The 144179-nt window shown below is 39.4% G+C and overlaps 2 protein-coding genes across 6 annotated transcripts in view; both read right to left on the bottom strand.

The window, feature by feature from the left end:
- LOC121518325 (spectrin beta chain, non-erythrocytic 1) overlaps positions 1 to 56236 on the bottom strand; it is a 67724-nt gene extending 11488 nt beyond the window's left edge. For 2 of the 4 annotated variants that reach the window (XM_041800563.1, XM_041800565.1), the window contains exons 1-22: positions 55781 to 56236; positions 39409 to 39596; positions 11221 to 11372; positions 10797 to 10970; positions 8728 to 8819; positions 8468 to 8548; positions 7575 to 7690; positions 7113 to 7225; positions 6829 to 7016; positions 6596 to 6713; positions 6195 to 6353; positions 5787 to 6089; positions 4324 to 4477; positions 3814 to 4208; positions 3467 to 3730; positions 3173 to 3384; positions 2780 to 2917; positions 2443 to 2662; positions 1769 to 2305; positions 685 to 887; positions 486 to 576; positions 179 to 325 (exon numbers count right to left, since the gene is read on the bottom strand). In XM_041800563.1, coding sequence (XP_041656497.1) covers positions 179 to 325; positions 486 to 576; positions 685 to 887; positions 1769 to 2305; positions 2443 to 2662; positions 2780 to 2917; positions 3173 to 3384; positions 3467 to 3730; positions 3814 to 4208; positions 4324 to 4477; positions 5787 to 6089; positions 6195 to 6353; positions 6596 to 6713; positions 6829 to 7016; positions 7113 to 7225; positions 7575 to 7690; positions 8468 to 8548; positions 8728 to 8819; positions 10797 to 10970; positions 11221 to 11372; positions 39409 to 39565 — 4014 coding nt within the window. In that variant the 5' untranslated portion in view covers positions 39566 to 39596; positions 55781 to 56236. Of the gene's footprint in view, positions 1 to 178; positions 326 to 485; positions 577 to 684; positions 888 to 1768; positions 2306 to 2442; positions 2663 to 2779; positions 2918 to 3172; positions 3385 to 3466; positions 3731 to 3813; positions 4209 to 4323; positions 4478 to 5786; positions 6090 to 6194; positions 6354 to 6595; positions 6714 to 6828; positions 7017 to 7112; positions 7226 to 7574; positions 7691 to 8467; positions 8549 to 8727; positions 8820 to 10796; positions 10971 to 11220; positions 11373 to 31781; positions 32371 to 39408; positions 39597 to 55780 lie in introns of those variants that run through there. The other 2 variants (XM_041800564.1, XM_041800566.1) reach the window with 1 other exon arrangement.
- Positions 56237 to 76630: 20394 nt separating this feature from the next.
- ltbp3 (latent transforming growth factor beta binding protein 3) lies at positions 76631 to 142665 on the bottom strand. 2 transcript variants are annotated; one of them, XM_041800991.1, is made up of 29 exons: positions 142065 to 142665; positions 107831 to 108091; positions 105699 to 105862; positions 105486 to 105591; positions 102712 to 102798; positions 102496 to 102612; positions 102227 to 102382; positions 101053 to 101160; positions 99844 to 99857; positions 99693 to 99762; positions 99427 to 99504; positions 96657 to 96785; positions 93864 to 93995; positions 93647 to 93775; positions 93367 to 93486; positions 91769 to 91891; positions 91490 to 91612; positions 91151 to 91270; positions 88350 to 88478; positions 87903 to 88073; positions 87600 to 87680; positions 87344 to 87472; positions 87107 to 87244; positions 84937 to 85077; positions 83526 to 83654; positions 79797 to 79958; positions 79217 to 79306; positions 78977 to 79105; positions 76631 to 77612 (listed from the first exon to the last, which is right to left on the bottom strand). In XM_041800991.1, the coding sequence occupies exons 1-29, from the start codon at positions 142300 to 142302 to the stop codon at positions 77461 to 77463; spliced, it is 3726 nt and encodes a 1241-aa protein (XP_041656925.1). In that variant the 5' UTR covers positions 142303 to 142665; the 3' UTR covers positions 76631 to 77460. The 2 variants fall into 2 exon arrangements, with proteins under 2 accessions (XP_041656925.1, XP_041656926.1); XM_041800992.1 differs by lacking the exon at positions 83526 to 83654.
- Positions 142666 to 144179: the final 1514 nt, after the last annotated feature.

Below are 144179 nucleotides of genomic sequence, written 5' to 3'. Positions count from 1 at the left end.
AGTTCCTTTGGCAAGATTAGCATTGGAATTTAACGCATTACTATCCTCTGTTTGTCATGATTTTACCAAATTAATACATGAATGCAAAATAAGCAAGAATAATTAGAAAAATTTGGAAAAGTCTTTCTCCAGAATGTGCCAACTCATTCATGACAGAAATTAATACAAAAAGTCAAACCTTATCAATTTTGTCCAGCCAGTCTTTGTTTGAGGCCAGCTCTGCCATAAAGGCCTGATGTTTCTGCCACTTGCTGTGAAGATTTCTGGCCTCATCATAAGACATGTCCTGAGCAGTTAGCATCTTCTCATTGATCCATAATGTGAGCTATAGAAAGAGAAAAGCATTTAATATCAGAATTCTATTAGATATATTACCTATAAAAATAACAGGCCATCATCCTGATTTCTATAGCTAGTTATTATTGAAGAAGTTTTTCTATCAAACATGCTATTCAATCTTTTTAGTTTGACTGAAAAGAAATCACCTCCTGTCCATCTTGGAGGAAGTGTTGAAGTTCACGGTTATCCTTAAGCTTTGCCAGTAATTCATTTGCAGCTTTTTTATTCTTGAGATGCCTGGAATAAGTAAAGGAGACAGTTAAATGAGCCATTCTTTTAGCTGCATATATTTAGAAGAAGAACTTATATGAATAATTTTATCCCTGCTTGAACTTTTGCTCTAACCTTTCCTGGATGGAGTCAACTTTTTCCTGGATCTTATCAGAGTTTGCATTCGAGTCATTAATGAGGCGCCGTCCAGCTTCCACCACACCAGTTATCTTCTCCTCGCTGGCCTCTGTGGTTGTGAGGAAATCTTCGTGCTTCTTGATGGCCTCCTCTGCTCCCTGCAGGCTGGTAGGCATCTCTGTGTGGGACAGCACGTACTCCTACACAGAGGAAAGGAATGTACATCTTTAATGGATGGTTATCCAATGCCAAACATTTTTCCTGATACTTTCATGCTTTTAATTTCCTTAAAGTTCAATGATAAGGGCATTTTAGGGCCGTTTCAAATTAGGAATGTACTGGAATAAAACAGGGGAGTATTACTGAAGTCCTTTGTAGAATTAAATTATATTACTCAATTTGTATTAGACTCACAACTTTTAGCATTTAACAGTCCTAACAATCAAAATCAACTGTATTTTTCAATATTTTGAACCATTAAAGAAGTGAAAGTAGTAGTGTTTATGACACTGCATGGTGCAGCATACAAATCTATGCCTTTGACTGATTTGCAGTTCTGTTTAATTCTCCCTGGCAAGGTACTCTCATATTGGATAAGGTTTGTGTGAGTGTGAACCTGTGCAGAAAAGTTGAAAAAACTACAACCAAAACCCCCACTCTACCATATTACAGATTATGGGTTTCAAAAACATGCAGATTTAAGATAAGCTTTTAGTATTTAGGTAATAAAAATGCAGCAAATCCCCTACATATGTAGGGCTTAGGATTAATTCATTATTAAATGAGGTCATAAATATGTACAATTTTAAATGTAAATATACCAGAGAAAAATTGAAGTGGTTTAAAAACAAGATTTAAATTTTTTCTATAATTCATAGTCGCTTCAACCCATGCCCAGCTTTGAGCATTCCTTCATCTACTCTCCTTACCCAGTGTTTTATTGTAGTTCAGAAACCTGCTGTTGATTGAACTTAGTATTGACTGTTGCTCTGTTAAACTAGAAAGGCTGTACCTTAATTCATTATTTGTTTAATTGAGGATCTAAATAGTCTTGGCCTGGCTCTCAGTATCATTTCCTTACCTGGCTGTTGAGGAAAGCTTCTGCCTGCTTTGCATCTCTCAAGAAAGTCTGGAAGTCGAAGGCCTGGGCCAACAGGCTGTGGCGGTTCTCCCACATGCGTCGCAGCTCGTGCCAGCCTGTGTCCAGGGCCTGGAGCCTCTGGGCCAGGAACATGTGCTGGGCATCTGTCTGACCTTGCGTCACCTCCTCACCGACTGCCCGCATCTTCTCATAGTCCTCCTTATAGTTATCCACCTCGTTCTTGATGCTCTCGTGTTGGGCGAGCAGACTCTCGGCCTCAGGCAGAGAGGTGGGAATGTCTTCTGAGGCCACAGCTGTCTGGGTGCGAGAGAGCCACGACTGGAAGTCATCCAGATCCCTGAGGAAGCCCTGCAGCTTGCTTGCTTCACCTAGTGACTCCTCACGCCGCTTCATGGTGGCGTTCAACTCCTCCCACACCTCTTGAATCTCTGCCAGACGTCCCTGGATCTCTGCAGCCTGTTCTGGATGTTCCTTGGCTAGCTTCTCTGCTTCTTTTCTCAGGTCATCCAATTTGCCCTGAAAGAAAATATTCAAATGAAGAAGTGATGACAAGATATCTCAGCATACTCGCCTGATTTTTAGATTTTTTTAATGCACAGCTTGTTTTAGTCCCTTTTCTCAACAGTTACACATTGCTTGTGACTTGGCCTTACCTGAATGGCCTCCAGGTCCCTCTCCATGCCAGTGAGTTTGCGCTGCAGAGCCATTACTCCAGCAAGGTCATTGCCCAGGCCCTGAGTGGACTCAATCACCTTCGTCTTTTCCTTCATCCAGGTTTGGATCTCATTACACTCCAGATGGTAATTCTGGATATTAAGGGCTGACTCAAGGCTTTGTTTCTTCTGACCAGCCAGCTTTTCAAACTCCTTCCATCTAGAGGTCAACCCAGATGTGATATTTAGGCCAGAGCGGCAACCACGGTGCTCATCAAGTACAAATATACCTGTGTAAATAAGTGGTTTTAACTAGGCCTTATATGTTAGCTCTGACCTGTTATTCAGCTGGTCTCGTGTCTGGTTGATTTGGTCTTTGTTGCAGTTGTCAGAGCTCAACAGCTGCTGGGCTACCTGGTTCACATCAGTGACACGGGTGCTGATGTTGTTCATCTCAGGCTCCAGTGTCTCAAACCTGCAACCACATAACCCAGCATCAATTCAATCATTCTGCAAAGTCAAACTTAATAAAGCAGAGGTAATTCTAATCTTTAGTTAAATCTCATGAAACATTCAGTTTGGATTCACAACTGTGATGATTTGATTCAGTTCTTATGACTGTTTCACAACAACAGTTTTTAGGGATAACAGTTTGGCTATCATTGTGTTTCTTACCAAAACTTACCAAAACTTACCAATCAACACTTTTCTCATAACCCCAAAGACATACCTCTGCTGCACCACCTCGAGATCCTCCAGTTTGGTGGGTATCTCCATGCCGTATAGCCACTGTTCTTTCTCCTCCACCCACAACTGGCAGGCACCAGCTTCACTGAACATGCGGTAGAGGGCCAGGGCACCTTCCAGAGCCTGGCGGCGAGCTGCAGACAGGGACTCCAGCTCTTCATAGCGCTGCTCAATGGCAGGTAGGCGACCCTCCACCTACACACCATGATAAACAACAAATAAGTATGACAAACAGCATTTCATCACTGAACAAGCATGACAGACAAAACACACATACCTCAGGGAAATGTACATAGGCCTGTGGCAGTGCTTGGGCCTGCTCATGCAGGGAGTCGATGAGTGGGTGGTGGCTCTGGATCTCCTCCTCGATCTCTCTCTGTTTTCTTGCCAGGGTCTGGGTGGAGAACTCATCATGGCCCACCTCCTGACTGGACACCTGTCGAAGAGTCTCCATGATCCATGCCTCCATGTCATTGGCATCTGTCTGGAATTGGTGCAGGGCAACTGCTTCCTTAAGATTTTGCTCTCTGAGCTTAGTTGTCTGGGGAGAAGAGACAACAGGAAATCAGAAAAAAATCTGACATCAGTTCTATTCAGATTTAAAGAATTATGATCCCCACCCACCTCCTCCAAATGTGCCCATTGTGCACGGATGTCTTTGATTCTCTCAGTGACCTCTGGTGCTCCAAAGTGTCCCTCCTTTACCAAAGCTTCTCCAACAGCAATGCTGTTACTCAGGGGACCATAGCGAGCTGCCATCTCATCTCTGAAAGCTTCATGTTTGCTGAGCAGGTGAAGTGCAGAGGTGAGATCACGACCACAGTCTCCGCTTGCCAGGATCTGCTCCTGTTCTCTGATCCATGCTGCTTCCTCCCCGAGATCCCACATAAACTGCCACAGTCGCCGGGAGTCTTCCAGGCGCTCTCTGCGTTTGGCGGCAAGATGACCAAGCTCCTCATAGGCCTGACCCAGCTGCTCAACCTTTTCACTAACAAGTCCTGGCTCACATGGTTTGTAGGCTAATAAATAGAAAATGTAGGAATACAGGGAACTTGTTTTATTTTGTGCTCAAACAAATCTGACTGAAGAGGCAGGGTTAGCCTCATGAGTGCAAAAAAATGGTAGAGGACCCACCTTGTTCATAGGACGTAAAGCGCTGTGCAGCTGCCTGCACTCCCTTGATCCTCTCTGCCTGTGCTGAAATATCAGCCTCTACAAGAGTGTGCTTCTGCAGGAGGTCTAACACGTCATGCAAATGTTTGCCACTGTCTGGAGACTGCAGACGACTCTGAAACATGATAAGGAATATTTGTTTATTTTATCTTATTTTTTATCATAACAGATGGGTTTGATATGTCAGGAAAAACTATTCAAACTATATATTTTTATATTTTTAACATAATTTAGGAGCATGTTTGCACTTACTTAGTGACCTATTCAAATGCCCACAAGTCAATAATATTAGCTGAAGAGGAAAGAACATGTTGCAGCTTTAATCCATAAACCTAAATAAACAGTGAGCTAGAGCTTTACCTAAATAATGACAGGGAATATTCATCTATACTGAGCCACAAAAGCAGAGGATCATTAAATGACAGCAGGACAGGGTGCTTCAAACTCATAAAGTGTACACAAGCATGCTAATTATGTGGTGATGGATGATAGAATCAGTCAGAGATAAAGCATGTTTCTAATTTAAACCAAAAACTTGAAATAAATCAATTCAAATTCTTTTCAAAACAACCCAGACAGACAAACACAGACAAATTATATCTCCATCCCAGCTGTCACTGTCAAACAAATGAAGTGTTTGCTCTTTTTCTCAATTTAGGAAACCTCAAGCACTAACTTAAGATCAGGTTAAAGCTCATAACAAACAAAAAGTGCCATATTTGTTTTCAAGAAGGTGGATGGCTGCTTAGACCAAGCGCTCAGAGTAGTGTAGTGCATTTGTAATATTTCAACTATACAGAGTGGACAGGCATAAATGCTATCTTTACCAAATAGTGAGATACACCAATGTTATGGGGTGTTAAGCTGAATAGTTCTGACACCTAAACAGTGCAACCAAATAGAAACTAACAATCACAAAGCCGTATAATGACACCCAGTCACCTGGCATTCCTCTCATTTGAGGTCTGGCATCATCATTTCAAAAAGTTTGAGGCTTTTATGATGTAACCTGGGTAACAGGCTTCTTTGATGGCAGCTAAATGTAGCACCAGCATTTTCAGATAAGCAAAATCAGCATGTATCAGATCAAAACACAAGGGAATAAAACCATGTGAAGGAAGAAAACATACACTCCCCCTCAGGGACTGAGGTGTACCTCTGCCTGCCTCAGTAAAGCCAACTATGACAGGCAACACAGCTCAGTCTAGGCCTGTGAAAAAGCTAATTACTGTTGTTAATAGTCTTCCCTTAAGTGCAAACACTAAAGCTGCTGAGACATATGTGGACAACAACAACAAATGTAATGAGCGGATTAACAGAACTCCTTTTTGTTGATTAAAAACAAAGCAAGCAAAGTTTAGGAAAGCAAAGCAGTAGTTCAAGAACCGTAAGCTTTGTGAAATAGTTTAAGAGCCAATCTGTACCTTCATGTCTGCCATCCAGTCCATGATGTAACGCATCTCCTGGAACAGTCTCTGTAGGTCACGATGAGCATTCAGACGCTCTCTGCGTGCAGCTAGAAGTTCTTTGAGGTATTCCCAGAGTCGAAGCACATTATCCCTTCTTGCAAGTATTCGTCGCACGTCATGGTACCCCTCTGCCTCCAGCTCTTTGGCAACGGCCTCCACAGCAGCCACACGCTCCCAGTACGCCCCAATGTCCGTCTCGATAGCTTCATGTTTACGTGTAGCAGCTTCAACAGCACCCAGGTCAGTTCCAAAGTTGTCCTAATAACATAAGAACACTAAATTAGCATAGTTAGAGTACACTCTATAGTTAAGTTAGAAGAAAGATTGCAACTATAGCCAAACATGACAATTTATTAATACTACCTGGGACACCAGCCTTTGGTTCTCACTCAGCCATGTCTCCCTCATTGCAGCCTTGCGATCAAAACGTGCAGCTAGCATCTCTAGCTTCTCCTGACGAATCAGCTCATTTCTTAGTGCCAGCTCTCGTTCATGCTCTGCCTTTTCAAGTCGCTCCCATGCCTACAAAATCATCAAAACACAGAAAGATTGTTCACCAGGGTGCCTATGCTGCATTCATAGTGTACCTGTTATAAATCTAACTATGTATAGAAGACAACAGACATGGCTAAAGTTAGCTTGAAGGGAACATGAACATTTCCCAAAAGCATGCAAGGAGCTGACAATTAAATACATTGACATTATCAAGCACATATTTAACACTTCATCATGAAGAACAATTACAGTTTTTTACTGACACATACCTTATTAATGTCAGAGATTAGTTTGCCTTCTCTTGGCATGTAGACTTTCTGATTGTTTGCTCTCATTTTGCTCTGGATGGTAAAGAGGAGAACCTCCAAATTTCCTTTCTCTGTAAATCTATGGACAGAGACATCACCTTTGTTTACATGCTGCGTTGTTTACACACTGGACCGATGTAAATACCAAGTATTGGGTCTTTCATTTTGCTTTAGTCACTTTTTGTTTTCCTTACTTGGGAGGTTTCTCCACAGTCCGATAGGAGTTGAAAGCCTGAAGTTGGTTCTGCACAGCACTCAGAGAGTTAGCTAGCTGCCGATCATTGAGCGTCACTATAGTCTGTTCAATCCACTGCAGCAGCTCAGAGGCCAGGGTCTCATACTTGTCTATTAGTTGGTCTGCTTCGATAGCGTAGTCAAGAACCTGTCAGCAAAACAATACATATGTGCAAACTGGTGTGCAAATAGTGTACTCACATTGATGTTCATATAAGAGCACAATCAAAAACAGAAGGCTAACCTTGCCAATACGTTTGCCCTCCACTGCCAGGGCTTTCATCTTGGAGAAGTAATGGTAGTAGGTGGCCACATAGGTAATGATGGACTTTTCATCAGGCTGGTCAACATTAACATCTGAAAAAAAAAAAAAAATTAGAATACACATTTGTATCTGATTTATTTTTCAATCCACTGATTGTAAACTTCAGCATGCATTAACAACGAGGCTAAGTTTGGTTCTCACAACAACCCAATTAAAGATCTTATTGGGTGCCAAATCGTAGCCATCTTTGGATGTGCTTTTTATGGTGTCAGTGTACCTGACATGTGATGCAGAATTAATTCCAGTAATCCTCCATAGTCTAACGCATCAAGCTGTTTTGGACAACAGACACCAGCTTAGTGCCTCAGTGGGCAGTATCAGACTGTAAGCATGACTTACAGGAATGCTTCATAGTTTTTTGTGTAGGATTTACCCACTCACCTTCTGGGTCCAGCAGCTTGGTAAGCCCCAGCTCCTTCTCAGCCACATTGAAAGCATTCTGGAGATTGTAGTGAGCATTGGACCTCTTCAGGTTGTCAAACTCAATCAAGTCGGGTCTGCAGAGGCCAGGGAAACAATTATTGGTTTAATAAGTACAGATTGCATTGGGGGCAGGGTGGAAACAAATGGCAATAGCTTTCAGGTCGATATACAGAAGCAGCTCCTTGTTGAACGGATACAATTGACCCCAGTGTATGATGCTGTTTAGAGACAAAGCTACATTGATTAATCAGTCGCTTCATGTAAATCCATTTGCATAAAATCAGGCTTTTTATCTGTAAATGACCTATGGCTCACTGACTCAATAGAAAGGCACGTTATTATTCAAGTTTCAACTAGGTATTTTTCAACAAAGAATGGTATCTGTTGATTTGACTCAAAAGCTAAGGTTACACATTTGGCTTTTAAGTCAGAGAATGATGAATCTTACAATGAGCCTTTAAAAGCACTATTTCCAGCAGGGTGTGCAAGTGAGTTACCAAACATGGCACTTCATAGAAAATAAGTGGGTTATTATTTCTGTGATCTAGGTCATCTTACTCCCCATTTTATTTTCATCCTTTCATCGGTTTAAAAGATGGGAGGAGTAGGAGGAGACCTAAATAGAAAAGGGGATGAAAAAAAAAACCCAGAGAAGAGAAGTATAACAATAAAGCGACAGGTGATCCTTATTTAGCAAAGACGGATAAAAGAATCAGTGACACCTTCATGATTTGTAGAATAAGAGTCTTAATTCCACACTCACAAGAAAAAAAACAGTTTAATAATTACATCAGAGTGTATGTATAACAGGGAACAGTATGTAACATGAAGTACAGGAGGAAGTCAATGACCTGTGTTTGTGTACGATGGCATTGAACGCCAGTCCATCTCTCCAGCTGGTGGTGAAGTTGTGAATGTTGACATTGGGGTATCTGTGGAAGCCAGATCAGAAGTCATTAATCATTAATGCAACTCAGCAAAAACCCTCAGTAGCAACTTTAGAGTAACCAGAAATAGCTAAAATTATCAAATACATTTTGCACATATTAACACAGATTATACTGTGTGCATAAGCCCACTCTACAAATCTTCCCTCCCACTGCTTTCTCACCCAGCAGTTTTCATTTGGCACCAAAGCAGGAGGGCATCTTTTGCTGATTTCTTCTCCTTGTTGTCTTCTGTCTCCACACTGATGTCTTGGATCTGCCAGTAGAAAATGTTCTATTAAGACCCCTTCACATGATGCCACACCATTCCTAGTTACCATAAACTTGAGCGCATAGCACGCACCCTTAATACCTTGTTTTCATCTTCAAGGTGGGCTGTGGACTATCAACCAATGTGGCCAATATACCAGTACAAAATGCTGACAGTAGTACTTTCATGGTGCTACAATCTACAGATTTGTCATGGAGATGTTCCATCATGACCACAACTGCTGCTGCCACCATGACACAATTAAAGATTCTCCCAGATTAATGTGTATTGCAAGCAGCTTCTAGACACTTTTTAACAGCTTTTCTCCCTTAAGGCTCATTTAAGCTCTACATTTGAAATGCATACGGATAAGGATGGACCTTTCAGTCCATACTCTGTGTTCATTTCGTCCATTTTCTGTCCGTTCTCTCTAAACTTACGGATGAAGACCAAATGTTGCAATACCACCACCAATCATGGTGGCAGTGTTGAGCAATGTGTCCAACACTTCAACCCAGAGTAGCAACATTAAAACAATGAAGAATCACTGGAAAAAAGGTGGAACTTAATCATGTTTTCTGAGGAAATATCACAGAATATTGAGTGAGTCATTAGAAAATACAAATACATCAATAATGATGGCTCACCCAGGCACAAATACAGATAAGAAAGGCAAGTTGTGGTAATAATAGTAATAATCTTCATTTATAGAGCACTTTTCAAAACAGAGTTACAAAGTGCTTCACAAGAAAGTGAAATTACAATGCAGGCTCTGTCTAATATAAACATTTGGAGTTTGTATTCCTGCCTGCTATTGGTTTGGTGGTTGAGCTATTAATGTTTCTGTACACTGAGAGCTCAACCACCAAAGTAATAGCTGACAGGAGTGGAGACTTGACATTTCAATATTAGACTGATCATTTGGACATTATAAAATTAGAAAAAAAAAAAAGTAAGGAAATTTGTGTTGGCAGATTATTTCTTTCTTGTATAAATGCTTCTAAAAGGAAAAAACAGACTTTCCAACAGTATAAGATTTAGTGTCAAGATACACACGACAAAGAAATAATCTATCAAACATTTCATACATTTTTGTGATAAGTTCATAAATTTCATACATACGTCCACCACTATAACTGACATTGTAGTATAACTTAAATTTATTTGTTGTTATTAATTTGTCCCTGTTGTATTGTTTCTATCCATCTCTTTGTTTCTGCATCTCCCTGTACCCCAACCCAACAAAACTGTAGCAGATGATCATCGCCACACATCTGGTTCTGCTCTAGGTGTCTGCCTGCTATAAGGAAGTTTCTCCTTGCTACTGTTACCTTTCTGAATTTGCAAAGGGCTTTTCACATGGTCGATCAATGTTGGGTCTTTGCAAATAATATAATATAGAGTACAGTCTAGACCAACCGACCAATTCATACTGAAGTTATGGCACTTTGCACAAAAATTACTTTATACAAAGTGCCACAACCTTTGCATGAACTGGTGCTTTATAAATAAAATAAGATTTCTTGACATGGCAAAAACAGGCAATTTTGGAAAAGCTACACAGCTCTGTACAGAAATTGCACGAAGTGAACTTTGCTGAACACACTGGAAACCGTCACACACAATGAAGACAGTGTAAACCCTTTTCCATCGGAGACTCTTTAAAGCAGACTTTGTGTTATATACTGATGGGACTTTAACTCTGGTGGTCAGTGTTTTAAACAATTTCTAAGTAATCTGTTTTTGTCTGCACATTGACCCAAAGATCAGTGACTACAGATCACATGTTCAGTGACAGCATGCAGAATTGCTTTTTCAGCCCTGCCATGACAGAATAATTCATCTCTTTAATCATACTTATGAACTGCCTGAGGATGCAGTAGGCTACATGCAGAGACAAACTCTCAGCCTGAAAAAGGTCAAATAATGGAGCAGGTGTGCTGAGGAATGAACACAGATCCTCAAGGCTACACTGGATGGTACCTGGAAACGAAGGATGATGGTCCAGATGAGACCCAGAGTGAGACGGTGATTTCCATCCACAATATCATGTGAGCCCATGTTTTCTAGATGGACTTTCTGCTCTTTGAGGAACTGCAGGGCTTTGTCGACATTCTCCAGGCAATGGATACGCATGCGGCCCTTTGTGGGCTTTGGCTGTGTGAGCAGAGGGAAAAGATTTATGTTAAAAATTTTGAGCAAAAGTCATCAGGGCATAGAGGGAACTTTAGGAATTAAAAAAGAAAAACTAGCACAATCAAAGGAGAAGTGAATCACACTTTAAGAAAGAAGAAATGAATCATATGAAATTCTCCCTTCAGCAGACTGATGGTGCAATGTGAGGGTCATAATGAGGGCCTGGGGTCAGGGCTCGGACAGGAAAGGGCAGTTTCTGTGAGATACTGACCAGCTGTTCTCCTGAGAGCACTTCCAGAAGGCGGATAAGCATACGGCCATCGCGTAAGTCTGTGTACAAGTCACCGATGCGACAGGTCACTCTGCCCAAGTGAGAGTTCACCCATTTGGTAAAGGTCTTCTTCTGTACTGCTTCACGCTCATCTGCAAAACAAAAAATAGAGAGAAAGAGGGGCTGAAGTCATATTTCACCATGACTAACAAGGCCTCTGCTGAGTGAGATATCTTCAACATCATTACTGTCAGGGGAAATAAATAAGGAATCAGTTTGGCTCCAAACAAACAGTTGTGCTGTCTACATGTCTGATCACCTCAGAGACCAGACAGGTGACAGTAAATCACACGGACTTTAAGCCCCAGGCCTGAGCACTTCATTTCACAGATAAGCTATGCTATTAAGTCTCCAGGATCACAGCATTGACAGCTTAGCAGGAGGTTTTCACTTAGTTTACTGTTGGCTCTCCTCATGTGCTCACTGCTGATTATTCTAATGATGCAAGATTATAAGAAAAAAAAGTAACAATGCAAAAATGCACTAAATAGCTGTTAATAAGTATTTTGCTGATCTCTATTGGAGCATGACTAAAAAAGTGTCACAATAAATTAAGCTGTAGCAGCAGCTCAGACATATGGACCAGGGGAGTAAGAAGCTAATCCTACTCCACCACCTAACAAGGTGACCTCATTCCTAGGACACAAGGTCTCCCTCTGCCTTCTGAGAACACGATTCTAGCATTGTAGTTAAAGCACTCTCCTGACACCAGTCATCACAAACCAATAGACAGAAAACAGATCAGAGAAGCTTCTCTGTAGGAACCCTACTGTACATGAAGAAGTGTGAAATACAATAGAAGTAGAGGTAAGAATTAATATAATTAAAGTCAATATTCAACCACACTTAATCACATGTTTGATTAAAACTGTATTCTTTCAAAACACATTTCAAATCCATGTTTTATAACCCAAATGATAAATCGTGTTTTGTGTCACATACACGTTTTCAGTACATTTCATTGAAATTATATAATGTTAAATACAACTTTTAGAAGGGCAGAAAAGTTTTGAAACAAACATCTGTAACGTTTTTTGTGGTCGGTGTTTATCTGTGTAGATTATATGTTTTTGTGTGATCCTGTCTCTGCAAAGCTCTGACATGAAGACAGCAGAGAAGCAGGAGAAAGAAGGTGCTGCTGCACTGTAACACATTAGAAACTCAGCAAGTTTTGTTTAATTGACTAATGACTATTTTGGTAAGCATTTACCCACCATGTGGCAGATAGTCCTCCAAGATTTACTTCCAAACACAAAACTGGTGGGTGACACTTTTGGACCCTGTGCACAGCACAACTCCCTCAACAACTAATGCTGAGGTAGCTTAGTGTAACAACATAAACACACAAACTATTTCTAATTTTTTATTGATTAAAAATAAATGGTAGACATGGAATTAATGTTACGGATAGCTCGTTCCCTGTTCTGAAAGCATCAACTTTAATCTCCACACCTAACTTTCCTTTTTAATTTCCTATCTACACAGAGGTACACAGATACACACCTGTGTTTTTATCTGTGTTTTATATCTCTTCATCACACTTCCTCTTTTTATATTCATAATAAATGCTCATATTAACAGTAGAATGATCAGTCATTTATCATAAATGGTCATTTCTGCAAATACCACACATACATATGTAGATATACAGACATATTACGGACATGGACAGCCTGCTGCTGTGGACACATCTGACTGCTTAAACTATAAGTATCGTTTTAAATCTGTTATCACTATCATGGTGGGGGTGGATGGGTGGGTGGGAATGTTTTTATTTTGTCTATGTAAAGCACTTTGAGTTACATGTTATGTATGAAAAGCGCTTTATAAATAAAGTTTGATTGATTGATTGATTGATCATAAATGTAACTGTGAATCAAAGAGCTGCTCAACTTCAGCTGCTATGATCACCAATGTGAGTCCTCTCTATTTCACATACTCTTAGTAGCTAATACTAATATCATAATACTCAGTCTACCAGCGTACGTGGTTATTGCTGCTAAATCTCAACACATGTTGCTGCCACTATAACTGGCATTGTAGCCAAATAAAAGGAAAATATAATTAAGATGTTAATAGCCAACACAACCATACATTTCTATATTGATGTTGCTCTGTTTGTTTGTCTGTTTCTTTCCTTTTGCCCTCTGTCCTCTCACACTCTCAACATATCTTTGGTTGATGGCTGTTCAATATGAGTCTAGTTCTCCTGAAGCAAGCTTTGCTAAATGTTGCCTAATGCAGTGTTTAATAAGGGCCAATGCTGGGTCTTTGTAAATATAAATGTTATAACGAGTATGGTCTAGACCAGTGGTTGTCAACTGGAAGGTCAGGACCCAAAAGTGGGTTGCTGATGTTTTCCAAGGAAAATTGTGGCAAAAGTCAATGTACAGGAGCTCTTAGTGAACATACAGTAAGTTCATACATGTATTTTTTTAGGTTTTCCCTTGACGATGAGTACATTTCTGTATTTGCCTTGAGATTTCTACTTATTTATCTAATTTTCTTTGGATGGAACAGCTGGTTTTCCCAAGATAATGAGGAAATTCCTCAAGAAATGACCAAATGTTCATACTGTCTCTGGAAAATGGAGTAAAATAAGATGTTTATGCATGCCCTTCTGTAATGATGTGCTATTTAAACATGTTTGTTTAGTCCTGTCTACTTGTTCAATGTTATTATTTCCCATTCAGGGTCTAAACTATGGAATTTTTTATATAAAATAAATCTGAGTAGTTGAAAAATTGGGTTAAAAAAAAAAGAGGCTGACGATTTCTCCTAAGGAGGTCGTGGTGGGTCCTTTAATCCAACCAGTTGAGAACAGCTGGTCTAGACCCCCTTTTTGTAAAGTATCTTGAGCTAATGTTTGTTAAGAATTGGTGCTTTACAAATGAAGACTGATCAGTTGATTGATCGTCACTTACACCTCTCCTCTCATGGAGTCTTGTGACCACCTGCCCCATTCTGTAGCGTTTGTAGTTTTTTCTGTTTCTGCTCTTTTGACAATATTTATGTGCTGTATTTATATCATCCCAACATGGATTATATTATCCCCGTAGAGTGATTAAAAAAACACTGTTATGAACCACCAGGCCAAATTTCAGTCATGGAAAACTTCTCTAAGTTTATAAAATTAAGCTTTGAAATCCTGAGAAATCACGAAATTTGGGAAATTTACCTCACAATGAACAAAAACACAGCATGTACCCGGGAGTTTACTGTCAAAAAAGGCAGTTACATCAGCTGACAACAGACTGCTCATGGGCTCCTAAATTTGCCCTGCCCAAATAAAGCCAGGCCAGGAATTAAGCAACCAACTTTCTAACGGTCTAAATCCACAATTCAGTTGCATCTAGATCTGTGTTTTAACATGTTTACAGCAACCTTAGTCCAATCTATCTACTATAATCTAATCTACTATATCTAGTGTGTTATGACACATTATCACATCAGGTGATTCATGTGGCTTGTTGATGATGACATAGATCACAACAACCATCCTAAACTTTGAGTGCAGGACAGCACTGACAGAAAGCTGCAGCAGTAAAAAGTTACAACGATAGCATAGCCTTTAGTTTTCATATAAGAGTCAGAATTCTGGGGTGCTCAGACGGCGTAGTGGGACGGTTGTGCCCCATGTAGGGGTGCCATGGGCAACCTCAGTTCAAGTCTGGCCTGTAGCTTCCTCTTGCATGTCTTTCTCTCACTCTCTCATCCCTGTTTTTGATTCTATCCACTGGCCTCAATTATAAATAAAGGCATAAAAAACTTAAATATATATATATATATGAAAAAGGAGTCATAATTCAATTGGTGGAAGGTTGTACCAGCAGGGTTCTCTATTTCTTCCTCCCACTCTAATGCATGTACTCATGATAACCTGACCCTAACCCTCTGTTTACTGTGTTTTTACCTGTGCTGCTCAAACTAACACAAGACAAACAACATGGATTCTAATGTTGCCAAAGAGCTTGTTTTTCTATCAAAACAGCATGTTTTTAATGAATAAATGAACGAATTAACAAAATTGATTTTTATTTCAAGAGCATTCACGTTCTGTTTAAAAAGGTACTCATCCACAAGACTTTCAGCTGAAAGCTACTGTTCAAATAAAACACTGTTCAAAGCTGACACTATCAACCCAAAGGCAAGGTCCAAATATGAAGGCAGTTCATGAAACAGAGGGAGACTGTGAAGGTCACCGTTGAATACAGTCATTTTCAAAGGAGATCCATGAGATTGAATCACAATGTCAAGACTTCAATGGCAGGGCATGAGGAATTTAAAAAGAAGCCAAAAAGACCAGGCTGTGCTGAAAGTGTTTGAAGTGTCATAAAAGAAAAGCTGAAAAGCATAGCAGAGCCACAAATTTATCTTTGTAGGGTTATAACTACACCAGATCCTCAAACTTTGTTATGATACAAATAAAAATTAATCAATCGGTGCTTGTTTCAATACTATGGCTTCAAAAAAATCTAAGCACTGGGCATCCAATATGGGTTATTCCATGTTATTAGTTATCAAACAATTGCAAGCAAACTTCTGCATAATTGCTGTCGGTGTTTTTGTGTTATTTAGACAGAGTGTGGGAGTGTGCCTGTAATTTTTGATAGCTTCACTGATTTCCGCCACACCTGTTATGAAACTCATGTAGGTCACGAACTGTGACAAGAACCATTGAAGTGTAACTGTTTGTTTTGTTAGGTATTTTAGTTACCTAAAATAAGCTAAGCCACTCCAAAATGACTGAGCAACTTTTAGGTGACTAAACACACCATGTTATGTAATAAACCCATATCTAACGGCCATCTAAAAAAAGAAGATTCAGTAATTTCACACAACCCTCTGAGGTGGAGTAACACCACAGGACGTAACACTTGATCTGCTGTGAGCTGACAGTTCTCTTGTGTCTTTATCTGCTTTAAAATAAGAAACACAGGCAATATCTGGTAACATGCTATCACAGTTAATCTAAAGGGAATCTGCTGTTCTTATTCTAAAGCAACAGTGAAAGCAAAGGATTACCAAATCCCTGCACACTGATATTTGATGTTTCCTAAATGTCTGTCCATGTCCCACCAACATGCTTACAAAGATGATATGAATTACACAGGCATCTGAATGGGGAGATTTCTGCAAACAACAGAGGGCCTCACCTGTCAGGTCTCCTTGTTCAGACTCAAATGATGTTTTTTTATGAAACGTGTTTGTGTATCTCACAGCCTTGAAATGAAATCTAAGGAATGGCTAAAAAACACTCCTAAAGTGTGTTTGGTGTAATCCTAGCTGAGAAAGAAAATGCTTTGGTTGCTATTCTCCTGACAGCCCCATCTGCTGAAGTACGCTGACCAGCAGGAGAGGAAATATTGCACACATACACTGTAGAGTATTTTGTTTGGTTGCACTGAGGAAATCTTGTTATTTTAATATTCATTTGTAACACACTATTGCAGAGGAAGTTTGAGAACAGTGTTTTTATGTGCAACTGAAAAGCATCATTTACTGATAACAGTGCATCTCAGACTGAATATTAAGAAGTACGAAGCAACACCTTTGAGGAATGAAGCAAAAATCTATAGAGACCCCCTGCTGTCTGGCTGCAGTTTAGGCCATATAGACTGTCCTCTTCCTTTCAACAGATGAGACATGGATCAAACTGTACAGTTAAGTTACCTCTCAAATATGTATTTATCAAACCTTGAGCCTTTTTGTGTTAGCCTATATTGTTATCATGTTGATTTGGATTGAAGTGTTCTTTCTGAAGTAGTTTCGTTCTTGTTAGTTATTTGATATAAAAAGACTGGATGGAACATCAATTACAACAGTTTTGTTGAAAAATGTGCCTCTTTGCCATGTTCTCCACTGAATTAGCAGAGTAGAGGAGGAAAGATGAGAGAAAATGTAAGAAAACTAGCACTTCAATTAAACTTTCCATTGACATGACTGATTCAATTCAATAACCTGCTCTGCTGTGGCTGACCTGAGAGATCTTTGACATTTAACTGTATTTCTAAGTCAAATTTATGTTGTTGTTAGTTGATGGGTGTGGGGTCATTGAGGTTTCACCATCTAGTTCCAATCAGTGCACTAGGAATGGGTGGTAACACTTTATCTCAGGGTATTTAAAATAACCACAGTATTGCTTTAATTACCATCTTAAAGAATATTCATAATAAATACCTTGAGAATGTGTTTGTTAGCAGCAGTACCACTGCCTGTGTGTGAAGATGCTATAAAAGTGATGACGTGACATGTGATGCTAACTATTTGTCAAACAAGAAACAGGTAATGAAGACATACATTCTCCTCTGTCACAGCTAGACATGTGCTATGGCGCTACAGCATTCTGGTCTCCAAAAGTCAAACTGTAAACATTCACAGCTGGCTGCAATGTGATCTCTGGCAATGAAAGTTTGAAAACACTTTAATTTCTCTTTTTTCCTAGGGTGAATCAGTGAAGAGAATGATCTGAGGTTTATTGTTAATAACCGTACATGCTGCGTGCTGCAGTAGCAACATCAAGCACAATTAAAACCATCCTGCAGTTTTTTAACATTTAAAAGTCTTTACCCCTTTCATGTGTAGATGAAGTTAAAGTGTAATTGTAAATTATTTAGTTGATAAAGTAGTCTACATTTTTATAAGCTTCATTCACAGCTAAACGGAGCTTGCCACTGATGTGCAAGGCAAATTAAAAAATATTTACGGCCAATCTGTATGTGTAAGCAAACAGAACATTTCTTAACATTACTTTATCCTATCTGATGATAGTTTTGGATGATCATTTCTCATATTATCAAGAGATGGACCAGCTCAGATCCAATATCATATCAGGTCAGATATTTATGTTATTTTTATATCGGAGATCAGACTGACGGCGCTGATCTACGTTACTGATCCAAATTCCGACGCTTTCATTGGACTGTGAATGCAGCACATGCACACGGGAGGCGCCACCACTAGCTTGGCAGGGTGTGAAGAGAATAGCTCAGTCTGAGTCCACTCATTACCATATTTACTGACACTAAAGAGCAGTCAGGTAACAGCCCAAACGGCCCCCATTTGTGTCCATGTGATTTATGTGAAGCACAGAAAATAGAGTAACGTGTGTTCTTTCCTCTATAAGTTTGACATCTACATTAACAACAGCATTAAGGAGTCTAGCTGCCTGTCTGTGGCTTTAATATGAGCTGTTTCTTTAATATGAGCTGTCACGACGCGTACTACAATAGCTGAAACAATAGCTTAAAGGTATTAAACACATGATTCACTCAGTTTTGGTCCCTGATGGTTTAAAGAAGTGGGCTGTGGCATTTAACAAGGTAGTAGAGACTGCTATACAGTGAGGCTGACTGGAACTATATGGTGGTCACTGCTAAGTTAGATCAATGATACTTCAGACAAATCCTTCACAATTAAAGTTATTTTACTGTCAATGGCCACATTAGAAAATGATTTACTTTAAAGGGATACTTCAACATTTTGGCAAATTCACCCATTGCCATAATTCCTATAGTCTTAGTAATAGATTAGTTTCTGTTAGCTGTCGGTGCAAGCTGTTTCTAGATCTGGGGGGACCGATATACCAGCTGCACAGCTAACGCTATGTAAGCAGACGGTATTTTTTGCTTTCCCTCGTCAAACTCATCAAATACACAATCCAACAACTCCAAAACACCCTCGTGGACAAGTTGTGGCCTGCAGATTCACCACGCTATGAAATAATCATGGAACATTACAAGACGGAGACGTTTTAAAGTTAAATGCAAAGCCGGAACTACACTCCAGACATGGCTGCTGTACTGTGCCACTCCACCCAGTGGTTTACTCAAGAAATAGTTCCAAGTATTTGCTTCATGTGTTGTAATGTTATACATTATTATTTCATAGTTGAATAGAGGCTAGTTTCACCAAAAGACCACATTTTTTCTAGAAAGCTGAGAAAAATGTATTTTTGTGAAAGAGAGTCTGTCAAGCAGAACAGTGGTTTGAATGTTATAATTTTGCCTTCAATGACATAAAAGACATCTGAAAATTGTATTGCAAATGTTATTTTATTGTAAAATAAATAATGGTGCTTCCAGTCACTGTCATGCCATTCACACTCTGGAACTGGACGGCCTCCACGGGACCCCCCTATACGCCCATGTTCTCTCCTGCTTGTTGCTGTATGCATCCAGCTGGCGAGAGGCTGTCTTATTCCTCCGACGCAGGGGGGGGGGCTCACGGCATTCTTTAGCCTCTTGACTGCATAGACAGATGAATAAAAGCACCAATCCCTGGATTCGCTGTCGTTAAGCAGAGTGTCGGTTTCAGTGAGTAAGCGATTTCTCAGGCAAAAGTTTAAAGTTTCTTCCAGTGTCTAAGTTAGAACTTTTAGCTCAGATTACCTCCGTAATGATCGCTCTGCTCTTTGACCCCAGGGTCTCCACCTCTGACGTTTGATCTACCAACACTTCCAACTGTAATGTTCTAACTACATATCCCAGAAGCCCCAAAATTACTCACGGGGAGCGTGAGAGCGCCCCCTTGTGCCAGCCGCCGAAAAAACACTTTGACGTATATATACACGTCTATGGCACTCAAGCGTTGGTTTTTAAATGACGTATATATACGTCAATGGCACTCAATGAGTTAACATTATCTTTGTTTTTTAATACTCGAAGCACTTCGTAAAAGGAATGAATACAATGCCTGTACACTCACGCTCTGCTTGCTGTGCTTGTGTGTGCATACCAGCAAGTGCGTAGTGCTTGCTCTATTATGTGGGTTTTACACATCTGACAGTAATGTCATGTATCGCAGGAAAATATTGGGAAGGTTTAAGGGTAGTAAAAAATGGATACTGTCCAATCCTACTGTGCACAACCTGATTCAAATTATATGGCCTGTGCAATATGTCAGCGCCCACTGCTGGGGTATTTTGGCTTCAATTTAAACAGGGCACTGTATATCAATATTCCATAAATGATCTCACTTTGTACCTTACTGTTTTCCTGATTGAGTGCTCAGTAACAATTGGTGAGGGCTTATGAATAACAGACAAAGAATTCAATAACAGATACTGCTATGTGTCAAAGCCATAGTACAATAGGAAGGGTATGTTTGTCTTAAAGAGATTAACTATTTTCTATGGAAACTATCCACACAACCACAAAGGGATCTCGGGTAAATAGCATAGAAGCAAACATGCTTGAACATCAATTCAGTAATAATATGTGTTGTAATCAATGCAGAATCTCTTTAAAAAATTGGGTGGCTGTCTGAAGATATGTTAATTCAAATCAGGTGACACACTGGACCTGAGTCATGACCCTAAGGCATCTTTGGTTGGCTGGAGCTCAGACAGAAACAGACTTTTTTGCTGGGAGCCTCCTTGTCTCAAGAGAGTTTGTCCTCTGTCCTAGTTTGCTGAAACTCAAGTATATCAAACAAACAAGATAATGTTATGGCATCCTACTAAATCAGCTCTATCAGTCATACAGGTCAACCTTAGTTTAGTCCTGGTTACTCTTTTAAATATTCAGTGTTTGTGGGTTTGGTGTTTGAGTTTCTTTTTAGTCTTTTTTTTAACTATATATCTTTAAACTTTCAAGAACTGACTGCTTTCTTTCTCTTCTCATCCCTTTAATGGTGCAGCTAATGATTATTCCGGCATTAAAAAATGATTAAAGTTGTTCAATGAGCTGACAGCGATGGATTACTTTGCCAGGTGAGGTACAGTAGGATGGAGGATTTACATTCCTCCTGACGCCTGGTCATGTTGTGACAGCACCCAACACTGTGGAGGAGGTACTGTTCCTGTGGGCAGGGGTCCTACAAGAAGAAATGCTACTTCCCTACTCATGCTATGCTGCTAATAACAGGGCTACTGAATGAGAACACAGGACAAGACAAACAGACTCCGGTCTCTGATGTGTTTGCTCATTATGGCGAGCAAACACAAACCTGTCATCAGTCTGCCGCTGCCGAAGATAGGGGCAAAACCGGTGCAGCTGTTTTTACTTACAATGTGACATTCGATTATTGTGTTGTTGGAGCATGGATGAAAATGTCAACTGAAATGTTTGTACTTCCACGTCTAAATGATCTATTATTTTTTCACTTACTTATTTGGATACTCAGGGTGGACAACAAAAAGCTTGTTTATTTTTACCTGACACAACCCTAATGGCTGAAGGTGAGAAAAGATAGAGGGCCAGACTGTGTCTCCTCTATGTTGTCAGATGTCTTAAGTCACACGTCACAGAAAATACCTGCAGATCTGCCAACAGCGTTACACAATAGAGGATGAGAGAAAAAGAAAGGGGAAAACATGAGCTTTACAAAGTTAGTCTTGCAATTATTTCTAAGTTTTCATTCGACAAGACTCACATAATTTAAGATGGAAAAAAATGACTTTGCATGCCCTTTGTGAAATGCAGAAAATTTAAAGTGATAATTCTCCCTCATTTAAATGCAATTAGTCTTTTTGGGCACTGCTATTTGCAATATAACTGCATTTTTTTAACTTGCTTTGCCAAGCCTGAAATCCAACACAAAACAATTTGTGCTGCTTTAAATAATGAAAAAAAGGCACCTACTAAATCTTCCTATACCCATTAAGCACATATAAATCTCAAAGTTGGACTCTACCGCTAATATTCTACAAAATGATCGTTTAAAGAAGTAGAATTAAATAGACTTTTATTTAGGATTTAACAGATATGAGCCTTCTGAAACTCCCCAAGCTGTCTTGGAGCTTTACTTGTCCTTACTGAACTTGTGTTTGTGTAAAACTACAAAAACAAGTGATTAGTGTTTTTTTTTCCTCCATTGTGTCCTAATGGCAGATCAGAACCAGTGGTTAGAGGCATCACTGAATGTTTCAAAAGCATATTTGGGCATGTCCAGTCATTTTGAGCATGTTTGTCTGTGTTAGTGAGCTTAAAGTATATGTCAGGGTGGGGGAGGAGAGATGCTCCCCATGTGCCCTCACTACTGTTGGAGGTATCGGGCTTAGCTCACTGCTTCTTTCATATTTAACCCCAAAACAAACGTGTCTACTGTTGATAACGATGATTATCTGAAAGTAATCTGAGCAAATATGCCGCCAGGCTTAATCCAGTCTTTGTGGATCATAGATGCTAAGTTTATGTTTGATGATAAAATGAAGACAGATACAACAACAATGAAACAGTGGGTGAAGGCTCACACGTATCCATGAAGGAAAAAACATCACATCTATGTAAAAAGGAAACAAACATCAGCAGTGCCATAGTACTAAAGTTGTGAGTGACTAAACTTTTTAGCAAGTTCTTTTTTTGGTTTATGAAATATGAGCAAAAGTGTGAAAGCTCCTGTGAGAAACTTTTAGTATTTGTAAATTTACAACCAATTCAAAACTCCAAACAGAAACTTTTACTAATAAAGATAAAAGTAAGTCTGCATGATTCTGGAAGAAAATCAGCCCCGAGTTCTTTCTTTCCAGTATACAGAGAATCAAACTGTATAATGTTTGTGTTTTTATGTACATATGAGGCCCACATTAAAATACAACAAAGGGCAATATGTAATCACATTGTTCAATATTTCAGTGGAGAAATGTAGAGCGGTAAATAAGCCAAAACTACTGTCCACATTATAAGGTATAATTCATTTTCTGTCTATAGCTGTTCTCTGTTTTCAACAATATTTGAATGGACATTCTTAAGCCAAAAAAATGCTAAAAGATATGTTTTACTGCTAAACTGCCCCCAATTAATCTGAGAGTGGCTGATAATTGGCCCAATCTTTATCTGGCAGATCAACATGGTATTAAAGCATGGTCTTAGCCTCTATCCAACAAAGAGAATATATGCATACTAGGCGAGAAATAATCGCCGCCAAATTTATTCTTTTGCAATATTGCAAATACTAAGATTCCCGTAACAGTGTCATTCTAATGTCTCGGCTGTGCAATATATTGCAGTGGCATTGTTAGGGCCAGGGAATTAATTAAATTCTGGATTAAATCGCAATATGACCTGCTGCAATTTTCAAATCACAGAAGATGCAGTATTTCTTGAACCCGAAATGTGTGTCAAAATCAGTGTTAATTTTGTCAACTAAAACTAAGACTAAAAATGTTCGTTGACAGCCTTTTTGTCCATGACGAAAACGAGACTAAGACTAACAAAAATAGATCTGTGATGACTTAAACTGACAAAAATTAACTTTAGTTTTTGTCAAGATGACTAAAACTAGACTAAAATGTAATGCAGTTTTGTCAGACATTCAAAATCCATGATATTTCTCCACTGTGGGTAAAAATGTCAAAAAACAATGCATCTGTAGGCTGTAGCTATTCTACATCTATGCTGTAGATAGCAGGGACCCCAGGTTTGGCAGAGTACATAGAACACACTACCATGATTTGGTACCAGATTTAGGCAAGAGAATAAATGCTTGAACTAAAAGTAAAGACTAAATTTGAGGACTTTTCATGGACTAAGACCAGACTAAAATGTTTTTGAGCTTTCGGCGACTAAAATTAGACTAAAACTAAAAAGGGTAGAAATGACTAAAATGTGACTGAATCTAAAAGACATTTTTTTCTACAGAAACACTGAAGACTAAAATTAAAAATAGCTGCCAAAATTAACACTGGTCAAAATACCAGTTTGAAAGGTTTCTTTGCTGCAGAAATGTTACGCCCATCTAGCAAACACTCAAGTGTTATTTATTTGGACTAGTTTACAAAAAATCCTACTGTCCATCTTGTAGATAAGATATTTTTCTAAACTCCTCAGCCCTGGTTGAATCTAATATTGTTGGCTATATAATGGACTGACATATTGCTTGTGATTTTGAAAATACATAAAAAAAAATAATAATACAATAATACAAAATATAATCGCAAACTAAATTGCAAGTTGGGAAAAAAAATCCCCTTCTCTGTCAAGTTTTAAATAATTTCTTAAATGATGCATTTCAAATGAATAATTAAATCATAAAAATAACTTGAAATAGAAGAAACTTAAAAAGAGAAATACAGTTTTAAGAGATAATTTGAAGTTTTCATTATTAAAGTTTTTGAAGTCTTGATACCATGTTTTAAAACAATACAAAATGTGTTATTTTAATGGTCAATAGTATCAAGAGTATGGAAGATCTAATAAAATGCAAGTGTTTAATAAGAAAGATGTGATACAGAGGAAGGCGTCCATCCAATTGAAAACAAATTTCTTTTCATGTTGCCAGAGTATTTCTGCAGTGTAAATACAGAGAAGGAGTTTTCCTCGTCATTTTTTTTAGCCAAAGCCAAGAAATTACCCAACTCCAGGCTCTGAGGATTTCAATTTATGTTGCAATGGTATTGAAAAGGCATTTATATCATTTGCTTTCACTAAAAACAACATAACAACCCAAGAGCTAAAATTTCCATACATATTCCAACTATACAGTCACGTAGGTTCAATCATTACGCAACTGTTAACTTTTCTTAGAAACACCACAGAGGCTTGTGACTTATTCAACAGCATGAAGTGTGTTGTTTGAGTGGAAGGCGTCCTGCTGGCATAGATTGTAATTAGATTAAGACTAGGCGTTGTCTTTCTGCCAGTGAGTTGCCAACATGTACTTGTAGAATGACTTTATTTCTGACTGCCAGCTAGGATCGCATATATTCATCACTGAACAACCATCTTGGTGGCTCAGAGGTCTTAAAAGTGCTTCATAGATATGCAAAATGCTGTAATCATTTGACAATGAATGAAGCTGGATGGAGTCTTGGAATAAACGATTTAATCACTTAATCAGCTCTTGGCAACTCCTGAGATTGTTGATCATCACTAATTAAAGATTATGTCACCATCAGCGAGTATTTACTTTGTTAAAATTCTCTTAAAGCTACATTTACCTGTAATTGTGATCACACGTTAACAGCAAAAATATTAACTTGTATAGTAAGATTAAAAAATAAAATACAATAAAATAAAATAATGCTCACTTAGAAGATATCAGCATGGCACCTTAACCACAAGACTGATTCACCACGCTGTTTCAAGGTGTGACATTTACGCCCCTGTGACGTTTGTCTTCACTGTGAATGTTGTGTAGGCGTTAATGGGGATATAAAGCGATGCACCCTCTGTGCCAACAACAAAGGCAGTAATAGAAGCTTTACAGAGGCAAGAACAGGATCAACAGAGGTCACAGGGAAGCACAGCACTGCAGGTTTGTACATGTCTGACTGTATGTATATGTCATTGTCCCACTGTGCCAGGCGCTTGTGCTTACTTGCAATGTTGAAACACTATGTGGCTTAAAAGATAGGGACTCCTAATATCACGCAGCCAGGGAATCAATACAAACTTCTTAATGTGAAATAATAGCTTTATTATGGGGGTGCTGTGGAAAGATCTATTGAAATAATTTTCTCATTCAACTATCATAGAGGCAACAAGAAGTATTAGTGGGGGAGAAATAGATGATACTTCAGTCAGTTTTCCCTTACCAAAAGCAAATTTTCAAAGTTGTTTCCCATCTCCTCATGAGTCCTGCATTTCTCTGCTGTGTTGTATGACAATGCACTCTGGTCCAGTGGCATGAGTCCAGCACAGAGGACAAGGAGAGACTCCATCCTTAAATAGCTCTCCATAGTAAGCACTTCACACCATGGCAATGCATACTGCAGACTTTGTCCACTTTTCATTTCCCTGAACATTTTCTATCATGGAGCTAAAGAAAGAGCTAGAATTCTGTGCTGATAATCATGAAGTCCTAATAACATGTTCAAGTCTTTCATGTCCTGCTTTCCTCCCCACTAGTCAGATCCTGGTGCCCTTTCCAGCAGGGTTGTAATGCCCTTGACTTGGTAAGTCTTGGCGTACTAGAGTATATCTCACCCATTCTAATATTGCGTAACAGGTGCCTCTGGTCACCCCGTCCTAAGAAAGAATGAGTAAACTACTTCCATCAATCTGCTGGCTTTAATCTGCTTTAATGACCTTCTCTTGGACATTCCCACACAGACAAGATTATGGTTCTGTGCCAAAGGGTAGAGTGAAAGGAGCTCATCAGTGGAAGTCGGTGCTGCTCTTATTCAGCAGGGAGGAAATGTGACTGGAAAATATGAAATAAAAAGGCATTGCATGATTACACACATATGCAAATACCAAATATTAAATGTGTCAAAATGGACACAAAATGGAGAGAAACTACATTTCAATGTGGCAGTATAAAACACAAGGATTTGATTGGTTGTTTGAATCAGACCTGAAAGGCTTTCTGTTTCTTTTTTTTTCAATTAAGGAGGTTGCTGCTGTCTTTAATTTTACGTGAAATGAAAAAAAAATGGCTTGATGACATGTTCCTGGGTTTTTATAATGTGTCTCCTGGGTTATTATGATGTTATGGTTACATTGTACCACTTTTTTTAACAGGTTCTTCAGTTGGTGTTTCTTTTCTATTGTGCTGAGTTCTTAAGCTTATCTTATAATGCTTTTCTTATTTTTGATTCTGCTTCTTGTCAAAGCCCTTTGTAAACCTCGGTTTTTAAAGGTGCTATACAAATTAAGTCGTTACCATTACTATCATAACCAAACATCACCCAACTGTCTCAGTCTAATTAACATGAAGGAAAACAATGAGTGCATGCATTCTCTCCTCACCAAGTCTGATGCGTGTAATAACAGCAACTTACAGTGAGTGTCCTCATTTTGCAAAGTGTCTCTGAATAAACAGTGATATAAATTTTACACCATATAGTCCAGCCACACAACCAGCTACTTTCAACAGTGGATTCAGTGCGTCATTACACCATAACTTACAACATAATAAAACAGATAGTATGTACAACAGGCCACTGATACCAACTGAATCCAATTTACTAAAAACAAAATCCATCTGGATATTTTGCTGCATTAGTTGAGGTGTTTTTGGTGCACAAAACTAACATGTAAACCCCTCATTAAAAACATGTTAAAAACAAACAACTGTAAACGACTGCACAGACAGATCTTCCCTTCATAAAGCACACTCATGACATAAACCTAAAGTCAAATCATGACAGAAACAATCACACCTTGATTTGATCATTGCACCTATGCAGAGGAAACATACACATATATTGCTAGCAGTGCTACAACCTGGGTCTCCAAAGCTAGCATGAATTTTCCTCCTGGAATGAATAACTAAGCATCAAACTGAATCATCAGCTTCCAACAGCCTATCTGTCTGAGATTACAGAGTAGAGACAAGACTATCATTACAGCAATACCTTGACGTCTTGAATTTTAGTCTGTTATTGTCTTAGTGAAGCATTTCACAAATGCAGTCACACTCAGACAGTCAAGCAGCTTGTAAGCACTGTGACTAGTGGTTACCATTCTGCACTGACATCAGAGTGTGGTTTGAACTAAGAGACGTTGATGGCTGTGGTGTGACTTCATGGATGCTATGAGCGATGCAAACAATGAGGACAAACAAATAAGAGTGGCTGTAGGAGGAGTTGGTATTTGTTAATATGTTTCAGCAACAGGAAGAAAAAATTTTACATGATGTATTCTGTACTTAAAGCTAAATATTTCCCTCTGTGACTGCCTAAAAAGACTAAAAGGGCAGACTTGTACTATTTAGATTTTTCACCCAAGAAGATAACAAGCAACAGAAAGGAGCTCAGAGTTTTATCAAATTTTGAATCATGGACATAAAAGCAGCTACTGAAAGCTGCAAAGCTTAAACTTGCTTTAAATTTTTATGAAACCATTGTTTTTGGAAAGTGAAAGATTTGCTCACTGTACAACTCGTTGATGAGTCATAAAAGGCGATGATGCACATCATCTGACTAACAATCCCTAAAATCTCAAAGATATTGTTTTGCACTGACATAACCTTTTGAAAAAGTGAGTAAAAGTGCACATACAGATGCACACTCTTCCCTCCCTACAGAAGCACAGAAGCGGAAGTGCCCTCCCTTTGGGTATGACTTTGAAAGTAGGCCTGTGGTGAAACTGACGCCTTGCCACATGTGGCATGAGTTATTTTTACACTTTCAACAGTTTGAGGCCTGAAGTATAGTAAGATAGAGTTTTTACACAACTCTTATATGTTTGCAAATGCAATGGCAGGGAGAATAAGTCAAAAGGATTGGCACTGTCCTCTTCTGCTTTCATCAGGCAGGGAAGGCATCGCACATGTCCTTCAGGTCATGGCCCTCTGCACCCTCTTTGCAGCTGGGGCTGATAATCGGAGAGATAGGAGAGGAGGGGACTGGCCAAGGCCAATCCCATGAGAAAGGAGGCGGAAACAGGCACCTCTCAGCCATAACATCTGCACACAAACAGGGTGTGAAACGTCAACAAGGCAATAATTATCTTAAATCCTCCAAAACTGCACTTTGTTGTTAGTCCTCATAGCAGGACATGTCAATATTAGTTTAACCAAAACAAACAAAAAGGCATTTTGAATGTGTGTGACAGTGTGTGCATGTTTGGTGAACCTTCTACACCAGGGTAATGTGACTCTGAGTTACAGCTGGAGGCCACAGGAGTCAGAGCTTTCACTAAGAGTGTTGGAAATATTAAGTTACAACGTTCAATTCATAGTGGCCTACTGGTCATGAAACTTGATCCAAAGCGTGACAGTAATCAATTAAAATATAAAGAAAACTTCTGATCAACGTGGCTTAGTGTTTACTGGGCAAAAATATGATTCACATAACATACCAAAATATTATTATGATTCTCCTTAGAAAAACAAAACTACAGAGGAAGATTGACAGGACTCAGTTTAAAATAAGCTAACTAAATACAAAAATGATTTAAGCTGCTGACTTTATTTGGACACCCTTTCCCTTTTCATTCTCTGTTCTGTGTCTGTGTGTATCGAAGGCCTAGAAAGCAAACAAAAAATGCTTCAAGCTGTGTCACAGTACTGCCTATTTGAACAGTCATACTGCTGGTGCTTGCTGAATGACAGGCTGAACTAAAGTCCACAGTGGTTGCCTCAGAGGCTGTAGGTGGCTCGGGCAGTGACCCTTTGGATGGGGACCCTGCAGTCTAACCTGACACGCTGTATTTATCTGTCAACCATCAAAAGAAAACTTGCAATGTATTATCTGGCACAAAATCAATACCCCAGCTAAACACGAGGCAAAGAACAATATCAGCTCTTTATAATTTTACTCTAGATGAAAAAAGATTACATAATATAGCTTCTATAATGTCTCACCAGGCTGTGCAATAATCTATATCCTGTCTTAATTGGTCATGAATGATTTTATGGGTGTGATGTGGGGGTGAGCCAAAAAAATGCTATAAAAAGGCAGCAACTGTCCCTCCATCTGCCAATGAAGCCTGTTCCATGGCTCAGAGATGAGCATGTTTTTTTCTCTCTTGCTTCAATCAAACCATGTGGGCCAGTGTTTCATTAAACCCGTGTCCCTTGGGGATAGTTATTTAGTTACTCAGTCCATTCTTTAGCTGTTAGATATCATTTACCAATGAGTCACACAATGACAGATGTGTACAGTGCTCTCATGGCCAGTAAAGGACCTGAAACTCTGTCTCTAGTAATTTTAGCCACTATTTTTGTAATTTTTATCACAACAATCCTTACGTGAAGATGTTTGAAATTTACAAGGAAATGAATGCTACTGCTCAGGTAAAATTTCAATGTTTAGAAGAGTTAGGCAGCCTTGAGAGAAAAGGCAATGATTTTTTCAAATTAACTCTAGCTTGATTTCATAATTGATTCCATTTGTCTAAGGAGCTGCTAATGACAAAACTATTTATACATGCATCTTCTGATCTGTCATCTCTGCTGCTATCATGATTTAACGCGAGGAGGGAGGGAGTGACACAAGGAATGAGCCTCAAGGGTAGACAAACTGGAAATACAAGTGGGTGTTGCCAAAATGTGTTTTTGTGTCTGGTGTGCATGAGCACAGTTACAGCAAACTTGATTCAAGGTTATATCCTAGTTCAGAAACAGCACACAAGGAGAAAAGTATCCTACATACATGTGTTTATCTTAAATATCTCTTTATGAATTTCCTAAGGAGCTTGTTTCACAATATTCATGTTGTAAGGAAGTGCTAACCAGTCCTGTCAGCACAATTTATGTCACAGATCTCCGACCCCCAAAATTACATAGTTAAAGGTTTTCTTGCGTGACAGTAAAAAAAGAAATATTCCTGAACTGTTGACACTTTGTGGTATGTACTTTTAATCTCTTTGTGCATGAAGCTTCAGGGTTGAATGTGACACTGATGTGAATCTTTAAAAGAAGATACTATCTCTTAAGTGATTCATATCTCACGTAAAGAGAAGGGGCTGTCAATGTGGAGGTTAGGCATCACTTCACAAATGTGCACAGATGCACGTGTCTTAAGAAAACCTGTCTCTCCCTTAGTAGCGATGAACATAGTGCTTAATACAGGGTTGAATTTTGTTTGTCCACTAATGGAATGTCAAACATGCAGAAAGATTTGACTTGCCCTACAAGTACACTCAAAGACGACTCCAGACGGCAACCGGGGAGGGACTGGAAGTTAGTGAAACACTCCAATCTTCATGCACACCAGGGGCTGACATGCCAGCTTCATACACTGAAGCACGAACACTCAGGTACTGAAAATACCTTATCTGGTGGCCTGTGACTTAGAGGTCTTAAACTTACAGTATCAAGTCATTTCCTAATCCAGGACTTCTACTAAGTAAACATTCTAACTAAACAAGAGCATTAAAAGAGTAAATGAAATGTTTAATTATTCCTTTTATCATTTTCTAGACTTACTTAAAAAAACATTCTGACAAAAAAATGACAATTTTAAAGAAGAAAGGTGCAAGAAGTCTCCTAAAATGACCCATAAAATTTTGTGGGTGGGGTTAAGGGTTCATACTCTAGTAGCCACATCATTTCCAAGGTGGCATGTTAAACTCAGAGCCTCTGTGATTTCAGTTTGAAGGAACTCACAGACCTCACAGGCTTTAGCCAGAGACAGAGCCATGCATTGTAATGAGATAAGAAGGACAGGTGGCCCAGTGATCAGGTGCCAGACTGCTGGCCTCTTTTAGAGCTGAGCTGAAGCCTACTGAGTGTCTACTATAGCGCTCCTCGACTCTCACCACATTAAGCTCTAAAATAGCATCGGATTGGGAGGGAAGTGTCCTCAACCTCTCACAGGTAACCACTTATGCCAGAAAAACACTGAGCTATTTGTAGACTTTTTTACTACTGAACATATGTTGGAGGACAACCATTAGAGCACCAACCAATTAGTCCAGTTCTACCTGCTATTTTTTTCAGAGTGTATTTGTGTTAAAGGGTAACACCTCTCACTCTGAGTTATCAGTGCCTTCTAACATGAACTGTAAAGCCAAAGAACAGCCAATCGACTGTGACATCAAGACAACTTTGTATTCAAATATAGAAGAGTAGCTAAACCAAATGAACCATTGAAGAAACATATTTTAACACACTTTAACTAACAGGGAATTCTTCATTTAACTTAGTGGACATGTAACTCAGACTCTTACCTTGCAGCTGTTTAAACCTTCCTTCAAGGATGTTAGAGTATTGCACCTGATTAACAAATGCTGCTGGGGACAAGCAGGGTTCTCTTTCCCTGTGCTCCCACTCCATGGCCTTTGTGCTGGATCACTCCTAAATATTCCTCTCAGACACAGAATGAATGGGAGCTCTCCTGCATAGCACAGCACAACAGATAGTTTCCAAAAGTATGTATCCGACCCTTCAGAGGGAGAAAACAAAAGTTTTGTAAATCCAAAAATCCTTGCTCTATCCTCCTCTTGTGGCTTCAGAGCTGTGGCTCAGTAGTGTTGGCGCCTGTTCTTTTCTTCATCTACTGTACGTCCCACCTTATCCAATGAAAACTCAGCAGTGAATGCCCGGGTGGAGGAGTTTTTCAAAAAATAATTTCAAACAAAACTTAAGAACAAAATGTTCTCTTCTTTCACCTCCTCCTGTGAAAATCTCACCACAGCACAAAGTTAAAAAGCTCTTGGTTGCACTCCCTTGTGGTTCTTGCAACACAATACTGGCTATGCCTTCCCTTCATACACTGAACACGCATTTGCTGGAGCAGCAGAGGAGGCTAACCGGCTGTGGTCGGATAGCTGTGTAAACAAAGCCTGCTGTGCCGTCTGAACATAGAGCCATTTGCATAAGGTGTGTTTGAGGGGAGGAGCACAAAGGAGGAACATGGTGGAAGGATGGCAGGAGGGAGGAGGTGTAGAGGTGGACTAAACCATTAGAGCTCTTTGCTTGTTGTAGCTCCAGGCAGATTATTTAACTCCACCTTAATTCCACTGAGAAGTGGGGTGTGGCCTGCCAAGAAGGTATATCATGACAGTCCCTATCAGATTAATTCCACTTATACTCTTTTCTCTCTGCGTGGTTTGTTCTTATTTCATTCACTCTCTGATTATCACCTGATCTTTCGATTTCTCTGCTCACAGGGTCTGTCCCTCAATAAGGCGTTAAGACAGGAAGGAAGTTATTGAGTCAGTCTTAGAAACACAACAAGCTCCTTCCTGCCTCGACAAGATTTGAAATGGTGAACTTCTGTGTTTGTCAGGCAGACGGTTAAGTTAAGGTGGGGGTGGGGGGGAAATTATCTGATTAAATCAATTAAAGAATTACACTTACCATTATGTCTAACTAGATAAGGAACACATTAAATTAACCCTGGCAGCCCTTGAAAGGTCACATCAGGTTTTTGAATGTTTAATGTAGGGTTACAAAGGTTCCAGATTTTAAACTTCAATAAGATTCCTGTGGAAATAAAACATTCCTGATTCCTGTTTAAGTAGCACAGCAACATAAATACAAGTCCTTGCACCCAATATTGGATCATTTCTTGGCTTTATTAACAAAATCTAACAAAAATTGAAAATGTCTCTTCACCAAATGTTAATAGATATCAGCTTAAAAAGTTAAAAATCAAACTAAAATATATGGAGTTTCTGTCAATGTTTCCTGACAATATATCAGCAATTCACAAGGCCACCCATAACGGGGGATAAAAGGGAGAGCTCTCTCGGGGCACAATGGGGGGGGGTCCATGGAGGTAAGGAAAATCATAGCCTGTTGTAAAGTTAATCTGTGCTAACCATATCCTACGTCTAACGTGAATAATAACCACTCCAAACAAAGAAACCAACCCCTCTTCTAGAAACAGAATTAGCTATTGGTATATTGCAATGTTAACACTGTGGATAGTAGTGGTTGAAAGATAATCCGATACAGATCAGTTAATCGATCTTAATGTCAAAGGTCCAAGTGCATCGGTCCGCAGAGCCCTGGATTGGTATAAAAGAGGCATGAATCAGTCTCTGGACTGGTTTTAACATTAGAGATCAATTAGAGGCTCTGCTGCTTGTTTTCATGGCCCGTTCTGCCATGCTTTGGCTCAGCATCTTTAATCTTGTGCGACCCACGGTTACCTTTGACCTTTAAGCGAGATTTCTGTTCGCCGTAGGTGCTCACTAGTTAGCTGGATGTGTTACACCAGCCATTGCAGAAATGTCTTCCAGTTACAGTTCTGCACATCAGAAATCAAGTCATGGGGACTTAATATGGAGGAAGGGTAACTTTCGCAATTTCTGCCCGTCTGTACACTTTGGGGAAAAACAATTAAGAATTACAGCAGCTCATAAATCTCCCCTGTTGAGACAGCAGAGCTAAAGTTTAGCTAAGATGCTAACGCTAAACATGGTACAGACAGACCCGAAAATTAACACTTTTCTGAGTTAAAACTCAGAGGAGTTCTCAGTTATCACCATAAAACAGCCTGTCTTATTCACAGGGTTTACAACCGTATTGCGTTAACCAGAGTGATTGATTTGGTGACATAATCAATACGTCTGAGCCCACTGTTTCAGCCCACTGAGAAGTCAACTCAATAACTGAATGCAAGGTTTAATCTTGATGCAGCAGTAGCAGTTTATTAACATGCCAAATATGTATCCGTGAAGTTACATGTGCTCTAATGCTCGGGTGTGCAATAATTACACAAGGCTGTAAACACAATATGGACAAAGGCTAAAGGTCTTATAGTGGACAGTTTTTACTCTGGTCATAGGGCGGTGGTAAAAGGCTCTGGTTGAGGTTTTTTGATCTGAGTTTGTCATGATGAGCTGGGAGCATCTGGATGGGTCTCATTAGTGGACAAAAATGCTCCAGGCTTTCTGCTACTGGGTGTTTGGGGGGGGGGGCTGGACTAATGAGATCCAAAGAGAACACACTTTCTTCTGAGGAACAGACGATATGCTTTAGTCACATGCAGGGAGAGATAAAAAGCAGAGGACTGGTAAACCTCAGTAATAGCCATTTAAAATCCCTCTGGGCATTTATCAAACATTACTGTTCCAATTAAGATGAGAGGCAGACGTGAAGGCAGGTTTGTGTGTCTGGTTTATGCATCTTAACTTCTTATGTTGATGCAGTTAACTCCCTATAAAACTTATCAGTCAACTGGTCTCACTAAGAAACAAACCAGATAAAGGGTTAAATGCTATTTTCGGAATTTGGTGAAATACAACAACAAACTGTGAGAAAGTCTGCCAGAGGGAGATGTGGGAGAAACTCCCACTCAGCGTAAACAGGGTTTAATGATAATTAATGATGGTCTGGTGTGGTGAATGAACACAGAGGAAAGGAAAGAGAAAAAGATGGAAGCTGATGAGGGAGTGAGTGCTACCAGAGGGAGAGAGGAGCGATCTAGTGCTGAGAATGTAAATTTTATCCAGCCAACAGCACGAGCCCTTCTGTGGACCTTGGGGAGGACTGAAGGCCTGACCACACACCAAACACTGACAGTAAATATCCGATCTGAAGGGGAATCCCCCAGAGCACGTCGGCTTGAATTCTCATGAGTGCAAGAAAAGCTAATGTCAGTCTTTGTTGCATGAATTTAGACACAAGTGAGAACTTGAGTTGTTTGATTTACTATTCTTTAAGCTACTTTGTTTTCTCTGAGATTTATACATTTCATCTGAAATATTTTAGGCACAGTCTGGCACAGGTTACAGATAACAGATGACACACTCTATGATTACAGCTATTCCAATACACCGGGAAAAATGCTTGTGAGCTGTTTTCAAAGTGCAAAAATGTTGTTTTTTTATACTGAGGAAGCATCTACAAGTAGAAACATGTAGCTGTGTGTGAAGCAGGGAATTGCTTACAAAAATGCAAATTTGCTAAGTGTGCCTTGCTACCCACACAGTAGAAGAGTAGATAAAGGGTTGGTTATTAAAATTTCTATTATCTTTAGGTAGGTAATGTTCTCTCTCTAGTGAAACAAGTGGCAGTTACTGTTATGTTGATTCCAGTAGATCATATGGGTGTAAGGGGTGTGAAGCAGAAAATAAGGTGATCATATTACCATGAGAGAGAGCAGGGAGGTTTCATTGAGAGACACACGTAAGTAAAAAGCAGCTTACAGGATGCAGAAGGTCTTGACATGTGGGGATTAGTTGTAAAAGGTGGGCAGGAGTAGTTCTCGGTGGGGGGGGTAGCTGCGCCAGCATGTCAAAGAATGTGCACATCAAGCCCATACTTGTTAAACAGAGATGGTATCACAAATATTCACACAGAAGCACACACACGCACACCACCATAATTATACAAGGGAAAGGTACAGAAAATGTTTAAATAAAGAACAACGGCAGCACCCACAGTCTGTAACATTGGCACAAGGAAATGAGTCGTGCTCTATTTGTAAGTGAAATGAAGTTTATCTGTTGGAAAGACTGACTACAGCAGGGCTCCATGGCTATCAGAGTATGTGGCTTTTGCAGCTACTGTCTGTTAGTTTGTGTGTGGTTGTGTGTGTGGGTGCCTGACTGCCTGTTGCTCCCCCCTGCTGGGTTCTCAATGATACTGCAACCTGTTTTAATAAAGACATTTTCTCTTCAGACTGGGATACCAAGAACAAACAGGGTTACTTTGATAAACACTAAAGCACCAAACAACACACAAAGAATTGGATGTACTTAGTTTGAGCCTAGAAAATAAAAAGACAGACATACGATTAAACCCTTGTACAACTTGAAAAGATGACTGCAAATTGCAGGTAAGTATGGCAAATGAGGAAACAGAGCTGCAGATGAAAATCAACATTATGAAAAAAATGCCTACTCCTTAATTTCACTGTGATCATTACAGTGTATATACGTTTTGAGCACAACTCAAAATAGGTCCACCTGGATGCGCATTTTTGGTGTTTTATTCATGGTTATTTTTGAAAAAATTGTAATTTTAAAATATATATTTGTACATGCATAATAATTTGGATGGCTGATTCATGTTTCACTCTTGATATATTGATGGGTTTTTAATCCTACCTACAGCTCAAAGTCTAGTCGGATCACCTCATTCCATCACATCCTATTGCTCTTCAGTGAATCGACTCTACAGCCGCCTGCCTTTGTCCTCATTTTGGAAGTATTTCTGTCTTGCCCTATAAAGACAGTTGTGCCTTTTGGGACAACAAAAAATAAAGTTTGTACCTCCACTTTCAGAGCTTAATTCCACTTGTAAAAAGAACTGTTTACCTGTGAATTTCTATCTTAAAGTAAGCCATGACACAAACTGTTGTTGTAAATACTTTTAAAGGGTACAACCTTAGGGTTTGGACAAAATGCTGATGTCTCTGATTTTATCTGAAATAAAGCGCTGGGTGCAAGTTTTTATTCTAATAGAGGCACTGGGACTTCATAACCAAATATATTATGTTCTAAATTACATCCATCCATCCATCTTCTTCTGCTTATCCAAGATCGGGTCGCGGGGGCAGCAGCCTAAGCAGGGAAGCCCAGACTTCCCTCTCTCCAGCCACTTCGTCCAGCTCTTCCCGGGGGATCCCGTGGCGTTCCCAGGCCAGCCGAGCGACATAGTCTCTCCAGCGTGTCCTGGGTCTTCCCCGGGGCCTCCCCCCAGTGGGACTTGCCCGGAACACCTCACCAGGGAGGCGTCCAGGAGGCATCCGGACCAGATGCCCGAGCCACCTCATCTGGCTCCTCTCAACGCGGAGGAGCAGCGGCTCTACTCCGAGTCTCTCCCGGATGGCCAAGCATCTCACCCTATCTGTAAGGGAGAGCCCAGACACCCTGCATTTTTTTTTTATGTTCCAAATTACATAAAAAACAAATATCATTTTTATTGTTTTGCTAAATGTATTTTCTCATGAACAAAAAGTGCCACCAGAGGCAGTCAGGCCTAAAAATATCCACTCAGGATGTGTTTTCTCGCACAGTGGACGAAAGCATCCTGACAAATTCACAGCAGAAATGCATTGAAGAAAGTAATTTGTCAAGAATCCAAGAAATGTCCGAAAAAAAGGCCATCCTCCTGGGCCACGATGGGGCAAAAACACTTGTAGAATTTTCTGATGTATCTTTCTGCCAAGGGGCTAAAGATGTAAATTAGCTGTAAGGCCAGCTCTTATTCAACAGTTGTGTTGTGCAAAGTCCCCATCAAATAAACTAATAAACTAGTGATGCACGATGAGCATTCGTTTCTATTTGTTTTAAGTTTATTTGGTAGGGTCAGATACAGTATACAGAGACAACTGTAAACAGCCATCCCATGGAAGTATTGTAGTGTTTTTAGCAAATGCTAATTTGCAACACCTGTCCCTAGAAGGGTTTTAATGAGAATAAAAAGCTAAAACAGGTCAAATAACAGAATGTTTCCTACTCCTGATGGTGGATAACATAATATATTTTTTTCCCATTGTTGATTTTTAAAAAGAAGCTTATTTCATGTATTTATGCACATCTGGAGGTAAGCGGGATTAATGTGTTGTGAGCAAAGATATTTATAACCAATTCTAGCTGATATCACTCATGCTTAAGCCTACATCAAAACACAAAAAACAGGTCAGACTTTTTAACTGTTATTCAGTTTTGTTTGTTTTTTTTTTGTTTTTTTTTATTTTGACTTGTACATTTCTGTCCCAAACAAAGTCAATCATAAACCAGCAGCTCATATACTTTGCTGTTCAAGAGTTTTCTTTTTTTTTCCTCCAAAGGCAGGTAGAATGTAAAGTGAGCCTTTAATAGAAACTAATGGTATTGTTAGTAGTGAACTTTATGTTCTGATGTTGTCGATCTGACTTGAATGCGTGTGGAAACCATATTAAACAGAGCAGGCAGGGACATGTCTAAGTTGTAGTTCAAGAGACTGTCAGACTGATTTTGTAATTAACAGCGTTGTGTTTTGGATGTCTCTGACAAACTTTCTGCAGTTATGCTGAATCAGCACTCTGCTGGCATTAGCCTTCAGCTTGGTGGTAATGCTAGCAGCTACTGCTGCTTCGTATTCTGCTAATGGTCCGCTGTTAGGATGACGACTCATATGTGGCTTTTAAGATAACACCTACTATTTTGCAATGTGAATTATCATGGGGAAGCAAATGAATTCCTTTATTATTGGTGGACTTATTGGTTAATAGTTATCGGAAAAATAAAACTTTATAAAATATTTGCAATATTAGCAGATAATTTACATGTGTCCATAATTGTTGTGCACCTCTATAAAAAAAAAAACTAAACTTAAGTCAACAATAGCATTATGAACCAGGCTTTGTAAAAACAGAACATTTAAAGATATTCTGCAAAGTTTTAGGTAGTTTGCTCTTAGGGTTACAAAAATGTGTTTGATATAGACCAGAAAGAAGTCCATAACCTTGCTAATTGTTTTGTTGGCTTACATATTGACAGAACTATTTTATCTTTAACATCAGAATCATCATAACAGCTTTCACATCATACTGTTCAACTCAGCAGGATTTAATGGACCCCTGCAGTGTGATTTGTCCATCAGTTCTTGTTAATGGTGTAATAATAGGCCTTCTTTGCTATTTTCATTTCACAGCTGACTGAACCTCTGTGGTGAGGATTTCCTTAACCATTACATTTATTACCAACTTAAAAAACACCCTTAACATTTTTCCAATTTTGTGTATGTAATGGAGCCTTTTTATATTCAAATTTTTGCATTCTATTTTTTTTAAATTTAAAATAAGTAGTGTTTCAAATACAACAAATGTTTGGTTCAGTAGTCATCACAAACACACAGAATATTACGTGACATACTGCAATGATGTGCATTGGTGTTGCCTGAATTCAAGCATACCTGCCAGAGCTTTGATGCGTGAGCGTTCAAAGAGGCGTGCTGAACTGTTCTCATTATCCCAGTCAGTCTCTGCTGCCAGGTCCCAGCGGTTGTTGATGTCATTGTACTGCTGCTGAATCTCCAAGCTGTCAAAGTCCGTCGGCGAGATGGTGCTCATGGTGTCAAGGCTGGAGGCAAACACATTCAACCTACGATGCAAACACAGAGACATAAAAGCATCTGTAGTCAGTACTTGCAAAACAGACAGAGGATCTAACAGGATAACAAAGACTTCACAAGACTGACCCTAGAAATGTTTTCAAAGCGACAATCTAAGATGTTTAGGAGGTGAATGTCTATTTCTATTTATTCAGAGGCCAGATGATGCACTGTAACATCCATCAGCCACACTCTCCTCAGCCTCACAGCTGCACTCAACTTTTATTTAAACAAATGACAGTCATGCAAATAACAGCGCGGACAGTACAACTGCCAGAGTGTATAATAAGATAAAAACTTTAAGATAAGTTCAGCAACTGTCATGGAGTTGTTAAGCTAGCAAAGCAATAATTGAATATAACTTCTCCTGTAAGCCAGGGCAACTCCAGTAATCTCATTTCAGCCAGAGTGTTGATGGTAGAGACAACCTCAAAGTACGCTGATTAGATCTTGACTTGCACATGTGGAAAACCTAGAAAGCTAGACCCACGCACACAAAATAAAATGCCAATATGAAAAAAGGAAGCAAAGCCACAACTGCCAAAACTCTCATTGCATTTAGACTGGGAAGGAATGACTAAAGTGTGCATGAATATCATTCATTATTCTAGTCAGTTTGAACGATCTAATGAGACAAATAATAGTTTGATAACACTCCTGTCAACTGGTAAGAAAAGGAAGTCAATACTGACTATATCTAAGCATTACACAAGTTAAAACTACACAAATTATGCTGTTCATCATCATTCCTTACACTTTAAAGTGTGTTAAATACACCAAGAAAATCTGTTTCATGATTTTCAGGCGATGGAGTCTGTCCTTGTACCATGAATGCAAATGTAATCATATTTAAGATATTAACTATAAACCTCTTTATACTTCCACCTTTACCTTGTTTCTTAGAGAATAAAATGGGCCTGTGCTGCACAGATATGATGGTTTTTGAAGAAACAGGAGCTTTTTAGAGTTGCCTTTTCAAATCTACTCACTAAATGCAACTTCCAGTCATCTAAGGCATGTCATGACAGACTATTGTGGTTATTATGATTTCAACAGTGCACTTTGACATGTGTGGACAAACTGCCCAAGTCGTGAAAGATGTTTTGTTGTTATAATTACAGAATATACCTAGCTACTGCAACTGTGTCCTGTATCGGGGTATGGCCGGTGCCCGGGTGCAGTATGGTTTCATTCTCACTGACCAGAAGAATTAGATTTTGGGCCCAACTGTACTCTAGCCTGGAACCTGCAAAAGTTTCTATAGCCTGTACTGTATTAAACATTGAAAGGAGAAGAAAATGGTTTGTTTCAATGGTTTTTAAGATTGACTTGTGAATGTGAAAGAGTTTTATGCACATCAGACAGTTCAGGACAAATACACAGACTGATTAACCCAGTTCACACCACTGAAACTGAAGGAGGCTATGTACCATTTCCACTGCAACAACTCTCTGTGCTTTAGTTTCAATGCCTAATTTTCATCCCTGTCTTGTAGCTGAATATAGCTTGTAGTATGCAATATACATGAGGACAATGACATGAAATGAGTTTTTTGCTACAGTTGCATCTCTGTTTTAGTAAAAAACAAACAAACAAACAAACAAACAAAAAAAAAAACGGCACAGATGGCCTAGTAGTTAAGGTTTGCCCCATGCACGTGGGTGGCCCAGGTTCAAGTCCAGCCTGTGGCTCCTTTACCATCTGTCTCTCCTCCACTCTCTCATCTCCCTGTTTTCAGCCAATGTTCTCCTCTATAAATAAAGGTGTAAAATTCCCCAAAAATATATCTTATCAAGAAAGAAAGAAAAAGGGAAAAATGTTTTTAAAAATAAGATCTGGAGTGTGGATTCATCTGTGGGTGCTTCAATCTTATATCTCTTTAATCTGTCCAGACCTCTGCCATGCAGCTCAGTTCTCCCAGCTGCAACATTCTGAGACAGTCTCATTGCATTATGAATCTTTGGTCTACATGGGGCTTTACACCCCTGGAATCTAGCAGTTTTACCTCCCTCAAAGCATGACAAGCTTACATGTGAATCCCTTTTTAACCCATAACAGTGGAACAAAACTGTATGAAGATAGTATGCAGACCAGCTTATCAAAATATCGCTCTACAGCCCTTCTCCTGGTCAAACTGCAACAAAACAGATTTTGTGTATATTCACACTTCCTGTCCTTACACTTACATTTAGCCATACAACTCTTCATTCCTGCTATTTCTACAAACTCAGCATGCAGTTACAGGGTGCCTGTGAAGCAGTTATATAACACGGATACCCTCATATGGCAACAATCAATACCTCGTAAACAAGGAGGTCAATGCTACGGCTTCCTCTGACTGGCTCAGTTACTGTATTTTGCAGACAGGTTTAACTTGAGCCACATACAAACACTTCAGCTACTCTTGCAATGATAGTGCATAGTGTGTGTTTATGACAGAGCAAGAAGTACTGCACTGAAATTACAGAAACTACAAAATATATATTGTTAAATTGCGTCATTGACTTCACAAGAAAGATGTGAACTCAGATTTTAAAAGATTTTCAGATACAAAAAACCTGAGAATTAGGGGTGAATGGCCGTTAATTGGCCAAAATGAAGTTAAACAACATAATAAGAAGAAGGCAGCAAAAAGATGACAGACGACAGTTAAAAAATAAGGGAGTTAAAATAAGGATGAGGCAGAAAAAGAGGTGAAACGGACACCAAATTGAAGTGAATAAATACCTCTATACTGCAGTGCACTTCGTCTTTTTTAGCATTTTTAATTTATTATTGACTTATAGATACAGTGATGTATCATCATGGTCAATGTATCATGTAGCTTATCATATCATATTGTACCCATTGTATTATATCATGTTGTATCATACTGTGAGTTACCCTGCAATTCCTTCCCCTACACTACACATTTCACCTCGTATCGTGTACACAAAAAGTATTAAATTAATAAACTATGAGCATTAAAGGCCACTTTCAGCTTATTAAGAAATTGGATAAACATACCTATCTTTTGCCCAATCACCTATTTTATTCGGTGCGAATATAAAGTTTAATCCTTTTGCTTTTGTTCTGTTTGCGTGAGCAAAGGACAAAAGCACAAGAAGAAGAGAGAGAGGAAACAGCCAACACTCCAAACAGTAGCAAGAGTGTTGGGGACAGTATTTTTGGAGTGAAGCTACAATAAATGTCATGCTCAAATAATTAGAGATATACCGTAATACCTGGACTATAAGTTGCCCCAGTATGTATTTTTTTGAAGTCTTCCAAATGGTAAACTGTCTTCCTTTGTGACGCTTTCCATTTCATTCAGCAAGGTCCATAACATGGACTTAGCAACTAGGGGTAGATCAGCCTGGCAGATTATTGATGTCAATATTTTGCATATGGCTGATTATCTGGATCAGCATCTTACCAATGATCATTAAAACTAACTAATAAAGAAGTGTGCTACTTTGGCTCCACTGCAAAGCGCATCATACCCTCTGGCTTTGTTGTCACTCTCCACAGTTTCACCAAATTGTCTTTTACACATTTTTGCCAAATTAAGTACATTTTGTATGTCATAATAAATGCATATTGATTCGAAATATCAGTTATTGATCCCATCAACTACTAATAATCGGTATCTGTATCAGCACTGAAAAACTGATATCAACGATCCTAGTATCAACCGTTTTTGCACATTTACTAGCTATAGTTTGGTAGTTGAGCTCCCAGCCTGTGATGATTGTGAGACGGACTCAGAGCCGACATCTCTCTGCCACTCTGCCCTTCACCTGTCATTTGTTGTCTTTAACTGTGGGCTGTTTTAAGTACTCCACAAGGTTTATTTGCTTAACAGTATACTCGGTTTTCTTTAAAATTTGAGATTATGACCTTCACAGGGAGAGAAGTGGTTAAAAAGCAGCAACAGCTCCCACCATTCTGGTCTGTGTCATTGTGTATTCCAGCACATTCTGAGCAGGAAAGCAGTTGCTTGCAATACACAGTAAATGGAGCAAATTTTCACTCATGTCAGGTCTTGTGCAGTGTGACACTGGCAGCTGCCAGATTTGTGGTAATGATGGCGCATGTCTCAGCACTTTAGTCTGGTTAATTGGTTGGACTGGTACAAAGGACATAGAAAGCTTTTTACAATGAAAATTACATATTAAAAGTAGGGCTGACAGCCTCAAGTCGATTGGTTGATTAATTGGTCGATGACCTCATGGTCGACCAAAATCCAATTAGTCGAATAATCACACGTGCTACTTTAATTGGAAGAATCAATTTTTTTGCAGGGGTGAGAAGGGAGACATTATGTGTTTTTATGTTTTCACTCATCTAGTGTTACAAAATATAATTTACAAAAAAAATAACTATGAATATAACTATTCAAATATAATTTACTAATTAGTTTCAGGTTAAATACCCAGAAAGTCAAAACAACGTCACTAGGACCCACAAAAGCCTGTTTATACTCTGTTTCCCGTTAATTGACAACATGTCGAAAAAACTAGCGGTGTGGCAACATTTTGTTAAAAAGGATGGTTCTGGTCCATCCCACGAACAATCGTTTAATTGATGACCACGTGCGATTTTAGTCAACCAAGATTTTCTTTGGTTGACTACAGCCCTAATTAAAAGCGCATCTCATACACCCAATTTAACAGTAAATACCCTTTAACTCCTATAGGTCAAGAAACTTACAACAGACAGTTGCCATTGGAAATCACTTAGACAAGCTCACTACAGTGCTATGACAAAACAACACGAGCTCCAATGTAAATTACCAACACTGAGAGCTAGCACCATTAATGCTAGCTGGATAGACAATAAGTTGGTAGCAACACAGCCCATACTGCATCAGCATGCTAAAAAGAGGAGAAAGAGAAGCCAGCAGTAGATTTTGCTCTTTTAGGTCATGTACTTTGGAAAAGAAATAAATCCATTCAATCAGAGTATAACCATTCCCTGATTATTCCCTGTTTTTGGTAAACACACTGATTGCCACTGTTGTTTGTAAAAAGGACAACAACTGCAAATGTCTAGACAGATCATGCTGTAGTATGAGACACTGACACTCAATCAGGGATCTACATGAGGATTACCCCCCACTCCTCCACAACCAGACAGGCCCATTAACTAACTGGGGCCATTTGTTGAAGAGCACTGAACGGATTTATAGATGAGGTTGAGTAGTCAGTTTGCTAATACCTTTTCGTTGATCTTTTGTTGTGTCTAGCCGTGGCTGACTACACAGATGATTGGAAAAAGAGGGGAAGGTGGTAAAAATGGAGAAGATTTCTCAACTTAGTCAACGCAACTTAATTATTTATCCAACACATGGAAAATGCAGTTCTTACATTTTGATCTTAGCTATATATATCTGCAGGGTGGGTTTAGTTTAGTCTACATTGGATTACTTTGCACTACAGTGAGAGGAAGAGAAGAGATTCCAGGCAACAAATGAGGTGGTTCTCCAGAGAGATTAAGTAGGCCAGCTAAGCAACACATTGCACACTAATGAGGTATTCATGTATTCACACTCTGTTCTTTTCCTTGAGGTGGGGTTGAGCAACACTTGGATCAGTCATGGCCAGCTATGTCAATGTATCCTCTCAATCACACTTCAAAATCGATAACTAACAGCTGTCAGAATCAATTCTTGCTTTTAATACTGTAGCTGCAGTGCACAGTTGAGTTAAGTCCATTGTATCTATCATCTCAAGAAGAGTAAAGAAACAGACACCACATAGCATCCTTGGGCTAAGTTTCAGAAATAGTAACTGAGGGGGGATTTGAATGGTTTAAAAAGCTGTTTTTTTTAACAAAACATTCAGCTTGAAATCTTCCATTATCTTTTTGCAGCACTGAGTATGTGGAAGAGAGAATGAGTCAGAGTAATTATCTGCATAACAGGAGGACTTGTTGTGGGACTGAGCGACATTATTCCATTTTATTTTGTTGTTTGTTTTGTAAGGATCATTGCAAGGTTATTTTGCCGTCATTAGCATGTTTAAAGCACAGAAAAATATCAGCAAAAGAGGGAGAGGAGATGGATAAAAAGTCCGTGGTGTGGCAATTTACAATACCTCTGTAAGCTATTCAATTTTTTTAGGACACCAGGATGCATCATCAGAGGGATATGATTTTGCCATGGAAGACACACAAAGTTGTTTTGACTCAACAGTAAATTAACATTAACACACTACATAAAATAAAATATATATGGTGTTTTAATCTAAACAAGTGCCCCACTGATCCTTTGGTACATCAACAGATTTAGCTTAAAAAACTGTACACCATTACTGTTCCCATTAGTCTTTAAAACCACAGACTACAGCGTCAGCCCAACTCCCCAGGTACACCTTACTTTTGTCAAGCTAAGTCAAGCAAGTCACACACATTCTGCCAATAAAAAAATAAAACAAAGGCTTTGTAAATCCTATTAGGAGCAGATTAAGAAGTCGCTGGGAATAGAAACTAAATGCAGGGATTAGAGAAGAAGGCAGAACAGCGCCTCCACACTGCCCCCCAACCTGCCACCTCCCCACTGAATAGAACCCCAGGACTTGGTTATGTCTGAACCAACTGAGCATGTGCAAAGCCGCCAGTGTGTTTATACTGGATCTGATTCCCTAATTCACAGCCTGTATGTTGTCTGAAACACAATTACCACATGGTCGATCCACAAATCAATTGTTTAATTCTCACCCTTTTCAATCAAAAAACAAGCTGTGGGGAAAATGATTAACATAATAAATAAAAATATCTGCCAAAGGAGACTAAATGCTGATAAAGAGCTGAGAAGTAAGCTCTACACACAGATTAAATGACCAATACGTCACAGGAAAGAACTCACTATCAAGGGCTGGCCTGTCAGAAATGAAGTCCATGACAATCCGTCTGTGGGAGTGGACCATGTGGAGGGTTAGAGGGGGGGCAGGACCAGTGAGGTCACAAGAGTCTCTACGCAAATGGAGGGCAATCCTTCTCTTATTGTCTGCAGGAAGAGGGTCGGCTCAGTGTCCACGCTAATCGCTCCTCAATGGATCAGACAAACAATCCCCTGACCTACTATGATACAACCTACTGTGCTCATCCTCGCTGACACACACAAACACACACATCACAGTGTGGCACGAAAACCACGCATGAAAGCTGAGCTGATCTATTACACTCTTAACCACCACCACCCAGCCTCTTTTACACACACATGCACTGCTCCTGAAAGCCACACAGAAATCCATCCACTCAGCATATACCCATAAAGTGTATCGGCTTTCAGCACACACAACGACTTGTTTCAAGATCAACAATCATGCTAGCTAGAGTGACGTACAAATACCCTATCCAGGACCAGAAAGAAACCAAATCAGAAACAGAAAAATAGCTTTCAACTACAGCTGTGCTCTGAAAAACTCAAAAGGCACAAAAGGAGCCCTTTGAGTCCTGTTTTTTTAAACACAAACCTTCTGGAGACATCAGATGTTAGCCCCTGAGCAAGTGCGGTGCAACAATACTGCTCATACCAGACAGAGACACAAACAGGCAGCCAGTCAGACAGATGCGCCACATAAAGAGGGAATAAAAAGAGGCCCCATGAAAGAAAATCCCCTCAAGGCCTAATCCACAAAAACATGACAAAAACACACATTAATGTAATAAAAGATTTAGAATCTGTCACATATCCTTCATATGACAATATGCTTTTGATATCCTCTCAAATCAGAAAAAAATAAACATAAATAAATAACAGCTTCTGCAACTAGGGCTAGAAAATTTTGAAAAAAAAAGGGTATCTTTTATTCCAATATTGCAAATTGCAATTTAATATGCTTTTTTAAGTTCTTTATCTTGTTTTGTTCACAAACACAAGCAGTAAATCATTGTCTATTATAACTAGGGATGCACAATATTGCATTTTTTGCCAATATTTGATATACCTATATTTCCAAACATATTTTAGCCGATATCTACACACTTTTTTTCATCATCAAGAACACCAAGCATCTCCTGTTCAAAGTGAGGCTGAGTCAAGCTGAGCTGAGAGAGGAGCTGGGAAGTAGACAATCTAGTAGTTGTTTTTACATTTGCGGGTTCATGCAAAATTTTTAGAGCTCACTGAGGGCCCCTTGAGAGTGTGGTACCTGAGTCAACCACCTACATCTGATGGTGCAGTTGTGCAGAGTGCTAATATTTAACGCTGATATATGGGGATGAATATCAAAAACCGGTACCAACATGGCACTGTCACCAACACATCTGACACCAACCGAACCAAATTACAACACAGATATCGGTACTTAATTTTGATACGCTGCCACCCCAATGAAAGGCAAGAGATACACTATGGAATTTGTGTGATTTATGTGTCAAGTTTTCTTATTCCAAGTTCGACAAGCACCTTCCAAAAATATTTCTACAAATCATTTATGATACCTAGACAGTTTTTTCTACTGCTGTCACATTTTTTCTCTCAAAAGTATCAATTTAGGTCCTGTTTAGGCCCTGGCACCTTACAAAAAGTATTGATCTAGCACAGATATTGGAAAAAAAAAAAAAAAAACAATGATTCCCAACCCTACCGATATATGATTTATACTGCCGATATATTAGCTGTAAATTTTGGACGAAATTTTCATATCTTCCAATGAAGGCATCATGTTGACAATATGGTGCATCCCTGATTATAACTAGCACATAATTGAAAAAGGGCTGTCAAACAATTTTGTAAACTATCTAACTGTGTTTCTTTTGACACAAACTGCAAATTCTATATAACTGTGTTGAGGAGATCATCATTTTTCTCACTCATTTGATTGAGAAAAACATATACAAAAACAAGGAAAGTAGGATTTTTCTGCAATACATTCTATAAAAATGACACTTGAATGTTTGCATAATGTGTTGAGCATAACATCTCTGCTTAACTAGTATTTTGGTACACATTCAGGGTAAAGAAATAAATGTGTTATATTGTGATTTAATCTAAATTTCAATTTGCACTCTCAGCTGCAACTCTATTTTTGTGATATTTAAACAACTCTGCAGGACTGCATGAACACCATGAAAGCACACACATACAATGACAGCATGACTTTAATGCTGTTATAAGATATCCCCAAGCTAGGTTAGCTGAGGCCAAGGCTTTCTCTAAAATTAAAAAGGAAAGTCTTAAGTAAGGACATGCACCTTAAGTGAAACTGTTCAAAAGAAAAAAAAGGCTTATGAGAAAAGGAAAGGGTGAAAGTGGGACAATGAGAAATGCCTCAGGGCTAAATCCCAGCTTCTGACCAGCGAGACGCACATCAGGCTATCGCTCACAGCAGAACGACACCGCCTCAGAAAGCAGGGCAGAGCCAGAGACGTGAGAGGCAGTGCCACCAACACACTCCTCGTCATCCCTCCTCCCTTCTCTGGTGCTGTTTCCCTTCACCCAGCTGGTCTGTTTGTCACCGCACCCGTTAATCAGAGAGAGAGGAGAAGAGAAATAGAGCCCACAATCAGCTGCCTGCAGGGAATTAGGCCTGTGCACATTAGCCAGACACACTGCCACCGAGCACCAAGGGAATAGAATAGAGAGACACACACACAAAAAAACCACTCCCAGGTCTGCCAAACAAAGAGCTATCAGCCTTTCCATACAACTCTTAGTAAAAGCAGTAGTGTGGCACTGGTTTTCAAAATGGACCATATTTTGCTGAAAACATATTCTCATGACTGTAAAGCAACCAAGAGACTCAAATGAACTGATTCTAATGAGTTCAAGCTGAGGTGGCACCTCTGTGCTGTCTGCCTGTGATATTCAGATGAGGCTGGAGGGTGGGGAGACAGATCCCAAAATGCAGTGCACAAAGCCTGCCCCGCCAAACTGGCCCCATACAATGAAGGAGTCAGCAGAGAGCTGAGGCCAGCCGTCGAGCCTTTCCTGTTTGCAGAGATGAGGCAGCCAGAGGCACATATGCATCAGAGGCCCCTCCACAGGCTGCTGATCCCAGCCTGAATGCCCAGCTGAATAGGACAGCAGAGGTCCTTTGTTGACCTGTAGCATCACATTCATCAAACACTCAAGCGGCAGCATGCCGCATGGATACAGACAATTTGCTTGTTTTGGGCACCGGTTCTGCACACAGTTGAAAATAAATCAAATGATCTCCTGTTTTCTAGAAGGTTATTCTCATACTGAAATTATATCATTACGGTAAGCATCCTTTTTCTGAGGTAATGCATTGCAGCCTTGACTCATCAGGTTACTGGGTGAGACAGCCAGTACTTGCTGATCTCTCTCATTGAGATGCATGAGTAAACAAGAAGTAGGAGTAAGAAGTTTCACAGCTGAATTCTCAAAGTTTCCCCTGAAGAGTCATGTGCAAAAATGCTGCTGAAACAAATGTATCTCAGGAGTATGAAAAAGTAAAACATTGGTTTTTGAAGAAAGTTAAAACAATACACCTGATACATTTTCAAAACATTCCCTAACCCTATCTAAAATATTATCACTAGCACATCCAGAACTTCCAAGGAACTTCCACAGCCTGCAAAGTAAATAGGCAGGGCAAAGTTGTAGTAGCTGCAGCTTATCCTGCTTCTGTTTCTGAACGAGTCCTGAGCTCAGTCTGTGCTTTGAAGTGCACTTGGCTGGAAGTCAGTGGCAGCATCAATCTCTGAAGCTGCCAGAAACCTAAATTAAAAACATCACTGAATGAAATATTCATACAGATCAGGCTAATCTGCCTGGGATTGGTTCTGTCCATCTTAAAACACACAAGACCAAGTGCAAGCGTAAGCACCGTCAGCATGTCTGCAGGTCTGCTTCTGCATGTGTGTGGAGGGTTATGCTGATGCATGGTTGATGATGAGGCACTCAGGGATCAAGGACTGTAAAAACTGAACACCCTTACCACTTCAAGGGCGATGTAAAACGCCTCACACCAACAACAACATAACAAACAGAAATTTGAACCTGGAGGTGAAGAACTACAGTAGAATCTGAGGAACTGGAACATTCTTTCATTTCATGCACACGCCTCAAATCTGTTGATCTTCAAATCAAGATGCAACAACCAAAGATATAGAACATATATGCACGGCTCAAACACCCACAGTCCCTGTGCCTGTGTGGAGGCGGTGTTGAACTGTGTATAAGAAGCGGTGTCAAGGCGTCTCTGCTTTAACCAGAGATTTCCTGAGACTTCAAATTGCAGCCTTTGGTGTAAACATGTTATGAGAAACATGAGTTTCTAAAAGTTAGAAGATAAAATTCCATGTAAGAAATGATCTGATGTAAAACTTCACACAAACACCAGGAGGATATCATTGTGTTGAAATATAAGTAGGGTCTAACAAATATTAAAAAATGTCTGCAAATACAGTCGGGTATGGTACGTCAGCATCATCAACATATTTTCTTAGCTGATTTAGAAGATTTAGAGACTGAGTATTGTTTTGTTTGAGAAAGCAGCTTTTGGAAAGAATACTCTCAATCAAATCAGTAAATGAGTAATAAAAATAAACATCTGCAATCCAGCTTAAATATATATATATATATATATAATTTTTAATAAATAAAAACAATCTCTTTTTTTCTCCTCTATATCTGTACTGTATCAGCTCAAGGAGTCCATGCCAATCAGACTATAGCTGAAAGCAAAAACTTCCCTTTTTGTGAGTCAAATACTGTCCAGATCAATACCAGAAATGTTTGAATTTCCTAACATAGCTCTGTGCTGAATTGGCAGAGAGCTTTTTACACTTACAGATTCCTGTGGGGGTGGCAGCACTGTGAGCCTGTGGTGCACATGTGCAACAACTGCTCAGAGTTTCTGCCTCTGCAGAAAAAAAGCCTGCCCACGCACTAGGGCGCTGAACTTCAAACAAAGTCATTCCAATGACCTGTGTTTATTTTTTTCTCAAGAATATGCGGTTAATGTTGCAATTACAGTACACTCCAGGCCATAAATACATAACATTAGAAAATCACAGCAGGTCTTTAGCATGGTTGTGTGGCTGTCTGATTCCTCCTCCCAGTTGTGTCCCCTGTAATGCCCTCTTTCTTGCTACCCCTCTTTTTTCTGACTTGATTAAAAATTAAGGAGATGAGCGGCTTCTCCTCTCCATGAACTATTGAACTAGTAGTAAACACATTAGCATGCACATTTTATACTAGCAGATTATAATCATCAAATTAACAGTAATGTGCCCATCATTAATGGTTGGTCTAGACAAGGATGACTGTTATTTAAACACAGTGCACTATTGCACAGTCATCTATGAAGAGAATGGATTACAGAGGTTTGGAAAATAATCTGCATGGAAAGCTGGACACCAGCCATTAAAAGCCAGTTGTATGGAAAGATGGAACAGCATGCCAACAATGTTTTCCTGCTGACTGTAAATGCTAGTATCTAACCACTCAAAAACCTTTAAATACACTTTAACTATTGGCCAATGTTTAATTTTAGATGCATGATAATTTGGCATTTATATTAATGACGCCGTGCTAAAAAATGGGTGCATATTTTATGCAGATGACACAGTTTTTCAGGACAGTTCTTCAGTTTAATTGGTCTCAGCTGGTTTTAAGATGAAATTAATCTTATGTTACAGAAAAAAAGTTATGTTTCAGCATTACTTTGTAGAAAAGATGCTGTAATATTCATGCTTATGACCTACTTATAAAAATCCTGAAAAAATACACTGGAGTGATCTAATGAGTGAAAATAGTTTGAATCGTAATAAAGTCATCTTTTCTATTGCAATTTTAAATCTCCATCAGTCATTTCCCTTAAAATCTATTTGACAGATCAAATCTATAAGTATTTCAAAAACCCATACAGTGGCTGGGTTTTTATATCCCCAGGAAAAAAACATGTTTATCAGAACACTGAGTTATGTCTTGGCACACTTAGTTTTTTCTTATATTCTTTGCATGTTTCAATTCAGTTCTTGCACAGTTGTAGAACAAGTGCCAAGTGTCACTACAGTTTCCAGTGTCACTTTCTGGCCCTGCAACACAAGGCACATGCAGTAGCATGCAGGGTTATTACATTTGACAAGGCTACATGTAAAAGATAAAAGGAATGCAGAAAAAATCACTGACTACTATTCTGATGCGTTTTACAATACAGGCCAAAAGAAAAGCAATGATACATAAAAAACGCACATCAGAAAGCAACACTGCTCACACAAGGCTGGCCTAGTGTCACGGTTCACTGCAGCACAATAGGAGTGTGAATGGCAGGAACTGAAAAAAAGCTTGTTCGAGAGGGATTTTGAGAATCAGCACTATGGGGGGCCCACATTCACAGTCCCAGTCCCATTGTTGAATGCTGTTCATCTCGCCAGCCAACAGCCATGTCTCATCCATCTATCATCACGGCCATTCTGTCACTCCATCAAAAGCCTTTACATGTATTTCAACCTGCAGGCCTTACACAATAACACAGCAGGATTTTATACTGGGATTCTATGAGCCAAGAGCCATCAACCAATATACAGCCAAATAAATGGATGCTGGTGCACTACCTGAACCTTCAAACATGTATCCAATATATCATTTATCCTGAAAATAAGCTCTTTTTTTGAAATGCTATAATTCATTTACATATTTAGTAGAATAAAAACAAACCAAGAGTTTGAGTTCGATTAATCTGCCAAATAATGAATAATGAAAATAAAATCAAGAACAGCAGTCAGTTCAATGAATAGTGCCAACTCGACTAAAATGAACATATAAACAAAAAATGTCAGCAAATTATAAGCTTTTTGCAAAAATGCATTTTTGCATTTCACTTTCAAGTGTGTTTGTGTGTGGTAGTGTGTCAATCTAGCCAGCCAAGACCAAGAACCACAAGAACAGCTCAATGGCCCATCAATTATTCCAAGAACCCTGTGTGTTTTAATGCACAATTACACAGTGTTATTTTCACATTTGTTATTTAGTCATATCACAGCAGGCTTCTGCGGCTACATTTCAGCGTCAGCTCCAAAGGGATGCTGTTAATTATTTAGCATGTTGTATGTGGCCTGTAGACAATGCTCCATGAGCATCATTTCAACAAGATGAGCAGGGAGAAAAGTCATCATGTCGCCCTCTGGTGGCACCCTGCAAAGCTCAATGACAATGGAAGCCACCAATGGGGGATTTTGTGTTATTTTGACAAGTATTTCACAAAGAAACATAACTGATTGCTTTCAGAGTAACCAGATGGTTAAAATCTGCTTTAATCCACAGGAAGATAGGGCTCACATGTTTCATGCTTAATAAAATATGACGGATTAGTTACATATCTGTAGATCAACATGTCTAGAGGCTCTTTTTCACTGAGTGTAATGAAAACTACCAGTACTTGAACAAAATACCTTCTGAACCCTCTTGTGTGCATGATGATGTTTTCCAAAGAAAAATCAATCCAATTTATGTGTGCCTTTAAAGTAAAAAAGAGCAATATGAGTACCTAAAAAGGCAATAGATTTCTCTTTTTACTTTAGCTAGCCTTGTTATGTTAGTAAAGGCAGTATTTGATGGAAACAGTTCCACTTTTTATAGCCCTCACTAAGCAAAAATTAAAACATGTGTGGTATAGAAATTCAGACAAAGCTAAAATACCAGTTGTTGTGTTTTTACATCAAAGTGTGCATTGGTATCAGCTTTACGCGGCCTAAAAACAATTACATAGTGGATAAATAACCATTCTCTACACCCTGGGAGAGAAATAGAAAAAACAAAGTGCTACATTGCAAAAGAACAGCCTTTAAGCATGCATAAAAGCAAATAAAGGGAGTTGATAAAATGGTTGTAATTCATGCAATTGGTTATCTACAGTAACAGAATGAACCCCTTGCTTTCCAGATGACTTCAATTTCTCACATTCAGGTGGCAATCAATGTGTAAATCAGTCACTGAATATAAAGCAGACTGAGAACCTGTGATTTATTACATTGGGAGCAACACTGATATATAGGATAGGACGGTATGGCTATCCTTTCACTGAGAGGCCATTTGGTTCCATAAAATAGTCAGAGCTCTTAGTGTAAAGAGCACAGGTTTGATGATCTACCAAAGAACATCTGTGCTTAGAGGATTTTTACAGCCGGCTTTCTACTCTGCAAAAGGCAATGTGATACACTATTCCTTAACTGCTGTTCAGCCTTGTCCTTCAGACTAATTGTTTTGGCCTCCTTCTTCACGTCCCTTTTGATTGCAAATCATCCAAAAACAATAAACAAGCACAAACGATGAAAAAAATGCTCTCAACTTGATATGATACCTGCAATTCATTGCATGCAGAATCCTAATTTTAAAAAAGGCCAATCATGCAGGATGATTCAAAAGTTGAATTCATTAATATGCACGCCCCTATGTTTTTCTTTTCAGTCACGTTAACAAATTAACAATGGCCTAATGTTTCTGGGTCATTTCTTTTCAAGACCTTCTCCACGTGGCTAACAACTGTCAGCTCCAAATACCTGCAAAATTAGGGGTTACACATTAGAAAGCCTCACTGCTCAAATAGCATCTATATCCTTTCAAAACAAGTTGTGCACATGCCTTTGTTTTCAATTAAGTGCACTTTTTTACCTGATGCATCTTTGCTATGACTCACAGTCTAGGCCGGGCACGCAGTATAAATCTCAGTCTTATCATAACATAACCACACAGCCCACAATGTCGAGGGGGAAAAATGCAGCTTTATAAGATACCAGCACTATACTACATCTTACTGAGAGGTAACATATAATCCGGCTAGCAGACAGGCAACAAATCTTGGTTGGTTTAAAAGCAGATGATGAATCAATGATCCACAGGCTGCTTGTAACAGAACACGCAGATAGAATGTGGCTGCGTTTGACATCGATTCAAACAAAGGCAAGAAGACACAGACGTACAGAGAGATGGAGCCCAGTAACTATCATAAGGCAAATGCAGTCAAATACAATTCTACACCAGCCAGCTAACAAACCTGAAATACACATGGGTTCATTTCATGAAGCATCTCTTTCACAGTTTCAAAAATGGCATTTGCTGCAAGAGAATAGCGTTATCTGCTTGCCCGGACAGCTAATAGCAATGGTATGCTAACAGCAGTCACCTGAATATCACCGACTCCCCCTTCTCATTAGCTCAGTTATTAGTGGGTAGCCCAGTGATGGCGGGGAATAAAGAAAGCAGAAAATTCACGCTTACCCGTTATTTCGTCTCCTGTAGCAGAGGCTGTAGCTTTTATTGATATAGCGTCGTTATATTGAGCGATATTTCGGCAGACATGAAAGGTATCTTCCGTTGCTAACGACGCTTGCGCCTAAGCTAATTCAAATTTTAACGGTTAAAAATCCCAGGTGACACTCATCACGTCTCTCCGTTAAATCCGCATCCTCGAAAAATATCTTTTCCTCCGCGCTGATACCGGTGCAGCGCGTTACGAAACCAGTTTGCTCTATCTAGCTTTCATTCAAAACGTTCAGCGGGTAAGAAGAGGAAAAAAAATAGCCGAAGAGAAGAGCCCAGTTTCAAGGCAGGTATGAGACGGATATCCGCAGCAGCTTCTTGTTCCCCTCGCGGCCGTGCATCCGAAGGGCCGTCCGTGTACCTCGCTCACTCCCGCTCCCCGTAGCGTTACCCCCGTTCAACAGGGAGAAGAAAGAAAAAGTGGCCGTGGTGGTGGTAGTTAGGGGTGTGCGTTGGGGGGTGTGGGTGGTTGTGGTGGTGGGTAGGTAAGTGGGTGGGTGTGTGTGGGTGGGTGTTGACCCTTCACAGTCACATGGGAAACACCGTGCATAATATTTTCAGTATTCTTAACAAAAACAGCACAATACTGAGAGGAGAAGATGCTCCGTCCTTGCATCTGGTGCTGTCCCTGGTGCTAAAAATGAAACCATTCATACAGTATTCTATTTTAGAATTCAGTAACGCTTTCTGGAAATGACTGGAAGCATTACTGTTCGCTAGTGAGCTAAAACCAATGTGGAAAATGTGTCAAAATGAGCACAGAAACGTAAACTGAATGCACAACCGTCATCCACATGGTTTAGCTGCCTATAAAGCCAGGGTTTTATTAGATTAAAATTTACGTTTAAAAGCTGTTGACAAGGTTGTTTGGATCAATGATTATCATGAATATGTTACCACAAGCTGAGGCAAAAAAAAAAAATGCTATGCTGTCCAAATTGCACAAATATGTTTGAAACATTCAAATGTTTGCAATAAAGACAGTTTGCAGGAGTTTGCTGTTAATTTTGTAAATTAAAATCCAGAAGGTTCCAATATTTGGGTGCCTTGAGCTGCAGTTTTTATGGTTGATTTATTTTTGCCCTGCATTTAAACCAAGCACAGGGTTGTAGGAGTATATCAACATTTAAAATTCTGGTATAAGACAACCCTGTGAGTTTTCAGAACTCAGTGCAGAGTTTATGATTCACTTCACAAGTACCATTAAAACCCCTGTGAGGATCACTTTGTTTGTAGGTGGCAACCACTTATGGACAGAGTAATACATCTATTTTCTCACAATTCTGCTTCCTTTAAATCAGGTGTGTCCAAACTATGGCCTGGGGGCCAAATGTGTCCCATTGTCCATTATTAAATTCCCCCCACCAGTTTGTAAAAGTGAAGTGGCACTTTGGTCATTATTTTCTGGAGAAGACAAATAAATTGATGGTGATGATGAGAGGCATGGTCCAGCCCTAGCACTGTGTGAAAAGGCAGAGCCTGGAAAAGAGAATAAAGGTAGCAAGATAGTGAAGAAGAAAGCAAGGACAGAGAGCAAGATGAGGACAATGGAGAAAAGGATTAAACAGGGACAGAGAACAAGATGAGGACGATGGAGGAGAAGAAAGCAGGGACGTAGAACAAGATGAGGACGATGGAGGAGAAGAAAGCAGGGACAGAGAGCAAGATGAGGATGATGGAGGAGAAGAAAGCAGGGACAGAGCAAGATGAGGATGATGGAGGATTGGAAAACAGGGAAGGAGAGCAAGATGAGGAAGATGGAGGAGAAGAAAGCAGGGACAGAGAACAAGATGAGGATGATGGAGGAGAAGAAAGCAGGGACCTAGATCAAGATGAGGACGATGGAGGAAAAGAATAAAACAGGGACAGAGAGCAAGATGAGGATGATAGAGGAGAAGAAAGCAGGGACGGAGAGCAAGATGAGGATGATGGAGAATTGGAAAGCAGGGATGTTGAGCAAGATGAGGATGATGGAGGAGAAGAAAGCAGGGACCTAGATCAAGATGAGGACGATGGAGGAAAAGAATAAAACAGGGACAGAGAGCAAGATGAGGATGATAGAGGAGAAGAAAGCAGGGACGGAGAGCAAGATGAGGATGATGGAGAATTGGAAAGCAGGGATGTTGAGCAAGATGAGGATGACGGAGGAGAAGAAAGCAGGGACGGAGAACAAGATGAGGATGATGGAGGAGAAGAAAGCAGGGACAGAGAGCAAGATGAGGACGATGGAGGAGGAGAAGAAAGCAGGGACAGAGAGCAAGATGAGGATGATGGAGGATTGGAAAGCAGGGAAGGAGAGCAAGATGAGGATGATGGAGAAGAAGAAAGCAGGGACAGAGAGCAAGAAAAAAATGATGGAGAAGAATAAAACAGAGATAGAGAGCAAGATAAGGATGATGGAGGAGAAGAAAGCAGGGACAGAGAGCAAGATAAGGTTGATGGAGAAGAATAAATTTGGGACAGAGAGCAAGATGAGGATGATGGGGGAGAAGAAATCAGGGACCAAGTGTAAGAGATGGATGATGGCGCAGAAGAAAGCAGGGAAGGAGAGCAAGATGATGGTGATGTAAGAGAGGGCGGCAGGGATTGAGTGCAAATGATGGTTGGTGGAAGAGTAGAAAGCAGGGACAGAAAGCAAGAGATGGATGATGCAGGAGAAGAAAACAGGGAAAGAGAGCAAGATAAGGATGATGGAGGAGAAATTTATCCTCGACAGTAGTAGATGGTATGATTTGGGAACTTAAAACCTTGTAGCAAATCATCATGACAATTATGGCTGAACAATTCTGAAAATATACTGAACTAAGATTATTTAGACTTACAGCAGATCAAACGTGAAATACTGAAAACATTTACAAAAATAGGAAAAATAAGATTTTTGGAAACTTTTCTAGAAAAGAGTTGACACTTCAGTGTTTGTATGATATGGTGAGCATAACATCTCTGCTGCAACACATATTTCAGGTAAACCAATTATTGCAACTTCTGCGATTTAGCTTCTAGAGGTGTAAAAAGTACACAATTACTCTATTTAAGTAATAGTACAATAAAGGTACCGGTTTGTAAATCTACTCAAGTAAAAGTAAAAAGCATTTAATTTAAAGTTTACTTTGACTACTGAGTACTGGGTAGATCTGAGGGAGTTGCACTTTAAAATATGATTTTTCTTTACTGGAAAGAACAACAAAAGAATAGAGCTTCAACCACGTTTTTCAGGTAAAGTCAGCCTTCAGTAATAGAGTAAAACAAATCAATAAAACAACTGGGATGGGTAATGAAATCATGTTAGGTGGAAAAAGCTAAAGAGAATTTTTACTCATGTTAAAGTACAGTTTCTTTCTTCAAAACATACTTGAATATAAATAAAATGACTGATTCAAAGTTGTGCTCAAAACAGGTCGCGCCGGTAGTCGAGTGGCTAAAGCATGTGGGTGGGTGGCCGGAGTTCAAGTCCGGCCTGTGGCACCATTTCCTGCATGTCTCTCCCCGCTTTCTTCCTTGTTTCCGAGTCTATCCACTGTCCTTCTCTATCTAGAAAAGGCCCAAAAATAAATCTTTAAAAAAAAAAAAAAGTTGTGCTCAAAACATTAAAAGTACCCCCTAAAAACTACTTTGTTACTCTAACTTGAGTAAGTGTTTATAAAGCAAACTGCACTACTCATCTTCAGGCATGAACATCTGTAGAAAGTTGGTAGCTTTGTGCAGTTTGCCTGGACCAACCAGGCCTCTGTGAAATCTGACTGGCCTCCCAGAATCCCAACCAGTGGTTGGCTCTTTGTCTTGTCAGCCATTAACAAGCCATTTAATCAATATTCAATCACCAAGCATATCTTAACCTACACTTGGCTGGATGATGTCAAAGTGGCCCTGTCAGCCAGATATTTTTTCTGTATGTGGCCCTCAGTGAAAAAAGCTGGATGTCCGTGGTTTACATTGTTAAATTTATCCCTAATGTGAGTGTTTGATAAGAAAAGGGCAATAAGACCATTTCTGCAGCATGCTGCATCTGGCTTCATCTGACACCTCCCTCACCAGAGAGTTTCCAAACATTTAAAATAAAGAAATAGTCAATCATTACGCATTTGCTCTTGAGTGTCACAAAGAGACATGAGCATTGATTTTAGCCCATTTCACAATCATTTAAAAACTCCTCACAGGAGCTTAAACACACAACTCATTTAAGTGGAGGCTTTAAATCAATATATCATGTTAAATTCTTACACCAGAAGGAGCCAGTGACATATCTCAATCATACTAGGACTTATTATTTAGTCAGAAATGCTTCAAATAAATCAAAATCCCTGAATGCCTTGATGTCCATCAGGATTTTTTATCAAAGGACTGGAGCCACACTAAATTATTCCTGAGACAGCGTGCAGCACCTGGTTGGTGTGTGACCTCAAGCAAGTCATCAAGATCTGAGTTATTCATAAGCTCCGCATGCAAAGACCCTCCAGAAGAGGATGGGTGTTTCCCCGTGTGTCTTTCTGTGCTGCTATAGCATTCAGAGCAGTAGTTTGAGGGTTATACATTCATCTTCAAAAAGACTGGAGAGGTTGTTGTTGTTGGCCTGTAGACAGGCACCAGACACCTTCATCTCCTATATTATTTTTGTGTCTTTGTGTTCTCCCTCTGCGTTGTTTCCGTCTCTCTAAAGGGTGTGTATCTGTGAGTATGGGTGTAGCTGAACCAACAAAGTGGTAGTGGTGAGGGCTTTATGGGATGATGGGTCTCACAGGGAGGGCTGTGCAGTTTGGAAACTAGCATGCTACTCATTATAAGCAGTTAGTGGTAATCAAAAAGCTCTGCTGTGTTGTTAGGGCCGTTCCAGTATTTGACATTTTTGCTGTGAATGTATTATTGAAGTTGAAGCCTTCCCACAGGGCTGGATTTTGTCAACCACATCTACAACTTCAGTGTTACTATTGATTTGCACTTCCAACATATCTGAGAGAATGTCGACACTTCAAGAAATTTAACTTGAAACATGAGCTCAAAAGACCCTCTTCTCATGGTTTTGGGACAGTATAATAAAAAAGAGGAGGCTTTAGTCCATGTGATTCAAAGGGGTTTCAAAACTCTTCATCTAAGTCTGATGGTATTTGGACCTAAACATATCAAGTTGGGTTAAAATATTTGATATTTTACATTGTAGATAATGTGGGCTGAGAGAAAACATCCTCCCTGACACATTTACTCAAATGAAATGATTCCATCTCAGATAAAGGGTCATTCACTATATTAAGAAAGCAGATATGTCATCCTGATGGCTTTGTCACAATAGGAAGCTTAAATTCTGAATGGCCTAAAGTCAAATGGAACATTCAAATGGGGTCATGTTTACCATGTTCATGAGAAAAGACCATGTGAATCCCCCCAACCCCCCAAGTATTCATGATAGGTCTGATTTTTTTCAATGGCCTCAAGGGTTTAAGCTCAGGAGGCATTTGTTTTTAGTTACGTACAAGACCAAAAGAGCTTTGGCAAGCGTTCTCGACAATCACCTTGTCATATTGTCTCGTTTTACTACATGGTGTTTAAAGAGAAAGTGATGTTGTAATGTTAGCAATTCAGTATAGTAGGAAAAGGAGAACAAGCAATCTTTTGGCATCCTTATTGCCATTGCCTAGCGGTACTGTTCACGTACACCCCATGCCTTTCCTGTGCACGACTTCACGCCCCGGCTTTGCAACTATATGAGTTCCATTTGAAGGCAGCAAAAGAGCCACTAACATATAATAGAAGAACCAGTTAATCATTTTACAGATATGCTGTTGATCACCAACCAATATGGCAGTAGACAATCAAAATATGAGGAGGGGTCTGGCTGCAGACTGTACATGATGACCACTCTCACAGACCGTTCATCTGAGATGCCGTCTCTTTTAGAATGAATACACGCTAAAAATTTGAAATAATATCGGATTGAACTTCTGTTCAGGGTTAGGGTAAGGGTTAAAGTAAATATTAGGGTACCAAAAGTTAAAAGGTAAAAGCCTGACCCAGAAAACCTAATTACAAAACATTTAATAAAACAGAGTAAACAGTATGCTTACAGGTTAAAAGCTGTTCTCCATGAAAACATTCTAACATAGCAAGTGTAGCTTATGTAGCTCCATTAGCTGCGAAAGCTACATAGACAATATAGCAACGTAGCTAAAGCTAAGCTCACAAAGTGGCTATGTAAGCTATGTTCGTGTACATAGCTACGTAAGCTTTAGCCAAGTTTGCTAAGGTTCACATTGCTAAAGCTAACTTAGCTTCATTGGCTTAAGTAATAATGTTAATTACATAGCTAGCATAGCTATGCTAGCTTTAGTCAAAGCTAATGAAGTTAAGGTGAGCCAGTTTGTGTAACTACTTCTAAAATGGGTCAATACATAATTTAATCCCAGATTAGTCCCCTGACTTTTTTGTTTGTTTGTTTTATTTATAAAATGCTGTTTGGTCTGTAATTTTTGCAATGTAACTGCCAGAATTTATCCATGAATAAAGAGGAATTTTAAAAGAAAAATCTAAAACGTTAAGTCTGTACAGAAAATTACAAAACTTATGTTCTAAAATAGCCGACTCCTTAGATGAACGGTCTGTGAGAGTGGCTGTAAGAGATGCAGGCTACAGTTTGCCACCAGACTGTCTTGTAGAGATAAAGATCTACCTTAAGCTATATTAAGAGGAACAGCTACACATAGATAACAGCTAATGTTAGCACTCAACTACTCTGTAGCTAATATTCAGATTCAGATAACATTTACTGTTGTCTGTCGTGACAGAAAACTGTCTTAATATTTCAGTTGGATGGTGTTACACCATAAAATTCTTAGCTAATGCTAACGTTAGCTTGGGAAAGGTTTGCCAGCTGTAGGCTAGCTGTTGCCTAACAGGTGCTTTTAAAAATGCAAACATTATTGTCTGACACTGACAATCCTTGCTATAATTACCTCCGCCAAGGAGGTTTTGTGATTGGGTGGGTTTGTTTGTTTGTTAGTTTGTTTGTTAGCAACATAATTCAAAAAGTTGTGGATGGATTTTGATGAAATTTTCAGGAAATGGCATAAGGAAGAACTGATTAGATTTTGGGACTGATCCAGACCACCGTCTAGATCCAGGAATTTTTTTAAAGGATTCTGTACTATTGGAAGATAGGGCTAATGGTGGAGGTCTGCACTCTCCGAGTGCTTTTCTAGTTCACATATGAGTTAGTGAAGTGGTAAATTTTAGTTAATGGCTTATGCTCGCTGTAGGGTTAAAAAAAAGAGTCAGTTAATCTTCAAATACTGCATGAGTTGTGCCCCAAGTACACTGTGTGGACAAAAGTGTTCAGCCACCTGTCCATTACACCAACAGGGACTGTAGTATTCAAACAGATGTAATTTAAAATGGAGTTGGATTTGTGGATTTGCTTTACTACAGCTTATCGGTTACTGAGGAGGCAAGGAAATAAAAACTGTTTAAAGTTAAGACTTTTTAGAAAATAACACATCAAACTAAGATACAAGCTTACTGTACTCAGTGTTGATATGGTCAATAGGACATTAAGCTACTGCAAGGAGATTTATACTGGTCATCAAACAGACACAAAATAATACAATCAGACACAAGATTGATTATTGCTATTACTAATGCATGATATTGCTGCTGCACATCATACATGAACAGAACAAATTAGCTCTTTGTCTGTGGGGGGCGCCAAAATCAACACAGTGAAAGTTTCATTGTGTTGCTTTAAAGCTCCTAGGAAACAGCAAGAAGATTAAAGTTTTTCAAACCTGTTGAAGTGGCATTTAAAAACTGGAGACCAGGGAGGGAAGGCTAAAATTAATTGGTGTTAACAGTAGCTAATAGCATGAAAATAAAATATTAATGCACAAACACATTGATAACACATAACAGCTGACACTTAGGAGTTGTTGGGTCCTGTGCACCCTGGGGAAGAGTTGTATTCATTTGAGAAAGCATTTCAGCTTCAGTTATGAAAACTAGAAAAAGTACCATGGGTGCATAATAAGATTTGAATATCTGAAGTACAGATGTGTTTGCATTATGTGAGGTACTGTTTTCTTCAGCGTGAATTATGTAAATTATTTTTGACCCAGAGGGATAAATGTTGCTCTTGAAATCCTCTAGAAAACATTTGCTAGTAGTCATTTTGTAATGAATTCTTTTAAATGTTAACATCACTTAGACGTGGACCAAGTTTTATTTTTTTCAACATTGTAACTCCTCCATTTAACATAAAATATGTTTTATTTGGTAAAACTTAAAACAACAACAATAAAAGGCAGATAACTTGCTCTATTGTGATATATTCTTGCATTAAAAACTTTTATATGCTCGGTGTGCCGGTAGTTGAGTGGTTAAGGCGCATGCCATATACGCAGGAGACCCGGGTTCAAATCTGGCCCATGGCACCATCCCCTGCATGTCTCTCCTGCTCTCTCCCCTGTTTCTGACTCTATCCACTGTCCTACCTAAAAAAGGCCAAAAATAAATCTTAAAAAAAAAAAAAATTATATGCTGACGATACTCAGCTTTATATGTCAGTTGATTCTGGTAGCTGCCAGTATAGCGCATTTCAGAAGTATGAAGACTTCCTTATCTTTTGAAATGTTGTCATGTTGCTGCCTGATGCAGCAATCATTTAAAGTCATTTTTCTCTCATTAATCTACACTCAGTACCATACGTGGGCAAAGTGAAAACAGAATTTTAGAAAATTTTGCTGATTGATTAAAATTAAAAACTGAAATATCACACTGACATAAGTATTCAGACCCTTTGCAAAAACACTTGAAATTTATCTCAGGTTCCTCCAATTTCTCTGATCTTTGACGAGATGTTTCTTCCCCTTTGGAGTCTACCTGTGTCAAAATAGACTGATTGGACATGATTTAGAATGGCATCACCTCGACATAGAAGGCCTCACATCTGACAATGCGTATCAGAACAGAAACCAAGCCAGTCAAAGGGACTGTCTGCAGAGCTCTGAGACAGAATTGTTGCAAGCCACAGATCTGGGAAAGGATACAAAAAGTTCCGCTGCACTGAAAGTTCCCAAGAGCACAGTGGCCTCCATAATTCTCAAATGGAAGAAGATTAGCACAAGCAGGACTCTTCCAAAAAACCTGAGCAGTCAGAGGAGAGGGGTCTTAGTAAGGGAGCTAACCAAGAACCTGATAGTCACTCTGACTGATCCCCAGAGATCCTGTGTGGAGATGGGACAATGTTTCAGAAGGACAGCTATCACTGCAGCCCTCCACTGATCTGGGCTTTATGGCGTAGAGGCTAGACAGAAGCTTCTGCTCAGTGCAAAACACATGGAATTTGCAAAAAAGCACCTGAAGGACTCTGAGACAGTGAGAAGATTCTCTGGTCTGATGAAAACCAAGACTGAAATATTTGGCCTCAGTTCTAAATGTTATGCCAAAAGGAAACCAAGCACCACTCTTTACTTGCCCAATACCATCCCAAAAGTGAAGCACTGTGGTGGCAGCATCATGCTGGGGGGATGTTTTTGGCAGCAGGGACTTGGAGACTGGTCAGGGTTGACGGACGGTTGAATGGAGCAAAGTACAATGTAAACCTGTTCCGCAGCACTCAGGTCCTCAGACTGGGCTGAAGGTTCACCTTCCAATGTGACAATGGCCCTGAGCACACAGCCAAGACGACACAGGAGTGGCTTAGGGACAACTCTGTGAGTGTCCTAGAGTGGCCCAGCCAGAGACTTGACTTGAACCCTACTGAACCCTACTCTCATACTGGAGAGACCTGAAAATGGCTGTCCACTGCCAGTCATCATCCAATCTTACTGAGCTTGAGAGGATTTGCAAAGAAGGATTGCATAAAATCCCACAATCCAGGTGTGCAAAGTTTGTTGCTGCATATTCAAAAAGACTGAAAACTGAAGCCAAAGGTGCTTCAACTGAGTAAAGCATCTGTTGATATGATGTTAATTTTTCTAATATAAATTTGCAAGAATTTCTAAAATTCTGTTTACACTTTGTCATGATGGGGCAGTGAGTTTAGATTAATTAATTAATTTAAACATCTGAAAATGAAAAATGTTGTCTCTTAAAAAGCTGTGCACATAGAGTAAAAAATTCAGATCCTACCTCTCTTTTAAACGGGACAGACTCAAGCTGAACTTAATTTACTTTTCCTTAAGAGAAAGAGAAACCATTCTTATTGTCCAGATGCTGTACAGTAGTGTTTAATGCTAAAATGCAGCCCTGGGGTATCAGTAATTACTGCTTATGTGTGTCAGCATTGATAGCACACATACCCACAACCTGTTTACGCCCCCGGCCCCTGTCCCCACCCCTGCTCACAGACCCACACCCCAGCAGAGAACTCATCCACAATCCTCCGTGACAAAGGGAAAGAGCTGAGCGCAGGATATAAGGCTGCAACTGGCTGCCAGAGTGTGTCCAGCACAGAGCTTTCTGCAGATTGCAGCAGTTTGAGCTAAACCCCCTCTCTGTCTGCTCACTATAGATGGGACCTCGGTGGGTGGGGGTCATCATTGGTGCGTGCGGTGACCAGGGTGGAGATGGGGGCTTGTGTTTGCTAAAGTTGGTGTGACTGTGAAGCTTCACAGCCTGGTGGACACGATCTTTATACTTTTTCCGCCCCAGTATAATATATGTGCGTGTGACCGATATTTCCAACCTTAAAGCTGAATCACATGGCTCCAATCCTGGGTATTTGAGGGGGTCCATGTTCTGACTTTAAGTGTCCAAGGCAGGGGCAGACACAAATTCAATGAAGCTCACAGAGAGTTTACAGTAGATATGTCCAGGAGCAGCAGAGTTCACACATTAACATGAAGAGCAGTATAGCAACAGTGCTACTGAGTGTAAAAAGCTGAAATGAACAAAAGACAGTACTTTTTAAATCTATGAGCTTTGCACATTTGTTTGTAGCCACATAATTGACCAGATTTGGCCCTCATCTCAAAGAGTATAACTCATTTTTACAATCTATTTTATGCTTGAGGATGCTTTTTCTTCCCTACAAGGCGGCCTTGCTGGAAATAACTCCCTGTGAGAAAAAACTCTGATGCTTAGATAACATTTCCTCTTCCAAATTTGGCAAAGCATGAGAATCTTCCTTTGTTAACGCAGATAAACTTTACTTCTCATTTGTCTTATAAAAGGCTGTCTAGAACTAATTATAGTGATCCATGAATCTCAAACGTATTCAAGGGAGCAGCCATTGCCTTTTAATCTGCATTACTATAAATAGATAATGCATCTGGGAATCTCATCATATTCAACCAGGAACACTTTGGTGGGATTAAAAATCTTGATAACACTTTAAAATACTTTTCTAGTGATGAGCGTGTATTAATGATAAATTAACAGCAAAATAATTGTGAGTTAATGTGACATGAAGAAGTGAGATGGGCATTGATCAGCGACTATATGAATCAAAATCAGCTTTATAGGTCAGCTTTGCTCTCAATACACAGGAATTAAACTTTAAATATAAAAATAAATAATACGACAAAAGAATAAAAACATAAGATTTAAATATGTTCAGGCTCTTGTTGGTATTGTTTCTAGTGTATACAAGCCCATGAGCGTTGATGGTATGTTTGCAAAGGGTGCAAAAATGCTGACTAGATGTGATCAGAGTATAAAACATGCACGGGTGTGGGGAGATTTGCATGAAGGGGAGAAGATAACTTAGGCTAGCCGATTAGTGCAAATGTGCATATGAGGTGAGGGATTTTACCACACAGAGCCTTCTTTCAATATTTGAGTTACAGTGAATAAATAAATTACTTGCAGCATTTGACTGTGGTAGATAGATTAAATTAGTTATTAGTACAGTGAGTAGATTATTTAGTGCGAATGAATATGAGGTGGGGCATTTTACCACAGATAGCCTTCTTACAACATCTGAGTAACAGTGAATAGATTAATTACTTGCCATTTTTAATAGTTTTGTACTCAATACCACACTATCAAGACCAAGACTTACCAGAGACCAGATTGCACTGAGACCAAGACAAGACCAGGACTTTTGGGGGTCAAGACCGAGTCAAAACAGAGACCAAGACAAGCCAAGACTGAGACAAGACCAAGATCATAAAAATCCATTAAAAAAACATGACAAGGTTGAACAGTTAAAGGGCATTCTCTCTATAATTTTAGTTTTCTTTTTAAAAATTTGACAGATAAAAACAAAGTTATACAGCAACTCCTTCAAAGCAAAACATGCAAAATTCTCAAATCTTAACAAATTTGTTCAACTAACTTTGTGTAAAAAAATCAATCCTTGTATGGTTTTAAAATCCACTGACAAGTCTGGAATTATTTTAGATATCTGAAAATGAGATTTTCATCTAGATTTGTCAGGTGAATGAGGCCTAAAATAAGTGTTCAGAGGTATTTCTGACTAGAAATAAGATGGCCAGATGTCAGAGTTGTTTGTTATTGTTTTAGCAAGTGCTTTTCCTTATTATCACATTAATGAAGTCAAAGAATAGCAGACCAGTGCTGGTCTAGACCGGTCTTAATAGAAAATCCCGAGTCTGGTCGGTCTGAGACTGAGACAAGGCCGAGTAAAAAAGCCTGAGTGTCCAAGACAAAACCAAGACATTCAAAATGTAAGACCAAGACCGTTCTTGAGTACTAGTAAATAGATTAAATTAGTTACAGAAATATCAACAGTATAATGGCTAACATTATGAAACAGGGCTAATAAAATGAGTAAAACAAGAATTCATATGAATAATGCCTGCCATGTCACTGTTAATTAACACTAGTTAAGTGTCATTATTGTCTTTTTGGAGTTAAAAAAACAGACTCTTCTTTACACTAATCAGTGTTATTTTAGCCCCACACTTCTTTGTAGTGTTAGTGATTTACTCTCTCAGTGTTAGATCATTTTAAATTATTTAAGTATTATCCTCATATTAACAGTGAAAGGTATATATATTTATGTTATTAATTACTACAAATATTGCAAAAATTGCATTAGGATTTTAACAGGTTACTGAGTTTTTTTTTTCTTTTTACCTCAGGTGTAAATTTAAATCTTTACAATGTAATAATTGACATATAGCAATTACTTTCCATGATTAATAAGATTGCCATTTTATATTGGACAGTTGTTGCAAAGTCAGGTGTTTTCTGGTTAGTATGAAGCACAGACAAATGCATCCTGTGATGATAACAGCACACCACTCTTTGCTGTAGACAACATTTGACACAGGCAGGCAGTTGGTAACTCAGCAGATGATTTCACTCATGGTGCTGAAGTGTTTAACATAAAAATGGAAACAATCCACTAGAATCATGAGCAAAGGAATCCTAGCAGTGGTCACTGTACTAAAGGAAACATCTAAACACATCTAGATAAATCCAACAACATCTTAAAAAACATGTAAAATTTCTCTAAAACCTAAGGGCTTATGAGACCTTATCAAATAGGCCAGATCCACTGTTTTATATTTCTATGGCATGGAAGATATATCTCACATTCATCTGGGAAAGCTCCCATAGAAAGCGTCTTGGTAGAGCAGGACTTTTCAAAAAGTTGCCACATGAGTGGGACTCAGAGCAGGACTCAGAACGGAGTTAAAATGACACTCTGGATTGTTTACCATGAGATTTCCACACTCCAGTTTTTGCTGTGTAGTTGCTGATCAATGTCTGATTTACTTCTTCATGAGTCATAGATTAAAGGGGACATATCATCAGAAAAAAACTCACTTTTTCAGTATGTTCGTGTTTTTGCATGAATGTTTGGGTGTCAAAAGACTATCTCAAATATGAAATTAGCTAACTGAGTCCTCTGTTCATGACCTATGTGTGAAAAAATCAGATCTGATCTATTCAGAATCTGTGTCCATTGAGACATCACACTAAGTCATAATAATACCTGCCTCTCACCTGGTGTCATCACCCATAGATCTCCACCCATAGTGATAGAAGCACATAGCTCTGCTCAAGGTGGCACACCACAGGGAGAGAGGGGCAGAGTGAGAGCGTTTAAAGAAGTACACACCAAAACTGACCGTTCTTAAAAAGCTGTTTAGAGACAGCTCTGGTGTTAGGTACATTTTTTTTTAATCTAAGCAAGGCACAAGTTGTTTTTTAGACTCTGTGGACTGTGTCAAAAGGTCAAAAGGCACTGATACAATGATATGGAACACTGTTTTTAAGTATTACAAATATCTCCTTCCATGGGCAGAGGGAGGGGGTGGCTCATAAGGGGTTAAGCCCCAAATGTTTTCTCAAAAGCCCTGAATCTAGTATGTTGCTTATGAATGTTATGGTAGTTCAATATGAGAAACAATTGGGCCTTAATAACCTAAACAATTTATTAAAAAAAAACAACAACTTTTTTTTCATGATTAAGGACTAATGCACTCATTGTGGGCTAAAGTACTTTTAAAATTGTGAAATATCATGCAGTTTTAATTTTTTGGTGAATAAATGAATATCTGTAACCCCAGTTGTTGCTTTTATGTTCTTTGTTTAAAAAAGCATAGTTTTAACTGTAACCTTTTTCACCAAATTCATACCTTACCTTTACAATGTAACTTAAAAAATAAACATTTAGCAGGCAGAAGTCAAAATTATTGAACTTCCACATGGTGCATCCTGATTTTACAATGATTACACTTTCTGTGCAGTTGGATTAAGAAAATGATAGAAGCGATAAGCATCATTTTTACCCATATGATGCATAGATTTGTTGGTATTTTAATTGCAAAATCTTGTTTAAGAATTACGAAAAAATAGGGCAGGCCAATGTCTGATAAGCAAAACCTTTCTAGAGAAGCGGCCCCCTGGGGCTGTCATTTGTTTGGGCTTAACCCCTGATATTTAACACGCTGCCCCCCCCCCCCCCCCCGCTCGAGTAAATCAAATCAGCAAACAACTGTAAGGATCATTTGTGTTTTAGCTATGTTTTTATGTGCAAATTGCCCCTTGAAGGATCAATGAAGTTGATGGAATTTAAATCAAATCAAATCAAATACCCTTAAAAGCATCCAGTTCACTCATTTTCAGGTCTTCTATGAGTTGTTCCATGTAAAGGTGGCAGCAAATTTGAACACCTTTTTCCCACAGGTCAGTTCTGACCTTTGGAACAGACATAAAAAGTTCCTGGGACCAAAGACTGTGAGTTCCCGCTCTCCTCAGACTGACTGTGTCAGACAGTAGAAATGAATTAGTCAAAAATAGACTTGCAAATAAGAAATTTCCTGTCTTTTAGTCTGTATGTATACATAAAGTAGTAGTGCACGAGTAGAGAGTGAATGCTTTAAGATGACGCGTGCATGCATAAAACATTGCAAGAGTCCAGTTCAGTGGCAGTCGCAATCTTCCTTTTAGACTCAAAGACATGTTTTGATTGTCAAATAAGAGCCCAGTTTCAGTTTTAGCATCTTTACCAGTTGCTGAATATGAAGATTAAAACACAGGGATTCATCAATCAAGATTTCTGTTGCACAAAACAGACTTGAGCTACTGTATGTAAACAGAAGTGGAGATGGAAGGACGGTTTTTGGCTTTATTTTGCATTTGAAAACATCATGGTGGTCATTTTGCCTGCATTAAAGATCTAAGAAAGAGTGCGTAAGGTAGCAAGCAAATGAAAAAAATCAATTCTGACTTACTTAATGCAGCATCTACCTCAACTACACACTGGGCTTAATCTCTATGAAACTGCTCTTTCAAATCCACAGAACAGCAGATATCACATCTCTGTTTGCCAAGTAATGGGTATGAAATATGCAAGTCATGACATGCTTGTCCCCCGAATCCCAAAGCCAACTGCGGCTCAAAGAAGAAAGTTTTATATGTTCAGTCTACAGCCATCAGTACCACTGGGTTAGAGTCCGGTCAGTGCGACCTACTAAAAGATATTTATATCTCCTCAACACTTTTTTTTGAGTTGTCTCCCAAGGACAACTGTGCTATTTCTGTAGCGCTCCTCGTTCACTCTCTATCTCTCTCATCCTGTTTCTTATCTCTCTCTCTCCCTAAACTAGTTGCTGGAGGTCACCCTGCTGTTCCAGTTGAAAATTATATAATTATTCGACAGAATGAAACCAGGACAGAGCTGTGGTGGAGCCACTTATGGTGCAACGTGACTCACCCGGCTCACAAGATGAGGATCATCTATAGATGGAGACAGACAGCTCCGTGAGTTATTGCACCTAATTCCTGGTGTGCAAATCAGCAGACGAGCTGTTTCACATGCAATCAACATGTCTGGATCACATGAGAGCATTGTGAGTTCATTCACATGTTGCTGGAGAGAATTTTCCAGGAGGAAACTTCAGGACAGGTGTTAAAGCTAATATATATAACCCATTTTCAAGATCTTCTATTCAAGGTGCAAAGGAAAAAAAAACAAGTATTGCATCTGATGTATAACCTTATGTTGGGCTTAAATGGCATAATAGGATGAATAATGCAATACAATACAATAATGATACAATGTGGTATAATACAATTACATGTGATGCCATACTACAGGGTAATATACTATATGATACCATATGATACAGTATGATATGATACTATACAATTTAATGTGATCAATACAAAGGGGCACAAAATGATACAATACAATAAAATGTAATACGATACGACACCTTAAAATATGATGCATCATGATGTGATGCAGAAGATATGATAGGATACAATGTGATACAATATATCATGAAACAACTTTATACAATGCAATACGATAAAATACAATAAGATGGGATACTATACTATAAAATAAGATTTGATATGATAAAATATGTCACAGTAGGATAAAATATGATACAATACAATACGATGCAATATGACGTGATGGGATAGAAGATATGATAGGATATAATGCAATACCATATATCATGAAACACCACAATACAAAATGATATGATAGAATTCAATACAATGCGATATAATATAATAGATTATGTGGGTGTGATATGATACAGTGTGATATAATGTGATAGGCGACTGTATGGAATGATAGGGAACGATAAATTATGACATGACAATATGACACATTTCATGGCATTCAAATGATATACTAACTACAAGTGGAAATTACATCACACACTACATTACAATACAACACAATTGATCCAGTTCAAGACATTACAATACGCTGCTTAACTGTAAATTCTCAAAAGGATGACTACACATCATGTTTGTCTTTTACACTACAGTAAATACATTATATATTTATAATATATTATTACATTATAAAATAATGAAATAAATAATGTAAATAATTTATTACAAATTCTGTATATTGTATTATACATTAAATATGGTATGATGTGATACATTACAGTACAGTACAAAACTGTACGATACAACACAATACGATAGGGTACAATATAATATAGTAGTGCATGATACAACACGATATGGTGTGATACTGTAGCATACCTGTACATACAAAGATGATACAAAATGAAGCGATACAGTACAGTATGATTTGATACGTACAGTCTGATACAATACCGTATGGTATGGTAAAATACAGTACCATATGATACTATACAGTTCGGTATGATATGGTACAGTACGGTACGATATGATACGAAATGATACAACAAAATACAATACTATAGGATATGACATGATACAATATGGTACCATAACATTTGATACTGTCTGATACAATACAGTATGGTATAATATGGTATGGTATGATATATTATGAAACAATATGATATGTTATGGCACAGTATGGTCCAATACGATACCATATGATACTATACAGAACAATACAATACTGTATGATACAATGCAATTCGGTATGATATGGTACAGTACGATACGATGCGGTACGGCACTACATTACATAATGCAATACAGTGTGACACATTCCATTCCATTACGAAAAACTACGTCATGATACACTGTACAGTATACAATATGAAGTCTGGTACATAATTTGGGCTGGGCATAGCATGTTATGTTTCATTATGATAAAATACAAAATGATAAGATGCAATATGATGCAACACTATACAATATATTGTTACTGCAGTTGGGTATATAATTAGGTGGTAAACACAGCGTTACATACGTTACATCATGATAAGATACCAAAATGTTTTCAAAATCTAACCAATCATTTAACATCAGTGGCAAAAAAACTAGCCTCAAATTACAGTATTCTGATTTAAAGAGCTTGTTCTGAATTTTTACAGTGTCAAGAGGTTTTCTTATTTATGACAGAATTCTATTTAAAATGATGTACTTTACTGTGCAATATACCAAAAAACCTGACCTGTACAGTAAACGCTAAACTTTCTATAACCACATACATTAAGACATCTTCGGGAAAAAGAGGCTGCCTTGACAGTTGTTGTCTGACAACTTTCCTATTATAGTTGTGGCTTCTAAAAGTAACAAGATTGTTTTTATCAAAGCAGATTCATCTCAAAAGACATTTATTTATTCTCTCTGAAGGATTTGTCTTAGGTTTATTCAGTTGATTGAAAAATATCAAAACTATGACTTTTCTTCATTGCAGCAGTGATATCTGTCAGATTTATCTCGCTTACAAACCTCAGAAATGCAACCCTATTATTTTTCACCAGAGCTGACCACACAATAATTCAGACAGTGTAGCCACAGCTGGATTGAAGGGAAGCAGAATCAGGACTGTACACGTGGCTCCCTCTAGTGGAAGATCTTGGGGATCGTCATTGTATTGCTGTTTGAGATGTGCAAACTCATGAGTGGGAGGTAAAAACAAAAACCAGATATGCGAGAAAAGTATGTTCTGGTCAGATGATTGAGTAACTTAATGCTGTGAAAAAACAGGTTGATAAATACTGGATGGATTAGATTATTTGTAGAATAACAGCAACGTTAGAGAGGACACATCTAATAAGAAATGCCCATGGTGGATTGGAAATATTTTGTCTTATAGCTCGATCTGTTTTGTCTGGATGGAGTTTTAAACGTCATACAATGGTATATTAATATTATTTGTCATCCAGATGTACTTTTACTCAATCTCTAAGAGATATTGTGAGCTTGATTGCTGCTCAACCCACACAAAATAAGACTCCACTTAATTCCAACACTAGAAGTGTGGAATAGAATCCCAATCCACCCTCTTTACCCTGCTTTATTGAATGTGCAGCACGAGAAAACTAGTGTAGAGTAACTGGCCACAAGATGGAGCTGGTCTACTGCCAGCTGTTAAATATGCTTTCCCTTTCCTTTTAACTGCTAATTTGACACAAAAATTGCAAATCCAGACTCTATTAATCCCACTTTTAAAACTATCGTACAATTTTGTGAAACTGAAATCTGAGTCCTCTCTGGTTTGATATAATTCATCAAAAATACACATGGTTTGAAAGATAGATACTGTACTGTGCAGAACTTTAAGACACATTTGGGCCGTGAAATGAAATAAGGCGTGTAGTGGCAGGTAAGTCCACCTTGAGGGCACAATCAGGTTGAAAGCAGGATTGACACAACATTGGTTGTGCTCTGTATGTCCTTGCATATTACCAGAGAATGGGGAAATACAGAAATTGGTTGAAAAAATAACAAAGTCCATGCCTTAGGGTGGAGTGTGGTGGATGTAGTGAGCAAGCATGGCTAAAAGCACTGTCCGGGTGGGTTGTGGAGTTACACAAGCCTCTGGTTGCAGTGTGAATTTTGGCAGCTATTTTTAATTTTAGTTTTAGTCTTAAAATGAAATGCATTTTAGTTTTAGTCCCATTTTAGTCATTTCTATCCTTTTTAGTTTTAGTTGACGAAAACTCAAAACATTTTAGTCTTTTAGTCCATAAAAAGTCCTCACATTTTAGTCTGAACTTTTAGTCCAAGCATCTATTTTCTTGCCTAAATTTGGGACCAAATCATGGCATTGGGTCCCTGCTCTCGACAGCTGAGAGGCAGAAGAGCTACAGATGCATTGCATTTTGACAGATTTACCCACAGTGGAGAAATATCACAGATTATGAATGTCAGACGAAAACTACATTACATTTTAGTCTAGTTTTAGAAATTTTGTTTAGTCATCTCAGATCTATTTTTGTTAGTTTTAGTCATGGAAAAAAGGCTGTTGACAAATAGTTTTAGTCATAGTTTTAGTTGACAAAATTAACACTGCCTGGTTGTGCTTTTGATGTCCCAAGGACCCAAGGATTGCTGGCAGTCTCCAGACGTATTACCAGGTGTGAAAAGGCGCCGACAAAAGGAAAGCTGCCAAGCTTGACCTTCGCTGCTGAGTGACACACAAATGTATGAACCTCTCCAGCCCTGGGGTTGTGGCACACTGGACCCTGTGGTGAATCCTTAGTGCCCTACATGCCCAAAACTTGCCACTAAAAATACCATCTATTTCTGAGATTCAGAAAATCCCAATTTATCCTGTGGGCCTGAAATAAACTGGAAGCAGCCGAGGCTCACCCAGTCCAGAAGAAAACAGCAAAATTCCTCTTATTTCAATATGTGAGGCCTGGACCATAATTCATCAGGGCTCACCAAAATTGGACGATAGTAGACTAGGAAATTGTTGCCTGGTCAGACAAGTTTTTTGCTGTAACATAATGGTGGTTCAGAAGTTGGCATAAACAAAATGAAAGCCTGCCAGACCACCAACAAGCATGACACAATATGCTTGTTAGTGGTCTTTAGCACTTGATCTTACCATGTTTATATGCCTAAATGCACAGTCTGCTGCAGTGTGATTTGCCGTTTGGTATTTCTGTTAATAAGCAGTTGAACAGTTATACCTAATAAAGTGAATGGTGAACATATATCAGCAAATAAAAAAACCCCAGTCATAACAAAACAGATAAACACGTGTTGACATCTTATTTTTTATTAAAGTCTTCTTGTCAAAAGCTTCTTTGGTTTTCAAAATACTTTAATGCAGCAATCGTGACAACAGACGTCAAACTTTCATGTTTTTGCGGAATAAGCTAAATAAAGCAAATATTCCCGCTATATTGTTTAAGTGCATGACTTTTAATCTAGCTTACAGTCCACTTAGTTGCACATGTCAAATTATACAAAAACTTCAGGTTTGTCATATTTTACAACAACAAATAAACAGGGATAGGACAGGGACCATTCTTACACACTGTCAGACCATCAAACAAACTGTACAATAACAAAAGACAAACAATGTGAAGTTAGAAAATACGCTTCAGATGACGTCAAATAAGGAACAGATACAAGAAAATGTTGACTTGAGGGGAATGTAAAGGGGACTACTGTGACATTTCTAGGTTGTGACGGTATTATACAAATATTAAACGGGCTTAAGTAGACAACCAGATTGATCTTTGGATCTGAATTTCAATTTCAAAACAATGCAACATGGAGATCAATGAAAGGACACAGAAATGCAAAATTTAAACTTAACAAAAACTGCTTAAAAACAATAATTACAAAAATGTTTGTCAAACATCTGAGCTGTATTGGATGGTATTTTTTAAATGTGAAACAGGGATTGAGAGAGGAGCAGACGGTGATATGTTTTGCAAGTTTTATATTGGCCAGCACTATGGGATGGCTGCTGCTGAGAGCTCCTGTTTTTAGGAGCAAGTACACACAGTCCCCTGTCTGTACTACAGGCGTGTTTGAGTCCGTCTTGTACTGTAGAGAGGGATAAACTGAAAGGCACACGGAGGTTATCGGGTCCTGCGTCGGACACAAATGTTCGGCCTGCGTGTGGGCACAAAGCCGTGTTTGCAGTAGCACTTGTATGATCCGGGGGTGTTTACACAGCGTGCGTTCTTGCATGGGCTCACACGAGTTCCTGGTTCTCCACACTCATCAATGTCTACAAGGAAAAAAAAAGCATTTACAATTTTTTACAAGTTATATATACATTCACACTCATTTATATTTGCATGTATATTATTTAAAATAAGTGAGCCCTCATCAGACCAAAGATTAGTGACACAACAAGATTGTTTAAGAATATTGCAGGAGACAGTTGGAGCTGTGTGAACCGAGTTGTCACAGCTGGAATCAGGCTGGCTGATGGTGTTTTCTGCAGTTCAGTTTGTTGAATTGGCAATATTTGTTTTTTGACTATGCAAACAGAAAAACAGAATATGAAAATCTTGCACCCGATATACCTCTGCCCCACTCCTGTCTCTCCTCCTTCCACATATAACACTTTGCAGTATCAGACCGTCTGCTGCTGAATCAGCAGTCTTTACAAAGTTGTGGTATCTTCACTGAACTTTTTTTTTTTTTTTGGATGTAACAATTTTTTACAATTATCATATTGTAAATTTTGCTTTTTCAGGACACTTTACTTTCACTTTGTAAAGGGAACATAGTGTGGAAGGGAGAGGTGTAAACAGACCTTTAAGAGAAGCAATTGAGCCAGACAACTGTGATTTTTAAAAACAATAGGACACCAAGAAGTAGATGCCCCCCTTGGTGCCCTCTGAGTGGGCAAAATATGATAAAGGGTTATCCAGGGCTCCCTCTAGTGGGCAGGGTGCTCTCAGTAGATGAAACCTGAGACGACACATGACCAACAGTGGAGAAAATGTAATCAAGTGCCATAATTCCCTTGGTACAAACAATGGCCCGGGGCCCAAATGTGGCCTGCAGCCCATTTTTGATTGGCCCGCAGAAAATTTTATAGATAAAATGAAATATGGCCCACATTAAAACAGTGCTACCATGTTCAATCTGTAAACAAACATTTTGACAAAAAGATATCTTGATAAATAACTTTGATGGAGTATCACAGCAAATAGCAGCACCAATAACTTTTCAGGGGCAGAGCCAGTGGTAGCCAGGGCTAAACAGGGGCCCCTGAAATCTGATTGGCTCCCCAAAATCCTAGAAAATGACTGTCTATCTGCCCTGTCCGCCAGTCTAGCCAGTTAGGCATACTCAGTAGCTAAGCATGTATTAGCTTACATTGAATTAGTCTTACTAACTTAAAACCCTCATGGCGGAGAATATGAAAGTGGCCCCACCATCCTAATGTATTTTTGTATGTGGCCCTCTGTGGAAAAAGTTTGGACACCCCTGCTGTTGTGGATATAACCATAACAATAAACGTTGAATCTTATCCATGTTTTGAAACTATTTCATGTTTAATATTCCCAGACACCTACATTTCTCTCTCTGCCCCTTAAACATCCTCGGTCTGCAACTGGTCTAAAGGCCTGTACAAACCTATACAGCGGGTGCGGGAGTGGTCCAGCCTAAAGCCTGTGTTACATTCACACATGGTGCCAAGGTAGGAGCGGACGCATCGTCCATTTGCACAGCTGCACTCGTCTGAATCCTCCTCTGAACTATCACCTTTACCAGACAACAGAAAAGGAAAAGAGGGGCAGGAGAAAATAAGAATTAGTTTGGTGACAAAAACAAGAGCGTGTCTACCCATGGTGACAGAGGTGGTGTTGGTTTTACCTGGGTTGTAATTGGCAAAAGCTGCAAGGAAATCCTGCTCCCCATCAGACTCAGTCTCCAGATGCATCTCACACAGACGGCTGAACATCTCTGAACAAAGGGAATAAATTTCTGTTGAGCTCAAAAATTTCAACAAGGCTGTCCAGGGTCAAAGATGGAGGTAAAGTCAGGTCCACGGGACAATCCTTTTCATAAATTGTTACTAGATTTTTAGATTTTTAGCATGGGAGGTGTTCTGGTTTCTGTATGTAGTGGGTTTGCAGAGCTTGAGTTTTGAGAGAGAAGACTGGTTTTCGGTGAACAGAATCTGTTCGTGAGGAGTGTGTTGGTTGGCTCATCTCATTGCACACCACAATCTCTAAGAACAAATGGTTGAACTTGTTAATTTGTCTTGTCATGTGAGGGGTCTCTTACATTTTCAACATCAGTAAAAATATTCAGAATCTTTTAGTTTGTGCCAGGCCTAAGACTAACGGCCAGCTATACCAGAATCACTGAAAAACTGTTATCCCCAGAGACATATTTCATCTGCAGAAGATGATGGCTTATGGGTTCTCAGATTGGCCCCTGGTTGTCTCACCTGAGTTTCTGGATGGACAGGTGTTACACTCCGGCCCCCAGCCACGGCCGTAGTGACAGCAACACTCTGAGTAGGTCACCACAATATCGTTCCTGGGCTGGCTGCAGATCAAACCTTCATCAACCTGCAGGAAACACACGTCTTTGTGGGCTGCAGTGCGATCTGTGTAAGATGGAAGGTAAAAAAAATAATAATCAAAAACAAAATATGAATTTAGACATTACCAGAATTGCATAATAGTTCTGTACAGTTGTGCTACAGTCCAAGGTTAGAAGCCACATTCATCCATGTCTGAGCTCTGGGATTAATAAGAGGCTGTGGTATGTGAGTAGGTGGAAGATGTGCACACCCTATAATAACTTTATATATAGAGCATTAGATATAGGGCACATATCTATATATAGATGTTTCCAAGAGCTTAAGAGAAAAAGCAAAAGTATGAGCTTCCTTTTTTGCTTGTGAAAACGTCAGAATAAAATGCAATGCAGATGTCAACAAGATGAAGGCAACTGAAAGACTCTTGAAAGGCAGTGAAGCAATGCAAATATAAATATAAATAAAATAATAAGTTTGATTTCTATTGTTTTGCATTTGGAACAGTTTAGGTTTCATTTCTGATTTTTTGTACTGCATTAAACTATGGATTATTGATTTCCTGTTCCTGTTCCTTAGATACAGAATTTGCTTTATTCTGAAAGAAAAAATTAATTTTGGGTAGAGCAAAGATTGTGACTTGAATTTAACACCAGATAAAGGAACTTTAAACTTAACGGACTGAAAGGAGAAATAAGAGAATAGTGAAAAGGTGAATGTTTTATAACCGATGACTTTAGATTTGTCCACTGAGCTGTCTGTGAGTGTTATTAACTGAAACATTAAGGAGAAGTGTTGGATAAAATTTACAACACTGTGGCTGCAGGGACATTGATTAATGGAATTTAAAATATAACACCATAATTATGTAATAATGGACCATAATTGCTTTGAAATTAATGCATGAATGCTGACAGCCCTATTCTGAAAATATAATGACACAGAATGCAGTGTACAACAATGGCAGCCTACATCTGAATCCTTATTTTCTCTAAATGCAGAAATCTGGTGGTTCTTTGTAAGGCATACATATTAAAGACACTGATGTTTATCTAACTAGAAAAGCTCTCAGAGAGCACAGACCTCCGCCATTAGCCCTATCTCCCAGTAGTGAAGAATCCTTTAAAAACATTCCTGGGTCCAGACGGTGATCTGGATCACTCGCAAAATGTAATTTGCTGTAACTCTCTCCCCAGTGGGGTGGAGACACGGTGAGGCAAAGCATTGGCTTTGCTATGTGTGGTCTGTCATGGCGGATGCACCCATGGTCTCACCGGATGACTGAAAGTCATGGCAGAGGGTGAATATTCCTCTATTACTCCCAGCATTGTGAGTATTCTCGCTACAATTCGCTGACTTTCTCTCTGTTACGCTCCACCTCGTGTCCTGGGCGTGCATCTTTCAAACTCTATAAACTCCAAAACTTTGAATAGAAACACACCAAAAAATGCTGCTGGGATTGAAGTCACTCATGTCTGCCATCTCCTGGTGTAAAGTGGTAACAGCGCAGACCTCCGCCATTAGCCCTATCTCCCAATAGTACAGAATCCTTCAAAAAATTCCTGGATCCAGACGGTGATCCAGATCAGTCCCAAAATCTAATCAGTTCTTCCTTATGCCATTTTTTACATTTCCTGAAAATTTCATCAAAATCCGTCCATGACTTTTTGAGTTATGTTGCCAAAAAACAAACAAACAAACCCGCCCAATCACATAACCTCCTTGGCGGAGGTAATAAAGTAATCATGAATGAATATACAGGGTTCCTTTTAAATACAAAGAAAAAGATCTTAAATATCCTTCATAATAACAGTGCCTATGAAAAGTATTCACCCCCTTGGATGTTTTACCCTTTTATTGATTTTATAAATCAATGATGGTCAATATAAATTGGCTTTTCTTGACAAAAAAAAATGACCAAAAAACCTCTGTAATGTCAATTAAATAAAAATATGTAATATAAATTAAGTGACTGTCAAATTATTCACCCCCTCAAGTCAGTATTTAGTAGTTGCAGCTTTGGCTACAGTCACAGTACTGAGTCTGTGTGGATAGGTCTCAGTAAGGCTTGCACATCTTGACACTGCAATTTTATTCCATTCTTCTTTGCAAAACTGTTAAAGCTCTGTCAGCTTGCAAAGAAGAATGGACATGAACAGACACAAATTCTCTATTGAGGTCTGGGCTTTGACTTGGTCACCCCAGAACATTCACCTTGTTGTCTTGTAAACCATCTCTGTTTAGCTTTTGGTATGCTTCGGGTCGTTCTCTTGCTGGAAAATAAATCTCTTTCCCAAGCTGCAGTTCTCCTGCAGACTGAACAAGATTGTCCTCCAGGATTTTCCCCTATTTTGCCGCATTCATTTTACCCTCTATCTTTACAAGCCTTCCAGGGCTGGCTGCTGAGAAACATCCCCACAGCATGATGCTGCCACCACCATGCTACACCGTGGGGATGGTGTGTTTGTGGTGATGTGTAGTGTTTGGTGCCTGCCAAACATAGCGTCATGTCTGCAACATTTTGGTCTCATTAGACCAAACTTGACCATGGACCTTCTCTTTGCCACTCTCCCATAAAGCTTTGACTGGTGAAGAACCCAGGATAACAGTTTCAGAGTCTCTCCCATCTCGGCTGCTGAAGCTTGTAACTCCTTCAGAGTTATCATAGGTGCCTTGGTGGCCTCTCTCTCTAGTCTCGTTCTTGCATGGCCACTCAGTTTGTGAGGATGGCCTGATCTGAGCAGATTTACACATGTGCCATATTCCATTAGTTTCTTGGTGATGGGTTCAACAGAACTCTTGGCTATGTTCAGTGCCTTGGAAATGTATTTGCATCCACCCTCTGACTTAAACTTTTCAATAATCTTTTCTCTAAGTTGCTTGGAGTGTTCTTTTGTCTTCATGGTATAGTGGTAGCTAGGAATACTGATTAACCAGTGACTAGATCTTTCAGACACAGGTGTCTTTATACCACAATCACTTGAGACATATTCACTGCACTCAGGTGATCCCCATTTGACTAATTGTGAGACTACTAGCACCAATTGGCTGAACCTCTGTTGAATTAGGTCAGTCACTTTAAAGGGGGTGAATATTAATGCAGGCACTTATTTTACCTTGCATTACTGTACTTACTTGACATTGTAGAAATCAATGTGATCACTTTGACAGCAAAGATTTGGTAATTTTTTGTCAAAAAGCCAAGTTATTGGAAGACTGGCCTGTGGTCACAGTAAAAATGTGAATCACAAACCAAACAAGCAAAATGATCGTACATGAGCTCAGACCATTAAGAAATAAAGTAGCTTTTTTGAAACAATTGTTTTTTTTCTGTCAAAACCAGTCAATCCATCAGTAGTTTTAACTATAAAAACACAGACAAAAGAGACACAAATAAAAAGGAGGCATGCAAAATTATATAATTTTTACACACTTAACATACTTTGACATTTCTTTGTGTGCATGAATGTGTATGATCAGTATGTCATATCTTCTCTGGGCTATCTAGGCGTTTCCAGATCAGATGGGACAAATTGAGACGATTTAAAAACAGAAATCTAAGCGTCAGATGTTGACGTAAGCCAAAACTCATTTGAATCAGTCATGCTCAGCCAGGCAGACGCTGATTTTACCCACCGTCATAGACGCACTGTTTCAGCGCTGCACTGAAGGTGAGGGGAGGGTCACAAAAACAGTGAAAGGAGCCGGGCGTGTTCTCACACCTCCCATTCTTACAGTACGAGGGGTCCTGGCACTCATTCACATCTGCAAAAGGCACCACAGACACTGGTTACAGTCTGAACATCTGCTTGGAGCCAGCTCTTACTCTGTAGATGATGGACACAATAAGAGATACCCCTAATTCATCATTAAACACTTGTTTTGTGGCGTTCATAAGGCATTGTGCCATTTTTCTGCAACTGAATTCAAAGCAGTGACATTGTGTTGATTTGGTTGATGATAAACGACATTGTGTCCATCCCCTGAGTGTCCTGCTTGCATTCTCCTTTAGTTTCTTGCATATATGTTGCATTAATGGTGAGGAATATGACATAAATGAGTTTTGGACATGCATCAAACATGCAAACAAACTGAAATATCTGTCAAAGCACTGCAGATTACAACAGAAAACTTGGACTTAGTAAAGATACAACTCAGTCTTGTATCTGCCAAGATGTTTGCTGCCAGTCAGCAGAGAGAAAACACACGCAGCCCAGAGTGTTTGTCATTGAGGCCTAAACTTTCTTATTTTTATCTGATAGTTGTTTTTCTTTAAAATAAACAGAACTAAGTTTGGTGGGATCTCAGGTTTATAAACCAGTGGTGTCAGAGCTGAAGGTCAGTGGTGACAGCGCCTTCAAGTCCCAGCTAGTGCTTTGGAAAGCTGTGCCTCTGGATGCATGGCTGTTCCCAAAACGACCTACTTTAAAATCAAATTTCAAAACATACTCAATCCTGGTATGACAGTTGCCTTTTTAACAGCTTTTTTACCTGTCTGAGTAGTCCCTGATGTCCTGTTGTTTTTGAATTGTTCTCTGTGTTTTTGTGCTAATATATTTTTGTAAGTTTGAATATTTATTGTTTCAGATAAATTTGAAATATATTTCTTGTTTTTGTTACAACAGAAAGCTGGCTTCATGTTTACAGGAAACAAGCAAGATCTTTTATTGTAAAAATGATGTTTGTTGCTAAAGTAGAAAACATTTAAGCAGCAAAAATTCTCAAATGACTCAATTTCAAATTACATCATATTATATGTAAATAAAGACTGAGCTTCTCTCTGTGGTGGAAAAATATGTCAACACCGCTTTGCTGAACTACAGGATCTTTATCATTTTATCTAAAAGTTCAAATGATTGATTCGGATAGTTGTAGGGGTGTGACCTCAAAGCCACTGCAGTCTACTTGGAAACTCTGGCTCCAAACTAAGCAACAGTGCAATAAGTCAACACCCATTAGGGGGAGGATTATGGCTTCCCTTTTACAAAAAGAGTCGAGGTGTAGATGCGTTGTCCATCTTTACACACAATCAAGGCTCTGCACTCACCAGCCTGCTCCTCAGGAGTCACACAGCTGTTGCGATCGATGGCCAGGGTCCAGGGTGGAGAGCAGATGCAGTAGTACGACCCTGGAGTGTCCACACAGTGGCCATTCTTACAGTTTTCTGGGTCCTCACACTCGTTCACATCTGTAGAACAGAAAGGTAAACTTAAGGCTGCTGATTCATGAGTAGTCCTGTATATTGTCTTTTTGAACATTTGCTTAATCTGCTTCATGTTCTTTATGCATGTTCTATGTATTTTGTAACTGTTGCTGTCCACTCCAATGATGACATGTTAAATCTTTACATAGTTGTTGGTATTTTCATTGCAGGGCATTGTTTGCACTCTGTTTTGTTCCGTTTGTTTTCTTCCCTTCCCTTTTCTTGTAATATTTTGTATTTTTGTAGGGAGCCAAATTTAACATCTGGCCAGGGACTGCAGATGGAAACTAGCTCTTTGACTAACTCTGGCATGTTTACAGAAATGTAGACTAACATGCAATGTCCCTGTAAATCAAATTTAAAATATGAAATAAAGGCTGGAAATGTACTTGCTGTTTCACATTGTGTCCGTGTATGTGTTGATTTATTTCAGCAATTCAATTCAAAAAGTGAAACTCATATATTCTATAAATTCATTACACATAGACTGATACATTTCAAGTGTTTTTTTATTTTAATTTTGATAATTATGGCTTACAGCTAATGAAAACCCAAAAGCTCAGTATCTCAGAAAATAAGAATATGACTTAAAACCCATTAAAAAGGATTTTTTTGACAGAAACATTTAATACTTAAATGTATGAGCACGTACAGCACTCAGTACTTGGTCGGGGCTGCTTTTGCATAAGTTACTGCAGCAATTGCGCGTGGCATGGAGGCGATCAGTCTGTGGCACTGCTGAGGTCTTATAGAAGCCCAGGTTGCTCTCAAATCAAAATGAAAAGAAATAAACACTTGGAATATATCAGTCTATATGAGTTTTGCTTAGAATTACTGAAATAAAAAACCTGCTTTGCTGATATTCTAATTTATTGAGATGCACCTGTACTTGCCTATATGTGACATGTTACTGCTTTACCTGATGTGTGTGACGTCAACTACAAACATGGAGACACTAGACGAGGTTACTATAATGTTGATTCTGAGGACAAACTTCACTCCAAAGTGAAGTATTAGATCAGCTCAGCCTGATGGCTTGTGGTAGGTCGTACCTTACAAAGTCGTACTAAAGAGTACTTAGCTTGACCACACCTCTTTGTGGAAACGCAGCTGTAGTGGCCACATTATCTGGTGACTTTCAGCCTACAGTGTTTGTAGATGTCATTACAACAGCACCATGGCCGGGAAGTCCCAGACTACTGCATATTCAAAACACTTTGCATTAACAGAAAAGATGGATGCAAATAGCTACACCACAAAAACAAACAGGTGCAGCATGAATGTATATTCAAAAGTAATTGCACTGACAAAAAAAACAAAAAAATAAAAACATTGATTGCTTTAGATTAAAATTAGTCCAATGGAAACTTTCCCCAGGCAGACAAACTACATAAACCCTGTGATAAGGTTTCCAACAGAAGATTTTTGTAGATAGATTCCAAGAAAGAGTTGAGAGTCTAAGTGAAACATCATCTAAAGTTTACTAAAAGTATCAAAAATATCACTTTGTGGCCTTCACACATCAGAATGTTGTTCAACACCATGGCATGTTTGTCTGGGCAAAGTGTCCATCGAACTGCCTCTGTTGTGAAGCTTTTTGTTGTATTTTTTATCAGCGTAAAGCAATTTGAATATGCATTCATGATGTGTCTGTTTGTGTTGTAGCTTTTTGCAACCATCTTTTCTGTTTATGCAAAGCATTTTTGAATACAGTAGTGTGAGACTTCCTGGCACCTGTTGAAAACCGATTGTCCTTGCAAATGTCTATTTCTTTAGTTTTTGATCATAATGTCAAAATACATACTCATTAAAAATTTATTTTTGACTGAAATTCCTGATTCTTCATTGTCACTTGTGGAACCATAACACCAATCTTAGTTTTATCATTTTGTCAACTCATAAAACAGAATTTATCTGTCACAGCTGGATGTCGCATTCACGCCCCATTAATTTTTGATGCTCAAGAATGTCTCTTGTATCACAGGGTCTTCCAAAGAAGACCCTCCTAACTCACCTGCTACTGTTGTCATTATGCACTTCTTCTTGTTGGAGTCTGGAGACCAGGGATAGTTACAGTTACAGTAGAAGGAGCCTTCGGTGTTGATGCACTGGCCATTAGTACACAGAGACTCATCATGGCATTCATTTACATCTGAAAGCAAGCAAAGACAAGGAACAATTATTTCTCAGGAAGTTACAAAAAACAATGCTTTATATCATTTATGGTTTTATGGTTTCTATGACAACTCACCAATGCACTCGAGCAGGTTGCTGTCATAGTAGAAGCCCCGTTGACAGTAGCACTCGTAGCCTGGCAGCGTGTTCTCACAGCGACCCTTCTTGCAGATTTCATCAGCAAATAAAGAGCACTCATCAATATCTGTAAAAAAAAAAAAAAAAAGTAAAAATATCATCAAAATTGCAGATGTTGAAATGTGTAAACTATCTGAAGAAATATATCATGACACTTATGCTTAGGTGTTTGGATGCTGTGGTAGGATATTTACCATGGTAAGCAGGCAGGCTGTACATGAGCCCTTCATCGTAGTAGAGACCTTGTCCATTTGGACACAGGTAGTGGAACTCAGCTGTGAGGAGGGTAAGACCATGCATAATTCATTACAGTAATTAAAAATATACACAACACTTAATTTGCATAGCATTTAAGAAGCCAGGAGACGGTGCTCCCTCACTCTTGTCATTAGATAAAACATTAATATGCCAAGCTAAACTTCACCAATGAATGTTGCACATGTGCAGTACTAGTTTTGTACTTGAACTACACATGACAGTCTCTTCTGTGATTTTACCTGAGTGGGAGACAGGACAGGGGTAGATCTCACAGTGATCTCCCCATCCCACCCCGATTGAGCAACAGCACTCCTGCTTGGTGACATTGGTGGCGAGGACACTGTCACAGAACACGGTGTCATCCAGGTTCAGGTAGCACTCCTTCTTCTCATCGGTCTGCACTCGAACTGCTGCTTGAACAAAGTCAGCATTAGCAGATGAAAGTTTATAAGCAACAAGAGTGACTGAACTAAACCTCAAATAGGTGTGCCAAGCTGGCATTTCTTTTAATTTCAGTGCTTTAAATTGACGATAATTGTCTGGCTAACAGACTCACCACTTTAGGGTGTGCTTATAGTTAAATGTTTGGGGTTTGGGACATGCAGGGATCAAATGTTCAGGCCTGGGTAAAGCGCTGGGATAAAAGTAGCTCTAGGGTAAAGCAGAGGGAATCAGAGCAGGCTTACCCTCGCAGCTGTGTTTGTCCTCTGAGAGGACGTACCCGTGATTGCAGACACATGAATAAGATCCGGGTCTGTTCTCACAAGATCCGTAGGGCTGGCAGAGATTTCTGTCTGTGGCACATTCATCAATGTCTGAAAGGGAAATCACACACACACGGCTTTAAGTAAGAGAAAAGCCATTGATTTATTTGTTCAGAGATGTTAAATATCAGGAAATGTGTTGTCAACAGCATGCATGCTACTTTTGACAAGAAATACAACAATTAAAATCTTTTGGGTGACATATAAATGACATCTGACAGTGATAATATAAATCATTGAAAATTACATGGACTGTATAAACAAGGACATAATCTTAGCTACATCATCCACTGGTTTCAGAAGCAAATTTTGAAGTCCAGAGATGGCAGATGCCATATTGGAAATGCTGCATCAAAGTTACTTTTGTTAACCAAGTAACAGGCAAAGAGATGCAGCGATGTTCCTTATAAATATGACTCATAGCCTTGATACTATTAAAACAGATATGTTAGGGATGCTAGAGTACTGTTTGTTCCACAAAATACTCAGACTAAAACTGTTTTTAACAAGTTTTTAACATGTTTCTTCAGTGAAAATGGGCTTTTAGAATAGGCATTATGGAACTTCAGGGGTTACAAATATCATCTTAAGATTTTTCTTAAAAGAATAGAACCGATTCTGAGAGAAACACATGGGATTCTTGCTAAGTTGTTCACACCCATGTACTGACTAATGCCATATGCTTGTATGCTTGAAGCTCATTCATGGTTTTCCTAATTTGCAAGGACAAACACCCCTTTTATGCCAATATACGGTCATGGCATTCTGTGCAAACAGAGAAGGTTCACATCATTGAGAAGAGAAATAGAAAGATGTCACTAATGTCCAAATTAAAGTAAATCCTAAAAATAATCACACACTGGATTCAAAGTATAATAACTACGTAAATGTAGTGTAGCTCCAAATGAAATGGAAGAGGTCAGAAAACTAAATGGGTAAAGGTTATGTACAGTTAAATTTCAGTGATTTAAATTGGTGTTCGGTGAAAAAACTAATGTGAAAGGTTTATTCCTAATTTAATATTTCATAGTAAAGATAAAACAATGCATTGTTTGATCAAAGGTTGGTCAGGTTTAAGTTATGCATTTTTGCATGTTGTTCAATAATTATAAAGTGCTAAATTGGTAAAAGTGCTGTTTAATATTGTGTTTTCTTATGGCGTTCATTACTCTCAGGGGTTAGCTTTTTTAACCTTTGTGGGTTAGCTTTCTTAACTTGAGGTAGCCAGCTTTCATAACCATCAGTGGTTAGCTTTCTTAACCTTTATGGCTTACCTGTCCTAACTTTCATGGGTTAGCTTTCTTAACTTTTGTGGGTGGTTTATGTTTGTTGGGGTATTAGCTAACAGTTGCAGCAAGCTCAGATGGATGGGACATGATGAGATCAAACCATTGCAAGCAATGCTGTAAGTTATTCATGTTATTATAAAGGAGTGAGGTAATGTAGTTATTCCCTGAGTTATATTAACAAAGGGGAGGAACAGAGTGCTAATAATGACCAATTATTTATTTCAAAAATGTAAACTTAACCTTGAAATTAAATTCACAATCATTCAAATAGATTTTGTTGTACTCAGGCTAACATATAAAATAAAAGTTAACAAGAGCACAGGAAATAAAGGGTTTTAACACAATTTTCTGGTGGAGATTAGATTAAATTAAGAGATGGTCATGTGATATACAGCAGTTATGAAGATTATTTTAGACCATTGTGTTTTATTATGAACATAATTAAAGACAATGTAAAAAACTTTTATAAGTCAAAAAGAGATTTTAAGGGAAAGGAAATCCGTATCAACTCATTTATTTATCTACAAATCAGACCAGGAAAAAAAAGAAAAGTGGAATCTCTTAATTTTGCTCGGTTTTGCTAAGTATCTCCTGGGGGAGCATGCAGTAGACCCCACTACACAGTTTGGAGTCTCCCCAGCATAGTCTCAAAAAATCATGTGAGAAACACTGGAATACCAAGAGCATGAACTTGCACAGCTCCAAAATCAATAACAGATGTTTTATAAAAAGAAAATGCATAGCAAAACTTTAATAAACATAGCAGAATTTGTATGGCAACATCTTTAATACTTCAATTAGTAGTAATATTCAATTATAATTCAACTCAGCATCAGAAAGAAATTAAAAAAAAAGAAGATGCCTAAAGATTCTTTACATTTGAGTGCCAGTGAGGAATTTTGTGTTTGTCTCAACTTTGGTGCCCCATGTGGATAAAGCATTGCTTTTTCAGTCACTTTGCTGAATTTGACCTGTATACTAGTATGTGCATTGTGTTTTATTAAAAAAGTCTCATCCCTCTTTCTCTTAACAGTCAAATACATCACTCGTAGACAATCTTTGAAATGGAAAATGTAAAACGTTTTTTTTTTTTTTCGCAGGGTGCAGTACAAAGCTTTATTATACTGTATTCATCAGCAGCCATTTAAGGCATTTATAAAAACTATACAGGAATAACCAGCCTACTTCCTGATGTTCTTGTTTATTTAGTAAGTCTTATATGACCATTAATACTGATTTCAGTCTGTTTCAAAATTTTAAATTTTGATTTTAGATACCAAAAATAGTGTGTCACATAAAATGGAAATGTTAGCATGACATTGTATAGGTTAAACTGTGAGAAACATGAGAAAGTGGAAATTGCTAGGAAAGTAACAGAGAGTATCTTGTTTTCTAAAAAAGACAAAACCATTAATCATTTTAGGAGAGACTGACCTTGGCACCTTCTGCCTCCGACCAGCGTGTAGCCTTTCTGGCACTCACAGTGGTATGAGCCCATGCTGTTGATACAGCGGCCGCGCTGACAGTTTGATGGCCTCTCACACTCATTTATATCTGAAGAGAAGGAAATAAAAACAATGTCGGAATGTGAAGCATGTGCTGAGCAGTTAGGAGCCAATATCAATGACTTGATAATTGCTCTCCAGTTGGAAAGTCCAATGGCCATAAGTTATCAGATGTCAATGCCATCAGCTGGGTTTTAAACGATAATTAATGTCATGCTGGTTTCGTATGAGCACAGTAAGAACACAAGGATCATTTAACAATTCTTGCCTTCACAATGGCTGCCCTCCTGTGTGCGCTGGTATCCTGGGTAGCACTGGCACTGGAAGGAGCCCTCTGTGTTGAGGCAGTGACCGTAAGCACACAGCCGGTGGTCCTCGCACTCATCAATGTCTGTTTTGGGAGGCAGAAAATCACAGAGTCAGTGTAAATCTGTGAACTGCTTTTAATTGATATTCCCTCTTTATATCTTCAGTAAAATCACTTTACTAAATAATGAGTAGCTTGTTCAAGCTCATACCATTCAAAAGTTATATGAACATTATTTACCGCTGCAGCCTTTGCTGTCTGCATTTGGGATGAAGCCCTCATTACACAGGCAGCGGTAAGTACCAGGGAGGTTCTCACAGCGCCCATTAGGACAAATGCCAGGCTTCTGACACTCATTAATGTCTGAGGAGAAAATTAAAGAATAAATACATTTATATTATGTTTAATATACATATATGTACAGTGTGGTGCAAAAATATTTGCCAACCTTCTGATTTCTTATTTTTCTGCATGTTTGTTACAGTTGCATGTTTCACATCATCAGACAAATTTTGAGATTTGACAAAGATAACCTTAGTTAATACAAAATGCAATGTATTAAGGGATGTTTTTTTGGCACATTGGCCAAAAAAACATCTTGATGATCACAGAATATTTTCCTAAGACTTTTGGGAAAATATTCTGTGGACTGATTCTGTTGAACCTTTTGGGTGGTGTGTATTCCAAACTGCTCTCTATCAGAACATCCTGGAGGAGAATGTGCAGCCATCAGTCTGTGACCTCAAGCTCTAGTGTATTGGTTCTCAACTGGTCCAGCCTGGAACAGTTGCATTTTGGATCTTGGATGGAACAAACTATATGACTGTGAAAGACACAGGACCAAAACTAACATGTTTTACACCCCATATTCCCAAGATAACATGTCAATTTTTACTAATTTCCTTACATCTTGAGGATTTACCTTTTTATCATGGGAAAAGCAGCTCTGACATCCCAAGAAAGGCAGAAAAAGAGGTTGAAATATTGGTAAACCATTTAAATTGACCCACTATCACAGTAAAACAGAGTAAAATAAAGTGCATGAATGCATGTTCATCAAGTACTTAAATACTCCATAGACTTTTTGGACACTTTCGTGACCCAATGAAATCAGCTCTGTGACCTATTTTTGGGTCATAACCCACCAGTTGAGAACCACTGCTCTTGCAAACTTGACAATGATCCGAAAACACACCAGCAATGTCTTTTTCATTTATTAAATTCAATTATTATTTAAAAACTGCATTTTTTAATTTAATGGGGTTATCTTTGTCTAATATCATAATTTGTTTGATGGTCCGAAACATTTAAGTGTGACAAGCATGCAAAACAAATGAGAAATCAGGAAGGGGGCAAATACTTTTTAGAGCACTGCATGTAAAAAACTGAATGCAAAAGGGAAAACAATTTAACAAGAAATTTAATTTCATTGTCAGAGCTAAATGTTTCCTTTCATTTGATTATGACTTTAAAGTTGTTAGGTCAAGGGTTCAAGCTTCAAAATACAGAAATATCCCTTTAAAATTAATCAGACAAAACCTTAAAAGTTAGATTAGTTTGTATCATTCAAACTGGGCTATTCTTAATGTTCCCTGATTATAATGCCAAACAAATTTAAGCTCATTTTAACTTATGACACTGCAGCCACGACTGATTTACCCTGTTCTTCTATTGATTTATAAATTTGCCTTTTCCTGGGTGTCTCTGTTGCTGAGTGAAAGCAGGCCCACTTCATTTACTGTAATCAATGTGTCTTACAACAATTTAGACAAAAAATGGGACTGACCAAAGGAGCATGTTTACTTTTATTGGAGAGAAGAAGTGAATTGTGCACTCACCGTAGCAGGTACCAGAACGAGCCTCATGACCTGGCAGACATGGGACACATTCATAGGAGCCTGGTGTGTTCTCACACTGCTCATTGGGACAAGTGTCGGGATTCAAACACTCATTTATGTCTGGAATCAGCAAGAAGAAATGTCACAAACCCACTGTGCAATTTGTACAAGTATTCACAATCCCTATTCTAACCACAGTCAAGCATATGATTGTGAGACAGGCCTGAGTAGTGTATCATCATAAGACAGTCTAATGTCATAATAATCGGTGTCTTTGTACCTTCACAGGCAGGGTGACGGTTCGACTTGCTCCTGTAGCCGCTGTGGCATTCACATTTATAAGAGCCGGGGAGGTTCAAACACTGGCCTCCAACACCACAGATGTCCGGCTTAGAGCACTCGTTCACATCTGCGGGACAGAGAAAAAAACATTGATAGTAGATCTGATAATTTCTGAAATAAACACTTTAACATGAGTATCCCTCATCCAAACTTACCTACGCACTTCAGCCTGCCATGCTGCACCATGTGTTTATAGCCCAGACGACAGAGGCATTTGTAACCTCCCTCTGTGTTGATGCATTGTCCTCGGCCATGACCACATGGGTCTGACTCACATTCGTTATTATCTGGACAGCAGGGGTGAGGAGTGAGAAAAGCACACATTATGAAAAAGGTGTTGAATGTTACAGATGGATAGCGAAGGTTAACAAAGCCGTCCCAACACATATTCAAGAATAAATCCTCAAATGATACTGATACTCCTTAACCTAGTATGCTCAGAGCCGCCCCAGTGTGAGCATACTGACACATCTTAACCTGGAGCATTTCTTTTTCCTTTCAAGACTATTTTGTTTGTTTTGTTGCCTTTTTAATGGACAAGAACACTGAAGAGAGATGGGAATAAATATGAGAAACTAGCAATACATGTAATTATTAACCAATACACAAACTATCCTGTCGAAAATCCTAGAATCATTGGCTGACAAATAAAAGATTTCTGTCCAATGGTTCAATTTTAAGCTGTCAGCAGTCTAGTTTTAGTTGTGACTCCTAGAAAAGGTCAAGCCCAATCTACCCTCTCAGTTTGAAAGAGTTATTCACATATTCAGAACTTCTCGCTTGGACAATTCATTGTATATTGGTATTGATCAGTCTTTGCTTCATCGTCTGCAGCTGATGCTCCAAAATGCAGCCCCGTGTCTTTCCCCCGCCTGCTTCTTGTCAGCTTTAGGATCCAGTCTAAGATTCTTACACTGGTTTCTAAAACATTGCACAGGCCAGCCCCACAATACTTGCCTAAGACGTTGCACCATCATGCTCTAGTCAGAGTGGTCACACATCAGATGCTCTTAGATGTTCAAATGTACAGGTTTAAAACTTAAGACTCCAAGACTGAAGAACAGTTTACCTCAATCTATTGGAGACTTTAAGTTCCTGCTTCAGACTCACCTATTCAAACTGGTTTTAATACAAGCTGAGCTTTGACATGTTGACAAATCTAAAAAACATTTTTCTATTATGTTTTGTTGCCTATTTTTCATACTTGGTACTGGCTAGTGTGCCAATGAAACTTATTCACCCCCTTGGATGTTTTACCCTTTTACTAATTTTATGAATCAATCATTCTCAGTATAATTTGGCTTTTTTTCTTTACCAAATAAATAATAAACCTCTTTAATGTCAAGGAGAAAGCAGATTTCTACAAATTGTCAGTTAAACAAAAATATTTATTGGAAAACCAGTGACTGCATAAATATTTACCCCTTTTAAAGTGACTGACCTATTTCAACAGCAGTCCAGCCAAATGGTGTTAGTAATCTCAAAATTAGTGAAATGGGGATCACCTGAGTGCAGTAGATGTCTTTCAAGTGATTGTAGTGTAAAGACACCTGTGTCTGGAAGGTCCACTCACTGGTTAATCAGTATCCATGGCTACCATTACACCATGAAGACAAAAGAACACTTCAAGCATCTCAGAGAAAATGTTACTAAAAGTGTAAGTCAGGGGATGGATACAAAAAAACATCCAAGGCACTGAACATCCCAAAGAGTTCAGTTAAATCCAGCATCAAGAAATGGAAGGAATATAGCACATCTGTAGATTTGGCCGCCTCAGAAGCTGAGTGACCATGCAAGAAGGAGACTAGTGAGAGATGCCAAAGACTCCTACGACTTCTCTGAAGGAGTTACAAGCTTCAGCAGCTGAGATGTGAGAGACTCTGCGTACAACAACTATTGCTCTAGTTCTTCACCAGTCAAAGTTTTATGGGAGAGTAGCAAAGAGAAAGCCACTGTTGGGGAGAAAACTCATTAAATCTCCATTAGAGTTCACCAAAAAACATGTGGGAGAGTCCGTGGTCAAGTGGAGGAAAGTTCTTTGGCCTGGTGAGACCAAAATGGTGCTATGTTTGGATACACCAAACTCTACACATCACCACAACCACACCATCCCCACTGTGAAGCACAATTGTCGGAACACCAAGCTTTGGGTATTCCTTTCAGCAGCTTTCCTTGGTGGGTAGAAGGTAAAATGAATGTGGAAAAATACAGGAAAATCCTGTAAGATAATCTTATTCATTTTGCAAGAGAACTATGGCTCGAGAGAAAATTTATTTTCTAGAAAGACAATGGTCTGAAGCATACAAAGAAAGCTATACAGAAATGATTTAAAGACAAATGGGGAATGTTCTGGAGTGGCAGAGTCAAAGCCCAGACCTCAATCCAATAGAGAATTTGTGGCTGGACACCTGATCCCAGTACACCCTGGCAGAGTTTGTGCAGTTTTGCAAAGAAGAATGGAGTAAAATTGCAGTGTCCAGATGTGCTAGCCTGATTGAGACCTATCCACACAGACTCAGTGCCGTGATTGCAGCCAAAGGTGCATCTACTAAAAAATAACTAGAAGGGGGTGAATATTAATGCAGTCACTTGTTTAACATTCTATATTCTTATTTAATCAACATTACTGATGACTTGACAACATGACTTGACTGTAATTGAAAACACATCCATGTGTAATTTAGATGTGGAAATCAACTCCTAATAATTTTTTCTTCAATTAAAGGCAATGCCTTTGTATTGAAGAGACACAGGTCAAGGGCTGCAGCTCAAAAGTTTTTGCAGTTCAGAGCGCGTCTGTAAGCTGCAGGTGAATGAGAGGTGAGCAACTTTCCTGGAACCAAAGTGAGTCCTGTTTGCCAGGGAAAACGAGTCATGCATAAGAAACTTCAGGAGAAATTTCTTCCCACCATCCGTCACCGTTTCATCATGCTCTGTCTCCACCTTACCCTCACAGATGTTCCTCTGCGGGTTGAGACGGTAGCCGGGGTGACAGTGACAGATGTGGCCATTTGGGCTGTTCTCACAATCTCCATGAACACAGATGTTCCTGCTTAGCTTGCATTCATCTGTCTCTGCTTCAAGGAGGGGACACAGAGTGGGCCAGTGTCATAGACTGTATATATACATGCACATATATACCATACATTCAAAGATGTGTCCATATACATTAATGCTATTGTATATGTCTGTATAGAGCTGAAATATAGAAGGCCTGGAGGCAAGCAGGTAAAAATATTCTGACACATTTCATGGTCTGATCAAAATAGTTGTCAGTTCTGTGTTTATGAATTTAAAAACGTTTGTCTGCATGAAATTTAAAGTAAAACCAAGAAAACATATTGGAGTTCCTCAACATCAGCTGTTTATCCTTATTTTTTGTAGCATTACAGCACTCGGTTGCAAAACTCCAGCACTTAAAACAGTACCACATTTGTAAATGCCACAGCTCCCTCATTGACCAATCAAATCAAGAGGGGGCAGGATTTCTGATGACAGCTTTGTCAACAACAATTGTGAACAAGAAATAAATCTGATTTTCTCTTTCTGAGGGTTAAATTTCCATGTCTAAAGCTGCTGATGTGAATGCCAGATCCCTTTACATGATTTTTATGCTTACTTGGGGACATGTCTTTAAATTAAGGACAATATTAGGTGCACAGAGTGATTTAAGAATACCTTCCAGGTAAAAGTAACGTAATAGAAACTTGTTTCAGTAGTGTAAGCAAAATATGCAGTCAATTTGCACAGGCCGAAAATAACGACAACAACAACAAACACCTATAAAAAAAGCAGGTCGCATTTAAAAAGGTGCTTAATATTTTTCAAAGTACAAAAAATAATCTTTTTAATAATCAATCCTAGCAGAGTTCTATCTTTAAGTGATTTTTTACGTATTTATCTTTAAATGTATATATTTTGCACTGTTTTGGTTTCATTGTAATAATCTTGTCTACCTTTTCTTTTCTATCGAAGAGGAAGCCGCACAGAAATTCATTGTACTTGTGTATGACAAAAAAACTCATTCATTCATTCATTCGAATGCTTTCAACATTAATTGATACAATAAAAAGCAGCTTAGAAATAGGAACTGAGAGAGAAAATATTTTTGTATTCTTTCCAGTTGTTTAATAGAAAAGGAATTAAGGAACATGAAAGATTACGTAGCTGGGGTATTATGTTTCACACATTTATGAGTCATAAAACAAACTCTGTTGTTAAAAATAAAGCCAATATATGAAAATCTGTAGTTCTTTGAGCGTCCACTAGGGGCTGGCTCTCAAAACTATAGCAGTCCTGTTTACAACCATTCTTGACTGCACATTTTTACAGCAGAAGAATAGATGTTTACAGCCTGGTGGAAAAAAAATTATTGGCACACACCGTATGAGTTTCTAACTCAATCATCGCGATCATATAAAGGTTAAGAGCTCTTCATAGTTAGGATAAGAGTGTTGTAGCTATACGCTGCTGGCTTTAAGCTTGCCCTTAGCCCCACCAGTTTGCCTGTTTCTAGACTCGTCAAGGGAGATAGCATTTCCAACATGGCAACCGCCACTATTAGGCTTCAAATGTGCTGCAGAAACCAGTGAATGACGTCACTGAGACCACGTCCATGTTTTATGCAGCCTGCCATAAACACAGGAATGAAAACAATACAGATCAGATTTTACAAAACTGAACAGAACTTTTCTCTTGCCTAGTTGAGCTTCAAAACTGATAGCAATCATGCTTTTCCTGATCTCATATAATTTAGGCCATGTTAAAGAATATCATTTGTTTAGATACAGTGCAGTTAAGTTTTACCCCCTTCCTGATTTCTTTCTTTTTTTTTTTTTTGCATATTTTTCACCCTTAAATGTATCAGATCTTTAAACAAATCTTAATATTAGACAAAGATAACCAGAGTACAAAATAGTTTTTAAATGAGATTTTATTCATTAAGGGGAAAAAATTATTATTTCTGTCTAATATCAAACTATGTTTGATGATCTGAAACATTCAAGTGTGAAAAATATGCAAAAAATAAAAAAAATAAAAAAAATAAAATCAGGAAGGGGGAGAAACTTTTCACAGCACTGGACATCAGATTTATTTGAGTTGTATGACATCGTGAGCAGGGCTCTCTTAAGTGACGTGTAAGACACACACAAAAAAAATCAGTAGAGGAGGAAGTAAGAGCAGAAAAGTTGTAAGCAGTGTTTTCCTTCAAAGCAACGACTGCTTTGCAATTCTTGTTCTCATCATTAATATGTGTTGGAGGTTAATTATGGAAGTGTGTGTTGTATAACCTACTTTAACATGACCGCACCAAACTTTGGGAGTTATGGCAACACTTTCTTCCATAAAGAGTGTGAACAAAGCCATAAGGCTGGTTCATGCTTCATAGCTTAAAGCACACGACATGCAAGATGTCTAAATCTGTCAGTTAAACATTCAGCATGCATGCTAAGGGCGAAACTAGCTTTTTTTCAAATCTATATCATAACAGGAGATCCTTTGGTTTTTAAAGTAACTCTTTTGCATGACACTGTTAGTTTGCTTCTATGTGGAGAAAGTCAACATGTCATTTGTGAGTAAAGGACCAAAGCTTGTCACAATATCTGCTCTTTTGGGGATGTGGAGAGCTGGGTCTGTGTGATTAAGAAGCGCAGGAACATGAACCAGCCTATTGCAGAATAGATGTTTGAGTGAGTTTGAGGTTTGCAGTGAACTCACGCAAGACTTTAGTCTGTGTTTCGAAGGGGTCATTGCCTGGGGTCAATCTGATGATTGTTGGAGGGGTGGGTTTAACAACTGTGGATCCAACAGAAAAGAGATGACGTGGACAGACTTTAGGAGGAAGCATGACATGTTGAACTTTAGTCCTGTTGTTTTGTCTTCACCACCCATGAGGCGACTTTTGTCTTACTATTGTACCCATTTTCTTGTTTCTGTTAAATCTTCATAATTAAAAGCTAAAATTTAAAAAAAGCTTATTTTACCAGGCACACGAGGACTGTGGGTGCTGATGGGAGCCTGCTGAGCAGCAGTCGTCACCTCTGGACGCCTCTCCTGATTGAAAGATATAGTCTGATTTTACAAAAAATTATAACTAGCTTGGAATACCAACCTCAGAACAGGACAATGTCTTACCGGCTGCTTTGGTTCTGCAGAGAAAAGAGATGGATAGGTATTACAACAGTGAATTCATGTGAGTTTGAAGTTAACATGCTGAAGTTAACAAGTGTCTCACTCTCTTTTCCTTTTGAAGACCCTCTGCTTATCCTTTCTGAAGCCTTTGTGAGCTATAAACACCCAAATAGCCAAGCGTCTCAGAGCTCAAACTAATATTTTAACAAGTCTTTAGATCAGGTGGAACTTACATAAATTCAATTCTCTTCAAATATTGAGATTTTCAAGAGCAATCTGAAAACTCATTTTTACTCATTGGCTTTTAACTGTCCTTAACCGGATCATTCCCTGGCTTTTCTCCCAAAAAATGTTTTGTAATGTGCTCATATTTGTTGTTTTTCATAATAATTACTTTTATGAGCAGTTGTTACTTTTATAGCTTTTAAATTTGACTTATTTCTTTCTGCCTCTTTTCCCTCCTTTAATGTTGTTTTCTGTAAAGCACTTTCGATCAACTGTGTTGTGTGTAAAGTGCTACTTAAATAAAGATGATTTGATTTGATTTGATTTATAAAAATATATATTCAGTATCAGTGACATATCCATTCTTCTGACACTATACAGACATTTATTTGGCCTATGGTATTCCATTTAACCACACAATAATCCAACAATTCAGTGTTTCATGTCATTTCAACTCTGGATCAGCTGGTCTATTATCTACCTTGCATCCCTGGTTTTGGATTGTGGCTCTTGCTAAAGTATTTTCAAAACAATGTGGCTCTTTGGTAGAATAAGGTTGAGTACCACTGCTATAGACTGTCTTCAGACACAGAGAGAAATATCAGAGGCAGGCAGAATTAAACTTGGGCCCTCAGACTGTTATTAAAGAGAAAGGAAGACCTTCTGAAGGCTTCGGAAAAGATAAGCTGAGGGTCTTCAAAAGGAAAAGAGAGTGAGCCAGATAAATGCTCTACAACAAATAATAAACTAATTAATGAAGTCTTTTAAGGTGCGAATGAAAGATTTTGGTGTGAGCTATGCCAAGCATTACCTGCAACACTTTGGGCTAAACCCCCCCATATTTCAATCCCAGTGACGTCCCTTGGGTAGTGCTTTCCTTAATTAATTTCTTCACTGTTTTTACTGTAATCATGTTAGGAGGGCATAGGAACATTTTAGGGTGACTTCAGCCCCCCAAAAAGTGTCTCATGATATCCATGGACCAACCTTTCTTTTCAAGCTTGAAGGTGGGGATATAAGGACGGAGGTCCACGGTCTCTGTAATGTGTTGATAAAAGTAGCCTTTCCCTGCTGGACAGATCTTACTGAAGGCCACTGAGAACCACACAGAGAAAGAGGAGAGTCTGTTAAAATCTTCAAATCTCTGAAATGCACATATTTGGAAAAATGCATGAAGAAAGTTTAGCCACGAGAGCAATTACATGTTTGCATACAGCACATTTTACCTGATTTGTTTAAAATGTTGTAATGTAACTGTAGACGATATTGACAAGACATGTATAAAGCCCAATTCTAAAAGAGCTGGGACAATGCGAAAGTGTACATTTACACATCGACAATAATTAATTTTCTGAAGAGAAAACTGAGCTCAAAGGAGACACTTTTTAGTCAAAATTATGCTGACAACTGGAAAATGTCTCAACATTTGCTGCTTGAAATAATCTCAAATTATAATGAAGTAATATCAGAACTTCTAATATAACTATCAGTATACTTAAATCACAGACTTCAGACTTAAATAGCTGATCATGTATATGCTGCAGTGCAGAAAAGTGCCAAACAAAGAGGCTTTCTGACAGAGAAGTAAAGATCTGAGAATTTTCCTTACAAAAAAGTATTCACCCCCATTGGATGTTTTACCCTTTTATTGATTTTATAGATAAATCATAGTCAATATAATTTGGCTTTTTTGACAAAAGAATGAAAAAACTCTTTCATGTCAAAGTAAAAACAGATTCTAAAAGTAATGTCAGTTTAATAAAAATATGTGCTGTAAAACAGGTGACTGCATTCATATTGATCCCCCTTCAGGTCAGTATTTAGTAGATGCACCTTTGTCTGCAATGGTGTGCTGAGTGTGTGTGGATAGGTTATTTATGGACTTATGGTATTTTACCTTCCATATTTTTTATTTAACTTACATTACTTTGTAGAAATCTGTTTTCACTTTGACATTAAAGCAGTTTTTTTCAACTCTTTTTGGTCAAAAAAGCCAAATCCTGTTGACCATGTGTGATCTATAAAACCAGTAAAATGAGGTGAAGGCTTTTTAAAGGCACTGTCTTACCAGGGTATAGTGAAATGAAAGTTTTTATGTATTTATTGCAAATCATTTTTTAACAGTCTGTATCTGCTCTTCCGCATGTCTCCGTCCACTCACCTGTGCCCACCTGAGGACATAGTTCACAGTTGCGTCCCCAGGCTTTGCCCACAGTGCAGCAGCACATCTCCTGTGTGATGTGAGTGGACAGAGCGTGTTCGCAGCCTCTGTCGTTTGTCACCAACAGGAAGCACTGAGCTCGCTCACCTGGAGGGTCTGACAAAGGAGACAACAGGGTGTCATTTAGAAATGAGACTCACTTTATAGAATTACTTAATGCAACTCAAACAGGTGGCTTAGTGATGATGGATTAAAGGTCACTGACTCACCGATACATCGATTTCTTTCCAGCACCAAACCGGCCTTACATAAACATTTAAAGCTGCCCAGGGTGTTCAGACAGTCTCCATTCTGACAGACACCCTGCATGGAGCACTCGTTGATATCTGCAATGTTAAAAGAAATCAATTGTTAATAAAAAGTTGAATTTAACTCCCAAAGCTCTTAGCATAATTCCTGTTATAAATACAGGTTTGCAGTGTTACCTTGGCAGTGAGTGCTGTTATATCTTTTATAGCCTTGTGGACACGTTGAGCCGTAGTCCTCTACAATGGTGTGTTTGACTGATGCATCTGAGGAAGGAGAAAAAAAATCAAAACGCAAAGAAAATTATTACAAAAGCTTGAGAATGTATGGAAGGAGAAGACCTGCAGGCAGATGATAGACAAAACTGGATCAAAATTGCAATTTCAGCTGAAATTGTGTGGGGATGCTGAGAGCTGAATTGTGGAAGAACTGCTGAAAATAGCCAAAAGCACAAAATAGCTGAAAATAGCATAAAAATTGCATGAAATGGCATATTAGTAGCTGAAAATGGCATGCAGTAGCTAAAAAGGACAAAAAAAGCTGAAAGTAGCCTAAAGAAAGCTGAAAACTGCCTAAAATTTGCTGAAAGTAGCCTAAAAATAGCATAAGATGGCATAAAATAGCCTAAAAGTACCTCAAAATAGCATTCAATGGCTGAAAAAGCATAGAAATAGCTTAAAATAACATGAAAATAGCTGAAAATAGGGAAAAAATAGCTGAAAATATCACCAGAAGCTGAAAAGTTTGATAGTAGAATAGTTAAAATAGCCCAAGAAATGCCAAAGTTATGAAGATTGAAGAAAGTACATATTTTTAGAAAAGCCCCATTCAGTTGAATTGGAAAAATTTTCCAGAAAAAGTGGAATATTTTTAAAACTCTAAAAGTCAGAACTGAACAGAATGATATTAGAAAGACGAGCATATCTCAAAGAGTGAAAAAGGAGATAGGGTCCAAAAACGGAAAAAAGAAAATGGCCAACATGAATATCAATAGTGTGGATGCTTACTCATCATCCTCACTAAATAAAAGTGGAGCATTAGGCAATTCAGTGCTAGTAAGTTTGGACACTTCATAATCATTATGATTAAGTAGCATTATTAATTAGTCAGTCATCATACATGTTAAGTGCTAAGTTTAAATGTTGATACAAATACACGAATTGTATTATCATTTCAATGATGTTCAAAGATAAGAGACAAAATCCTGGTAAAAGCTTGAAGAAGAGGTGGTGTTGACAGACATTAACAAACAATATGATAAAACCCCAATAACAACATACCAGCCTCAGTACCCATGGTGATTTTTCAAAATTAATTTTCTAAATCAATCATGGTCAGATTATTTTGGCTTTTATGAAACAAAAAGACAAAAAAATTAGAAAACCTCTTTAATATCAAAGTGAAAACAGATTTCTAAAAAGTAAAGTCAATTAAATAACAACATGTAAGGTCAGTACTTAGTAGCTGCACCTTTGGCTGCAATCACAGCACTGAGACCTACCCACACGGACTTAGTGTTGTGATTGCAGCACACGGACTCAGTGCTGCAATCACAGCACTGAGTCCGTGTGGATAGGTCTCAACCAGGCTTGCACATCTGGACACTGCAGTTTTGCTCCATTCTTCTCTGCAAAACTGCTCAAGCTCTGTCAGGTTGCACAGGGATTTTCCAGTCCAGCCACAAATTATCTACTGGACTGAGGTCTGGGCTTTGACTCTGCCCCTCCAGATCATTCACTTTGTTGTTTTTAATCATTTCACTCTGACATTAAAGAGTTTTTTTTTTTTACCAAATTATATAGCTATGATTGATTTATAAAACCCATAAAAGTGTAAAACATCCAAGGGGGTGAATTCTTGTTTAGGCATTGTTCTCACCAAGGTAGAGGAGAACATAAAAGTATTTTCCCAAAATGTCATAATAAGAAACACCTTAACAAGTTGGCTTAGTTTTTGGCTCCACAAACTCTGGCTTTTCTTCTTTGACTTCTTGCCTTTTTAATAGCTGCTTTTATAAGGCTTTTGATGAAGAGGAGCTTGTCTTTCATAAGCTCATAACAATGAATAATCCTTGTTCTTATTACTTCTCTCCAGGAGCCTTCAGTCTCTAACACTCAAGATTTCTTTTTTTCCAGGGGGGAGTAAAAACATGTAAAGGCAGTTTTATTAGAAAGCTATGGGAACTCGCACGAACATTTTGAAAGCACAATGAAAAGAGAATACTGGCTGACTTTGGCCATTTTCACAAAAAAAGAGAAGCTTATAAATGGATATGAGAGTAACAAAAGTGACAGCGCTCTGGGCAGGAATCCAGTTATATAAAGACTAACCAGACGAACAGTATCAGGTTTTGTCAAGGGCTGCATTGTCTGAGCCGGAGCAGGGAGATGGAATAATAGCGGGGTGGAAAAAACGTGAGTAGCCAAGATTTTCTTGAAATTCAATCTTGAGCAATGTGATGACAGTCCTGCACTGGGCAGGCTCATAGGAACATGCTTAAGTGGAGGGTTATTTTCCACATTCTCTCTTTCTGTCTCACTGTCTGTGTGTAATTCTCATAATTTCTTCCGTTTTCAAACTGTTCAGAGAGTCCCCACCCCACCTTACGGCTAACTTTCATGTACACACTTTTATAGAGGTATGAAGTGATTGTTTTAATCCAGGGCCATAATTTCATGAGGTAAAAGGTATAAATTGCTGGGAGTTCTTGACATGTTTTGGCACAATAAACAATAATTTACCCCGAGGAACACACAAGAGGTATATTGGATAAAAAAAAGTGAAACAAGTGCTTCATTTTCAAAACAACTTAGTGCCCTTTCGTGTCTGAATTTGAAGAGAGTAAACAGTGAATACCATCTATAAAACTGGAAAATGGAGCCAGAGGAATTAGAAAGGGGTATCTAATGTTAATTCAAATGAAAGGACAGTTTTCAAAGACTTTAGAACCTACTTGGTAGTTTGGGGCACTGATAACACTTATTCTGTCCCCATGAGTTCCCCACACTGCCACAGCAATCCTCCTGATTGGTCAGAACAGGAAGTGGGGTGCTGTTGCACTAAAGCAAGAAAAGATGAAGAAAAATCATCAATCAAGAACAATTTCAAACAAAAGCTTAAAGGACTGTCCCTTGCAGCAGCGTCATGTACGTTTGAAAAAACTCACCGCTTGTTTTGGAGTGGTCTCCTGGAAGCAGCGCCCCTTTGGTTTGTGTCCCGTAGGAATAGGACGTGTCCCTGTCTTAGTAGGGGGCTTGTCCTCTGGTTGGTCAAGAGGTTGAATGACTACAGAGGTGTCTGGTGCGTGGTGGACACGTAAATTAACCTGTACTGAAAACAGAAAACAGAAAGACATTTTCAAAAAAATGTTAAAATACATGTCAACATGTTAGTCCAGCTCTTATCCACCTTGTTGAATTTGCCTGAGTCAGACTGGGGGGGGGGGGCTTTACTCCTGTATAAACTCAATCTACCCTAAACTGAACAAGGCCTTCTGAACATGCTCCACCACACCAGGCTTTGATCCAGAAATCAAAAAGCCAGGCAGAAAAAAAGACCAAGGTATCATGAACACAGCGAGTGTTACTGCCAACTTCCCTCCAATTTCCTCATACAGTGAAAGAACTGCTGGCGAATGTTACTGCAGAGCAAATCGCTCCCTCTCTACTCTATCAGAGCATTTCCAGAGCCAGCGCTCCAGACCGGCAGCGGCGCATGTCTGGGCCGACACTTCGCTCTGCTTCATTTGAGATACACTGCAGATCTATTTTCATGGCCGGCCACTGCCAAACCGTGTCAATACCTGTCAATGAGAGAGCTCCAGAAGAGGAAGTCACAAGCGTAGAATATCCAGTTCTTTCAAAATACAACACAATGCACGGACTCCCAATCATAAATCATCACTATATCAACTTTACATCTCATCCTGCAGCGAGAGCAAAGGGTCACAAAGAGGTCAGTGGGTCATGGAGCTACAGCGGTGCCATTGGTGCGGAATAGTGGACATTTAGTCAAAGAATTTTATATAAAACCACAGATCTTTTAAGCAAACATCAACCTTTTAACTTCCTAATGTACACACCCAAGGGCAGAAGCAATAATATCATGGACTTATAATGGAAAAGATGATAAATTGACCACAAAAGGAAAAATCGTCCACTGTTGACATACTATTCCTGTGGGAACTCGCAGTTCTTCCATGATTTTTCCTCACTGATCAGGGCTGAGCGCCGTGGCACAGCGTGCTAGACACGCTTCCAGTGGGCAAGGTCGTATGCGGCACTTTGGTGCACGGGGCCAGGGGGGTAGCTAGGGATTTTTGGGCCCCCAGAAAGAATATTACACAGGGCCCCCCTTAACTGTCTAGCCAGGCAGCAAAAGTCATTTTTACAAACATCTATGCATTTTGATGTATTTTTTCAACCATTATTTCCTCATTTATGAGCAATGGTTTTACAATGGTTAAATTCAATTTACTTGCATTATTTCACAGTGCTGGACTACACCATTTGGACATTTTTAAGGGAGGAGCAGGGGTCCCCAGCATTTTATTTTATTCTCCTTGATACAAATTTCAGTCTTTTGACTGATTCATTTAGTGGCTTTGGATTCAGTAATGACACTAACTACAAAGAATAATAAATAAAAACACACTTTTTATTGCAGACTTCTCAAGCGCGCCTCCTACTGTGGGCCCTGGTAATCAGTAACCTTTTTCTCCCTTTGCTACACCCATGCGCGGGGCATTCGTCCTATGTGGAAATTGCTGTTTAGTGTGTGCATCTCATTCATACCAAGGTAGGAAGTAAGAAATGTACAAGGCATACACAAGATGGGACCTGAAGGCTGCGTGTGCCACTTCCCACGCAAAGTATGTGATCTATAAGAAACAAAGCAGATGGTAACGTGTGGACCTGACTTATGAGTATGGACGTTTTTGAGGCAGAGGGAAATTGGTGACATGTACGGTGAGGCGGAGAATTCAAATTTGGCTGAATGGCATATTTAATTGTATCACACTGTATTGTATATCATATCTTACTGGATTGAATGGAATCATATCCTGCCGTATCGTATCGTATCATATTAGGAAACAGTACTTAAACACAGCTCTAAAACTGACACATATCAAAAGTCCCTTGCAGAAGCTTTAATGCTTAAGAAATGGTGATCATCTCATCTGATTCTTTACACTGGTAAAGCGATGAGAACTTTAGATTGGACAAACTAATTTTTACTCTCTTTCATTAAAAACTGACCACGGCATCAAAAGGTTCAGCTAGTAATAGATATAGATACCTTCTGATGAGAAAGGGATTGTAAAAACTGAGTGCGTCTGCGTGAGCTGTGTCCTCGTCACGCTTGACTGTTCCCCAAGTTTCAGACCGTCTGGTTTCAGAGCGATGGGGTAGACGGGCGACTCGTTCCCCCGTGCTGCTTGAGCTTGTTGTGTCTGCGGGATTGGAAACTGGCAGAGGCGACCAGTGAAGCCAGGAGGGCACAGGCAGTGCTTCCTCGAACTGCATACTCCTCCATTCAAGCACGTCAGGGGACACACAACTGCAGACAGAGAGACAGGGGGAGGGAGAAGTGTCATGAGGAGACGGGCCAGAGACTCCCACAGGTCAACAGTTCATAAGCATGAGTCACATTAGAGGAAAAAATTACATTCATGAGCAACACAAGCACATAATAAGTCAACTAAATTATTACACAGGAAAAGCAAACATATTATTCTTGAGTCTGGAATTGTTTATTTTGGATAGATTTTCCTAAGTGTGAAAAGATTTAGAGATATTATATCACATATATAGGGTACACAGAAAGAATATTTTGTGGTCAATGTAGTACCACGCTAATTATTGAATTTAAACCACACTATTTAAAAGTCACATCAGTCTGATGGACTGACAAGTCCTTTTAGCCGGTCAGCAGCTCTGTGCCTGAGAGAAAAAGCAGGTGAAGTCACTTAATCTGTTCAGCAGCTTTATTCAAACATATGGAAAAGATCTCCAAACCTATGGGAAAGCTGACTAGAGACAGGTTCATAGCATACAGAGTATTCACTGTGGTTTTATTGGGTCTCCCATTGTGTTTATTTTAAGTCCAGTTGTGTCTAAAAATCTCACAATAGAACAATCAGAGGAAAGACAGACAAAGAGAACGCAGAGCTCGGAGAGATTGGAGAGAAAACTGAAAACAAACAATACTGCTTCTACTATTGTAGACAGCTGTGGTGAAGTTGACTAAAAAGGGTGCTAGCTGTTTGAGAGTCTCAGTATATGCTTGGACATCTTACTGTATTAATATATAATCAAGTTGAAAAATATTTAATAACCTATCACATGCGCATTTCAATAGCTAATCTAATACTCAAACCTAGGTATCTGACAGGATATATGAGGGACGTTCAACTAATTCAGAGGCTCCTGTCCCAGTTTAGCTAACAGCAATCATGGCAAGCAAACAAAACAATTTAAAGCAACAGAAGAAATTTGGCACAACCAGGACTCCTCTAAGAGCTGGTCATCTGGCCAAACTGAGCAATCAGGTGAGGAGGGGCCGTCGTAAGAGAGGTGACCAAGAACCCGATGGTCTTTCTGACTGAGTTCCAGAGACCCTGTGTTGAGATGGGACAAAGTTCGAGAAGGACAACCATCACTGCAGCCCTCCATGTATATGGGTTTAATGGCAGAGGGGCTAGATGGAAACCTCTCCTCGGTGTAAAACACATGACGGCTCGCTTGGGGTTTGCAAAAACTCCATTTGAATGTGGCGAGTAAGCCGGCCAATGGTACTGTCCAGGTGGGTAGTAGGGTTGCCACAAACCCCTGGTCGTGCTGTGGATGTCCCAAGGGCCTGAAACTGCTGGCGGTCTCTGAGTGTATTACCAGGGATGAAAAGGCCCAGACAAAAGAGATGCCATTGAGCTTGACCTTGGCTGCAAAGTGACACGTGTGTTTTGACATGTGTCAAGCTTGACTCTGGCCCCCCACCCTCCCCAGCCCTGGGTTGTGGCCCAGGTATGACTGTACAGTATATTGACCCTTGGAGAAAGATGCCCCATGTTATTGCCTCCCTTTGCTCAACAGTAAAACCACCTATGATCCTACATTTCCCATAATACACCCTGACAAAGTCCTATTTTTTTTAACCTTTTGAGTTTAGTAAATGCTAAGTTTTTCCTACTCCAAGTCTTCATCCTATCATAACACATTTAAGAACGGATAAGTATCTAAGGGTATACAGAGAGGTAAACTTGTATCCAACATATCTGCTTACTGGGTGGTAGATCCAGATCCAATCACGCCCAGTGTAATGTTAGCTACTAAATCTTGTCATGTCAAATGTCTTTGTGTAGAAATTAGACATATGAAATTAAAGCTAGTTACCTAATCTAGAATCCTACCACAATGACAGACATTTGATTTAAACCTCTGACATTTGACAGTTTTGAGGTTTCCCTTTCAAACTTCTTGGAAAATCTTGACCCAGGCAGAGAAAAAAATTCTCAGTGTTATGCAAAATGATGTGTTTGTTTTGTCCCAGCAGATTCTCACATGTGATAATTTTGTGGTTTCAAGTGATAACAAGATGATGTTGGTTGGAGAAAACAAACATGACAGCACAGTTGGACGGCGCAGTCAACAAGTTTCTGAAAAAATTGATTACTTTTTATGGACCGAACTAAAAAATGATGAAAGTTACAGCTCTGAATCTTTCAAAATTCCCCACTAGGACTGAACAAATACTGTTTTTTCCTCTATGTTGTGGTAGCATTTATGCTTAAATCTTCTTAATCATGTAATTCCCCTAACTGCACCTTATCCAAGTTAACTACACATTATTCCATCTTATCCTAAAGTTGTGGTCCAGGCATTTATCCTGTTGCTGCAATATTGTCTGTCACTGTGTTTTCTTAGCAATTTTTCTTAATCTCTTTGTCAGCTTCCATACCTCAAGCTCCGACCAACCCAACAGGTACTGCATCGGAAAAATTCTCTTATTTGATTAGTTAGTTAGGTGAACAAGATGAACGCATTAAATTGGTTGGACACAAGTGAGCACTGGCAACTGATATCTGTTCACGCCACATGCTGATGGCGATGTTTGTTATCAGGACCGTCATCAGCTGATACAAACCCGGGCCTCTATTCAACAGGAAATACTCATGTAGCTGAGTGTGCATGGCTTCTAGACATAAAATACATTTTTTTTTTATTTATTCCAGGACATTCAGACTTAGCAAATTATGTATTGTGAGTGCATGGTTTGATCCAAAGGGTGTCTTCTCTTTGTGTATTCACCTGTCCTCCAAAAGTCCAGAGCTCAGCGAAAGTTCAAGCAGGAAGACTGCTTCTCATTAGTCACCACTCGTTCATATCTTTGCCTTGTCCATTCTTCTTTCTTCCCACTCTGGTGATCAGCTTATTATGAGCGTTCACTCTCTTAAGTACTCAGCTAATCAGATTCAGGTCAGCAAACTCATTGGTTCCTGGTTCAGCTTCTTCCTGGTTCTACTCCTCATCTGATCCTGCATCACTCATTAACACCACCACCAGTATCTAGACTCCATAGGGCCTATTCCTGCTGTTAGCTTCACTTTCCCTTCAAGAACATGAAGTCATCACAATGGAGTCTGATTGCCAAAGATTTTGCACGTTTCTCTTCCATTAGATTTGTAAATAAATTATTGTTAAACTTATATTTAGTCTCTCCTGGTTGAAATGGACTTAGTAGTATTTAGAGTGGAGTGGTGTTTCTAGTACGCACTGGAGATTGATCAGACTGCTGTGGAATTGCAAGAAAGTTAATGATTAGAAAGGGAGCCGGGGGGGGGCAGATGGTTGAGTGGTTTAAGGCGTTACCCATGTACATGGGCCGCCCAGGTTCAAATCCAGCTAGTGGCTCTTTATTGCATGTCTCTCTCCACTCTCTTCCCTATTTCCAAGTCTATACACGGTCCTTCCTCAATCTAATAAAGGCATGAAAAGGCCCAAAAATCTTTCATACTTAATCCATAATAAATACTTAATCTTACTTAAATACTTAATACTTAATACTTAAATACTGTACTTAAATACTTAATTAATACTTAATCCATAAAATCATAATCTTTCATAAGGCCCATCTTTCATACCATCAGCAATTAGACTGTATAATTCTAAAGTAAACAGATCAGACTCCCAGACGATTGAATTTCCCTTCTGGGATAAATAAAGTTCTTGTATTGTAAAAATAATTCTATGTTCTAGAAAGGGAGCAGGGTGCTTTGCATGGGGATCGCTGCACCGACAGAGATGTGGAAATTGATGGTGAGAATCTACACAGAGGACTTTATTTTAAATGATTATATCAAGGTTAGTACGAAATACAGCTCAACAGTGACAGCCCACTGTTTCTGGAGAAACCAGAGCAAAAACAGCATTTGAAAATTGAGAAAAAAGGCAAAGGTACAAGACCATTTGCATGTTTCATATTTCATCAAGGAAGAAGGAATTACATAAGTCAGTCTTGAAATGAGTAAAAGGAGTTTCAGGTATGCTGCTCCTACAGCCTGGAATCTTCTTCAGGAGACCTTATTTCTTGAGGAGATGGTCTCTTTAAACCTTTTTAATGATTGACTGAAGGCATGGAGGATGATGTTTCAGGTTGTAGATGTTTCTACTGATGACATTCTGCTCTGTGACTCTGGATTTGGTTTTAACTGTGATTGTAATTGCTGCCTGCCTTAGCCAGGACATTCTTGTAAATGAGATTCTTAATATCAATGAGGTTTTTCCCTGGTTAAATAAATTAAAATAATAATTAAACATATCCCACTTTTCTACACTTGTCTTTACTGTAATTCTTACATTTTAAATTATAATGTTTTAATATTGTAGTTCGCACCAATCATAGTGCTTTCAGACAGACATGGTTCTGGTTCTGGAGTCTCAGAACTTTGGTGCTTCCTGGAGAACCAGCCTGCGTTCATGCCAGTTTATGCAGAACCAAAGTGATGACCACATCCAGCTCCACTTTTGCCCAAGTTTTTCTTGCTTTCCTGGTATTCTTTCTTCAGTTTCTTGAATTTATCAATTACTTGATCAGGCGTTCGGGTGAACTCAGCCTTTGCCATTTCTCCCGTAAGTTGAGCATGTAACTTGGTCTTCCTTGTTCTACTCTCCAGCTTAACCTGGAATTCTGTCAATGCCCAGATCAAAACCAAACATTTAGTCTCCTCAGCAGACCACTTTTTCTCCATTCTCCACTTATCTTCACAACCCAGAATATGACACACCCACTGATGATGTCACAGCTAACGAGGAAGAACCAACTTTTTTTTGGTTCCAGCTGAGAACCAACTTTTGAGGTTGCAAGCCTATTTGTTTCTGGTTTGAACATGCCAGCCAGTTCAAAATTAGGTTTGGGAACCAGAACCAGCCTTGCTGGTCTGAAGGGCCTAACAGGGACTCAAGGATTGTGGGTAATGTAGTATTTTTGGCTGAGATTTCAAATAAACTGTTTTTTCTTAAAACCTGGTTGATATCTTACAAACTTTGTTTTCTACAGGAGCATAGACCATCGTTTCACACTCAGGTAGATGGTAGGAAGTCTAACTTGGTTACTTCAGATAATCTGGCTGGATAATCATGTCTACTATGGGTGAAATGAGTGGGGTTTTTACTTCCAGAACCACCCTGTTGAGTTCTACTGCAGTTGATATTGCAAATACTTGCATTGTGACAACCTCACCTGGTATTAATACAAGAAAACTACCTTTACTACCACAGCTGCTACACATAGAATGACTTACTCATGTCCTGTTCTCTTGTCTTTGCTTGGGAATTCAAAACGGTGAGCCTCAGAATTACTTAAGCATTTCCTGCCTATTTACACACAACAATGCTTTGTGCACTTGACTTTATTGGCTCACAGTGTCCACTGAAGTTAGCTTTTTGAGACAGATTTTTTTTTTTGCTGTTTTTTTCCCATAAACTGTTAAAATGCACACAAGCATCCTGAATGTAATATTGAAACTGAAGAGAGGAGAGGAGGACAGGAGAGGAGAGGAGGGGAGAGGAGGCCTTCTCCTGCTAGCTGTTGAGCCAGATGTGCACACATGGAAGTAATTAGGATTGTGGACTGGCAGGGCGTCTGGTCTGCAATGTAATTAGGGGACTAGATCACTTTAAACACAGCGGGGACATCCTCACATAGTGAAAGTTAAACAGAAAAGTTAACAATGAAACAGGAAAAAAAAAGAGAGGCGACTTTTTTGTGTTCTTCAGAAGCAGCCGTTCACTGCCAAACAGCAAGCGACAGTGGTGTTAAACCACAGGGACTGAGAGCAGGCGGCTACACGCTAAAGTGAAGCTGAACGCTCCAACACAGAAGAGAAAAAAACGAGTCTGAAGAGGACAAAATGCTGGAGTTTGTCAGACTTCCTCTGACATAAGCGCTCCAGTTTCCATGGTTCAGATTTCAGCTCAGCACTGGATTTAGAAAGAGAGGAAAGTGGGAACGAAGCGTGGGCTGAAGATTAGGATTGCAGACGCAGAAAGTAGCTCTTTCCAAGTGCGATTACACAATCTAAGCCCACAGAGACTTGGAGAGACCACATACTGTAGGGAAAGTCTGTAGGTGTCTGAATGAAACCGGCTCCCTGATGTAGCGCGGTCAGGGTCAAAGCCTCTCTAATGAACACAGAGGAGAGGAGTCGGGTTTCAGGCTTCATGGGTGGGGATCATTAGAGTGAGATGTGTTGTGAAATGAACCCAGTGTGGTGCCACGCAACACCCAGTGCAAAGTACAACACACAGCTGCAACTGCCAGAACAACTCATCATTAAAGACACGGATCCCAGTACCTCAACACGACTATATTCTCTTAATCAACCCGTCTGAAAAGTTCCTATTCTCTACTAAAACCAGTAAATCTAATTCTGAAATTATAACAGTGTCAGTAAGGTCGCATTACAGCAGCAGTAAAAACTGAGTCTACAGCCTGCTGCAACTGACAGAACACAAAACACAAAAAAGAAACACCTACAAATGATTTTATGTAACAGGATTGGTAGCAATACAGCCAATTTCTGATCTGCTTAATCCAAACCTGATTAAGTGGATCATATTGGCACTATCCCTACTGGCACTGTGAATTCCCCACACTATGCTGCTTACTGGTACATGTGGTTCCTTTGGTGCTAAGTTTGGTCCAGTCTGATAACAAAATACACATGCTATTGTAGTAAAGTGCAGTTTCATTACATCAAGATAAACAGGATGCAAGATACGCAATAACCACACTGCAAAATTATGAATTAATTGCAATGACAAAACATTTTTAATGTTAACAAATAATGCGTTCTCTCTCAGCATTTACATGTCGAATGGACACCTGAATATAGAAGTTACAAACCATGATCTCCCACTTTTTCTAACGCAGTCCAGCTGAAGACCTCCATTCTCAAGCCTCCTCTACTTTATATTATTTACAAAATAACATTGGTTTGACCATTTTGGTTTAGCATTCATACATAGATAGTGGAAGACTCAATATCATGTTTGGTATAGGCCAGACAGTTATGGGTGGGCTTTATGGGCCCAGGCAACCCAACTGTCCAACTGACCAACCCTATTTTATTGGTAGATCAGAGGCTTTTCTTGCTTTTAGTTGTATCAGTTCATGGTGTTCATCTATGCGCTATCTAACGCCTAAAATACAGATTCTGCTTGTCAGTATTAGAAAATAGCAGGGATGGGTGACAGAAGTTTTTAAAAATTTCAACAGAAGACGGTACTTGTTGATTTTACCGATACTGATAGCGACACTTTTGAAGAAAGAATAATATTGGACTATTAATCTTTTAAAAGGTACGCATTTCAAGCAAATAAAAAGATGTATTCAGGTCATTCAGAAATGTATTCTCTTCCATTAAATTTAAGCTAATAATTAAATTTAAATTTACATCAACTCAAAAACTTCAACTTAATTAAAATATTTGTGCAAGCAGACACAAAATAAAACAGATGAAAATAAATAGTTATAGCACAAAATTAAAAAGAAAATCAAAATATCTACAACATGAAAAATGTCAATTTCTTTTCTTTTTTACAAAAATCAGAGTAAATTGGAGAAGTCAAGAAATATAAGTCATCAAAGATTTTCATTGAAATTTTCATCTTTTTATGTTTCTACAATTTGGTCTTCATACATTTTGTGGCATGTACATGTGGCCTCAGCGTACTTTTGTTATTTTTTTTTTTCCTGACAACTTGGAAATTGACTTATGTTCATGTATGACTTAAGTTCATACACGCACAAGTGGAGCAGCTGAGATTTGTAACTTGTGAATGATTGGTCTCCTAAGTCACATGACCCGGACGAGTAGAGAAGGCAACACAGTCTGGAGTAATCAATACCACAAGAGTACTTTGTAAGTGCAGAATATAGTAGTAATGATAGCTGCAAAATTTTAATTTTTTGACACTTTCAGGTCCTGCCAAAAAATGTGTGGGTCAATCCAAGATTGTAACCCTTGCGCCATGCTGGATAACTGTATGGTATTTATAACCCATATTGATTTATTTTCATTTATCTAATAATTCTACTGTCAAGCTGAAGAGCTAGAACATTTTAAAACCAATTAACAGAGGTAATTTAGTTGAGTCAATTAGTTGAAGTTGAACAAAAAACACTTTGACCTGACACAGCAGATAGACCATTTCATTTATCCATTGCATGGAAATATTTTACATTCATCTGGGAAACCTCCCATATAACATTCTGTAAATCAGAGCAACAAGCCAAAATGAGGTAGTAGATATGCATAGCTGCAGTTCTGCTGTTCTTGCTAGTGCTGCTGTAGTTTATGAAAAGCGGAGCTTATCATTGGCTAAAATTCATGCCGAAACCTATCAGGAGACATGCAAAAACATCTTCTCTGCTAAGAGAAGATTCAGTGTGGCTCTGTTCAGTGTGGCTCTTTGTTCTTACTAGAATTAAGAAATGTGGTAGAGGTCTGATTAAGCTGCTGCTTTTCTACTGCTACATCCAAGCTAATCGCTCCGCCCAGCAGCCATTGTGAACACCAGCTCACACTACAACTACCTCACCCCCACCCTGGTAACTCTCGCATACTCATGCCGAAGCAGGTCAGCAAAAGCAAAAACACCTTTCAGTGCTGTTCTTTGCTTTTTGTTTTTGCTATTTGCTATATTATAGCTAACAGCTACACTGGTTGCAGTCATTGCCATTGGCTTCCAGTACAAATAAACCTCAGGTGTAGCTACCGCCTCATTCTCCTCAAATGAAGCTGATTGGTCAGGTCCATTCTCAGACCTGGCACAATAATTTCAGATTGGAGCTTTGAAAGATGGATTTGCCTGATGGCTGGCATGGAATCTGGCAAATCCATCTGCTTTGCGAGATTAAATCGACAAGGTGTTCAGTCGATTGAAATTACTGTTGGATATTTGTTGGTTCTAGCTTCTTAAATGTGATGATTTGCTGCTTTTTTTCTTGTCATTTTTTATAGTACAAGAATTGTGTGGGTCATCTGGACTATTAAAAAGAACGCAACAAATCTGAGACATTAACTTGTGCTCTTGTGATATGCTATTGGTATTTTCATCCTTGAATACTTAAATCGTGCATAAACACTTTAAAGAGGACTCTACAGCTCTAATATCGTGGTATGTGATTATTAAAGGATAAAACTGTCAAAAAAAAAACCCCTTCAGAGCATAAAACATGGTGTACCACACACAAACACACACAGAAATGACGTGTCATTCCTTTCCACCAAGTTTGCTCTACAGAACTAATCCAGAATCTGTGCATCCATTGCTTTGGCTATTTCTAGACTTATACCTACAGTACATAAAGATAAGCTATCAGTATTTCTTCACTATAGCTGAGTTTGATCGTCACTCATGAGAGAATAAAGGAGCAGTAGAGTGAAGCACCTCAGCTGGGCTCTCTTTGTCCTCCCTCTTCCTTTCTTTCCTTGGCCACTTGTTTGCAGAAGGTCAGCAACAGAGCTGAGCTCCACGTCAGTACCATCCATATTTCTGGATGTTTTTAAATGAGCTGTCTTAAATCTGTTTGACTTTAGGGTTCAACAAGGACAGACCCATCTGTAAGTTTTAACAAAAATATACAGAACACCCCCCCCTTACATCTGCCTGCTTCATTTAAGTGACATACATCTCAGCATTGTGCTGCCTAATGTTTTCTGCAGGTTGTGCATTTAAATGGGTGTGTTAGTCTGTGTGTGAGAGCGTTATTAAGTGGAGGGTGTTGTGTCTCCTGCTGTGGTTGGGTGACTGAACCACATTACACACTGCAAAGGGCACAAAGCTTTAAAGTTGAGCTCATAACAAGGATTTTTATTTTCCAGTGGACTTTCCCTTGAAATCATCGCCTCAGAGTTCATTAGCAGAATTTATGACCCAAAATCGCTCATTGACTCTCTGCGTCAGTTAGCTTAGTGGCTCAGAGGCAGCCACCTTCTGTTTGAAGCCACGCCTTTGTCTTTTATGGATCCAACACATTCTTCAGACTAGAGGTGGTGTGTTATTAAGAATCAAACGCACCTATGAGTTGTTTGGCAGTCTGAATGAATGTCAGGCATGAACGGGGTCTGGCAGGCTAGAGGGGGGAGGGAGTTGTGTTACTATTTTCTACAGTTCCCATTTTCTACAAAAATGGAAAAAGTTACAATCCCATTCAGAGACTGAGCTTGAGTCTTTGGAATTAAAGTCTCTATATCATTCTGTATAACCATATAAGGTAAGGTAACATTAATTATTGATCATTGTTCATAAACTTCACAATTCAAAGTAAATCACATAGTTAGGATAATACCATTTATTATCACTGGAAGCACCTAATCGTCTTTATTTGCAATTATTTTTGATACAAAAAGGCTCGTTTTGAGAAGCTCAGCAACTTCAAGCGTGATCCTGTGATGCCTTGGAAAAAAGACGGTTCATGAAATGTCATCCCTGCTGGATATTCCACAGTCATCCGTGAGTGATATAAGAAACTGAAGACCACATAAAATCACCGAGCGGGGTCGACCAGGCTAAGGTGCATGGTGCATAAAAATACCAAAAGCTCTGCTGATTCCATAGCTTAAAACTTCCTCTGGCATTAATCTAAGCACAAAAACCTTGCAGTGAGAGCTTCAAGGAATGGGTTTCCATGGCTGAGCAGCCGCATGCAAGCCTCACATCACCGAGTCCAATGCCAAGCATCAGATGGAGTGGTGTTAAGAGCATAGACACTGAACTGTGGAGCAGTGGAAACGTGTTCTCTGGAGCGAAGAATTACACCCAGTCAGATGGGCAAGTCTGAGTTTGGTTGATGCCAGGAGAACATTACCTGCTTTACTGCATTGTGCCAACTGTGAAACTGGTGGAGGATGGATAATAGTATGGGGCTGTTTTAGGGTTTGGGCTAGACCCCTTATCTCCAGTGAAAGGCTATCTTAATGCTTCAGCATACCAAGACATTCTGAACAATGCTATGCTTGCAACTTTGTGGCAACAGTTTGGTGAGGGCCTTTTTCTATTCCAACATGACTGTGCTCCAGTGCACAAAGCAAGGACTATAAAGACATGGTTTGATGAGTTCAGTGTGGATTGATTGGCCCGCACAGAGCAGGTGAGGCATCTGGCTGCAGACCTCTATGGTGGGGCAACCTGGAATGTGGGGCAGGAAGTGACATACTCACCCTTGTTGGGTTTTTCTTAGTTTGTAGTGTGTTATTTTCAATTTTATCCCCCTCCCCTTTTCCCTAACCTTTAGGGTTCAGGTACCTAACCCAAACTCTCTTAGGGGTTTTTCCTTAGTTTGTGGTGTGTTAAGTTTAAATTTATCCCCCTCAGCAAATTTCTTATTTTTATTCATAAATTTCTGCTTTTGTGAAAAATAGCCACTTACCATAACCCCTGGCACCGAGTGGAAAATATACATCATTCAGTACGTCAGTCTGGTTCTGGCTTGGGTAATGTGCATAACTTCCTGCCCCACATTCGAGATCGCCCACACACCGGGATCTGCAGCCAGATCCTCATGCACAGCCCTGACCTCAACCTCATCAAGCACCTTTGCGAAGAACTGGAACAGAGATTGCAAGCCAGGTCTTCTCGTCCAACATCAGTGCCTAACCTCAAAAATGCTCCACAGAATGAATGGGCACACATTCCCACAAAAAGACCCCAAAATCTTGTGGCAAGTCTTTCATGAAAAGTGTTATAGCTGCAAAGGTGGCCAACTCCATATTAAAGTACATGTATTTAAATGCACTAGCATTACAGTTCCTATTGGTGTAATGCTTTTATTAAAATCTGATGCTATAGTATCTAAGTTACATTTTGAGGGGCTTGGCAAAACGGATGGGATGTCTAATGCTCAAACACATTATGTCAACATCTAATGCAAGGGTATTTTGGCTTCAGTTTTGTACAACAAGAAAGAGGGGACACCCCGTCCATCCTTTTATGCAGTCCACATATCCAATATAAGGTATAGCAGTGTGAATAAAGACCTGCCATAAAACACAGAGCCATATTTCTAGTGTGGGAACTTCTTTCCATCCAGGCTTTCCAACCTAATTCAATATTGAAAGCCAGCCTGCAGGTACGTTCCAAGACAGCAGGAAAACCTATAATTTTCCCATGCAGCGCTCAGTCCAACAAGAGCAGGGAACTGAACTGAATCCAGAGGCAGAAAGAAGGAAAAAAGTCTTTGTCTCCAAGCTTTTCTCATCAGAGTGTTTCATGTGACATATGAGTGAGAACTGCTGCTGCTTCATAACGTCATGATTCTCTCCAAGAGGAGGAGGAAATGTCTTTTAACAGCATGAGATAAAAGAAGGAAGATATATGTGTCATATGTATGTTATGTATCGAGGAAAGCAAGGGAGTAGAGCAAAGAAGGGCAGAGAAGAGAGATTTAAAATCCAGATAGTGCTAAGTAATGTGACATTTTGTCAGAGTTGTTGTGATTCCCAGACTTTTTTTCACTTTAAAGAAAACATACTGTACATTCCTCAACTGCTAAGTAAGCACACTCTTTGTAACTGACAGGGCATACTTAAAAAGAAGCCATTAATGTCTGTGAAAGCACATAGAGACTCAGACACAGATTTTTTTATATTCTTCCCAAATCATAGGTACTTTCTCGACGAGGGGGAAATTATATTTTTCTGTCTTTTTATGCAAGCTAAAAAAAAGCCCAAATATGTGCCTACTGACAAATAAAAACAGAGCTGAAGGAGTAAAAGTTGCCCTCTAAATGCCCCATGCACACCACCCACCTACTCACTGGGGCTGTCTGGAACATGACGCATCTTTTACCCTTTCTCTCCACGGCGGCCTTTCAGCCACAGCCGCACCCTCCCAGCACAAAAACAACAAATTACAGCCCTACAAACCACAGTTCAAATGCTCCAAAACGCACTGGCATGAGAGATACTGCAGACATCACAGAGATGACACAATAGCCCAATCTGCCTCTCTTTTAACGGAGTCATATTCTGGTGGAATTACAAACAGCGATTCACCCGTCTGAGAGAATAAGACGTCAACATCCATGACTGATGCTCAGTGAGTCACTTTCACTGATTCAGGCCCCGTCTGAATCGACCCACGCTGAAGATTCATTGCCAAAATATTTTTTTTGGTCAATGTTTGATCATTTTTACGGTCAAGTTGGCTGACCCATATGCAGTAATACACAGCGTGGTACCACAGTGAGTAATGCTTTTACAGGCAGTTTTCTTTTGATCCATGCTGCAGTTGCAGACAACTTAGACGCACTAGCCTCTACCACACATGTACTCCTGATAATTTTGAGAAAAGTCCTGGACGGACTGCCCTTGAAATGTCAGAGAAGACAAAAAGTTGGCTGCGTGTTGGTAATGCTATCCCATAAGAATATGCTTGCCAATTTTTGCATGCCTACAGGGCAACCTCTGGCCAAAGTGAGGCCCTAAGCCATCTTTTGTAAAGGCCAACTACAGGAGAGAGAGAGACAGAGCAGGTGGACACTGTGCATTCACTGATTGATCATGAATGGCATCAATCTCTGACATTAATAATTGTGCAATAATTCATGGAGATGGGATGTCCCAGGGAAGTTTATGTGCAGTAAACACAATACATTTACTTGACAACACTTATCATGCAAACACCAGTCTGGTTAGCAGAAAAAAAAACTTGCACAAAGCCCCCAAAAGGTGATTTGAGAAGCCCCCAAAAAGATGCGTCGCCTTAGCTCTGCAGGTAGAGCAGGTGCCCAAATACAAGCGCTATAGTCCTCAATGCACTGGTCACAGCACTGATGCATGTCCCCTCCTAACTCTCTCGCCCCATGTTTCTTGTCTCTCTACAGATATCCTATTGTAGTAAAGGCTAAACCCCCCTCAAAAAGAAGTTATGCAATCAATAACTTTTAGGCATGTTTGGGCCAAAATTTGAGGCTGAAGTACGGCGTAAATGGGGCACATAGGCTGCTTGAGGGCACCACTGGGCATGAGGGAGGACTGACACAACCAAGGTCATACTCTGGATGTCCGTGCAGAGGCATGTGAAAATAATATTTTTTTAATATAAAAAAGTCTAAATCTTTAGGGTGGCATATGGGGTGGATTTGGTAAGCACAGCCTGTCTGGGTACTGTCTGGGCGGGTTGTTGTGCTGCTCCTGGTCGTGCTGTGGATGTTCCAGGGGTGAAAATGCCCAGATAAAAGAAATACTCTAGATCTTGACTTTGGCTGATGAGTTACATGTATGGTGACACGTGTCAAGCTTGACTCGGATGCTCTGATGGGGCTTTTTCATTACAAGGGGTGACCCGGCTCAACTTGGTTTGACTTGGCACAGCAGCCCAGCACGGCAGCGGGTTTGCTTTTCCATCACAACTGAGCTACCCATTTAGAGAGAGTGTCTAGAGCTGATGACGCAGCGTTCTGAGCCCTCTTCAATTTCATCCACAGTCTGATCTCTACACTGTCTGATCTAATTGTCTTTACATCATTTTTAAAGTAAAAATCAAACTGTAGGCTGACAGGGCTACTCGCCGCTCTTTTTCCATTATCTCTCTCTCTTTCGGTGATCCATAAACAAACAATAATTCATGCTTATCATCAAAAAGAGAGTTTTACTACATAGAAGTAAAAGAACAGTCTTCTGATGATTGATATATGGGGCTCTAGATAGAAAATCAACACAATCCTATACTTGGATTGGTCAATAAGAACAGAATGCTTTACCAGCAGTAGTCAGTAAATTGAAGACAGACTATCATGGGCTAAATGTTTCAAACATCTCCAGCATTTTATTTTTGAAAAGTCTAGTTTATTTGTCTATCCACCTTATTCCCATCCCCCAAAGTGACGACATTACCTCGGATAATCTAGCATATTCCGTTAACTTTATTTGCTTTGTATCAGTACAGTAATAGACAGTCATGTTTTGTTATATGATTTTGGGCAACACCTTCAGATAAATTTCTAGTTTGTGGGGTTGCTGAAATTGTTATTCCACCAACTAATCCCTCTTTAAATGTGGGAATTATATTGATAAAACTATCCATGACTCAAGTTGTATTCTCTTCAGTTTGGTGTCAAGTTTTGAATTAACGATAAATTAATATTGACGGAATTACAACCCAAATGCACTTAAACAGTGCACAGCATGTTTAAAGCACTGTTGTTAAAGACATATATTTAACTTTATCATGTAATTAGTACCACGAACGAAGCAACAGGTAATTAGCATTACAGTAACATATATTTCAAAACTTTCAACTCATTTAACTTTACCGATTTAACAAAAAATGAAGCAGTTTTCATTTTAGCAAATATTTATTTCAGAATAACCACTGTTGACACTAAATCACTTTAGTAAGCCCTAGGAAGAATCGTGTTTTGCTATTATTGTTACTGTACGGGAAGTTCCACCCACATTCATAGCAGTAGACCCCCGAAGAATAATGTGGTATCCACCTTATTTACTGATTTACAGCTTACAATACAAACAGTGTGAACATGTGATTACAAAAATATGTAAATATTTACAAGCTAGAGGTAAATTCCTATAGAAACAGCTGTCATTTGTAGTTAGCATCTATCATTAGCTGCTGTACTAAAATACACACATTTAATGTATTTCCACTTTAGCACTGGAAGTTTCGCCTATATTCAGATTTACAGTGGCGGTCCCAGGAATAAGGTTGATAAGAAGGGGAAATTGTTAAACTTTTGTTACTAGTAGGTACAGAAAAAGTTGTACTCTGGTGATGGAAAAGCAAATCAGCATGGCTTGGTTTAGCTTGGTGGTTAAAAGTCATAGTGGGAAAGCCCCATGATCACCCTCTCTCCAGCCCCCACCTGTGAATCAGGACAAATCTTTAGTGCTCTGCATGGCTCTCAGCTGGGTTTATTGTTCTCAGCTCTGTGTTCACGTTGACTCCTCCAACTTGTTTGTGCTTGGCTCAGAGTCTAAAGCATTTTTCTTGATTGTTTTTCCCCTAGATTTGTCCCCTTCCTTTTCTAACCCTTAGCTCTGCCACCAAATGGAGGAAGAGAGACAGAGACAGTATGTAGAGGCAAAGAAGCGAAGTTTTGTCACAAGAGCACAGTTCCAGGAAGAACAGCCTTTCCAAACCAAAGAAAACCCCTACTCTGTCTAAAGCAGTGGTTCCTGGTTGGTGGTTCCAGATGAGAGAAGCATGATTGTGAAAATAATAAAAATAATAAATCAGCCATACCAGTACTGATTCCAAATGCATTTTCCTTTTTCCTTTTGTAACATTCCCACTATACCAGCAATTTTTCTCATGTTTGACCATGAAAACAAATCAGATTGTCTTCCTCCACCTACTTGTTTCAGCAGATAGGTATACCAGATACCATCAATAAACTGATTGGACATAACGGATAAGCACTAGCTAGATATGTTTGTCAACAGGGTTGATATAGGCCAATACAGATGTTATACAGATGCATCAGTACATTCCTGCATTCAGTCGTAACACTGAGGAAAGAATGTGGGGGGAGGGGGGCAGTGAACTGAGGGACAATTTTGTTTTGGTTGTAGAGACAAGTGCTTTAGTGCAACATCTCCTGGACCAAACTTTGTATATCAAACCTTTAACAATAACTTTTCCCCACCAAGTTTAGGGAACACATTCACATGTCTAGCTGGCTTATTACTAAGACATTTCTAGCTGCCTCTCATAGTTGATTTCTGCTTGGCATACAACATAAACAAATATTTTTAGAGTTCGTATCCTGAAATTGTTGGTTGTTCTATAGTCTGAGGCCCCACAATAGCCAAATGTCATTGTGAAGGAAAGAAAACCAAAACAAATTACCATCAGCTAAAAACAGCAGGGACAAATGCACATTATACTGCCATTTAACTGATCTAAAGTTGTCCAAAGTTCGATGCAGGTTTTGAGAGTATTTTCCTGTTAATTTGTGCATATTGTTACTGCATAACTCCATCGTTCATGACCTGAGAGAATCATGACTAAACAAATCTGGTCTCTGTAAAAGTAAAGGCTATGCATCTTGAGTCACCTCTTGAAATAGAAATTAAAGGGATCTACCACTATCATATGACGTGCGTTGCTTTACCATCAGCCCCAAAAGCAGGAAACCACATCCCCAAATACATCTACCATTGACCGGCACTGACTGACCACATGCCAGCTGGAGTGAGCAGGAGCGACGTATGAACTGGGTCAGACTCTTGTAGCTGTGCCAGACGTGTAGTAAATGACATAATCACTGCCTTTTGAAAACACAAACCTGCGTATGCACCCCCCCCTTGCTGAAGTGTCTGGGCTCTGTCAACCGCCCTGAAACCCCGAGCAGCTCCTCAAGCTCGGCTTCGGCCTCAGCTATCCAAACAACAGAGCTGCCCTTTGCCAGAGTTGACCGCTGTCACCAAAGGCATCCATTACCGCTTGCAGTCAGACTAAAACAACACAAAGTGGACGATGTCGTTGAGCACACTCCTCCTCAGAAGATCAAGACAAATCTTGGGGCGCATATTTCAAAAGCTAAATCAGACTTGAGAGAATGTGAATTTCACATGTCATAGAAATATGCAGAATGATTTTCATAGCTCTTACGTTGGCACGCATCCAGCTTTGCTGTGTCACTCCCTTCTGGCTGAGATGTTTGTGGAAAACGAGCCAGAGTCAGACAGGATCTTGGCAAAGCGGAGGATGATGTCATATAATGACTGTCTAAAAGCTTAGGCTATGGGGACTGGAAGGCAGGCAGGTAGTGCTGACAGTGCTCTGCTGAGATTATGTCAGATACCTGCCCTGCGGTGATCCTCCGCACTCAGCAGCGGAGCGCGTGGCAGGTAATGTCTGAAGGCAGCACAGTCCCCGCGCTGGCAAGAGGCCGTGTTATTCTGTTTACCCTGGCTAATCGCTACAGCTACAGGGTCCTGCACGGCGTGGGTGCAGTCCCCGAGCGCTCGCATTCCTCTGTGCAGCTTTAAATAACTGCTCCGTTTCTCCCCCTCGCTAAGCAAATGGGAGGAGAGTGTTAAAGATGGCAAAGAAGGTTGTTTGTTTGAGCTGGGCTCAGTACACTGCACCAAACAAACTCCGGCACACACGCAAAAACACACACAGCTCCCTTATGACATAGCAAGAAAAACACCTGATAACTGCTTTGTTTTTAAAGCTTGACTTGATGGGATTCTTTTTATAATTTTGCCAAACAGAAATGGCTTTTTATGCAGCAACTGATGACATGGAGGAGTCAGGTTTCGTGGGAAACTCCTGCTGTAATCGTGTGGATTTTCCCTTCAGGTCAGTCCTGATGAAAGTAATCAGAAAGAGGTGACTGTGGGTTGAAACTTCTTAAAAACAAGGTGTGATTTTGACCTTTCTTTACAGCCTCTCAGACTACTTTTAGAGAGTTTCACCTAAGGTTTCACTGATGGACTTTGCTCTGAAGTGTATCTGGAGTCATGACATGGCATAGGGCCGCAGGGATGGCTGGTATCTGTGGGATAGCTTGGCTAAGCCTTCCCTCTCTTACACAGTAAAGATGGGGAAATTATTTGAAAGGAAATTACAGCAAGTATTTTAAAATTTGGTGAAACCTGGACTAGTGACTAAAGGGGCAACTGGACTTGATTCTTGAAGCAGTCTTGCCTCTTCTCTCAAAAAGCTTCTTAAGTTCTACTGCACCTACAAAAACCCACCTAAATTCTTTTGGAAGAGATGTAAAACATCCTAAAGAACCTTAACTGAGTCCAGATGACCTGGATTAATGAGAACCTGCACAGACACCTGAAGTAGCAACCAAACCTAATCATAAGAGAAAACTGTGATTTCTCTATGGGCTCATTTTCATAGCCCAAGCCCTGTAGCATCCTGTTCCATTTACTTGGGTGGAGTAAGAGGGTGACAGGCGGCATGACATGCCCCACAGGCTGCCAGCTTTCCACCATTAAAGCAAGTGTAGCATCACAAACAATACAGATGCTTGGAAGTCAACTCTTGAAATATCCTCCACAATATATCTTACCTAAAGGATTGTAGTCCAATAATGTCTTTGCCGAACCCATAGAACTATAATGACAAGGTTATGTAATATGACAAAGTCTTGTGAAAAGGTGGCTCTGCAAGTGCATACAGCCCATTGTTTACATGTAGAGTATATGCATATATCTCATCCGTCCCAGCCAATTTGGACGGCTCATCATTGGACTTACAGCTGACTGTTTTAATATGTCTGTCCAGTTTTAACTCCAGTCCTGTTTCTGTCTCAATTACTCCTTTTTTTCTTAACTTTATCATTACTATCCTCTTCCATTGCTTAGCCTCAGTCATTGAATTTAACAGTACCAAGAGAGGCTGATTGGCTTCTTTTTAGCTAAAGGCTAGTGTGTGAATTAAGTCTGTAAATTCATGCATACTTGTTTGAAGAGAACTGCTGCCTACTGCCAAAGTTATACAGTGCTAAAAGAAGGCGACCAGGCTGTTCTGTAGAAATGGGATTGACACCTTTCAAGTGACTGTCTCACCACATAAACAAACTGATTGGGCTTTTACTTTGAAAATCCCAGTGGCGGTTTACCGTACCTGTCATGTCAGCCTGGAATGAATTGACGGACAAGGCACACACACACACAGGTGCAGAGATCTGACTGCAGCTCTGAAGAGAAAAGTTTTTTAATCTCTTGAGTTCTGAGCAGACATTCAGCAGCTCTAGACTGATCTACGCTCATGTTCATATTTTGTAGAATGAAGTGAATTAATGTGCTTACGCACAACTCCAGCTACCATTGGTCATGGACGACAGTCCCGTCACTGAGAAACAAAACTTGCATATGACAAGACTTAAAATTTACGATAACATCACCTTTGATATTATCATCATGCCAAGACTAAATAAACACTGCCTTAAAACTGCTAAAATTGAGTCTTATGACCACCTTACACCTATTGACTGAGACAATAGGAGCGAGTCGCGACTTTAGCTGCCATGGTTTTACTACGACTTTTGAATTTTTTTCTGGGACTTTGAAATCGGTGGAAAAGTCATTCGGTGTAAGGTCGCCTAAAGGCAACAAATGATTGAAAATGGATTAAAAAATGAATAAAAAGATGTTCGATATTGGATTTACTGGTGTGGATTTCATCATATAAGACCCCAGAAAGTCCCCCAAGTTCCAGGGTTGTTAGAAAAGCTTCTGGATAGGAATCGAAGGCATGGATAGCGTCACTGGAATGACACAACAGCTAGCTTCGAGAGGAAAAAAGAAGTCTTCGGTGCTTAATTCAAGGTGATAATGTATATTTGTATATGCTGTTCAAAGAGAGCTATAAGCAGCCTGCAATATTGTAGATAGATAGATAGATAGATAGATAGATAGATAGATAGATAGATAGATAGATAGATAGATAGATAGATAGATAGATAGATAGATAGATAAAATATGAAGTCTTGCCACATAGCCAATCATAATTCAGTATTTTGGGGCAGCCAATCAGATTGGCCACCTCCTGGATACACCTTTGAAAGCACTATTTGATGGTGGACAAGTTGCATGTTGTCCCTTTACTTTGAAAGAAAAAAATGCATGTTCTCAGAAGTTAAACCGGCCTTGAAAGCAAAGCTAATTCTGTTAATCCTTTAATGGCAAATTCCATTATATGTTAGCATTAAGTTAATGAAGTATTATCTGTATCAAGATCTATTGCATGCCCAAGAAAAATGACACCAGCTGCTACTGTAGGGCTGTGTTTTTAGCCCTAAAACAATGGAAGTCCAGTCTGTTTGTACATGTTAATGCCACATTCATGCAACTTCTACATGTGTTTTACTTTAAAGTCTGTGAAATCTCTGCATAGTGATTGTGTGCCATTTTCGAAACTGGTAAAAGGTTAATGAGAAGGACAGGCCGCAAATAACCCATGTCTTATTTTCCCGACACGCATAAATAGACAGGGAGAGGTGATAGAATGTGCATCCATAAATATTAAAGCACGGCCTTGAGCAGAGGAAATCATCAGCTTGTATTGACAGGAAAAATTTCCCAATTTACAACACTTAAGAGGCTTTTGCGAATGAATTAGCTGCAAATGAATGCGCATGAGCCTCCCAGATGAATATTTGTTTGTGTTTGAGGGGGTTTGAGCGTGGGAGCGCTGCCCAGCTTCGCCTCTGAGTTGAGTCCAAGTTGTGGCAGAAATCCGGAGTGCTGCAGGTTTCTGGTCACTCGTGTTAGACCGCCTTCTCTAGAGCTTGGCACAAGAGGGAAAAAAAGGTGTGTGGGGGAAGAGCAGAGGGCTCTAAAAGGTAAAATAAACTCACCTACTAAACAGAGAGAAGCAGAAGGAGCTCTGCCGACTGTACTTGACCGACTTGTCTTCGCTTTCAGACTCCCATGGACCTCTGACCCATGCCAAGGGAAAACCAAAACAAACCACAGGCCTACTACTGTCACTTTGCTCTAAATACAGAGCCACATGGGAAATCCTAAAATAGCCAGATCCACTTCTCATGATGCCCTTTTTAGGGGAGACGGAGCCTGAGTGGGTTATGATAAGATTGCTTCCTGTGTTTTTTGATTTACTCCAGAGGAAGAAGTAAGAATCTAGAGCAGCTAATAATGAAGAGATGCTGAGACCAAGAAGAGAGACAAGACCCTGAAGGCCAAGCAGCTGCTGTCAGCGAGGCTGATAGATGAGATGCCTCCGTGCTAGCAACAGGGAGAAGAATTAGTCTAAGATTTGTTGGAATAATCCTGCGCCAGTCAGAAGGCATGTGCACAGATACTGGTGTTTATGTAACGGCTTTTGAAATATCTCTTCTGAAAATATAACTCGTCCTTTGACAACTGGACAAAGTGCAGATGCAACGACCAAAAATATCCAGTCTCCAAGGCACAAACAACTTGTAACCTTCTCCACTTCTCTCTACCTATAATTTACACCAAGTATTAAAGTGCCATAAAAGGGAAAAACAAAAGTTGGATATTTTGTCAGCAAAACAAATGGAGCTCAGTCTCAGCATGTCTACTCCAATATTGGTCTAGTTCAGCTTGAGGTTCCTGCCCGTACAAAGGCAGAACTTCCCTCCTACTGTTGCTTTGCTAAATGTTGCCAAGTGCTGTGCACATGGTGGATTATTGTCATTGTAAATAATAAAACAATGAACAATGTTTCGGTCTCCTTTCTTCTTTTTCTGAGATGAATGTCATGAATCAGTGCTATGCTCATAAAGATTGACTGACATGATTACAAATAAATCCTCCATCAGCCTTCATTCATAACTATATGGACAAAAGTATTTGGCCACACCTGGTAATGATTGAATTCAGGTTTTTCTATCAGACCTGTTGCCACGTGTATAAAATCAAGCATCCAGCCACGCAATCTCTATTTGCAAACATTTGTGAACGGGTCGTTCTGAAGAGCTCAGCGGCTTCAAGCGTGGTACTGTGATGGGTGCCACCTTTGCAATAAGACGGTTCATGGCTGGATATTCCACAGTCAATTTTAAGTGTTATTATCAGAAAGTGGAAGAGTTTAGGATCAACAAGTCGTACCAACACCAAGGAGCATGGTGCATAAATGCCACTAATGCTCTGCTGATTCCATAGCTGAAGACTTCTACACTTACACTAGGATTAAGGTAAGCAAAAAAACTGTGGCAGAAGCTTCATGGAATGGTTTTCTGTGGCTGAACAGCTGCATGCAAGCCTCACATCACCAGATCCAATGCCAAGTGTCAGATGGAGTGGTGTAAAGCTCACTGACAATGGACTGTGAAGCAGTGAAAATGTGTTCTATGGAGTGATGAAACACACTTCTCTGTTTGACTGACATATGGGTGAGTCTGGGTTTGGCTAGGCCCCTTATCTCCAGTGAAAGGCAATCTGAATGTGTCAGCATACCAGGATATTTTGGACAATGCTATGCTTCCAACTATGTGGCAACAGTTTGGGAATAGCCCTTTCCTATTCCAACATGACTGTACCCCAGTGGACAAAGAAAGGACTGTAAAGGCATGGTTTGATGAGTTCAACATCACTGCCTGACCTCATAAAAGCTGCACAGAATGAATGGGCACAAATTCCCACTGAAACACTCCAAAATCTTAAGGAAAGCCTTTCAAGAAAAGTTAAAGCAGCTGCAAAAGAGTGGGCAACTCCATGATCTGCCAGCTGAATACTTTTGTCTATATGTAGTAGAGATTTTCCCAGGGGTCACTAGTCTAAAAGCAAGTGAACAAACAGAAAACAGAGAAAATGAGCACCAATTATTTAAAAGGCTAAACTGGACTGCAACACCTCAGGAGCCTCTGGATCCCCCACCAGGAGATGGTGGGGGATCCTGAGGCTCGACTAGTCCTTTAGTCCTCCTTGCAGGTAAATATCCACATTCCTGTGCTGGTTATATGCCATTTTAATCTGACACAGACAATTTACCACCACTTTTAGATCAGTGATTCCCAATGTGTGATAGCAAGCCTCCTATCGGGCCCTGGAGGTACTGCAGATTGGCTGCAAAAGGTCATTTTTAATTTAAAAAAAAAAAAACATATTATAATGCCAGTTTTAGACTGGGTGCAAGTTTGCTGTGTGATGGTTGCAGAGAGTGTAAGCTATGGCTCGTGCATGTGCACCATGGGTTGGCTGCTTCTCCCTGCTGTCAAAACTCTATCCTTCTTCTTTAGATTCACTTCAGCTTTTTGACAGGCAGTAAGTTTAGGAAAGGCTGTTCTAGACTGAAACAATGCCAAACTACACTGAGCCATGATATGCTAAACGTTCATATCTGTTTATATGGCCAATGGAGCCTACAGCCCTGGCTGGAGGTGGGTGGCTGCATAGTCACTTGGACATAGTATCTGACTGACATCAAGGGACAACAAATAATATTATTATTAAGATGAATCATTTATAGCAATTCTTGTGCTAACTATGGAGGGGTGGCAAGATCTAAGTTTTTGGTCTGCTAATTACATGCCACCTTAACATGTATGTAGTGTTTTTGAACAAAAATTACATTTGGTTTTATTAAAACAGTCAAATAAATCACTCCTCAAGAGTCGTTGCAAATGAAAAAGGAAAAGAAGCCTGTTGCTAAACACTTCATCTGTACTGTCTACCCTACTTCCAGCCACTAAAAACCATAACAGCTATAATCAATCTTGCTGCTGATGGTCTCTTTTGTTTTTTGTAGATCATAAAAAACATCAGTCTTGATTCCTGTCCATTTCATAACTGGCTAACAACCCCTTATTGAAGCTTACAGCGCCCCTGCAGAGCCCGATGATGACGACTCACATGGTTATGTAACAAAAGTCAGATCAGGCTGTAAATGTGAACTTTTCTCTGCCTGCCAACCTGCTTGGTAGCCTTTCAAGTTTCTGTGCTTTCATCAGCTTTAGGAAGTGTTCTAAGAACTTCATAAATATATAAATTACATGTGGATTTCCTGGAAACATAAAACCAGAGAAAATCTGGCGGAAATTACAATTGTTTATGTGATGTTTACGTCATGCAGACATGCAGTGAGTGTTTAGTTCACTGAATAATGATCAAGTTTTACAACCCAGTATATGAAATGCAGAGTATTCTGGAGTAGTGAGAGTACATGTGAATGTATAATGATAACATGGCTGAACTGCTCTAATGTAAACTGTATGTTAAATAAAGTTTAACTGCTACTTTCCTTATCGACTATAATGTCTGCCTGTGTGAGTCAGCGCTCTGAAACACATAAAGAGCTGCCTGTTGTTCGGGTGATTAGTCCCCATGAACAGCACATAATCCAGACGGAGACGATCCGCTCTGTTGGACCTTTGGGTGGTCCAGTCTGTCTCAATCTGACTGCTTTTATCACTGTTAATAATAACAAATGGATCAAATGACTCAACATAATGTGTATGGTGCTCCTCAGAGCAAAAACCCCACAGAGAATAAACGATGCAGTTCCCCTCTCGCTGGCAGATGTACTCTTTTAGGCCACTCTCTACACTCCCACAATGACGTTTTTAGAATTTGTTAATACAATTTACACTGCAGGGGAAGTTTAAGTCTGCACTGGCACACATACGTACAATAGGTAGAGAGATATCTTAAATCACAAGTCCACTTCAGGCCCGAGTTCAGCCTCTCTGTGGAAAAAAACACCAACACCACAAGTTCTCTAAGATAAGGGGACGATTATCCTCATATTTGACTCATATAGAGATGTCAAACTGGGAACATACTTTCCTTAATTCCTTTGAAATAAACTTTCTTGAACTGCATTCTGGATCATTCTATATCCACAAGAGAAATGTTTTTTTGCAGTCTGCCTAGATGTTACATTTGCTCACAATGCCATAATGCCATTAGACTCCACTATCTGGATATAAAGCAGCACAGTAGATGGATGACCTCCCATAAGGCTGAAAGGTTTGGCACTATTTTTACCTTGAAAATTGAGATCAAAATACATGAAGGCTGTGTCACCAGCCTGTGGCATTGAAACTGCTTGACTGCAGCAATGTGTAGCCAGTAAAGGCATGTGGATGGTAACTGGTGGCTCTAGCTGTGCTAACATTAGCAGACCTATTTGACATTTTACCTGTAATCCTGTGCTTAGCTGTGTTAAACAAATTGTGAAAAAATTACCCAACTGTGTTTCTTAATTTCAAACTAAGATTGAGATAAACTAAGCAGACTGATTTGAAATTCTAAAGAGGCGCCAGAGGCAGGCTTGTTTTCTCATCAGGTGTCCGGGCTTTTTTGCAGGCTGCTTATAGCTTTATAATAATGCTGGCTCAACTTATAGATATTTCTAAGGATGTTCCTAAGCGTCTATTTCACTATTCGGCTAAAAACTCATTTAAATTTTTGTTTAACTGACTAGTCCAAAGAGGAGAAAATCCCTAGAAAACAGTCTCACAGGGTCAGCAGGTGTGATGTTAGCCTGATACTCTCTACAGCATGGCTAACATTAGTAGCTAGCACCGCCAGCCTTTGTTCCTCTTTGCAGATTAATATTGATGTGTTGCCTCTTTTTACTTCGGGTGAGTAGTTACACATGAGTTAAACCCTCGACAGCCTACATACCACTTTTTTTCCATTAACTACTTTAAAAAAACGGTCATACTGCCCTGACTGCAACACGCTAACCGCTAAGCCACTGCATATATCTCATATTTACATCCGGTGACATGCCAGACAGGAAGGCGGCAGCCATTAACTAAAGCTTACAGCGGCCTCTAGTGGCGGGAGGTTCATTACTGTTTAAAAGAGCATCATAGACTGATATTTCAAGCCTTTGTTTGTAAAAAAATGATAGGTAATTAGTTTAACCAACTCGTAAATCCCGCACCGGCTAATTTGATAAATGATTTTAACCGTTTTACCAATTAACTGTGCCAGTGTTAATTTTGTTGACTAATTATTCTCATTATAGATTTTGTTAATAGCCTTTTTCCCCCTGACGAAAATGAGACAGTAACTAATAAAAACAAGTGCATGTGGACAAAAACTAAAACGAAATTGACACTTAAGTCAACAAATAAAAACAAGACAAAAATGTTTGACAGAGACTTTATCCAATCAGACCTAATTTCGTCATGTAGAAAGTAGGGGCAAGTTAGGCATACTTCAATCACAGCTACTTCGGCTGTGTGGAAAGGTGGGATGAGATACGGGGGGAGATCCAATCACAACTGCTTTTGCTGCGTGGTGGCGGGGTAAGTTTGGGAGAGATCCAATCATTCGACTAAATTTACTATAAATTTTGTCGACTAAAATGTTGGGAAGTTTCATCAACTAAAACTAGACTAAAACTAAAACAATTTAGATGAATAAATTATGACTAAAACTAAAAGATATTTTTGGCAAGAGACTATAACTAAAACTAAATTTAAAAATGCTGTCAAAATTAACACTGAATTGTGCCCATCCTAGTTATTTCCACTTGGAAGCGTCAACCTCTGCCAACACTGACATCTTTTTCAGTTTTTCCTACAGCTGTTTAACTCCAGGACATCATTTATCCAACTTCATTTGCCCTTATTTTTATTTCTGGTTCTTAAAAAGTTCCCTAAAGATTTAAGGTTAATGTTTAGGACCAGATGTATGCCATGTAACAGTAATGGCCCCTCTTTGATTTCCTTTTCCCAGGTGACTTTATCTTGTCAACCTGCCCGATGACAGTAAATAAAAAGTTTCTCTCTCTATTACCTTCAAAGTTAAGATCATAAAAAGGATGTTGGCAGCAATCCCAGATCTAGATCACCACTAAAACCTGACTGTTTCTTGGCCCTCAGCCTGAAGGTCCACCAAAGTCGAGCCAATCTTTTAACAGCCTGTGAAAGTCCTGGTACATATGTATCACAGCACACCTACTGAAAGGTATTTCTGAGCAACGTTTCTTTTGAGGAAAGGTTCGCTTAGGTTTGGGGCCTCAGCCTCACCATGCTGACGTCACAACAGCTCTAATATGGAAAAGTCTTCATATTGTTGCTGCTATAGCCGTGGCCGTTTTGACACAGGAGAGAGAAATTTCCACTTGTCCGCACCACATTCCAGCCCTCGCACTGAACAAGACACGTCTCCTCTTCAGACTGAACTCTCGATCCCTTCATACGTAGACTGAAACTCATACAGTCAGCAGGGTTTTTGTTCTGATATCTGAAATCCCAAAGACAGGTGAGTGTGGAGCAGCTTCTCTATCCAGACCAAATGTGAAGCAGCATGAGGTATGCCAGGAATCTAAGATGTCTCTCCAGAATTATTTGACACAGAAGCTCCAAAAAGTGACGTGACACAGCAGGGAAATCAGGAGGAGGAGTTGAGGCCGAGCCAGCTCTGACTCTACATCACTGCACGGTGACAAGGAGGAAAAGTTCTGTCACTGTGTTACAAGTGAGGAATCACTTCGTTTGATTAAATCCAGCCTGCTTGCTCACACATGGGCCAAAGAGGGGAAACAGCTGGAGAGGCTGCATCTGTAAGATCAAATGGAACTTATCTGCATCATATGAAATTGTTTGTGAGAACTTCAAGAAGCCCACAACACTGCAACTAAAAGCAAATTTGTTATTAGCAACAACCACAAATGAATGAATGACATTGCTTAAGAGCCATTAAGTGCTGCATCTTCGCTTCTATAATCCACAGTTGTTACGATATTGAGGGCAGTATCAGAGATGCCTCCGGTTTCAAACCAAAAGCTGCCACAATCAAAAGAGAGACAGCAGTGATAGTGCTTCCAGTTTTACAGGTCGACAAACGCTGACAACTCTAAAGTCCTTTAGTCATTTTTTAAAAATATAAATCTGTATTTAAGGCAAAGCAGCAGAGAGGACAGTGGCACTGTCTAAATGCAAAAATACATCGCAAAGCTTCCCACAGGATTTTATTGTACTTGGGTGGTTGGGATGGCCATCATTACAGTATTGTATAAAGATATTACATAATCATAGCTAGTGAGCTGCATGTGAGGAAGGCTTATTTTTGATGAGGTAGCATATATTTTTTAAAGAAACAAATGGAAGGCAAATATACTAGGGTGGCTGTAAATAAACCTGGGTGGCCCACCCAAGTGTAGCCTATGTGTGCGGGACAAAAACTGTACACTGGCAGTGTTTTTATATCAATATGTTGCCAATATGTTGGTGTTGCTGCTAAGTCATGACAGTTGACCTCTGCTTTCCTCCATGGTATGTTTTTAATGGCTCCATGCGCTAAATGTTTTCTTTTATTCGAGGAAATATCACCAAGAAAACATGAACACAATTAAGGAGTCCTGACCTGGCTATAGCTGCAGCTCTGGACCTGGAAACTTTGCCCTCGAAAAGATGAGTCAGATGAGTTACTCCATCGCCATTGTTGTTGACAAAGCTGGCATCATAAGTCCCTCCCTTTCTTGATCTCGATTGGTCAGTGAGGGAGAAGTGGCATTGACAAGCACAGGGATGACATGTTATATCTAAAGGTTCTTTACAATCACGTGATCCTGAATGTCCACTGGGGTCAGGAAGTGGGGGACAGCCATTAGAAATGATTATGAACTGAGGGGAGTTAGTACTTAACAGCTCTAAATGAACTTGTACGGTACAGTTATCATCAGAAAATTTCCACATACATTAAGTCCAATCCCTACACTTAACAAAAAAGGGGGTTTACACCACACTTTAACTCATTTAATTGACCCTTGTAACATCTAAAAAACCTTGTTTTGTCACAAACCTGCTTTAAATTGAAATGATGATTTACTATCAACTGAATAAACCTTGTGGGGTGAGTGACTGACTCATTATGTGCTGTTCATGAACGAGCCTGTTCTATGAAATGGCTCTTTAATGTGAACCACAGTAGCTATCTCCAGTTTGAGTGCCAGTTTCCTTTCCTCCATCCTGTTGTTATTTAATCCACATTTAAAAAGCCAAACTGTGGCCAAATGAAGAGTCATTTTGGAGGCAAAAAAACAGCTCTACTGAGTTGAGCCAAATGATCTAGATCACTAAAGGAGATGGATGTCCCATCACAACGAGCGAGGCCGGACAGACATCAGCTGAGGAAACACGGTTAAGATCAGAGTTTCATGTGTTAAACTATCGCAAAAAGTGGACAGAACCAAACCAGACCAGACCGCTTTGTGGAAACGGACTCATACACCAGCGTTGTGTTACACCGTTTGTCCAGACTTTAGACGGAGGATTTTTTTATTCCAGCCTGCTGCTATACAGGGAGACCATTTTAACATCTGGCCAGGGACTGCAGACAGGAACTAGCCTTTTGACTAACTCTGGCACATTTACAGAAATGTTAATTAATATGCACTGTAACTTTAAAACCAATAACTAAAAATCAAAAGCACTGTTCCAAAAGTTGAGCTGCAACTGAGAGTGATGTGAGTGTGATGACAAAGAACAGCTGATGCCATTTTTGGTTAGCGCTCAGTGCAGAAAAAAAAAGCAGATACAGACAAAAGCCCATACTTTTGTTTTAACTTATGTTTTGTATTAGATGTGTAAAATTTTTCTTCATTGCAACCTTTATGTTAGTGTATACAAAGAACAAATGACTGATACAGCCTCCAACAAATATGGAAGGCATAGTAACATAATTTATAAGATGTTCAGTATATACTATTATTTAAACAAAAACAGTAGCCTACACATCAGTAAGAGATGATGTAGTTATCACAAGCAACTGCTGTTAGGAGCAGCAAAACCAAGCCAATTTCAGGTACATTATGTGAAGCGCTGATAATATGAAGATTGCACCATCAGTGCTGTGCTATTGAAGACAGTAAAGTTTGTTAAAGCTAGATAAAGGTCTACAATCAGTGTTTTTCCATCACAAAATACTGCTGTATTTTACCACTTACACTTAAAAGATACCCATAATGCTTAAAATTCCATAATAGCATGTCTAAGGTTTATTTTGGGCTGGTCTTTAGGGTGTTATTTAGATAGGAGAGTAGACAGAGTAGGGAATCAGGGAGAGAGAGTGAGGAATGACGTGGGAAGGAGCCCCAGGTCGCACTTGAACCCAGGCTACCCAAATGGACGATTATTGCCTCCATACATGGGGCATGACCTAACCACGTCCATAATAAAGCATATTCAGGTGGATCAAACTAAGGACCTGTGTTTCTCTAATAGTCTTAGGCAGACACATTGTGACAGGAGGGACAAAAATCTGAGCTGCTGCTAACTTTGGCCTGGCTTGTTGTAAGGTGAGGATTCCTTCATCCCACTGAGGCCAAACCATACAGCCATGAAAACAGTCACCTTGTATAAACATGCAGATGTTAAAAAAAGAGTTTATTTTATTAAATTAGCATGCCTTTGGCCAATTCTGGCACTGAATCTAGTTGGAAACAGTAAATGGAAAAAATGTATCAGGACATCTTTACTCCACAAACACTCTGAAGAGTAACGCTTTGAAAAGTGTTAAAAGGCAGATGGTTTTGCTCATGTCCACAGATATTTGAAGCTATTGCATCACATTAAACTGGTGCTGAAGCACAGCTGTGATCTGTAGTTTATTATTGAGTTATATAAGAAATAGTTAAGACCATTTATGTTAAAAATAATCTTCTTTAAAGAGGAGTAAAGAAATGATACTGGCTTTCAGTCACTGCAAAAACTATACTGCAGCTGAGCTGTTGTTCTGTACTTCCTATAGCACAGCTGATGATCTCAGGCAGGTTATCATCACATCATTTCCTTCTTTAAAATCTTATTTTTTACATAAAGAAAGTTAGAGACTAAGAGGCCCAGTATAATCCAGTTCTGGGTAATCTGACGTAGACATGGAGGCTCCACGTCTCACCACAGCTGATCTGATACAGCAGAAAGGCTCCACTCATGCCAAGCAGGAACAGGAGCTGAGGAGAGGGAAAGTATAGATCTGAAGAGTACATTTATATGCTATGTAATGAAGCATGCCTCAGTAATTAAAGTGTAACATGGGAGCATTTTCCAGTGAAGCTGTGGAGGGTAAACCCAGCTCACCTCACTGAAGCCACCTATTTATTTGCGGAGTGGAGTTTCAACCCACCTGACATAAATCTTAATGATATAAATCGAGGGTGGAGGTACTAAGTAGCTACATCAAACTGATGTCGGTCATAAAGACGATACTCTTTTAAGAGAACAAAGCCTGAAATGTCTACGAGTGAATTATACAAGATCATTGCTTGTTTTTATTGTTTAGCTCGTTACAATTAGGGATGTTTTCAAGGTGACTAATTTCAGATTGAGTTAAATATAAATAATGTGTTTAGTCTAAAGAAAAAGCTAAGAAAACACTTATAATTTGAACGTTTCCTCTAACACAGAGATCCCACCAGGTAAACAATGTGAAATTAATCAGAGCGGAGCAGAGGATGTTGTACAATGCCAACCGATTATGTAACTTGACAGTGTAAATGCAACTTTATTGCCATTTTCTAGATTAAAATGCAACTAAACCATGATATTCCTATAAGTTGCTATCAGTGCCATTCGCCATGCTTGTTTACTTCTGGGTAGTAGAGCACTATGACATCATGGCAATAACAATAGCCAGAGCTACAATGTCTACTCGTGGCTAGGTTACAGTCTAGACAGGATATTTAAGCAGGATGGTGGACCTGAATTAATGAAGATTAACATTAATTGGTTTGACTGACTACCAATTATCGTGCCCACTAAAGCGTAGTGATGTTCCTAAGCACATCTGACTTCTCATTAAACACAAATCATAATTGTGTTTCGTTCTCTACTCTAAAGTATAGAAACTACATTCTGTGAACCAGCTTCACAGTGTAATCCTAAAGCAATGTCACAGTGTAATGGTGCAAAGTTGATTTGCAGAATGCAGCTAACATTAGCAGTGCTAGCACCAACAACTTTCAATCCTCTATGCAGGTTATCGTTCTCATTCCAGTGCTAAATATTGTCTCTCAGTGCTTTAGTCATATGTGAGTATAAAATATCACAGACGAGGAGAACTTACAATCTCTGTATTGTCAAAGCGAGAGTCTGGTTTGCATTGCTGGCAGTAAGTCGAACTCGTTCCCAGTTAGTGTTGGACTCTGCCAGGGCTGTCCTCTGTCACCAGTTCTGTTCATAACTTTTACAGAATCTCTAGGCGCAGTCAAGTGGTGGAGGGCGTCAGGTTCGGTAGCCTTTGGATTCCGTCTCTGCTTTTTGCAGATGATGTCATCCTGTTGAAGGGGTTGGGACGAGGATTAGCACCTCTAAGTCTGAGGCCATGGTTCTTAGCCGGAAAAGGGTGGACTGCCCACTCCAGGTCGGAGGAGAGTCTCAGCCCCAAGTGGAGGAGTTCAAGTATCTTGGGGTCTTGTTCACGAGTGAGGGAAAGATGGAGCGGGAGATTGACAGACGGATCGGTTCAGCGTCTGCAGTGATGCAGGCGTTATACCGGTCCGCTGTGGTGAAGAGAGAGCTAAGCCAGAAGGCAAAGCTCTCAATTTACCCGTCGATCTAAGTTCAAACCCTCACCTATGGTCACGAGCTGTGGGTACTGACCGAATGAACAAGATCGCGACTAAAACGGCTGAAATGAGCTTTTCGCAGCAGGGTGTCTGGGCTCACAGTAGTTACACAATCTAAACAATAGATTGTAAGTTTAAACATCAATTTAAATGTTATTTATGAGTATTACGTTATATCTTTTTTAACACATGACTACACTAATTTATTGCCTAAACTGCAGGAAAGGCTTTACAGTGATGATTTTGGACGATCTTGGTGCAGATCCACAAATACACATTTAAGGGTCTAATTTTAATACCCTATTTAATCTGCATTAAGAGCTTTCACATTTGATACTTAAGCACATTTTTCAACTGATATGGCTGGAATTTAATAAAAGCCTGAATTAAACTGCAGGATTTGCCCTTTAAGGGGACAAAAGTTTCCCATTTTACTTTATAACTAGTTGATCTAAACAATTATTATTATCATTAATTAAACATATTATTTATTTATATGGTATAGTATATCACTTGTCCATTGTAGAGTCCTACATAGAGTTTCAAAACATAAGTATGCAATATTACTGCCTATGCTAAAGATAGAGATATGTACTGTCCCCCTAGAATAGGATCTTATATACTGCTGAATGGATATTTCCATACACTCAATTATAATAAACAGCTAGATTTCCATTGAAAGTGACTTTATAGAGACGTATTAACTTGGTATGTGCTGTACAAAGTAGCTATTCTCCCTATAATGATGTCTCAAATGCTGCTGCTTGTATATTTCCATACACCACAGTATAATAAACAGCCAGATTTCCACTGAAAGTGACTTAATAGAGACTTATTAACTTGCTGTGTGACTTTTTGACGTAATATTTACCATAAAAGTGGTTTTATGAGCAATCAGCAGCCCCCTCTCGTCTCCGGAGAGGAAAAACAATAAAGCAGAGGTCAGAGCAGCACTTTTGGTTGATGTGAGCGGCCTAATCACATCCTCTGATAAACAAACAGCTCTGTTTGAGCCCGGCAACGTCACTCACCGACCCTGAAGCCCTGTCCGATCAGTGTGTCTGCGCCCTGGCCGTTCTCAGCGATCAGCGTGGTGTTGTTGCCCTGCTCGCACGTATCCTGACACTGGCCCTTCAGGCAGATCCGCTTGCAGATGAGAGGAGCGATGACCACCTTGAAGCGCTCCCGTGTGGAGGAGCGCTCCGTGCACCACGCCAGCCTGTGGACGCTCAGCCAGATGACAAGCAGATGGGGGATCAGAGAGGGCATCCTGGCATCCTTCACTGCCCTCCACGGAGATCCAGGCACATTAAATCACCAGATCCAGCTCAAAGGCGCCTGCTTTGTTAACCCAAGCTGATTTCTGACGTCTCATACGGCGGAAAAAAACGCGCGTCCTCGCTCCTGATGTCTCCCTAAAGGAAAAAAAATCACTTCCCTCGCGCTCCAAAGTGATCCGTCCGCAAAACCGACACGTTTGACATCTTTAGAAGTTCCTCCTCGTCCTCGCTGCTGTTGTTGGAAAAGTTATCCTCGCTTTAGTCGCTCTTTCTCCTGTTTTCTCCGTCTTCTTCTTCTTCTCGCCTGACGCGTTGGAGAGTTAGTGCGTATGTGGGTTTGGGAGAGAAAGAAGGGAGGAGAGGAGAAGGGGTGAGCCAACCCTCTTTGGAGAAACCTGGCTGAGAGCCAGCCAGGCGGTGCAGGAGCAAAGCTGAAAGTGGTTTCCTTGTTGGTTATTTCTCCTCACACCCCCTCCTCTCCTCTGCTCTCCTCTCTACACAGCCTGCTCTGCAAATCAAAGCTGCACAGCTGTGTGTGTCACTCTCAGAATAAAATATACTCACATCACTTATATACAACTGTTGACAGTTTTGTGTTGGAGTGTCTGATGTCTAGACTTGGCCACTGAAAAATAAACTACCATCTCTATAGCTTTACTTCAACTCCTCACATCAGTTCCTGCTGTCCAGTGGAAGGGAACCCCTCATATTAACAAATATTGTCCTTATTATTCCGTTTACAGCAGTGCCTTTACATTACATGTATTTTAAAAAAGAAAATTATCTGGATTTCTATTTTGAGAAACTCATTAAAAAAGTCACAGCCTTTCTTGTGCAATGCACTCTGGGTAATAATATGAAATTGCTGCTTAAAAAAACTAGAAAAGCCCTTGGAGAGCACAGACCTCCGCCATTAGCCCTATCTCCCAATAGTGAAGAATCCTTTAAAAAAAATCCTGGATCCGTCCCCATGTGGCCCCCACCATGGCATTCGCCAATTGCTCCCCCCGCAGTGGGGTGGACACATGGTGAGGTATAGCATTGGCTTCAGTATGGGTGGACGGTCATGGAGGAAGCGTTGCCTGTTGGTGCCAACAGATGCACTGACAGTCTCACCCATGGTCTTACTGGACGACTGGAAGTCATGGCAGAGGGTGAATATTCCTCCATTCCTCCCAGCACTGTGAGTATTCTCGCTACAGTTCGCTGTCTTTCTCTCTGTTACGCTTCGACTCCTCTCCTCGACCGGGCGTCCGTCTTTCAAACTCTATAAACTCCAAAATTTTGAATGTAAACAGCCAAAATGCTTCTGGGATTGAAGTTACTCATGTTTGCCATCTCCTGGTGTAAAGTGGTAACAGCACAGAGCTCGGCCATTAGCCCTATCTCCCATTAGTACAGAATCCTAAAAAAAAAATCCTAGATCCAGACGGTGATCCGGATCACTCCCAAAATCTAATCAGTTCTTCCTTATGCCATTTCTGACATTTCCTGAAAATTTCATCAAAATCCATCCATTACTTTTTGAGTTATGTCGCTAACAAACAAACTAACAAACAAACAAACCCACCTGATCACATAACCTCCTTGGCGGAGGTAAAAATCTCCAAACGTAGAAATCTGGGGCATTTCTCTGTGCTAGATTCGTAGAAAGGCCCTGATGTTAATCATACGAAGTCTTGATGTGCAGGGTTTCTTTGAATACACAGCCAGGAGTCACTCACAGCAAATATGATGCTAAATGAACATGCAGTGTGTAGGATGTAGAGCAGATATTCAGATAGAGAGGAATATGTACAAAAGAAGGTTTGATCACAGCGTTGCATGTGCACTTTACAGATGTTTGCACAATTATGCTTGCATCAC

The sequence above is a fragment of the Cheilinus undulatus genome, linkage group 12 (assembly GCF_018320785.1).
Source record: "Cheilinus undulatus linkage group 12, ASM1832078v1, whole genome shotgun sequence".
In the NCBI taxonomy this organism is placed as follows: domain Eukaryota; kingdom Metazoa; phylum Chordata; class Actinopteri; order Labriformes; family Labridae; genus Cheilinus; species Cheilinus undulatus.
This window is presented reverse-complemented; position numbering and strand designations above follow the sequence as displayed.

Coding starts and splice junctions, on each gene's coding strand:
- ltbp3 (XM_041800991.1), bottom strand. CDS start 142,302: ATGCCCTCTCTGATCCCCCATCTGCTTGTCATCTGGCTGAGCGTCCAC. Junction 102,383..102,495: donor GGAAAGAAATCGATGTATCG/GTGAGTCAGTGA, acceptor CTCCTTTGTCAG/ACCCTCCAGGTGAGCGAGCT. Junction 85,078..87,106: donor CATAATGACAACAGTAGCAG/GTGAGTTAGGAG, acceptor TCTGTTCTACAG/ATGTGAACGAGTGTGAGGAC.